At 34.4% G+C, this 144179-nt stretch overlaps 2 protein-coding genes and 6 pseudogenes across 4 annotated transcripts; 4 read left to right on the top strand and 4 right to left on the bottom strand.

Annotated features, from left to right (window-relative positions):
• The first annotated feature begins 42739 nt into the window (after window positions 1–42739).
• LOC120167917 lies at window positions 42740–46760 on the top strand (annotated as a pseudogene).
• A 4512-nt stretch (window positions 46761–51272) lies between these two features.
• Window positions 51273–56094, bottom strand: LOC120168117. Of its 3 annotated transcripts, XM_039176944.1 has the most exons (7): window positions 55649–56094; window positions 55418–55489; window positions 55121–55191; window positions 54990–55047; window positions 52210–52477; window positions 51956–52014; window positions 51273–51925 (listed from the first exon to the last, which is right to left on the bottom strand). In XM_039176944.1, exons 1-7 carry the CDS (start codon window positions 56063–56065, stop codon window positions 51440–51442), a joined length of 1431 nt encoding a protein of 476 aa, XP_039032875.1. In that variant the 5' UTR covers window positions 56066–56094; the 3' UTR covers window positions 51273–51439. The 3 variants fall into 3 exon arrangements, with proteins under 3 accessions (XP_039032875.1, XP_039032874.1, XP_039032876.1); XM_039176943.1 differs by having other exon boundaries at window positions 51273–52014; XM_039176945.1 differs by lacking the exon at window positions 55418–55489 and having other exon boundaries at window positions 51273–52014.
• LOC120168043 lies at window positions 56090–60592 on the bottom strand. The gene is made up of 12 exons (XM_039176896.1): window positions 60315–60592; window positions 59704–59944; window positions 59126–59396; window positions 58680–58708; window positions 58511–58530; window positions 58298–58465; window positions 57372–58127; window positions 57196–57290; window positions 56783–56848; window positions 56565–56653; window positions 56408–56473; window positions 56090–56247 (listed from the first exon to the last, which is right to left on the bottom strand). Exons 1-12 carry the CDS (start codon window positions 60590–60592, stop codon window positions 56116–56118), a joined length of 2211 nt encoding a protein of 736 aa, XP_039032827.1. The 3' UTR covers window positions 56090–56115.
• A 1838-nt stretch (window positions 60593–62430) lies between these two features.
• On the bottom strand, window positions 62431–63883 carry LOC120168042 (annotated as a pseudogene).
• A 1672-nt stretch (window positions 63884–65555) lies between these two features.
• Window positions 65556–83845, top strand: LOC120168041 (annotated as a pseudogene).
• LOC120168040 lies at window positions 83845–86170 on the top strand (annotated as a pseudogene).
• A 14-nt stretch (window positions 86171–86184) lies between these two features.
• LOC120167963 lies at window positions 86185–92779 on the bottom strand (annotated as a pseudogene).
• A 22519-nt stretch (window positions 92780–115298) lies between these two features.
• On the top strand, window positions 115299–141978 carry LOC120168039 (annotated as a pseudogene).
• Window positions 141979–144179: the final 2201 nt, after the last annotated feature.

Here is a 144179-nt window from a genome sequence, read left to right as displayed (position 1 = left end):
CTTTATGTATCATAGACCCTAGGTACTTGAAACAATCCTTTGAGGGGAGAACGTGTCCTTCTATGCATACTTCTACATCTTCATCGTTTTGGTCCCCACTGAAATTTGAACATAAATACTCTGTCTTTTCAATATTGATCCTTAGACCTTCTTCTTCCAAAGCAGTCTTCCAGGTTGCCAGTCTACTATTCAACTCAGATTTTGTTTCAGCAACTATGACAATGTCATCAGCGAAAAGCATACACCATGGTACACCGTCTGGTGTTGCATAAAAGATGTCGTCCATAATCAAGGCGAAGATGTAAGGGCTAAGAGCCGACCCCTGATGGAGTCCGATTTCAACCGGGAATGCCTCGGTGTCGCCAACTGTAGTCCTAACGTATGTAGTAGATCTACAATACATATCACGAATCGTCCGGATATAAGCAGTTGGGATCCGTCTCGTTTCCAAAGTCTTCCAGATCGTATCACGGGGAACGCTATCATAAGCATTCTCAAGGTCAATGAACGCCATGTGAAGATCTCTTGACTTTTCCCTATATTTCTCCATAAGTCGTCGAAGTAGATGAATCGCCTCCGTGGTAGACCTGCCTGTCATAAAGCCAAATTGGTTTTTCGAAACCCTAGTAACTTGTCTCAATCTAGCCTCTATCACCCTTTCCCATAGCTTCATGGTATGGCTAAGTAGTTTAATACCTCTGTACTTACCACAACGTTGGGGATCTCCTTTATTCTTATAGATTGGTATCACCGTAGACCCTCTCCACTCCTCTAGCATCTTGGCAGTCTCTAAAATAATATTAAAGATGTTGGTCAACCACTTAACTCCCTCTTCTCCTAGGGCCAACCACACAGTGATAGGAATTTGATCAGGACCGACAGCTTTATCCCTTCCCATATTTCTAAGAGCCATTTTGACTTCCTCAAACCCAATCCTACTTGTATGGCAGTCATTGGCCGTAGTATGATGGTCGACTGACCCATCAACGATACTATCTCTACAGGGAGAGGCACCGTCATTAAATAAGCCAAAGAAGTAACTACCCCAAACCCTCTTAATATCATGATCTTTCGCTAAAAGAACACCATTGTTGTCCTTAATAAACCTAATGCTACCTAGATCTTTTTTCCTATTCTCTCTAGATTTTGCAAGCCTGAAGATGCCGTTTTATCTTTCCTTGGTGTCTAATCTCTTGTACATTTCCTCGTATGCCTTATCCTTTACTTTAGCCACCGTTTTCTTAGCTTCCCGCTTTGCCTCCTTGTATCTTTGTTTAGCTCTCGACCTTTTTTCATCGTCATTGCATTTTAGAAACTCCTTGAAGCAAGTTTGCTTTGTCTTCACCTTAGTTTGGACTTCGTCGTTCCACCACCACGATTCTTTATGTTCCTTGGCCTTCCCTGTCGACAACCCCAGGGTGTTTTTGCCCACCTCTCTGATGGAATTTGCCATATTTTCCCATAACACATCTGCATTATTTGAGTTTGTAGTACCAAAACCAGTATTAGACAAAACCTTACTCCTAAAGTCATCAGCTATCGCTCCATGTAACTTCTTCCAAAGGATCCTAGGTTTACCCAGTTTAGCCCTCCTATGAGTGCTCCGCCCGTGCGGTACGCGGAACACCAAAACCAACAATTTATGTTGTGATGCACATGCCTCTTCAGGGGACACCTTACAGTCAATGCAAGCCCATCGATCCCGATTTCGAACCAGGATGTAGTCGATTTGGGTACAATGTCCCCCGCTATGAAACATAATCAAGTTCGCATCTCTCTTATTAAATAAGGAGTTAGTGACCACCAAATCGTGTGCAGTAGCAAATTCAAGCAACGTACGCCCCTCATCGTTCCTTCTACCATAACCGAAACCCCCATGAACACCGTCATACCCGTCGGTTGCACTACCTATATGGCTATTGAAGTCTCCCCCTATGAAAACTCTTTGGTCCTCTGGAATGCTCCTAAGTACATCATCTAACTGATCCCAGAAGTAACGTTTCTCCCCCTCCCTAGGCCAACGTGTGGGGCGTACACTGAAAGGACATTCACCACTTCCTCTTCTATAATAACCTTACAAACTTCAACTACATTTTCCTTGAGGCTAGAGGATACCAAGATACCCACCCCATTTCTAGCGTTATCTACACCTGAATACCAAAACTTGTACCCATTACACTCTCTGGCGCGATCCCCTTTCCACCTAGTCTCCTGAATACATGCAAAATCTATTTTCCTATTATTAAGTACATCGGACAGCTCCAGCAGCCTAGCATTTAATGTGCCTACATTCAACGAGCAAACTCTAAGTCTAGTCTCCTTGTCACCACTCTGTCGAGCCCTCCCCCTATACGCCCCATGGGCTCTAAAAGAAAGACATGACCTCAAGTAATCATCTATAGTCGAAGCTATGAGAAACTATGAAAAATGAATCCAAAGAAGACAGAAGATGCACCAATAAAACGCTAGAGAATTGAGGGGTACTAAAAAGCCTAGTTGGTTACTAAGTAGGATTTTAATTTATTGCTAGTAAGTTTATTATCAATTATAAGAAATTTGAAGTTTAAAAAAATTTAAAGATCTAAAACAAAAATTTAAAAGAAGAAGCGAAGAAACAAATCAAAACAGAAGAGCAAATCAAAGCGATTAACAATACCAAACCCAGATATGTGAACCTAACATAAAGCAACATCCAAAATCCCTAACCTCAAAGAAGTTGAACGCTTTAAAGCTGAGGTCCACAAAACAGAACCGTTTTAGATGTCGGAAGTAGATCTTTGATATGTGAAACCTGGTCTTGTAAATAACAGATCTCGGAGGTTTGTGAATGATGATTGAGGTATACACCCTAAGAACACAAATACAGATAACCAGTAACGCAATAAAAAACTAAAACCAGATCTGTAAATAGAAACTTTGAATAAAATACGAGGGTATTCCTTCGAGTTAGTGCTGCTGCCCCCTTGAGATAACTTGTTAAAAAATAAAAAAATTAAAAAAGAAAAAGAAAGAGTTCAGAGGGAGGAAGAAATGATGCAGGTAAGGACTTGAAGAAATCAAGAGAGAATTGATATCGGAAAGAAGAAAAAGATTTACGCAAAAGATAAATAGAGACTTAAAAAATATTGTACATCATACGAATGTATAGAAGCAAAATCAAAATAAAATAGATAGCACCTGGTCCGGCAGGTGCAAGCTCGATTCCGATGGAGCACGATGCACTCTCTCAGGTCAGGTAACTTGAATGGTAATATCCGCACTAAACCATACCCTAAAAACAGTTTAAGCCAACGAATTTAAGAAAAAATAACTTACCAATTCCGAAATCCGAAGGAAAAGGAGCAAGGAAATGTCAGATTGAAGTTTGAATCCGATTGAAAAAAAAAAACGAGTTGGACAAAGAGTACGAATCAGGTCTTCTTTTTCTAAAATGTTTGACACTGGTTAGGGAGATTATTACACCATTCACTTGCAATTTTTATGTCCATTATACTGTAATTAAGGAGATTATTAGAAAAGTGAGAAAATTACAGTCGCCTCCCTCTTTTTTAACCAAGATTTTATTTTATTTTTTTTGTGTCATATCCCCTTTTTACTTTGATTTTTTGTTTAATTGGCGACGACACTAATTTTAATGTTGATTGTCGACCGTTAATGATTATTAGTTCTCTTGTTTTTTCACATTACATCATTTGTTTTCCTTTTCTCTCGAGGTTTTTTTTTTCTAATTTTAAATAAGAATTTCTATCCTTGTAACACGTTTTTTTATGTTCTTGTGGCACACGTTTTCTCTTTTCTTGTGGCACACGTTTTCTCTTTTCTTGTGGCACAATCCTTATGGCTTTTGGTACGTTTTTCACATACTTTTGCGATCGTTTTGGTGCTCATACAAAGACTTTCACGATATTTGTTTTCTGATTTATTTTTAGGTGGTCATGTATAGTTAGATCTTCTCTTTGGTAAAAGATTGTTTGTCCATATAATCATAATTGTGTAGCAAAGTATCCTATAAGATAGTTTGGTTTGCCCATCACTCCTTTGTCACTTCGTAAAACATCTCACTTGACAGAAATAAAGATTTTTTATGAATGTTAATGGGTTCTTTTGATGTTGATCATCATTCTCAAAGAAAATGTTTTATTTTTCTTCGTATCTTTAAATTTAATATTTTATTTTTATATAAAATTTTCGAGGGTTATTGTCATTTTTTTTTTCTATACTTGGGTGTATTGTAATTATGAGTTTTCCGTTTTTCTGCACACTTGATCGATCAACGCTAATGGTTATGCACACGCAGTTGTGGAATTCAAACTGAAACACACCTGCATGCGTGAATGTTATTAAAGGGAGGAAAGTTGCAAATGCATTACCTTTTTCGGAGGTTATTGCATGAACCAAGTAGAATAAGCTTCGTATTCATGGCCGACTTTATTTGAAGTATATCACCATCAATTTTCTGTTGATAATCTAATATCATGTGTTTTGAGATTTTATAATTATGCACTTTTAAATTTATAATATAATTTTCTAAGTTGCATCACAGTACAAAATTTTAAGTATGAATAAGTTAAGGATTCATGGCCGATCGACTTTATTTGATACTAATAGTAATATTCATAAGTTGAAATGCCGTTCAACTTTGGACCATGATCCATCTTGTGCTACTAATTATTTATTAAATATAACCAGATTTGATGAGATCTTTGCAAGGTATAAGTGATTAGTTTGTCCTTAACTGTCTTATTTCATTATATTAATATATAGCCGCCTTGTCTTGTAAGAATTACGAACATTTCATTTTTGAAATAATTATATTATTTCAGGGGCATTATTGTTCAAATGAGAGGGAATTGTCTAATACCTAATAAAATAGGGGATGGGATTCTCGGGAATGCAAGGTAAAAAAGCACTGTAGGTAATGTTTCATTACCTCCTGGTGTAAATGCTTTTGAATCAAATATAGTAATATGATTCCAGAAAAATTTATTTCCTTTGGTAATAATATTTTTCTTGATCTAAACGTCCCCTTAGAGTTGTTCTTATAGTAAAAAAAAGAAAATCATAAGGTTATTCCATACTTTTCATAGGGTTTAAATAAATGGTCCAAAAATTAATATTTTTATAAAATGATCATTAAAATTTTTGAAAAATTCAATTTAATCCCTTGGTCCTATTTGGGGATTTGAAGGAAAAATTCCCAAATTTTAGGATTTCAGAATTGGGAAAAATTTGACAATAACAACAACAACAAAACCTAATTCCCATATGCAATGGGGTAAGGGGGAGGTAGGATAGTAGGCTGCCCCCAACGCCAGGTTGAGAGTAGCTTCCGTGGAAGACCTCCAGCAGTCAGAAAATTAAAAATATAGATAAAATGCAATGCATATATAAATAAATACATAAATATATAGTTGGACAGTATTCATATGCACTCATTAATATCATATGCGCGTCTGTAATAGGCAATAATCCCTGCAAATAAACCCCTGCGAAAAAATCTCTGCATATAGATAGAAACGTAAGACCCGACTAAATTTAAAAGTGAAGAGAATGATACACAGAAGTCTACGATAGCAACCCCAGTTCTAAGCCTTCATAAATACCAATAACAAAAACGTATAAAAAGTAGAAGTCATGAAAATTACTATAAAGGCATTAAAAGAAGACAGAGATGTGACCCACACTACTCGACTACCCTAGTCTTAAGTCTCCATAATTTCCTATCAGAGGTCATGTCCTCTGTAAGGGCTAAATCTATCAAATCAGATCTCAAGGAGTCTTCCCACTTCCGCCTTGGTCGCCCTCTCCTTCTGGAACCGTCGACTGTAATCGACTCTACCCTCCTGACCGCATCCGATGATAGTCACCTAAGAACATGCCCAAACCACCGTAGTCTTCCCTCCCTCAATTTTTCGGAAACAAGCACCACCCCCAAGGACATCCTAATAGCAGAGTTTGTTGTCATATCCCACAGAGTCCTACCGCATGTCCATCGAAGCACTCATTTCTACGGCCTCTATCCTCCTTACATGATCCTTCTTGGTTGCCCAACATTCTGATCCATACAACAGTGCTGGTCTTATTGCCATTCTATAAAATTTTCCCTTAAGTTTTAGAGGCACCTTCTTGTCACACAAAACTCTAGTAGCGGCCCTCCACTTTAGCCATCCCGTCTTTATACAGTGTGTAACGTCATCATCAACACCCTCATCTTTATGTATCATAGACCCTAGGTACTTGAAACAATCCTTTGAGGGGAGAACGTGTCCTTCTATGCATACTTCAACAACTTCATCGTTTTGGTCCCCACTGAAATTTGAACATAAATACTCTGTCTTTTCAATATTGATCCTTAGACCTTTTTCTTCCAAAGCAGTCTTCCAGGTTGCCAGTCTACTATTCAACTCAGATTTTGTTTCAGCAACTATGACAATGTCATCAGCGAAAAGCATACACCATGGTACACCGTCTGGTGTTACATAAAAGATGTTGTCCATAATCAAGGCGAAGATGTAAGGGCTAAGAGCCGACCCCTGATGGAGTCCGATTTCCACCGGGAATGCCTCAGTGTCGCCAACTGTAGTCCTGACGTATGTAGTAGATCTACAATACATATCACGAATCGTCCGAATATAAGCAGTTGGGATCTGTCTCGTTTCCAAAGTCTTCCAGATCGTATCGCGGGGAACGCTATCATAAGCATTCTCAAGGTCAATAAACGCCATGTGAAGATCTCTTGACTTTTCCCTATATTTCTCCATAAGTCGTCGAAGTAGATGAATCGCCTCCGTGGTAGACCTGCCATTCATAAAGCCAAATTGGTTTTCCGAAACCCTAGTAACTTGTCTCAATCTAGCCTCTATCACCCTTTCCCATAGCTTCATGGTATGGCTGAGTAGTTTAATACCTCTGTACTTACCACAACGTTGGGGATCTCCTTTATTCTTATAGATTGGTATCACCGTAGACCCTCTCCACTCCTCTGGCATCTTGGCAGTCTCTAAAATAATATTAAAGATGTTGGTCAACCACTTAACTCCCTCTTCTCCTAGGGCCAACCACACAGTGATAGGAATTTGATCAGGACCGACAGCTTTGTCCCTTCCCATATTTCTAAGAGCCATTTTGACTTCCTCAAACCCAATCCTACTTGTATGGCAGTCATTGGCCGTAGTATGATGGTCGACTGACCCATCAACGATACTATCTCTACAGGGAGAGGCACCGTCATTAAATAAGCCAAAGAAGTAACTACCCCAAACCCTCTTAATATCATGATCTTTCGCTAAAAGAACACCATTGTTGTCCTTAATAAACCTAATGCTACCTAGATCTTTTTTCCTATTCTCTCTAGATTTTGCAAGCCTGAAGATGCCGTTTTGTCCTTCCTTGGTGTCTAATCTCTTGTACATTTCCTCCTTATCCTTTACTTTAGCCACCGTTTTCTTAGCTTCCCGCTTTGCCTCCTTGTATCTTTGTTTAGCTCTCGACCTTTCTTCGTCGTCATTGCATTTTAGAAACTCCTTGAAGCAAGTTTGCTTTGTCTTCACCTTAGTTTGGACTTCGTCGTTCCACCACCACGATTCTTTATGTTCCTTGGCCTTCCCTGTCGACAACCCAGGGTGTTTTTACCCACCTCTCTGATGGAATTTGCCATATTTTCCCATAACACATCTGCATTATTTGAGTTTGTAGTACCAAAACCAGTATTAGACAAAACCTTACTCCTAAAGTCATCAGCTATCGCTCCATGTAACTTCTTCCAAAGGATCCTAGGTTTACCCAGTTTAGCCCTCCTATGAGTGCTCCGCCCATGCGGTACGCGGAACACCAAAACCAACAATTTATGTTGTCATGCACATGCCTCTTCAGGGGACACTTTACAGTCAATGAAAGCCCATCGATCCCGATTTCGAACCAGGATGTAGTCGATTTGGGTACAATGTCCCCCGCTATGAAACATAATCAAGTTCGCATCTCTCTTATTAAATAAGGAGTTAGTGACCACCAAATCGTGTGCAGTAGCAAATTCAAGCAACGTACGCCCCTCATCGTTCCTGCTACCATAACCGAAACCCCCATGAACACCGTCATACCCGTCGGTTGCACTACCTATATGGCCATTGAAGTCTCCCCCTATGAAAACTCTTTGGTCCTCTGGAATGCTCCTAAGTACATCATCTAACTGATCCTAGAAGTAACGTTTCTCCCCCTCCCCTAGGCCAACGTGTGGGGCGTACACTGAAAGGACATTCACCACTTCCTCTTCTATAATAACCTTAATCATCATGATCCTATCCCGGTATCTACAAACTTCAACTACATTTTCCTTGAGGCTAGAGGATACCAAGATACCCACCCCATTTCTAGCGTTATCTACACATGAATACCAAAACTCGTACCCATTACACTCTCTGGCGCGATCCCCTTTCCACCTAGTCTCCTGAATACATGCAAAATCTATTTTCCTATTATTAAGTACGTCGGACAGCTCCAGCAGCCTAGCATTTAATGTGCTTACATTCAACGAGCAAACTCTAAGTCTAGTCTCCTTGTCACCACTCTGTCGAGCCCTCCCCCTATACGCCCCATGGGCTCTAAAAGAAAGACATGACCTCAAGTAATCATCTATAGTCGAAGCTATGAGAAACTATGAAAAATGAATCCAAAGAAGACAGAAGATGCACCAATAAAACGCTAGAGAATTGAGGGGTACTAAAAAGCCAAGTTTGTTACTAAGTAGGATTTTAATTTATTGCTAGTAAGTTTATTAACAATTATAAGAAATTTGAAGTTTAAAAAAATTGAAAGATCTAAAACAAAAATTTAAAAGAAGAAGCGAAGAAACAAATCAAAACAGAAGAGCAAATCAAAGCGATCCCAGATATGTGAACCTAACATAAAGCAACATCCAAAATCCCTAACCTCAAAGAAGTTGAACGGTTTAAAGCTGAGGTCCACAAAACAAAACCGTTTTAGATGTCGGAAGTAGATCTTTGATCTGTGAAACCTGGTCTTGTAAATAACAGATCTCGGAGGTTTGTGAATGATGATTGAGGTATACACCCTAAGAACACAAATATAGATAACCAATAACGCAATAAAAAACTAAAACCAGATCTGTAAATAGAAACTTCGAATAAAATACGAGGGTATTCCTTCGAGTTAGTGCTGCTGCCCCCTTGAGATAACTTGTTAAAAAAATTAAAAAAATAAAAAAAAATAAAAAAGAAAAAGAAAGAGTTCAGAGGGAGGAAGAAATGATGCAGGTAAGGACTTGAAGAAATCAAGAGAGAATTGATATCGGAAAGAAGAAAAAGATTTATGCAAAAGATAAATAGAGACCTAAAAAATATTGTACATCATACGAATGTATAGAAGCAAAATCAAAATAAAATAGATAGCACCTGGTCCGGCAGGTGCAAGCTCGATTCCGATGGAGCACGATGCACTCTCTCAGGTCAGGTAACTTGAATGGTAATATCCGCACTAAACCTTATCCTAAAAACAGTTTAAGCCAACGAATTTAAGAAAAAATAACTTACCAATTCCGAAATCCGAAGGAAAAGGAGCAAGGAAATGTCAGATTGAAGTTTGAATCCGATTGAAAAAAAAAACGAGTTGGACAAAGAGTACGAATCAGGTCTTCTTTTTCTAAAATGTTTGACACTGGTTAGGGAGATTATTACACCATTCACTTTCAATTTTTATGTCCATTATACTGTAATTAAGGAGATTATTAGAAAAGTGAGAAAATTACAGCCGCCTCCCTCTTTTTTAACCAATATTTTATTTTAATTTTTTTTTGTGTCATATCCCTTTTTACTTTGATTTTTGTTTAGTTGGCGACGACACTAATTTTAATGTTGATTGTCGACCGTTAATGATTATTAGTTCTTTTGTTTTTTCACATTACATCATTTGTTTTCCTTTTCTCTCGAGGGTTTTTTTTCCAATTTTAAATAAGAATTTCTATCCTTGTAACACGTTTTTTTATGTTCTTGTGGCACACGTTTTCTCTTTTCTTGTGTCACAATCCTTATGGCTTTTGGTACGTTTTTCACATACTTTTGCGATCGTTTTGGTGCTCATACAAAGACTCTCACGATATTTGTTTTCTGATTTATTTTTAGGTGGTCATGTATAGTTAGATCTCCTCTTTGGTAAAAGATTGTTTGTCCATATAATCATAATTGTGTAGCAAAGTATCCTATAAGATAGTTTGGTTTGCCCATCACTCCTTTGTTACTTCGTAAAACATCTCACTAGACAGAAATAAAGATTTTTTATGAATGTTAATGGGTTCTTTTGATGTTGATCATCATTCTCAAAGAAAATGTTTTATTTTTCTTCGTATCTTTAAATTTAATATTTTATTTTTATATAAAATTTTCGAGGGTTATTGTCATTTTTTTTTCTATACTTGGGTGCATTGTAATTATGAGTTTTCCGTTTTCCTGCACACTTGATCGATCAACGCTAATGGTTATGCACACGCAGTTGTGGAATTCAAACTGAAGCACACCTGCATGCGTGAATGTTATTGAAGGGAGGAAAGTTGCAAATGCATTACCTTTTTCGGAGGTTATTGCATGAACCAAGTAGAATAAGCTTCGTATTCATGGCCGACTTTATTTGAAGTATATCACCATCAATTTTCTGTTGATAATCTAATATCACGTGTTTTGAGATTTTATAATTATGCACTTTTAAATTTATAATATAATTTTCTAAGTTGCATCACAGTACAAAATTTTAAGTATGAATAAGTTAAGGATTCATGGCCGATCGACTTTATTTGATACTAATAGTAATATTCATAAGTTGAAATGCCGTTCAACTTTGGACCATGATCCATCTTGTGCTACTAATTATTTATTAAATATAACCAGATTTTATGAGATCTTTGCAAGGTATAAGTGATTAGTTTGTCCTTAACTGTCTTATTTCATTATATTAATATATAGCCGCCTTGCCTTGTAAGAATTATGAACATTTCATTTTTTTCATTCCGATGAAAGCACTTTCCTTCTTCACATGGAATATTGGATGGATTACTCGATCACCGATGTTGAAGCATAAATATGAATAATAATAATTCTTCACGAGCTTAATTTTTCTAATAATGAATTATTAAGTCTTACCTTTATATATATTCCTTTATCGCAATTATTTATCCGAAATGTATCTCAACATGTACTGTTTTTTAGATCTCATGTAGGCCGTGGCGGATGTACATTAGACTGAAGTTTTTGAGAATTCGGATTTTCTTCTTTAAACTTGAAGTTTTTCTCCTAATATATATGTGTGCCTACCCTAAAATTTTATCGTATCTATTTAGATACAAAAATTTTATATTATTAATATAAATGTATGTAACACCCTAGACCAGTACGATACACAACCGACCGACTAGGATGTTACACGGAGCCACCGGAGTAGTTGACCAACTTTTACTTCTACTTCTCTTGCAATAAATGACTATTTTAAAAAAAAATCATGTTCACTTAAAAACATCCATAAAAAGAATTAAAAACTTAATACATCGGAGAGCTCTCAAAGTAAATAAATACATTTCAAACATATACATACCGACTCTTAACTGACTTTACAACTCAACACAACTGGGTTTATGAATATACATGCACTTCAAGAAACTTGATGATGTATTATGCTCTGATCTGCTCTGAAACTGGACCTTGGTCACTCTAACTCTTCTCGAACTGCACAATCTACTAACCTGCCAACAGAAACATATGAAAACAGATCTAACTAGCTCAGTGTCACACTAACAACAAGATCATACTAAACATGTATCATTGAAAGGCTCAAGCTATCAAGTCTATTGCTATACTTTAGTGAGTATACTTGTATACTCACTCTCTACTCTATGGTAGACATCATGGTGTAGCTGACGGTTCTGCATCTCGGAGCTCACACACTCCTCTAGTCTACTGAGAATGGGCCCCTGAAATCTCTGCATCGGACACCACACTCTCGACTAACCCACCCCTTGCGAGTGTCAGGCATTGGCCTAAGATAGTCAGCTTAAAGTGCCTTGCGCACTCCCTAAGGATATATCCGAACTGAAACTATTCTTTTGATACTGCTAGCTTTTCTAAAGAAACTCGGGTGTCCTGATCGTTTCCCGAGCATTCAAACAAGGCTAGTCTTATTTGATCCTACTTTATCGGTTTCTATGTTTGATTAACCATTCTTATCATTCTCACTTGTAGTCTTATTGAAAGTAATTATAAGCTTTCGGGAAAAACCTTACATATCTCTAATACATCACTTCTTTATTGCTCAACACAAAGCCTTGGTGTCAATATTGGCCTTACAGTATTGATACTACCTCTAAAATTCCCCTTGATCTAAGGCCTAAACATACCCTTGGTATCGATACTGGCCTTACAATATCTATACTCTCTCTTCAGTATCTATATCCTACCTAAGGTATCGATACCCCCTACTGAAATGTCTTGAAAGAAAAGGGGAATTATCGATACTCCTATTTGAGTATCGATACTAGAACCTTGGGTATCGATACTCCCTAGAGTACCAACCCAAAATGGCATTCTGGTATCCCGGTCTCGATACCAAGCACCCTGGTCTCAATACTAGACCCTCAATATCGATACTCCTTTAAGGGACTGCCCTCATAACTTTTTGAATTTTTAGCCTGAAATATGAACAGTATCGATTATACTTCTTGCAGTATCGATACTCACCCTTAAACATACCTTATTTAGGCACCAATTTCCCACCCAAACTCACTAATTTTCCTACCTTGAGGTTTCTCAATTCTTATTAAGTTTTATTTGAATCTTAAGGGTCATAAATAAGACTTGAAAACATGCTTTAACTTTAAAATATGCAATCTACCATGAAAATCTACTTAACATGCTCAAACTTAACTTTCTAGCTATCTTGCATTTTTATTGACCCACTAAGGGTATGAAAGAGTTGTGAGTGTGCTACCTAGCCTTCTTGGTTTCTAAAACTTCTCTCAATTCAACTAGAATTCACCATTCTTTCATCTCTAGCCTTGAACTCTCTTCCACCTCTTTAACTAAACCAAAGCATGGAAATGGATTATTACTCAACTAGAGGTTGAATTAAGATTAAATACAATTCATATAACTCAAATCTACTCAAAAACAAGCTTAAAACACTTAATTTCTTTCAACTCCCAAACCTCCATTTTCTAAATCCTTACCCAAAACCAAAGATTTTGGGCTTAAATTGAAGCTTGAAGGATGAAGGTTAAGACTCTTATCTTGGTTGACTCTAATTTGGCTTGAAAACTCAAAGGCTTTCACCTTTTTCTTGCTCTTGGGAAGGAAGAAGAGAGAAAAGAAAGATATTTTGGGTCTGAAATGTTAACATGAAATCCATCTAAATAAGGGGTTTTAATTCTTTAAAACAAGCTATAGTAAACTACACTTTTGGTCCCTCTCATTCTAACTCACTTTTAAAATCATCACTTCTCTAATACTCTTGGGCCAAACTTAAGAAAATGCCCTTTTAAATTGGTCTAAACTAATCTAGGAGATCAAATGGGCTCAATTTATGGGTTTCGGGTTAACCCGAACTAGTGACCCAAGATTTGGGTTATTATAATGTATCTACTCTAAAATAATTTCTAGATCTGCCACTACACGTAGATATCTTTGAATTTCTATATGCAGAAAAGGCAATCCATGGTGTTCCAATATTAGTATGGGGATGCATGTGTTAATTCTAGGGCATTCCATAATGTAGGGCTACAATTTAGAAGAAAAGAAAAAGATGTTTTTCTTTTAGACTCTTAGAATAAACAAAATAGAATTTGTTAGCATATGGTCAAAACTGTACACCTCGATTGGTCCCGTTGGGAACGAATTCTTCCCCTGTATTCTTCATTAATTATTAAATTATTTAAATTTAAATGTCAAAAATAGATATACGTTTGAATTTGATGTAGATATATGCAGTTTTAGTTTATTTTATGTATTTAAAAAGTCGCACAAAATTATATTTTCATATTATATACTTAATATGTATTGAAATTAAACTTCAAACACCAACACATAATAAAAAAGAATACGACATTATTTAAATTTATTAAAATAATTGAAATATACAAAATTATATATAAAGAACCAAGCCCAGCTTGATAACTTAAATAGCTGGCCAGGGAAAATTATTCAACAAATTCTTAACTACCATAATTGGGGGTAGGATAAACGAAGCTACATTTCACCGTCTAATTATTTTCCGGCCATTAAAATGAGTTATGATCGGGAAAAAGTCCAAAATAAATTAAAAATGGATTTGAACTTTGAAGCAAAACAAAAGGACCACACCATGTGAAAGTTTTGAGCAACAATGTCAACAAACGTTGGTGTTTGAGCATTTATAGTTAAATGATTTAAAATCTTTAAAACATATATTACATTGTAATCACCTCGGTCTGATAAAAAAACCTATTTTTGTGTACTTTCAATGAATAAACTGTTATTTGCATAACTAATAATGTTCGATTCATTGATTGATTAATGTTGATTAGGTACGATAAAAATTTATTATAAAGATCAATTTTTCAAATCAAACATATATCTATAACTTCATGATTTAGATATTTAAGTTTACTTAAGAAATTTAATACCTCATTTTTAATATTGTTGTACTCTACCAAGGATCTATCTTCAATAATTAAGTAATCAATGTTTCCCCTTTCCCACCATAAATGAAAGAACAATGAGTTGATGGGTTCAAATGCCAATGATTGGTAATATTGAGTTAATCGATCGACGAAATAGCCAAGAGGGGGTGAATTGACAATTAAAATTTCGGTGAAAGCTTTTGCAAAAAATAGAAAAGATTTGTACAGCGATTTAGAGTGGTTCGACTTTCTCAACCAAAGTCTACGCCAACTACCTTAGCTATCAACACTAAGGATTTTCCAAAAATTCACTAATTTGTCTTTCTTTTGAGGACAAAGAGTAACCTTACAAATCTCTCAAGAATTATACCCCAAATTCTTGAGAACACTCTCTCCCAAAGAGAACAATACAAATTTCACAAACTTACAGAAAACCCTCACAAGGCAAGATGTTTGCACAATTCTAGAACAAAGAAAGAACACTAAAAAATAATACAATTGAGTACAAAAGGTGTTCTTGAAAGAAAAATGAATATTGAATGGAAAATAGGCTTGAATTGCTCAAACTTGATGTTTAAGACTTTCTCTTTGTTTCTCTCACAATTGTTGTTGATCAATGGCTACTAAGCTTGTTTAAATACACCTTGAATTGATTATGAACGTTGAAGATCATTGGTGAAGTCAATAGAGTCGTTATGGTGTAATTATCATTCAAAAATCTGGTGGGAACATGAGTGTATCGGTACACTCTCAAGGGTGTATCGATACACTGTGTGTAAAATTCAAATATTTTAACCGTTATAAGACCTAGTGTATCGGTACACTCCAAGTGCATCGGTACACTAATTGCATTCGATGTTTCAATAGAGCTAGGAGTGCATTGATGCATTATCTGTGCATCGGTACACAAAATTCATTCGAAGTTAGGTGTGCATCGATACATCAAAGAGTGTATCGGTACATCCCTTTGTAAAATTGATTTTTTAGCTCGATTTTGGTTCGAAATACTTCTTAAAAATTGTTTCAAAAATATTTTAACTTTAAAACACAATCTTACACTTTAGTAAGGATTGAAATTGACCTTTGAAAAACTTGGAGTAATATTTTGATATTCGAATAATTTAATCGAATATACTTTAAAAATGATTATAAAATCTTAAAATTCAATAACACTTAATTTGTTATATCGAAACATCAAAATGTTTTCAACAATCTCCCCCTTTTTGATATAACAAAACATTTGAGTAATTTTAAGATTTTCTTTCAAAAATCATTTTTGAAACTCCCCCTTACTATATTCTCCCCCCTTTTTGTTAAATCAAAAAGACTCTATAAAACGTTTTTAAACAAGATTGATACTCCCTTTTAGGAAAATAGCCAATTGATAAAAATTTAAATCTTAAGCTGCTAAGATCACAATCAAGAGAAAGATTGGCCATTAGTTCAATAAATTAATATTCATAAATAATATGCCATGATAATTGGTCATAATATGTCTAATATGTAAAATGATACAAAAATCAATATAAACTAATCAAACCAAATTCAAACAATCAAAACCAAATATATATATAGAAACATTCATGTTCAAACATCCATATCATCCAAAACATAATAATCCAAAAACATCCAAAAATATAACACCCCCAACCCGTACCCGACCCGGATACAAGTCTAAGGTGTCACATTGACTTTTCAAACTTTGACTCTTGACAAAATTCAAATAAAATTTAAAACTTTCATTAAAGTAAAAATGGTTTAGTTACATAAATTGACCACAATAACCAAAATCAATCAGAGCATATTTAACTCAACCAATTAGTACATGCCAACTATATTCAAAATAACCAAAGTCATTTAAATCCTTTATTTTCTGATCTGAAATTTTTGTAAGGGAGATGTTGACCTGTCTTGCTCCTCTTAACCTTTCTTCTAGCTTTCCGGAACCTACGTGTGAAACATTCACACGCTAAGTCGATGACTTAGTGAGGCATAAATAAACTGATTATAGTATATCATAACTAATTCCTATTATACACATTTCATGTAATCATGATAAACTATAAAATGCTTCCAAACATAAACGCATATATATATACATATTGTTTCACAAGAACACACGCATATCATCATGTAATTCTGATAATATATTTCCTAACACAAAGCATATAAAGCATATGTAATACATTTATCCTTATCTCTTTAGTGTCTTATTTTCGTTCTTTATCTTTTAGTCAGATGTCCTTGTACCTATTCTTCCTAACCAAGCTATATACACATCAACATCATATCACATATATCATTCTTATCATAAAGATTACAAACAAACCACATAATATCATACAAGGTTCTTTTATATCATTTTCTTTATTAGCCCATGTACACATGTGAGAACTATAGATATGTGAGTCTATAGAGGTTCTGCACTAATGCTGTAACCACAGCTCGTATAAATGCACCGAAGTGCCACGTAAAATTGCACCTAAGTGCAGTATAGAAATGCACCGAAGTGCCATATAAGATGTCCCTAAGGACCACGTAGAAAATTCCTTTAGATCCATATACATATTCCAAGGACCAAGTATGTGTCTCAAAAGACCTCATAGATGTTCCAAAGGATACATATATGTCCCGAAGGACCGCGTAGACCCTCGACTCTTGGCATGCCAACTATACCCCTAGCTCTCATGACACATAACATGGGCATTATCATTTATGTCATTTCACATATTCATATCACCTAGGCACGTAGTCTCGTAGTTGTTGCACATAACTCATTATCACATTTTCATATAATCACATAGTCACGTAGTTCACTTACACGTAGATCATTTCCATATAATTCACCTGTCACATATCTCATATTCTTGTATTCATATAACATATAATCACATAGATTACTTTCACATCGCATAGTTCATAGTTATGATTTCATATATTTACCTAATTATCAAGCTAATTCACATATACATGTTCTCATATAATTTCTATCATTTCTCCCACAATCACATTTATTCATGTATAGTATTTCATCTAAACCTTATAGTAATGTCATATTCTTATATCACCGAATAACTTCAACTGAATATATCTTTTGTTCATTTCAATGCTTAAATCATATAACACATAAGTTTTCCTTATGCCATTTATGCTACTTATTCATATAATCTTATTTTATCTCATAGGTAAATGCTACCTAACTTATCTCATTTTCCATTTATACCAGTTTAATCTATTTATTTAGTTAAATTTTTACATAACTCCTATACCATAATTCTCTTTAAGTATACTTCTTCTCTATAACACTTATATTATAGTTTGGCATCATCATTTATACTTCATTCCCTTCACTAATATATTATTCTCATATTACTCTATAGTCTAATCTTATTTAACTCATCACCCTTCTTATGTAGTCATATAAATCTATTATATTGATTCTTCTAATTGATCACATTTACTATGTAACATTTATGGTCACCTATCATATAATCTATTTCACATTCCCATGAAATCATATAGATCATTTCTTTTAATTCCTATAACTTATCACACTACATGCAAATCATTTAATACATACTATAATATATATCACATATACCCAAATCAAACATATGCATATGATCATACATTCATGCCTTCTAATATAGGAAATAGACTTGTCGCAAGTTTTCTTTTCATTAAACATCATAACTAACTTGTATGCACTCACCTAGCCTCACTAGTCAATTCCAATCTCTTATCTTTCCACTTGATCAATCTTACTTGTCAATGATTCCGGAACTTGATTAGGCTCTGAATCTACATAATTATACATTGTAAGACAATTATTAGATACCTACACCTTGTAATTTGATACTAGCAACTTAAACGAACTTAATAAACCCATATTCACATTTTTCCTTAGGGGTGTATCGATGCACTATAGGTGCATCGATACACAAAATAGCTTCGAATTCTCATGCATCGATGCACCCCTTAATGCATCGATGCACCTTCAAAATTTGTCTCGGTGCACACTCAAACTACATCAATGCATTCCGGGCATTCGATGTTTTTTCTTTTAAGAGTGTATAGGTACATATTGAATGTGTACCGATGCATCATGCCCAGAAATTGTATTCAAGCCCGAAAATCATCAACTCTACACTCAATTCTTCTATTTTAAACCCTTATCATGTCATTAAACTCAACTACCACTTTATAAACCAACTTATATCCATATAAGCTATCTTTATCTTTCATATCTCTTCATGATTCTTAAAATTAAGAATCATTCCCAATTTTCCCATGTTATCCAAACTTTGATTTAACACTTATAAATTCTTATTCACACCTATGAGAAGTCAAATTTCATCTCTACGTTCATTTATTAACTCTTTTTCAGAAATTCACTTTGAAACCCATTTTCTTTAATCTTTCGTAACTCCCTTATGTTTTGATTTTTAAGATAACTTAAGCTTCCTTAAGCTTAGTTATTATCTAATTATCAAAACCCAACCTTTAATTCCATAAATAATCAAGAATTCAGAAAACTCACCTTTTCTCTTGAAGCTCACGGTTGGAGAAAAAGAAGAAAGAAAGAAAGCTCTGGAGAATTCTCTCATTTCCCACGTGCTTATTACCCTTTATAAAGGGAAATAAAATATTTCCTAAGAAATGACCATAATACCCTTATTACTTACAAACTTTGTTATTAAATCCAACACCAACACTTTTTATTAAAATCCCTAAACTTTCAATCTTTCTGAGATTGGTCACTAAATTACCAAAAAAATCCATTTTGGTCATTGACCCGACTTTTGGGATGTTACAAATCTCTCCTCAAAAAAATTCGTCCTCGAATTTTCACTGCATACCTTTATAATATCATGTCTTCTAATATTTTCATGTTGCTTCCCTTTCTTAATCTTTCCTGTTACCGCTAGCAAACTTACATTTTTCCCCAAACTCAAATCTTCATATACATTCACATCTTTATAAGTCCATATAATATCATTTATTATATAGACATTAACCCTAATCCTCATTCATCAATATTACAAATCAATTGATCTTCTTCATCATTCTCTATGTGCTTTGCACATAAATCAAGCTTTTGATCATTTCTTAATCCTTGTCTGAATTACTGTACACACAATCTTTTTATATAACCCTTACATATTTACTCAAAGAATAATCACCCGTTCTTGTTCTTCTAATAATTGAAAATCGTATCGTTTCAATATCAAACTTAAAACTTCTCTCTCAATATACCTCTTGTCATACTTGATCTTTTAAACTACATCTTTGACTTTTTATTATCCCTTTATTCTTTCATTCCTTTAAAAATCAAAATCTTTTTATACACATAATATATCTTTTCTTTAATGTTCACATACTCTTTTCTTATCATTTATACTCATCTCTGATTACCGATCTTTATTGCATCTTCATAACTTAGATAATACACTTTACTTATATAGAACTTCATTCTTTACCATTTTTTTCAAAGCCCCCCCTTTTTAAAACATACAAATACTTATTTCCTTACCTACATCATATCTATATGATCAAAACCATATCCAAATCCACGTCATACTTGATTAACTTAACTTTATCTTTTCTTCAAATCTTATAACTTTATTATCCATACTATTACAATTAATCAGTAACAACTTTTAATTTAGGACATAAGCCCAATTCAGACTACTCATATTCATCTTCTCAGTTAAAATCCAATCAGTACAATTTACTCACTTATCCACCCACACTCTTATTCATATACATTACTATTCTCTTGTCTCTTTCATTACCTTACATTTCTTTGATCAAAATACATAATCATGTCTCAATTCACACCATACTTAGTTAATTTACCCTGACAACATTTTATAATCCTTCAAATTAATACACTTATCATCACATAATTATGTTAGTCACCACCAATTGTTCCAATCTAAAACATAAACCTTCATCGAACCATTCATATATATATTCCTTTTAGTCGAAATTATCTCAACGGTAGTTTACTTAACTTATCAAATCCACATTTTTTCTCATACTTAGTGTAATTTCCGTTGTTCCAACTCAACATTCTAACTTCCTTTATTTTATAAACTGATCATTAATGTACCCATTCTTACTCTTCTTATCAATCCTTAGCTTTACTCAAACATACGAATCCTCATCTTCTTCACTATGTCACATTATCATGATCAAAATATACAATTGTATCCCAATCCTCCTCGTCTTTGGTTGTCTTATCCTGACATCTTAAAATTTTATATTTCTATATATTTTCCATCACATAATCTGGTTAGCCAACACTAACTCTTTCCATCTAAAATGCAACCCTTATTCTATCCAGATTCTTGTTTATATACAGTATTATTCATTTATTTCAAACTCATAAACTCTGGATGTATATATCTTATATACTTGTCACTGATGCACTTATTCGTGAACTCTCTACAAATTCTAACCATATCATTATATCTTTTGACTTTCTTATGGTAACACTTGTTCACCATATTCTATCTTATCCATGAAACAATAAGAATACTTCATATCACTTTTTCGATTCAAACCTGTGAAAACTTTCTATCACTATTCTAATATGATTTCAACTTTCTGAAATCAGTCTTTGATCTTATGAGGCACTTCCTGAGGTGTACGCTCTTCCTCCTGCCTGGCCAGGGTAGGAGAATTGCTACTACCATCAGGTTCACCCCTTGTTTTCCTTGAAATTCTCATCATCAGATTTCTACTATATTAAACTAATCTTATTCTATTAGCAAGACAACATACTCCTTACACTATCATATCATAATTTTTTTCACTCTGTGTTGGCATGTACACATTTTATGACACTTGGACTTTGGTTTACGTCGAGAATCGGCTAAACCTTAGCTCTGATACCATTAAATGTAACACCCCCAATCCGTACCCGACCCGGATACGAGTCTGAGGTGTCACATTGACTTTTCAAACTTTGACTCTTGACAAAGTGCAAAGAAAATTTAAAACTTTCATTAAAGTAAAAACGGTTTAGTTACATAAATTGATCACAATAACCAAAATCAATTAGAACATATTTAACTCAACCAATTAGTACATGCCAACTATATTCAAAATAATCAAAGTCATTTAAATCCTCTATTTTCTGATCTGAAATTTTTGTAAGGGAGATGTTGACCTATCTTGCTCCTCTTAACATTTCTTCTAGCTTTCCGGAACCTACGTGTGAAATATTCACACGCTAAGTCGATGACTTAGTGAGGCATAAATAAACTAATTATAGTATATCATAACTAATTCCTATTATACACATTTCATGTAATCATGATAAACTATAAAATGCTTCCAAACATAAACGCATATATATATACATATTGTTTCACAAGAACACAAACATATCATCATGTAATTCTGATAATATATTTCCTAACACAAAGCATATAAAGCGTATGTAATACATTTATCCTTATCTCTTTAATAGTCTTATTTTCGTTCTTTATCTTTTAGTCAGATGTCCTTGTACCTATTCTTCTTAACCAAGCTATATACACATCAACATCATATCACATATATCATTCTCATCATAAAGATTACAAGCAAAGCACATAATATCATACAAGGTTCTTTTATATCATTTTCTTTATTAGCCCATGTACACATGTGAGAACTATAGATATGTGAGTCTATAGAGATTCTGCACTAATGATGTAACCACAGCTCGTATAAATGCACCAAAGTGCCACGTAAAATTGCACCTAAGTGCAGTATAGAAATGCACCGAAGTGCCATATAAGATGTCCCTAAGGACCACGTAGAAAATTCCTTTAGATCCATATACATATTCCAAAAGACCTCATAGATGTTCCAAAGGATACATATATGTCCCGAAGGACCGCGTAGACCCTTGACTCTTGGCATGCCAACTATACCCCTAGCTCTCATGACACATAACATAGGCATTATCATTTATGTCATTTCACATATTCATATCAACTAGGCACGTAGTCTCATAGTTGTTGCACATAACTCATTATCACATTTTCATATAATCACATAGTCATGTAGTTCACTTACACGTATATCATTTCCATATAATTCACCTGTTACATATTTCATATTCTTGTATTCATATAACATATAATCACATAGATTACTTTCACATCGCATAGTTCATAGTTATGATTTCATATATTTACCTAATTATCAAGCTAATTCACATATACACGTTCTCATATAATTTCTATCATTTCTCCCACAATCACATTTATTCATGTATAGTATTTCATCTAAACCTTATAATAATGTCATATACTTATATCACCGAATAAATTCAATTGAATATATCTTTTGTTCATTTCAATGCTTAAATCATATAACACATAAGTTTTCCTTATGAAATTTATTCTACTTATTCATATAATCTTATTTTATCTCATAGGTAAATGCTACCTAACTTATCTCATTTTCCATTTATACCAGTTTAATCTATTTATTTAGTTAAATTTTTACATAACTCCAATACCATAATTCTCTTTAAGTATACTTCTTCTCTATAACACTTATATTATAGTTTGGCATCATCATTTATACTCCATTCCCTTCACTAATATATTATTCTCATATTACTCTATAGTCTAATCTTATTTAACTCATCACCCTTCTCATGTAGTCATATAAATCTATTATATTGATTCTTCTAATTGATCACATTTACTATGTAACATTTATGGTCACCTATCATATAATCTATTTCACATTCCCATGAAATCATATAGATCATTTCTTTTAATTCCTATAACTTATCACACTACATGCATTCACATAAATCATTTAATACATACTATAATATATATCACATATACCCAAATCAAACATATGCATATGATCATACATTCATGCCTTCTAATATAGGAAATAGACTCGTCGCAAGTCTTCTTTTCATTAAACATCATAACTAACTTGTATGCACTCACCTGTCCTCACTAGTCAATTCCAATCTCTTATCTTTCCCCTTGATCGATCTTACTTGTCAATGATTCCGGAACTTGATTAGGCTCTGAATCTACATAATTATACATTTTAAAACAATTATTAGATACCTACACCTTGTAATTTGATACTAGCAACTTAAACGAACTTAATAAACCCATATTCACATTTTTCCTTAGGGGTGTATCGATGCACTATAGGTGCATCGATACACAAAATAGCTTCGAATTCTCATGCATCGATGCACCCCCTTAATGCATCGATGCACCTTCAAAATTTGTCTCGGTGCACACTCAAACTACATCGATGCATTCCGGGCATTCGATGTTTCTTCTTTTAAGAGTGTATCGGTACATATTGAATGTGTACCGATGCATCATGCCCAGAAATTGTATTCAAGCCCAAAAATCATCAACTCTACACTCAATTCTTCTATTTTAAACCCTTATCATGTCATTAAATTCAACTACCACTTTATAAACCAACTTATATCCATATAAGTTATCTTTATCTTTCATATCTCTTCATGATTCTTAAAATTAAGAATTATTCCCAATTTTCCCATGTTATCCAAACTTTGATTTAACACTTATAACTTCTTATTCACACCTATGACAAGTCAAATTCTATCTCTACGTTCATTTATTAACTCTTTTTCAGAAATTCACTTTGAAACCCATTTTCTTTAATCTTTCGTAACTCCCTTATGTTTTGATTTTTAAGATAACTTAAGCTTAGTTATTATCTAATTATCAAAACCCAACCTTTAATTCCATAAATAATCAAGAATTCAGAAAACTCACATTTTCTCTTGAGGCTTGCGGCTGGAGAAAAAGAAGAAAGAAAGAAAGCTCTGGAGAATTCTCTCCTTTCCCATGTGCTTATTACCCTTTATAAAGGGAAATAAAATCTTTCCTGAGAAATGACCATAATACCCTTATTACTTACAAACTTTGTTATTAAATCCAACACCAACACTTTTCATTAAAATCCCTAAACTTTCAATCTTTCTGAGATTGGTCACTAAATTACCAAAAAAATTCCATTTTGGTCATTGACCCGACTTTTGGGATGTTACACAAAATGTTAAAACAATAAGTTCTATCTCATCCCAAGAAAACAAAGCAAGAAAAATGTCTAATCATCCATCGGTGGAGCAGGAGGTGATAAATGTGCTCATATATTAGCCACATCACGTGTAAGTGCGTCGATCCTCTCGTCCATAGCATCGAAATGATGATTCATCGCTTCATTGTTACCAGTTAAATGTGACTCGATGGAGGCAACCTCATGTCAAGATTCTCCATAAACGATCAGAAATATGGAGGCATCTGACTCTCATGTTGTGACGGCTTGTCGTCAGGTACGTGATCATCAATATCGCGCATAAGTGCTTCAAGCTCAGGATCATCGTCCGTAACCAGTGCCGGAGGAGCTCGTGAAGAGCTAGCTCCCGATATTTTCTCAGGGGATCAAAACCCATTGATCATTTTCCCCGAACCATCCTGATTTTTTCAAGGTTGTGAGACTGATTGTGTTATTAAGTGGGATGCCTACATCAAGCGAGACCCTAGGATTTAATTTGATAAACAAGTTGCTAAGAAGGCAACCGTAAACTAAAGTTTCTACTTGTTTGGGCAGTACATTGTTCACGGTTTCGACTAGCTCGGCGAAAAATATTTGTGGAAAATTTATTTTCTTATTATTTTGGATACAATGTATCCACCATAAATCTATAACTCTAAGGGAGGAGTATCTACCTCCGGATGGTCTAAACCACCAAGAGATTATCAAGTGGAGGAATCATTCATGATGAGTCAATAAAGTACTACCACTTGCCTTAGCCTTATAAGGGGTAGCCACATTCTCTTTTTTCATTATCTAAACCTACGTTATCTAGTCTAAAGGTGGTAGCGATTGTGTCGGAGTCAATATAAACGAATTGACCTAAAAAATAGGATCGAATTCCTATGGTTTCGGTACGAGTTTCATTTTTGACACAAACTGCATTGGAATAGAAAATGTGGACTAGTTGGTGATAAATGATAGGTTTGAGGTAAAAGAGTTTATCAAATTTCCAAGAACGGTGAGTAGGAAGATATCCAAATTTCATATCAACCATTGCTTGGATAGAGGGAATACGCTCTTCCCAGATTTTATATGACTGGAATAAATTAACATACCTATGGTAGATATTTTCTCTACGACCAAGTTGGTTAAAACAAGAGTTTCTAATGGTCATTTTCGGTTCGTTCGGGTTTGGATTTGGATTTGGATTTGAAAACTATTTGAAAACAATATTTGAAAATTCATAATACGTATAGTTTTCATGAAAATAACATAATTAGATCAAAAATAACAATTTTAAAATAAAACACATTTTTTTTATTTCAAAAAATTCAAAATAAATTTGAAAAATTGTGTGTTTTTGATGAAATTAGTTTTAGAATCTAGTTTAGAAACATTATATGAACAATGCCCGATATCTAATTCAACCTAGAACTAATTAAAACTAGTTCTAAGTTCAAAATTAATAAAATAGTGTTTTTAGAAAAATACCTTGAAAATTTTCGGATTTTAGTGAGAATAGATGTTGTTTGCACAAATTTGTTGATCGTAGCAGGTTTAAGAGTCGAAGAACAGTTGGATTCCGACTTAAAAGCATTGATTTGAAGCAAAGTGGAGATTTGGACAATTTTGAGGGTATACGGTGGGAGTGTTTAGTTTTAGGTTTGGAGATAAAAAATATATAATTTTAAGGATGTAATACCCAAAACCCAACGAGTGTATCAGTACACTGTTGAGTGTATCGATGCACTTTGCATACAATTGCCAAAAATCCGTTTTAAACACTCAAAATGCTAAATTAATCAACTATATTGGTATTGGCAACTCATATATTGAAAATCAACTATGTTCAATCAATCAAATCTATCTTTAAATATTATTTGAACATATAATTAATTTTCACTAAGTATCATAAACTCCCCCTAACTATTAGCAAAGAATACAATCAAACAAATTATTTTTATAAGTATTTTTCATTTCTAATTAAAAGTGCTAAAATTATTTTAAACACTAAGTGAAGATAGGTCAGTTAAACCTAATTCTCTCCTAAGTATCTAAAATATTTATTTATCTAAAGGTTTTGTAAAAATATCCGCTAATTGATGCAGAGTATCAACATATTATAGAACTATATCTCATTTTGAGACATGATCTCTAATGAAATGATGTCTAATTTCAATGTGCTTAGTTCTAGAGTGTTGGATGGGATTTTTAGTGAGACAATAGCACTAGTATTGTCTCACTTGATAGGTATGGTACTAACTTCAATTCCAAAATCTAAAAGTTTTTGTTTCATCCATAAAACTTGTGCACAACAACTACTGGCTGAAATGTATTCCGCTTCAGTGGCAGATAATGAAACACAATTTTGTTTCTTTGAAAACCATGAAATCAATATATTTCCTAGGAATTGGCAAGTATCAGAGGTGCTTTTCCTATCTATTTTGCATCCTCCATAATCCGTATCAGAGAAGGCATGCAAGTTAAAGCTAGAGTCTTTAGGATACCAAAGTCCTAAACTAGGAGTGTCTTTAAGGTATCTAAAGATCCTCTTAATGGCTTTTAGATGTGATTCCTTAGGACATGATTGAAATCAGCACATAAGAAAACACTAAACATAATGTTTGGTCTATTAGCGGTTAGATAAAGCAAAGAGCCAATCATGAACCTATATAATTTAACATCTACGCATTTACCTCCTTCATCTTTATCAAGCTTTGTATATGAGCTCATTGGAGTGGCTTGGGGTTTTCCATCTTCCAATCCAAACTTTATGAGCATATCCTTGACGTATTTTTCTTGATTTATGAAGATGTCATCTTTTCTTTGCTTGATTTGGAGTCCCAAAAATAATGAGAGCTCCCCCATCATGCTCATCTCGAATTTACTCTGCATTAGCTTAGAAAATTCTTGGCAAAGAACATCATTAGTAGAACCAAATATTATATCATCAACATAAATTTGAACTACTAATAAATCTTTACCTTTTTGCTTTAAAAACAATGTAGTGTCAACTTTTCCTTTTGAAAAACCTTTTTCAATTAAAAAATTAGACAATTTTTCATACCAAGCTCTAGGAGCTTGTTTTAAACCATAAAGAGCTTTTGTCAATTTAAAAACATGATTTGGAAAGTTTGAATCTTCAAAACCAGGAGGTTGTTCCACATACACTTCTTTTATAAAACCATTTAAAAATACACTTTTAACATTCATTTGATATAATTTAAATTCATTGAAACATGCAAATGCTAATAACATTCTAATTGCTTCCATCCTAGCTACGGGAGCATATGTTTCATCATAGTCTATGCCTTCTTCTTGAGTATAGCCTTGAGCAACAAGTCTAGCCTTGTTCCTCATTATATTATTCCTAAATACCCATCTAGTACCTACATTAGATTTATTACTAGGTCTTTCAACTAATGTCCATACTTTACTTCTCTCAAATTGATTTAACTCTTCTTGAATAGCCATAATACAATTTTCATCATCTAATGCTTCTTTGATATGCTTAGGCTCTATGCATGAAATAAATGCAACATAATTACATATATTTCTAAGAGAATATCGAGTTGTTACCCCTTTGGATGGATCACCTATTATCTCACCGTCCTTGACATAGTTGTATTCTCTTAGATAAGATACTTCCCTTTCTTCAATGGTTGGATTCTCGAGAACATCATGAGTTTCCTCATCTTTCACTTCTTCCTTTGATGATGATTCTCCAACGCCATGTCTGATGTCATGTGTATTTACAATACCTACATCATCATTCACACAAGAATCCTTCCTCGGAAGGGGATTATCATTGAAAACAACATGTATAGACTCTTCTACAACTAAAGTTCTTTTATTAAATACCCGATAAGCTTTAGAATTTAAGGAATAACCCAGATAAATTCCTTCATCACTTTTAGCATCAAATTTGCCAAGATTGTCTTTACCGTTGTTTAAAACAAAACATTTACATCCAAAAGGATAAAAATAGCTAATGTTAGGCTTTTTATTTTTAAAAATTTTATATGGAGTTTTCTTTAAAATAGGCTTAATCATTACTCGATTAATAATATAACAAGCGATATTTGTGGCTTCAGCCCAAAAATATTTTGGCAAATTGTTTTCACAAAGCATGGTTCTAGTCATTTCTTCTAAAGTTCTGTTTTTCCTCTCAACAACTCCATTTTGTTGAGGGGTTATAGGTGCTGAAAAATTATGGCTAATACCATTAGAATTACAAAAATCAGTAAATCCAAGATTTTCAAATTCCATACCATTATCACTCCTAATACTAGTTATGGAGTAACCTTTTTCGTTTTGGATTACTTTTGAAAACGTGATGAATTTTTCTAATGCTTCATCTTTAGTACTTAAGAATAGAACCCAAGTATATTTAGAATAGTCATCTATCAAGACAAAACAATATTGTTTTCCACCCAAGCTAGTAGTCCTAGTTGGGCCAAAAAGATCTATATGGATCAATTGTAATACTCTACTAGTTGATACATCATTAATGGACTTAAAGAAAGCTCTTTGATGTTTTCCTTTAGCACAAACATCACAGATTTTATCTTTATCAAATTTTAACTTTGGCAACCCTCTTACTAAATCTCCTTGAATTAGTTTTTGTAAAACACTCATACTTGTATGTCCTAGTCTCCTATGCCATAACCAACTATCTTGTTCATACTTAGCAACTAGGCATAAATTAGTCATATTAATGGAATCTAAATGCACCATGAAAATGTTTTCTATTCTATGACCAACAAGCATAATCCGATTAGATACAATGTCAATAACTTTACAACCATTAGTTTCAAATAAGAAATTGTATCCTTTATCACATAATTGAATAATATTCAATAGATTATGCTTTAACCCATTCACATATAACACATTTTTAATTTGTATGGAAGAGGTATTACCTATAGTACATATACCTTCAATGTGACCTTTTGAATTATCACCAAAAGTCACATCTCCTCCATTTTTGTCGTTTAGCTCTATAAACCAGCTCTTGTCTCTGGTCATATGTCTTGAGCATCCACTATCAAGGTACCATGAATTTGAACTTGTATTTTGCACCTTGTAACAATGTTCATTTTCCTACAAACATAGTTTAATTTTTTATTTTTGGTACCCAAATTCTTTTGGGTCCATATTCATTAGTCCCTAAAATCCTTGTCCCCTTGGGTATCTATTTGTGTATGATATCCTTATCTTTTATAGAAATGAGTTTTTTAGGAACCCATACACTTCTAATAATTTTACCATTAGAGGTTCTTTGGGGACCTCTATGATTGTAGTTTTTAAAACTTTTTCTAACAAAGTTGGATTTTGAACTTTCTCCATTTTCAAACCGTTTTGTTCCAACTTTATTACAAGAAGCTTTAAGATCATCAATTTTCTTTTGATGATCGTCATTTACTATTAAAAGTAAGTTAAGCAAATCAATATTTTTCTTTTCAAATTCATCTAATTTGATTTACAATTCTTTGATCTTACTTTCAAGATCATTGTTGGTCTTGTATATGAGGTTATTTTCATTTTTCAATTTTGAAATATCATTCTTGTATTTTAAAAATAATTTCTCATAATCCGAAGTCAACTCAGTATATTCCTCTACTAACTCATCAAAAGAATAATCTTCAAAGTTGGATGAGTTAGTGGTTACCTGAGAGTTTTCTTCGATGGCCATCAAGCACAGGTTTGCTACTTCTTGTTCCTCTTCATCGGATTATTCATCATCACTCCATGTAGCGACGTGTGCCTTGTGTTTCTACTTGGATTAACCCTTCTTCTTTAATTGTGGGCAATCGTATTTGACATGCCTGGCTTTTTGCATTCGTGATAAATGATAGGGTCATTCTCCTTTGATTTAGTTTTGAAGCCTTCATTTATTTTGAATTTTCTTCCTCTGTTGAGCTTCATTAAATTTCTGAATCGTTTGGCAAATAATGTCATTTCTTCGTCATCGTCATCCTCATCCGAATCACTCTCATCTTTTATGGATTTGAGAGCAACTCCAACATTTTTATTTGTCTCATTCTTTGTCTCGTTCTTCTTCTCGAGGTCTACCTCATCTTGAAGCATCATTTCATGCGTGAGAAGAGAACCGATGAGTTCATCGAGTGTTAGAGACTTTAGGTTCTTAGCTTCGATGATCGTCGTCTTTTTCGATTGCCAAGCTTTAGGAAGAGAATAAATCTACTTCCTCGCAAGCTTCTCGTTTGAAATGATCTCTCCATATGATTTGAGACCATTGAAAATCGTGGAAAATCTATCCGTCATAGCTTTGATATCTTCATACGGTTTCATCCTGAAATTTTCATAGCTATGATTTAGAAGACTAATTTTAGATTCTTTTACCTCGTCTGTGCCTTCATGAGTGACTTGTAGTTTATCCCATATCTCCTTGGCGGTTGTACAAGATGAAACGCTTCCATATTCATCTGGTCCAAGAGCACAAAATATAATATGGATAGCCTTTGAGTTGAGCTGGAACATTTTTATCACTTCTTCACTCCACAATCTTGAATGAGTGGAATGTATGGTGTATCCGTCTTCCACGATATTCCATGCTCCCATGTCACTTTCTTGAATGAAGTACCTCATTCTATTCTTCCAATAAGCATAATTAGCTCCATTGAAGAAAGGAGGCTTGTTGACGGGCATTGAATCAAGATCGAAGTCGAAGTTTGAAGTGGAGGCCATTAATGACTTGAATATCGATATAACTCTTCCCGAATCGACTCAAGAGGTGGTTAAACCTTCAAATGAGTGTAGCTTTGATACCAATTGTTGAGTTAATCGATCTACGAAATAGCCAAGAGGGGGTGAATTGGCAATTAAAATTTTGGTGGAAGCTTTTGCAGAAAATAGAAAATATTTGCACAGCGATTTAGAGTGGTTCGACTTTCTCAACCAAAGTCTACGTCCACTACCTTAGCTATCAACACTAAGGATTTTCCACAAATTCACTAATTTGTCTTTCTTTTGAGGACAAAGAGTAACCTTACAAATCTCTCAAGAATTATACCCCAAATTCTTGAGAACACTCTCTCCCAAAGAGAACAATAAAAATTTCACAAACTTACAGAAAATATTTCGACCGTTATAAGACCTAGTGTATCGGTACACTCCAAGTGCATAAGTACACTAATTCCATTCGATGTTTCAATAGAGACAAGAGTGCATCGATGCAATATATGTGTATCGGTACACAAAATTCATTTGAAGTTGGTGTGCATCGATACATCAAAGAGTGTATCGGTACATCCCATTGTAAAATTGATTTTTAGCTCGATTTTGGTTCGAAATACTTTTAACTTTAAAACACAATCTTACACTTAATAGTTTCAAATTTGATTAACTGCTTAGCAGTTGAAAACCTTTGAAAAACTTGGAGTAATATTTTGATATTCGAATAATTTAAACGAATATACTTTAAAAATGATTATAAAATCTTAAAATTCAATAACACTTAATATGTTATATCGAAACATCAAAATGTTTTCAATAGGTAAGCATGTTAACATTCCTCGTTATCATAGATTGACTTAGCGCGAGTAGGTGGGGCAGTTGCCATCTTTAAAATCTAAAAGAGAAAATAACTTCAGTGGCCGAAAATGTCTTATAATATACGATTTTAACCAACTTTTTTTGGATTTGCGAAAATGACCAACAAATTCGCAACGCGAACTCCAATTTTGCAACTCAGTTTCCAAATTCGCAACACATAAGTCAAATTTGCAACACAAGTTAAATTCGCAAAGCGCGTTTATTTTCGCAACGCGAATTTTAATTTCGAATTCAAAACACAATATTTATTTCGCAACACAAATATAAATAGTATAATCGTAAATCATAACTTAAAACCCTAAATCACAACTCAGTCCCATCTTCATCTCTTACTCTCTATGGCGACATCCGTCCCCATCTCCGACGAAATCCGTCCCCATCTCCGGTGAAATCCATTTATCTCCATCTCTCAGAGCCACCCTCACAACCATTCATGGTCAGAAATGGAAAATCAACCACCGAGGGTTAGTTTTTTAATTATTTTTATTTTGAAAATTTTGTATTATTATTAGATTTTTCATACTTAAATTGATGATAAATTTACTGGTAATTTCAGTAATAGATTAACCATTTCACTTAGATTGTGAATTTGGAAAATCGCAACGCGAATTTGTAATTCGCAACACAGAAATCAAATTCGCAAAGCACGTTTTTTTTCGCAACGCGAATTTTATTTTTGAATTTGAAACACAATATTTATTTCGCAACACAAATATATACAATATAATCGTAAATTATAACTTAAACCCCTAAATCACAACTCAGTCCCATCTCCATCTTTCACTCTTTACGGCGACATCCGTCCCCATCTCCGACGAAATCCGTCCTTATCTCCGGCGAAATCCGTCTATCTTCATCTCTCAGAGCCACCCTCACAACCATTCACGGTCAGAAATGGAAAATCAACCACCGAGGGTTAGTTTTTTAATTATTTTTATTTTGAAATTTTTGTATTATTATTAGATTTTTCATATTTAAATTGATGATAAATTTACTGGTAATTTCAGTAATAGATTAACCATTTCACTTAGATTGCTTAGTAAATTCATTCGGTTGCTGCCAATACTGCTAAATTATTTAGTCTTTAACCCTGTGAAGTTAGTATTTGTCTTTTGGTTGAAGTAATGCAATTCATTCAAGTTTCAATTTGCATAAGACTATTTGAAACTTAAATTCGCAACACGAAAATGAAAATCGCAACGCGAAACTCGCAACACAATTTTAGTTTCGCGTTGTGATTTTAAGTTTCAGAAACTATTCTTCTTCTGCAAATTGAAACTTGAATGAATTGCATTACTTCAACCAAAAAACAAAGACAAATACTAACTTCACAATGTTATCTGATGCATTTTGTGAACTATGATAGAATAATGACTTGGGTGAATACCGTGCAAGTTTGAAACATATTTGACTTTGTTTTCACTGTTTAATATCATGTATGTTTATAGTGTATAATTTGTAGTTTTTGGTATATCTAACTTGGTATGTTTATTGTTTTTGTAGAATTTTTTTTCGGCTTCATTGATCTTAAGGAATAAATTAAGCCTAGCCACTATAATTGCATCGACGTTTACACCTGTACAAAGAAATTTGTTTGAGGATACTTGCTTTGGGCCATGGCTGAAAGTACAACATCCGGGTGGAGATTCTATGTTGACCCATTTGTTTCTTCAGACCATGACTAACGATCTACCCGAGAGGAGACAACGTGGTGATGAAGTGATATGGTTTCATTTTCCTCCGGCGTATACTTGTTTTGGACGGGAGTAGTTTTGCTTAATCACTGTTCTACACTTCGGACACGATGATGTAGGTCGGTACACTAGTCATACCGCCCTCCCATCATGGTTATCTCGGGTTTTTCCTGAGTTGGCAAAGGCGAAGTCGAGTTTACACGTCGACGACTTGAAGAGATTATTTGTTAAAGATGGTTTTACTAGGATGAATGACCTCGATGTTGTCCAAGTATGCCATTTATTACTTTTGCATGCTGCATTTTTAGGCAAAGAGGCCAGACAACCTATTTATGAGGACCTAATATTATTGGTAGAGGACCTAAATGCATGTAATCTGTTTCCGTGGGGTTCATATCTATGGAAAGCTACCTGGGAAAAGTTGTCGTCTGCCTTTAAGGACCGAAAAAGTTTGCGTGGCCATGGTTCCAAATACACTTTGGCAGGATTTATTTGGTCCTTTAAGGTAAGAATTTTTATATAATGTTTCCAAAATTATAATTAATTATTTAACAATTACTAATGTTTGTGTATTATATTGTTTGTAGATTTGGATATTTGAGGCTTTTCCCAGCATACAGACATATGCAATTAAAAATTCAAATGATATTCCTAGGGCTATTTCTTGGAAGAGGATCCGACTGTTGGATTGGGAAGAGTTACTACCATATACGACGATGAATGATGTAAGTTAACACAAATACTACCATATATAAACAAGTTATTACTATTAGACGTTTAACTTTGTTTGAGCTTTTATATTGTTAGGAGGCCAACTATCCATTACAGAGGCTAACACCCACAGAGGCTGAGCTTTCCACTGATTGGTGGTAAGCCAATAAGTGTTTTTTTGATGGCACGGATGATGAGCAGCCCCCACTTCGAGAGCTATCACCTCACCCAGAGTCATCACCTGATCAAGCCTATTATACACCTCCACAACGAGAGCCATCACCTATTCAATCACATCATTGAGCCTCTTCTCCACCATCACCTAATGATAGGTGACCGGCAAAGATGCCACGACATTTATCTCCATGTTCTCCACCTCCACGGGATGAGTTAGGGGAGTTACGTGATGAGGTCATTGCTTTGCGTGAGGAGGTCGGTACTTTACGTGAAGACAATGGTGCATGACATGATGAGGTACGGTATTTATGTGGTGAGGTATAGGTTTTACGCGATGACAATGGTGCTTTACGTGGTGAGGTATCTACTTTACGTGATGAGGTAGCCGCTCTATGTGAGATTGTTGCATCGTTGCAGAATGAGATTCATACTCTATGCAATGAGGTAAGTTTGTTTAATACTATACTAAAAATGCAAATAACCTTTTTCAGTATTATTTATTTGTTTATTTACTTATTTATGTATTAATTTATTTTTAGCTACCCGATAAGGTAGATGCTTTACGTCGGGTTTTTCTTGCACGATGGGGTTCACGCATCAGACGTTGTGCACGTGTCATTACGTCTCTGTTCACCCCTAATAGTGCCAAGACTCCGTAAGAAGAAGCCCAAAGCACCTGTCATCGTTCAAGAGGCCTCTCCTATCGTTCAAAAGGCCTCTCCTATCATTCAAGAGGCCGCTATCATCCTTCAAGAGGCCCCTCCCACAGTTCAAGAGGCCCCTGTCATCGTTCAAGAGGTCCCTCCCACCGTTCAAGAGCCCGATTCACATGGCATAATATGTCGACATATTGATAAACCCTCTCACGTGCCATTATGGATGAGAGTTGGCTTTCGTATGAGTTACCGGTCAGTACCATTCCGGTATCTGAAGTGGAGAGGAGAACACTACCGGACACAATTCTGGATAATACCCTTTGGGCTAAGACCGCAGTTGATTTTTATCTACATGAACGGAGCCAGGGGTGTTACGCTGACATATGCAAACTCAACGATGATATGCATTTGTTTCTTGATCGGTCTTGGTGGGGTGTGTTATTAGGGGTTGAAGACAATGACTATTTCGACGGGGGGTAAGTCTTATATTCTTCTTATATTGCATTTTGATTAATTTTTTTTTAAAATTTATGAAATTCACTAATATATGTATTTTTTTATAAAACAGCATATTGATGCATGGGTGTCACGTCTTCTAATAATAAGGAAATTGAAGAAAATAAAAAATATACGATGGACTATTATGCCGACGTCTTTTCACGTAGCTCACTTAAAGGATCAGAGAGACACTTCATATGTGTTGGTTAATGGAAAAGCTAACTTTATCCTGCGTGGTGGGAGGTCGATAAGGTTAGTATTTATTTGAATATTTAAAGGTGTTCATAAATAAAATTTGATGTTCGCAATTGAATATTATTTATGATTGCAGGTGTTTATCCCTATTTTGGAACGTCGACATTGGCTTCTCGTCGACCTTCAGCTCCCATCCCTGAAGATAATGGTATATGACAGCATGTTGAATTACATACCATTGTCTGATTTGAGAGATATTATTTGTAAGGGATGGAGCGCTCATTTGGCTAAATATTTGGATGCGGTTGATTATTGGACTAATTCTGGAAACAAGAAGCCAAATAAGTTCAAAGTTACAATGATCAGAGACGAGACTGTGCCACAACAAATGCAGGGAGCCAGAGGGGATTGTGGTCCTCTCATATGCATGTACTTGGAATGTTTGACGACATGAAGTAAACAGTTTCTACCTCCCACAGATAGAGATAGAGGTGCAATAGGCTTGTGGTTTCGACATTTTATGGCTAGAGCGATATATGCGAGACGCTGCCTACCTGCATCCGCGTGCTGAAAGTGTGCATAAACAACACAAATTTGGTAAGTTTGAGCAAGTGTTGTTAACATATATACTCTTTGTTCGTTTGAAAATGTTTGGTTAAGTACCTAGATAATTTGTTGTTTGTTGGTTTTAGATGTGTAGAAAGTGTTGTTTGAGCAAATGTTTGGTTTCTGCAGGTTAATCCTGATTCTGAAGTGAGCTGCATGAAATTGATGTATTTGTGCATAAACAACTGTCTGCGTGAAATTGATGTATTTGTAAAGTTGATTTGTTTAATTGATGAGGAAATAAGAATTATTTTTGCTTGTTTAATTGATTTGTAAAAGTTGATTTGTTTAATTGATGTGTAAATAATTCTTATTTTTTGCTTGTTTAATTGATTTGTAAAAGTTGATTTGTTGTTTTAAAGTTCAATCTGCATTATGTTGAAGGCAAAAAAGACCTGTTGAAGGTACACTTTCGCAACGCGAAAGTCAAATTCGCGTTGCGATAGTCAAATTCGCAACGCAAAAGTCAAATTCGCAACGTGAAAGCCAAATTTGTAATGCGAAAGTTAACTTCGCGTTGCGATTTCGCGTTTCGAATTTGACTTTCGCAATAATCGCAACGCGAATTTGACTTTCGCGTTGCTAATTTGACTTTTGCAACAATCGCAACAAAAAATCTGATAAGTGATAACAACTGAATAGATCATAGCAATGTTCAAACTCAAGTTACTAATGAATGTCTAACTGAAATGTATGCATTCACACGTAAAATACACATAATACAACGTTTGCATTTAAAAATCACCTAAGTTAATAAGTCCTAAAAGGTGAAGCCGGTTGTGATTGGGATTTTGATTTTGATTGCGATTTTGATTTCTTTTTGCTTGGCACCATATGAGCTTTGGATTTTGATGAGGATCCATATTTTGGTAGAGGAAAGATGATTGTGATGGCACTGGTGTCCATAGGTCAACCTTGTATGACCACTTTCCTTGCACCGACTACATGTTGATATCCTCTTCTCTTCCCTTAGACGGTATACGATCGTGATTTTTGGTCGGCCAGGTAGCATGATGTTCATGATTGGTGGCAAAACTTTGTAGTCATCTGGTATGTCCCACTCAGAAGGATGTGGAATAGGGTAGACAATCTCGGCATAAGTCTGTCGATATACTTCTGTAGTGTAGCAATCCATAGTGTATGCTCTTGAATCATCTTGGTTTACATGAAGAGCAACTTTTATAACATGGCCACACAGATAACCAGATGTTTGTCATTTCATACAACTACACGTCTTTGCATTTAGATCGACAAGCCCATTTAAGTTATTATCCAATATTTTAAACAAAGTGTTTAAACATGGTTCAACTCTCCATGACGTTGACTTCACAACATGTTTCGTTATCTTTTTTTCAGTCCATGGTGTAACATAACGTTCCAATGTTCCTGTAAATTTAAATAAATAATACTTAGTAAAATATATGATAAGTTACGATTTTAAAGAAATAATACATGCATGGTTTCTTTTCTTGTAGTACCACTGTTGAATAGAGGCTCGAAAAAACTCCATTAACATAGTAATGGGTAATTTTCAGGAATGGCGACTTAGAGCGTTGATTGATTCTGCACTATTAGACGTCATGAAACCATATCTTGCTCCAAGTTGATGTACTTTTGACCATCTTTCAAACCCTACATCTTCTAGTGTTTGAGCACATTGAGGCAAAATATGTCTTAAACAATTTATATGCTTATTAAAATCCACTTCCCGATAAGTTTTTACAGTCTTCCAGTATGTCCATTTGTGATTTTTTATACCAGCAAACCTTGATTTTAGATTTATGTACAAATGAACACCACAAAGTCCATGAAAAGCATCTGGGAAACATCTTCTAACAGCGTTGTCAATTGAGTTTGCCCTATCGGATATGATTATCATATTGCTAATAGGACCTATGCAATCCCTAAGATGCCCCATAAACCATGTCCATGAATTAGAGGTTTCAGATTTGCCAACCCCGTAAGTTATTGGCAGTATCACATTGTTAGCATCCATGGCTACTGCTAATAAGTTTACTCCAAGGTATAGACTTTTCAAATGTGCTCCGTCAACTATAATAACTAGGCGCATGCAAGTAATAAACGAACGAATCTACAAAATAATATACACAAGACATAATCATTTAAAATGTGAAATGCATGTAACTAACAAAAATGAGTCAACAAAATTATATTGATTTACTAACCTCAGCACCAATGGCGATAAACAGCAACTCAAAGCGTCCATCTCTATCTGTTTTGATATGAGTTACCGAACCAGGATTTTTCAGCTTTAAATTGTGATAATAAGATGGCAGTTGCGCAAACGATGCTTCTGGAGACCCCCTCAACAATTCCAAGGCATAACATTTGGCTCTCCAAGCTTGAGAATATGATATACTAATTTTGAACCGAGCATTCATGTCAGTCATAATTTCATGTCCCCGATATACCCTGCCATTCAAAAACATTAACTCAGCCAGAAAACCACCCAACACCTTTTTGTTTGCCTGTCTATGGTGAGGAAAAACTTGGGTTCTTGAACATGTATGTTTATCAATAAAATTCCTAACTTGAAACATTTCGCAATCTTTTATCCTCTTTGCAATCATACGCCACATACAGTTTTTGTCAATCATGCACTTTGTTTCGAAACGATCTTTGTTTGATTTGTTAACTTTTAGTTGATAGTCATCTTCCACACATTTCGTATACAAAGCTATCTTCAAGTCTTCCTTTTTATCAAAACAATCATCTTTCTTGATACGAATAACTTTTGTGTAACAATCAACTGCTATCTTTACCAACTCTTCTTCCGATATCTGAAGTAATTCTGGCATATTCCGTTATACTCCCGTGGCATTTTCTTCTTTTTCTTTTCTTCGGAACTTCTTCTTCTTCAGGGTTTATGAATTACAAAATGGATGTTCAACATGTTCATTCACAGTCGTAACTTCCTCCTCATTATTATCAACAACATCTTCCTCGGCAACAGTTGTTTCATCATCAAATTCGGGTATTGACCAATATCAAATCATTACACGCAGGGTCTGTTTCTTCTTCTGAAACATCATCAAAATCGTATTGACCAAGATAAAAGTCCGGGTATTGACCAAGATCAATTTCGAATACTGACTAGTACTCAAATTTTTTCTGTTGGCTCATCGTCTAACTGGTCAATACGAAAATCGGAATTTGTGCTGAAAGTTGATTGAGATTTGGATTAGGAAAAGTTGTGGGTTTGAGATTGTATTTGGTATCGGAATGTGGTGAAACAAAATTTTCTTGGTGATGAAATTGTGGTGGAACCATTAAATTTTGAGGTTGATAACAACATTGTACATTGTGAGCACCATAAACTGGGGTTGAAGAACTTAGTTGATTACTACCCGCTACTCACCCAACTTCACTACTTCTAGGTTCAACAATGTAACATCATCTTCTTACGAAACACTAATGTAAGCAATGAATCGTTCAACATCTTCATTGTCGGTTAACAAATAAACTTTACCTTTTCTCTGATAAGATAACCTAAATCCACTTAGAGGCTCTAAATTCAATTTCTTTGCAAACACGTAACATTAGAGTTTCATAAGTTAACTTTTTTAATGACAGTTTTAGTTGAAGATTCATGGGTAAAGGCATATATTGTAAAACACCATGAACATTCTCCCATGACCCTCCAAAAGCACAAATCTATCCAAACATGATCAATATTAGATGATTTCACTCTACAAATTGTAAATTAATTTGCTAAACAAACGAGCTATAAACTACATATCATCACTAACTTAGAGAAAAACATACTTTTATTAAGTTGATAGTTGATAATTTGGGAGAGAAATCATTGAAAAATTATATAGAAATAAAATTATGTAAAAAAATAGAGATGAGGAAGGATGTCGTTGGATATAGGAACGGATGTCGCCGAAAAGAGTGATAGATGGAGATGGAATGAGTTGCGATTTAGGGATTTAGGTTATGAGTTGCTGCTGCTGCGTAGTTATATACCCAAAACATTTGTGTTGCGAAACTAAAACCTGTTACAAAATTAAAATTCGTGTTGTGAATTCGAAAATCGAGTTGCTACAACAAAATTCGCGTTGCGAATTTGGAAAATCGCAACGCGAATTTGGAAACTGAGTTGCGAAATTGGAGTTCGCGTTGCGAATTTGTTGGTCATTTTCGCAAATCCAAAAAAAAATTGGTTAAAATCGTTTATTATAAGGCATTTTCGATCACTGAAGTTATTTTCTCAATCTAAAATTATCATATGTTTTAATTTTTTTTATGTATATTCTATTAAAAAATTGTTTTCGTCCCCTAAAATCTTATAAGTTCAAGTTTGTCACTCTAACTTAAAATCATACCTCGTCCATGCCTGTGATGAAAGGCTAAGATGAATGGGAATATATGATATATCCCATCTGATTGACGGCTTCTCCCGTGGCATCCCATCATCCACAAAAGCTTCAGCTGTTGGAGACATCCATGGCAGCTTCCTAATAACCCATACACATTTGTCAAGCAACTCGAGTAATGTTCCAATCAAAGAACCTGAAGCAAGTTGGGGGTTTAGTTTTAAGCTATCGTTATCTTATACAAATTAATAAGCAATGCAATCTAATTCACTTCCCATGCTTAAATCCCAAGCAATTATGACCTTAGCCCTTTTTATACGTGTATAGGTTAACAAAATCTACTGATTCTATAATTAAGGGTAGGATTTGATCTGGACCAGTCACCTTTTTTCCTACAGGGAGTTTTGTTTATAACTATGCATCTATTCAAAATGTTCCTTATGAAAAACATGATGTAAGGATCATTGGGAACAAAACTATCTTCTTAATTTTACTGAACTCAACTATCCATCAACTGTTTCTTATTTTTCCACCTAAATTTTAGACCAATAATTGGTATCATTAAGAGAATAATTGGTGGAAAGGCATATTTACATATAAAACTAGCATTTATATTTGTGGCTTTCGTAACCTTTTCGTACTCTTTTTTCTTTTACTTTTTTTATCGGTCTCTTTCCTTTTAATTAAGAAAGAAAACCTTGTGTTATCTAATATTCAATGATGAAATAAGTGCTATCCATTTATTATATTATTTTTGTATAAAAATGTCTCATTCTAACAATAAAACATATATTATTGTGATAATATATTCTTTTATTAGATCAGAGCTGAAGATGTCCATAAAAAAGAACCAATGAGAAAGAACAGGCGGTTAAAGAGAGAGAAAGAGGAGTAGGAGTCAGTGATAGTGGGCTCGTCTCTGCAATTTTTGCTTGAAAATTGTTTTTTGAACTAAAAAAAAGGCAGAAGAAACTCAGGGGAGAGGTAAGCAAGGACAAGATTTTGTGTAGTACCATGATAAAAGAAAAGGAAGATGTCCAAAGTCTGATTCAATTTCTTACACTTTTACCAGACAACAAGGTGCTGTAATAAAAGCAAAACCCTCTCTCTTCCCCTTTCGAAAAGAAGAAGAAAAAAGATCAGATAGAGATTAAAGCCAAAAAGAAACACACACCCGATCGAAGGATCAAAGTTGCAAGCTTTTCATCTCATCTTCTTCTCCCTTGTGCTCTCCTTCTTCAGCAACAAGCTAAGGTAAACTAAACCAATAGCAACTTTGGGTTTTCTTTGTTTGTTTGCTTTAAAGCCACTGGTTTTCATTGTGCCGCTGACGCAACATGTTTTTGGTTTAGCTGTTTCTGGTTTGGAGAATGGTCTAGTGAACCAAGTCTTGCATGGCGAACCATAGAGTTGGGGAGACCGGTTTGACTGACTCGGGACCTTCGAAAACCACCATGATATCCCCTATGCAGTTCTTCATGGAATGAATGTTCCCGCAAGTTTCATGTATGTTCTTTTTTTCAAAGTTGTTCTTTTTGATGTTCTGTTATACTTTTTTCTCTCAGCCATCAAGAAAGATCTGCGTTTGGTTTTGGACAGCTAGAAGATGCAATTGTTCTGCAAGGAGTGAAAACTCGAAACGATGAAGCTAAAGCACGTATGCTCTTTCCTCATCATTAACTCGTATTTCAGTTATTTTTGTCATTGATATGTACATATGTCAGCAAAACCAACTCAAAAACTTAACCTACCATGACCATCCTATAGCTAAAAGGGGAGAGAGAGAGAGAGTAAAGGGGTCTGGGGGGTTACCATTTCCAACTCTAATGATTCAAAGGGAAGACACTTGAATGGCTTGAAGATACAAACATAGAAACAATGAACTGTAAAAGTTGATAAAATAGCAAAGCAGCCTGATTTATTGGGTAGATTTGCTTTATATCTTCATCCTCTCTTTGGTTTTGAAAATTTTCTGATCGTTGAAAAAATCTTGGGTGATCTTCTGAGATAGTGATTTTTGCTTTCTTCTGTGATTCTGTGGCAGCTTATTCACAACAGGCAGACCAGCAGCTACCCTGGAGGTGTTTCCTTCTTGGCCAATGAGATTCCAGCAAACCCAAGAGCAGTTATCTTTTTAACCATCGTTGACCATTTCTTTCACAGTGGAACAGTTTTTTTTTTAGGTTTCTTATGTTGACAAATACTTTGATATTATATTATATGTTTTAGAAACTTGTTTTAAACTTTGATTTATACAGGGAAGTTCAAAATCAGGAGGGGAAAGCACCGATTCAGGTTCTGCGGTGAATACAATCTCCAGCAAGACCGAGAACCAGCTTGAACCGGAATCTCCTATCAGTACTAAAAGAACAAATCCTTTGGATCATCAACAAGAGATGGCAAGTGATATCTCAAGAACTGGAACATCACAGAATCAATCAATTGCAGAAGTACCCCATGAAAAGGTCCTTAAATCTCTCTCTTTCCGATATATCCCAACAATGAGGGAAACGTTGGTACCTCTTTTGTTATTATTACTGTTTGATCAAGAGAGAGAGAGAGAGAGATTAACATCGGAAAAGCAAAGAGAGAATGTGTATTATTTTTATTACCTTTGTTTTTTTCTTTCACTGTAAAACCATGACCACTTTACTCGATCTATAACTCCCGGATGAGCTTCATATTCTTTACACTGTAGAAATCAGTTTCAGAAGTAGAAAAAGTAAACCCCTCAAGATCGGATTTTTTATTCTGACTTAGCTGCTTAAGCTAGATAGTTTAACTGTCAATGAAATAACCAACAGCTGTTTTAATATATTTTTATAAAACATTCTAATCTTTTTTATCCTACCAAGCAGCCAAGTCTCTCATTTTCCTGACCAACTTCTTGTCTGTGTTTGATAAGAATCTTTAAATCACCAATCACTGGCACTTTAATCACCAATCACTGGCATTGTTATTCCTCTTTATCCTTTTTTCTCATGATTTATTAGAAATAAATATTAAATGGGTATTATTCCCTCTAATTATACACCTGTTAATACGTACGTACACTTTTCTATGATGTTGCAGAGAAGGGGTTCTAGTTCTGAGAAACAGCTTGATGCCAAGGTACAATATAAAAAAACATTTATTTCTTGGTATTATTTTTATTTAAGTCTATAAAAATTGTTATTTTTTTCAGACACTGAGACGTTTAGCTCAAAACAGAGAAGCTGCAAGGAAAAGTCGTCTTAGAAAAAAGGTTGTATAACATGAACATCTTTCATATCTTTTGGATATAATATTTTGTACCAGACATGCAAAAAGAACATCTGCATGGAGTTTGCTGGGAGTACTTGTCTTAGAAACTGGTCACTTGTCTTAAAACAGGCTTATGTTCAACAACTAGAATCAAGTAGAATAAAGCTAACTCAACTTGAACAAGATCTTCAGAAAGCACGATCTCAGGTTTCGTTTGTTTCTCTCTTATTCTTCCCCTTTACAGACAAGTAATCTTACCAGCTTAAGAAACTATTTTACTTTTGAATGTAATAGGGATTTTTCTTGGGAGGTTGTGCTGGTGCTGGTGGAAATATCAGCTCTGGTAAGTCCATGACAAAAAAGAAAAAAAGCTTGCATTTTTATTTTACCAAAATGGGCTCTTATTATTTGTATTTTCCAATAATTACGAAACATTGAAATGGGAAATGTATTTTTCAATGATGGGTAGTCTTGGAAGAACGGTGGAAAGCATGTGTAGCTTGTCTATATTTCTTTCTTCTGTAAATTAGAAACTTTGACGTATTCAATATAATTTCTGGTCAATTCAATACTTAGATACAAAGAATCCTTTTCTGTTCATGTTTATTCTTTATTAAGTTGCTTAATTAAATGGTTGTCTTGATTTTTCTTTATGATAATTGTTACTTCAACCTTCACCTACACTGTTTCTTTCATTAATTCACTGCAACTTTTACTCAATTTTGAAGGATATATGTTCTAAACTTTTACACAAAGTTCTTTACTGATTTTTTTAATATGTGTGTTGTTTCTTTACCATTATTGTTCTGCTTGTTTCATTTTAGGGGCTGCAATATTCGACAGGAATACTCGAGATGGTTAGAAAATGATCAGAGGCACGTGTCGGAGCTAAGAACTGGTTTAAATGCGCGCCTTTCTGATAGCGACCTTCGAATAATCATGGACAGTTACATCTCACATTACGATGAGTTTTCCGGTTGAAGGCCACCGCTGCAAAGGCCGATGTTTTCCACCTTATAACCGGCATGTGGACGACTCCGGCGGAACGCTGCTTCCTTTGGATGGGAGGTTTCAGGCCCTCCGAACTCATCAGGTTTGAAGTCCTCAAATACCTTCATTTGTCCATTAACAAAACAAGTATGCTAAACACGTATGGTGATTTAATTGATTTAATTGTTTTTGGTACAATAGTTTTAATACGTTAAAAGTTCATGTAAATTGTAAGGAGCCGTCGTTTCCTCGTGTTTTTTACTTGCCAACTTAGCATTAGTGTTGGTTCCTGGACTTGAGGAAAAGTTTCATCTTCGAGAATTAGATGGTGAAATTTTAAAATGAACCGAAAGTATTTACTACTCTTTTGCAGTCGTTTATGTTTAAAACTGATTCGATTTATTTTTCAGATGCTAATATCACAATTAGATCCACTAACTGAACAGCAAGTGATGGGGATTTACAACCTCCAGCATTCTTTACAACAGGCAGAAGAAGCGCTCACCCAAGGCCTCGAACAGCTCCAGCAGTCGCTGATCGACACCATTGCTGGCGGTCCGATCATCGACGGAATGCAACAAATGGCTGTTGCCTTAGGCAAGCTTGCCAACCTTGAGGGCTTCGTTCGCCAGGTACCATCGGAGTTATAAAACTCTAATTAAAATACACAAAATGATTATAAAATAAAGAAGTGTATTTTGCGATTTAGAAAATGATAGGTTGTATTTGTTGATCAAATAAAAGAAATTTAATGTGGGAAAATATACATTGCTTTATCTGTAAGGAGTCCATTGCAATGTTGAAAACTACAGCATTGATTGGGTATCTTATCTATAAAAGTTCTTATCATAAAGGTGGTTTGATAGTGATATCTTCTGAAATAAAAAAACCCTAGCTTCAAACTAATGGAAAGTGATTATTTATAGTAAATCAAATATATATACACACACAAAATGTTAAAATAAACTTTAATCTTTTGAAATATATACATAGATATGGACCGAGAGAGTTCACGGTGATGAGAGGATCGTGTCTTGAAAATTTTAAATTTTAATATATTTTATGTATTTTTTTTTTTTGTTAATAATTTATTTCAATACTCCTAAAAATTATAGAAGTTGTCCCCAACGTAAAGTGGTGCGTTTATTTATGTGTATATATCAAACTTTCTGAATTTTTTTCCTTTTCCCACTTAGTTATCAAAGTTGTAATTGTGATGTAGGGTGACAATTTAAGACAGCAAACCCTTCACCGGTTGTCTCGGATACTGATGGTTCGACAGGCGGCCCGGTGTTTTCTGATGATCGGAGAGTACTATGGGCGTTTACGAGCACTTAATTCCCTTTGTGCGTCCCGTCCTCGAGAGTAAGATCTATTCAACTTTTATTACATTAAAATAAAGAAACCCTAATGGAAAAATATACGTAAGTTTCTACTCACTGGCTCTTCCTTTTGTGTGTTATTGTAATTATTAATGATAGAAATTGGGTTGATGTAGGAGCATGATGAGTGATGATCATTCGTGTCAAACAGCAACAGACTTGCAAATGGTTCAACCCCACAGAATCATTTCTCAAACTTTTGATAAACATTCACAAAATCATGTAGTATTTCCCACGATGAATCTGCTATGCAATATAATATTATACATTGGATTTGACGAAGCTACTTAAGTTAGGGATATCTAAGGTACGACAATTTTAATATACAAATAAGGAAAGACTTATTGAAAATATTAATATTTTTTAACATTTCTAGTAAAACGTTACTTAAAATATTATTTTTTTACTAGAAATGTTAATATTAGGTGCTAACTAAAATGTTTAACATTTCTGGTAAAGCGTTATCTAAATTATTATTTTTTTACCGGAAATGTTAATATTGGGCGCTACTTAAAATGTTATTTTTTTCTATTAAAAAATTAGGTAGCGATATTAAAATTTTCGGTAGAAAAAAATTAATATTTTAAATAACGTTTTACCAAAAATGTAAACATAATATTAACATTTTTTGTAGGACCCTAGAGCATAATTACCCTTAAGTTAGAGGGTATGTCGGGACTTTTCTTTTCCTTTTATTATTAAGTTTATCCTTGTAAATGAAAAAAAAAATCAAATTAATTACACCTTGGAGCTAGTTTTCTCTTTCATTGAAATTATCTTCAAAGAACCGTCATAGTTAGGATCCTTATTGAATGAGTCGATCTCGAGTTGGATAGTATTTAGGTTGTACGTGTTAAAAAAATTTGTTGCTCGACTTGACTCGTTCCTTGTTAAACTCGTTAAAATTTTGCTTGATTCGTGCTTGTAAAGAAAATTTATTGCTCTACTTGTTCTCGTTAAGAAAATTTATTGCTCGAGTCGTTGCTCGTTAAGTTTATTAAGCTTATTGCTTGCCTCTTTGTTCGTTAAGCTCACTATTTTTTTTTATTTTTTAAACTGCAAGTAAATCTATTAATATTATATAGAATTTAATATAAACATAAATTAATAAATTTAACCAAAAAATTATCAAAAGAGTATAAGAAACAAATTCAAAATCTAAACACTAAAATAATAATCCATAAATACATTAAAAAACAATTAGGGTTTAACTTTTTGGAGCAGTAAAATAATAACTAGTAATTTAATATTTTTAATTATTTAATTAAAAAATTAATAGATTACTAATTTTTTATTATCTATTAGTAAATTAGTAATTTTTTAATGAAATAATTTTTAAGATAACTACTAAAAAGTTATAAAAAGAATTAACGAGTTGTTCGTAAACTTATCGATTCAAGTTGGACTTTGTTCGACTTAATTCGTTAAGATCTCGAGTCGAGTGAACCCGAATCGAGCTTTTATCGAGTTTTAACCAAATAGAGTTCGACTTACTCACGAACTGTTCAACTCATTAAACACTCTAGTCAAAGTTGAAACAATCTAAATTGTTAAATTCCTCTAAACACAATTTCATAAAATAATCAAATATATATGTAAAGCTTGAATCAGTCTGAATTCATAAAACACATTAAAATTATCGTATCTTTCATACAATCTAAAACTAATGTAATTAATCTCATTTTGAATTTTGTTGAATTCTAAAAGACGCCGATTTAAACAAAATGATACCAGTCCATTCAAATCTGCTTGGGTATATACATAAACACACACATACATACGCATATCGAGGAGATGCCTCGTGTATACATAAACATACATATACATACGTATATCGAGTAGATGTCTCGTACTTCATCAATGAAATAGGATGAGAAAATTTTTAATGAGACATTCTTGAGGTTGTAAACTTGAATGTGTTTAAATACATAATAACATATGATTTATGAGTTCGAGAGATTATAAAATAGACGAAGCCAAATAAGAAAAAAATGCAATATTAAATCATATTATGAAGTAATTTTGTCATATTGAAATGAATTGAAGACATTATTGTTGTGTTGTTCTGTTATATCTTCACTAGAAATTATTTTATGAATTCTTCTCGACATGTAAGATATAGAACCAACCAATTAATTTTTTCTCTTAATCATCATTAAATTTAAGCTTAATTTTTAATTATTTATTTCTTTTTATATTAAAATTATATTTCTGGTATCTTCTTCATTCTCTTAACTTTTCCTCTCCTCTCTCTTCATTAACCATAATCACCATAGCCACTGCCACTTTCCTTCCTTATTTTCCGTGCATGCAACCTAAATCATATTATCTTCGATACATATTAAGTCTATAAAGAATGGCTTTAGGGTTGTTGTAGCACCGACAGTGGCAGCCGCAACAGTTGGTTACACAAAAGATCATGAACGATATGGCTCACTGGGTTATGATAAAAATATATATATGATTAACTCAACGCTTGAATTATACTCTTTACTGTCAGTTCCCCACCACTTGATGAGAGTATAAAAGAGTCAAGGAATTGATGGAAGAAAGAATTTACAAACAATTGTAGTCAAAAGACCAAATTAAGTAAAATGTAATGTTAAGGGTCTAAATAAAAGAGACTTTTAGTAAAAAAAAAATTGAAGTTACATAGGTATTCTATAATGGTATATGAGCATGTGGTTCAAATTTGGCAACAGACTTAAAATAAAGGATAAATTGGAAAAAAAATAAGGAAACTATGAGAAAATGATGGACTAAATTGAAAAGTAGAAAACATGTTATCGAAAAGAGGAATTGTAAGTCCATATGTATTCTAAGATGGTTTAAGAGCATGTAGTTCAAATTTGGTTAAAAAAACGACTTAAATGAAGGAGGAATTAAAGGAATATTGAAATCATGGACTAAATCGTAAAAATATCAAAATAGATAGTCAAATTTTTGGCTTTTAGAGTAACTTAAATTTTCAAATTTCAATTCGACTCAAACTTGAAAAACCAAATTGATAATTCGAGTTGACTCGAATAACTCAAAATAAAAAAAGCGATAAATTTTGAGTTATTCGAGTTGACGAGTCCTATTTTACAACTCGAAGTTGACTTGAAATTTTTTTTAGTCGAGTCGAATTTTTTAGTTTCTTTTTAAATTTAATCATAAATATTAATAATATTATGATATTATTTTATTCCAATATAAATGATTTTTTATAACCATATAAAATACATATATATTTTTCTATTTTTTCATATGTGATATACATATATCATACAAATTCGAGATACTCGACTCAAACTTAAAAATCAATCCACTGATTACTAAAAATTTTGAGTTATTATAGTTACTATTCGAGTTGTATTTTACAACTAAGTTTAAACTTGAATTTTTTTAGTCGAGTCAAGTTTATGAAATTACAACTTGAAGTTCATTCGAGTCGAGTAAAAAAAATCGATTTTTCAAATTCAGTCGAGTTTTGCTCACCCCTACATATATCCACACTAATTCAAACGGTTGAGGCATGTTTTATTTTAATTGAGAAAAATTAGATAAACGTCCTAAATTCTGAGTTAATCGAGCAGTGGCCAAAGTCGTTGATGATATATATATATATATATATATCGATATTATAAATTAAACAAGCCACTAACATTTAGTTTCGTTTTTTATTAATCTCCCATAATTATATTATGTCATCATAATTTCAATAATGGCGTGTTAACTCAGTCCTATTTTCATTCTCTTTAAATATTTTTATGTTATAATAATTTCAACATCCGCGACTAATATAAACTCATTTTTGAAAACAAAATTAACAATACATGGTAGTAATACTACTTTAGTAATTTAATCTTTTAATTTATGATAAATGATTTTGTATTTTTACTTATTATTTTTTCATGCCATAATTTAATAGTGTTTTAGGTATTTGGATTCTAAAATAACCCAATTTTTTTTCATAATTTTCGATGACAATTATAATACATGTATTGTCGATCCTGAATCAAATGCACAATTGATGTAATGATTGAGAGATGGATGGTTTCACATTTAGTATTTTATTTTCTCTCACCATTTTAATCAGTTGGATGATAATATGTGTTGGTAACCAAATTAGAAGAAGATCAAAACAGAAATAGAATTAAACTTGTTTCACAAAATCTCTGACTAAAATGATTTTGTGTAATTTAACCTTATATTATTGGAAAATATTGTAGAACAACATGCAAATGTGTGAAATGTTTGCCATTGTCGACCACACTTGTCCTTTTACTTTAATGGCTTTTTAAAGATAATGTTATATATTCTTCCCATCCAATGTTTGCATGCAAGCGTGTGTAGGATGATGTTTTAACATACTTTTTTATTTTATTTTCTAATCCAAATTTTAATATTCAAATTCTCATCTTTATAATAAAAAATCGAGTAATAAACATCTATACCTGTTCTGAATCTTAACACTCAAATCTAATTCGTAATCCAAAAAAAAAAAGGAATATCAATAGTGACAATTCCTATATTTAACAAGCCTCGGTGGAGGCAAAAACATAGACCGACCAAGGTCGGTTGGATAATTGGTTTTATACATACAGAAGAATGAAACATAATTACACTTTCACTGTTCTGATGGGCTGCTGAATTACTGACCTAACTTGGCTTAATGCAATATTTAGAATGCAAATTTCAAATCAGAGAGATCATCCATTGGGATCTCTAGACCTATTGAATCATGGTCTTGCAAGCCATCCTCATCGAAGTTAAGCCACGAACTCAGGTCTTGCGGACCACCAAGCTCATTCGGAACACCCAATTCTTCCATCCTATCCAACTCGTTTAGTTGCAAGTTTCCAAAATCCATTGGCTCCTCCGCTTTTTTGGTTGAATTCTGATGAATCTTATCCGTGGGTTTCAAAGTTTCTGTAAGCCTTCCGTTGAATCCATTTCCAGAACTCGATAGATGACTATTCTTTTGCTTGGCTTTTGCCTTCGTTTGCCATTCGTCCTTTGAACTAGTATTTCTTAAATTCTCTCTGCTTTGCTCCCTTCCGTTTACTCTTCCGACACTGCCATCAAGAGTCGATGCTACCCTAGACGAAGCACTACCGACAACATCATCAATAAGTACTTCCCTCTTCCTCCCTTTGTTCAACATAGACCCATACTTGGAAACAGCGTGCTCAGACGATTGGATGGCTGGAAGAGCCTCCGACGAATCATTCCTCTCATAAGTACTAGAAACAGCACCTGTGGCAATAGTGAAATGAACATGAATAAACTGCTCGAAAGTTATGAGGTTAGTATCCAAGCATTTGACTCGAGGGTAAACAAGACATGATAACATTTTTTCTTTTATTATTGAGAGAATAATGCTCTCAAAACATAATAAAATCCCAAATTATTGGAAAAGAATGCCATTAGAAAAGGTAGAGTTTGCGATACCTGAGCCCCTGGCTTCCGCTTGGTGGTTGGAAGTTTCATTACAAATATTACTAGCAGTTCCGGAGCCAATGCAATCGACAGATTTTTCTTCATTGCTGCACGGAGGTACAGAAAACATGATATCTTGCAAAGCAGGTTCGCTAAAGCAACTATTGCCCGTCTGTTCAAATTTTCGACATCTCTCAACAGTTCGCTTGACAAAAGCTAATGCAACTTGTTTTGAAACCTTACGAACGGCACTTTTTGACGAATTACTCCTACGACATGCCTGCAATAATTGTTTGTAAAATTAAATCAATTATAATAAACAACTTGCTCCAAACCACTTCTGATACAAAACGATAAACCATTCAACACCATAAAACGAGATGTTACAGCCATTCCCATCTAAATCAACAATAAAGTATGTCAAAGGCCTGCATCTATAAAACGCACCAATAAATATCCAAATATCAGACTAATACCGAATTGACTATATAGCAAGAAAAAGTTTCCATGCAATTCAATTTTATAAAGAAAAAGTTCCATGCAATGCAAATGAACCGGAGAAAATGCCTTAGATTCTTACAACCTAGAGCCATAATATTTCCATAATCATGAAGACGGTAGAAAATATACAAAAAAAGAACTAGTCTACAAGAGTGGGTCAAGGGTTAAACAGTTCAGCCAATTTAGCTGTCAGTTCGTTTGATTTTCTAAAAACCAACATCAGTGAAAGCAACTGTTATCATTGTAATTGTATTAAATATTTAAATGCCATAAACAATAAAGAAAGACCAGGGAAAACGTTTCTTCCAGTTTTCTTGGTTTTAACCACAGGGGATTATGAAGCAACCAGCCAGATAGGCCCTAGTTCCAAGTTCAGTTTAGCCAGTCTGACTTGTCCCCTGGAACACTAGCATTGTACTAGTCAATATTAAGTCTCTTCAACTTACTTATGTACTGTGTCTGACATTACAAAAAATTGAACAGATTCCCTATAACAACTGCAGCACTGTCACCATAGAACTAGATTATCAACCTAAATATATAGCGACCAAATAAATGTTTGACAGTCTGTCCATATTTTTTTTTGATAAGAATAGGAGGTCTCATTAAAAACCTCCCTCATAGTTGCCTCTTGAACAGAGGCAGCTGACGAAGGAGGAAAAGAGTACCCCATTATATTAATAACCCAACTAACATAAGATTACAAAAAACAAAACACCACCAGAAAAAAAACACCAAAGTAAAAGACTACTAAAACCTATCAACCAATCCCCTCCTTGGCTAATTTGTCAGCCTCCCAATTACAAGACCTAGGAATCTGCCTAACCAAAATATCTCTAACAGAAACTAAAGCACCAATCTCCCCAACTAGAGACGAAAAGAACGACGGGGTAGCATCAATCCTCGAAATCCAGTCCACTGCTTTTTTGCAATCAGTCTCTAAAATTAATCTTCCCTTCAGGACCCATTCAGAAGAAAGGAATAAATCAATGCCTTGTTTAATAGCTTTCAATTCAGCATACACAGGAGGGCTTGGTCCCGTAGCATTAGAAAAGGAAATTAGAGTAGAGCCATGAGAATCTTTCAACAATCCACCGATTCCACCCTGCAGACCATCTCTTGTAACCGCCCCATCTACATTGAATTTAAAAACGTCAGGAGGAGGTGGAACCCAACACTGACCCATCTGCTTGTTGAGAGGCTTAACTGAAACCCTATCTGCCAACACAGGATCCCCAATTAAAAGATCCACCTGAAAATTTACCTTCGGAAATTTGGCTAAGAACCATTTGGCCAGCCTGAACCTGCAAATGAAGAACAACAAAGAACTATCCACAGTCCCGTTATCAAACACCACTGAATTCCTCGCCTTCCAAACCGACCACAACACCACTCCCGGGATAAAATTCCAAATAGTAGAAAATGGTCGTAGAGAGGACCAAGAGGCTAATAACGACCTGGGATCATTAGGCAAAGCAAATGACAGCTCCCAAATCCTAGCGAACCTATTCCACAAATCCCAAGCCACAGGACAAAGTAAAAAAAGATGTTGAATTGTTTCATCCTCTTTAAGACAAAGAGGGCATAGTACACCCTCCAATGAAATGCCTCTTTTCTTCAATTCCACTCTAACAGCCAACTTTAAGTGAGATACCTGCCATAGAAATGTCTCGACTTTTGGAGGTGCCAAACCAGACCAAACCCACTTGTTCCATGGAAAAGTCCCCCCTGAACTACACGATAGAGCTTCTCTACAAGATTTAACCGAGAAAATGCCATCACCCTTCCCTGACCAAGACAGAAAATCATCAACAGAATCCTTCAGATCAATGTTATCAATCAGTGACATCAAGGAGATCCATTGGTCCAATTCCCAGTCACATAAATTCCTCCTAAGATTAATATTCCAAACCCAACGACCGTTAACATAACTGCCAAACTCCGCAGCTCTACCCCATTTATTGGTCGATAAGGCAAAGATCCTAGGGAACTGATCTTTTAAGGTAGAATTATTTACCCAGATATCATTCCAGAAAACAATGGATCTTCCATTCCCCACTTGTATCTTAGAATTCGACCTCAGACCGACCCCTATATCATCATTTTTCTCATAATTCAAAAATGACCAAAATGGGCGACTCTAACAACTTTATCATAGAGAAACTTGTAAAAAGTAGAAATTTGGTTTAAAAAAGGTAATCATATGAAAGGATAAATGGCAAAGAACTAAGCCTCAAAGCTCCAAAGAAAATAATTAGAAACAACAAATTCACAATGGATCTGAGAAGTACCAAACGTCTCCTGTAAGCCGTCTCAATTAAGTGGTCCATTGCAACATGCTCAATGTCCCTGCAAAGCAAATCACATTAGTTGAAGCACAAATCATTAGATTATCAATAACAAGATCATCTGTTTATCCCACCTTTTTTCTACATCTCTCCCATACTCAATAGCTTTATCAATCTTCCCCAACTTTTTCTTCTTCTTCCAAATCTGAGAATCAATACAAAAAGGGAAACAAAAAAAAAGTGTTCAAATATGCAAAAGAAAAAATAATAAAAATGTAAAAAAAAGGATGGTAAATAAAATTTTAATATGTTATTCATATCAAAAGGAGATTCATTTTAGCACATAAAGAAATAGATTTTAGGTTAGTAATAGCAACAGGCTAATGTCAAATATGCTTCAAATAATCCAAACTGAAGATACTTGTGACAACCTGTTGATAGAGACATTCATTAAGTTCGACCACATTTTTATTTATTGCTTCCTCCCCTTCCGCCAAATCAGGCTGCGAAAAGGCAAAAGCAATAAATAAAAATTAATCATACAAGATAGAAGCACAAAAATTTGACATCCAACATACAGGTTTGTGTGTGTATTCCTGGAACTGAAAGAAGGAAAACTATTTAGAGTAACCAATCAATCTTAGCATAACATAAAAACTCACCAAAGAATCGGGATTGATACCAATACTATTCAACTCCAGCAAAAGCTTGTCATCCATGCACATCAACTGATACTGGCAGTCAAAAGAACTATCAGAAACATTTATTTCCTTATGTTGGAGCTGACCCATGTCAGTTGAACATATTTCACTTATGGGGCCCGTATCCATATGTGATAAATCATCATCTCCCAGCCACCGCTCACTGCTATGTAATGAATTAGACATGCTGCAGTTCCTAAATGTGTTTGATGCAACACTCACATCACCAGACACTCTGTCTAACAGAGAGTTCTTCTGACACTGAAAATCTAGGTTTGACTCTACTTCAGATTCAATTCTGTCTCTATCTCTAAATTCAACATCCATCAGGTTGCATGAACCACAATGGGAATCATCACTTGCATAGTGAAGCGACATGTTCTTCACTTCATTACAGTGGTAAATTTCTTCACTTTCATCTTCTTCAATCAAAGCAGAAAGAACTCTTTGATATAAAGGTGTAACCTTGTCAAACTTTTTATATCAAATCTTTCACTTGCAGCATTAGTTTTGGCCACTTCTTCAACAGAAACGGGCGCATCTTTCTGCACTGCAACACCCTGAGTAATGGAGGAATTATATCAACCTTAGCCAACAAAGTTCGACTTAATTTCCAGTTACACTTCTCTTCTTACATCTTTTAAGATTAACATGCTCATATTTATAGCTGATTAAATAGATCTGATTTTAGGACTAGAAACATAAGATGATGGAGCTTACCAAAACATCAAATCCATCTCCGAAAATTTGAGACAAACTCTCATCAAGTTCTTCTGCCAAACTTAGCTGATGCAACATCAAAACAGCAGTTTAGGAAACTGTGATGAACTAACCCCAATGTTTCAATGAATAATAAAAATGTTTGGCCATATAGTACCTGTTGCCTGACATAAGATGTGTCCTCTGAGCTCAGTGAATTAAAAATAGATCCCATTTTCTTCCAGAAAGGACCAGAACAAGCAAGACCTACAGAAACAAGAAATATAAAATATATACCCCAATAAAAGTTCAATTAACATAAGGTATTTGATTTCATTCATTTATTTATTTATTTTGTGGGGAGGGGGAAGTTGAATAATTGGAAAAGATGCATACCACTAGCTTTCAGTGCAGAAGTGGCAGCTGCAAATAGTTCATCACGGTCATCATCATCAGATTCACCTGAAAAATGACATCCCAAATACATCATCATCAAGTGTACACACCAGAAATTTTCAGTGATTTTCAACCACGTTTCAGCTAGTTTGGCAGTTCACAAAAGGTGCAAATAATATGCATGTAGATAAGTGTCATATTAAATAAAACTGAGAGCAAAATATTTGTCAAAATGATGATGTCATGTAGAAGAGATGAGTTATCAAAGTCACCATTGATGCACAGCTCTAAGATAGGTAACAACCATGCAAAATGATTAGATTTAGGTTTCCAACAGCCGCAACAGATTCAATACTCTTTTATGTTTGACATATATGCAGCTAGTATCATCGACCTAATAAGCAGTCAAATACCTGTGAAATCTGAAGAAACATTATTTAGCATCGAAGCAACACGAGTTGAGGCCTTGCGACCTTTCAGCTTTTTGGAAGGTGGGCGACCTGTTCTACTGAACCAGAGAATTCACGATTCATTCATCAGATTTCCACAAGGCATATGAACAACTTAATACTAAGAGCCAGATAAGAACCTTCTATTTTTATCAGAAGATGGTCTTGCACTTTGAATTAGCTTGGTCGTTGTAAGATTGTCTGACTTCTCCGTTATAGGATGTACACCTGGTTTTGTCAAGGGTGATGCACTTCTTCCATTCCTTCCTTGCCTTCGAACTCCATCTCCAATTTCATTTGTAATTTTATTCTTCCTTGTGGGCAAAAAGAAAGCCTCAGCTTTCTGAGATGCAGGAAGAGTAACCTCGCAAGTATCAATTCCTTTTTCTTTTGATTTGTTATCTCCGGCCCCTGATTCTTCACTCTCAGATAACCCAAATGGAGAAGATACATGCTCAAGTTCCCGCTTAATATTTGGAGGAGCATTACTTACACTTCTGCCAAGAAGAGATCCACCAGCTCCAATAGATGCCCTAGCACCAAAATTAGGTGTTGCAAAGCCTTGAGATGAAATCTGAGCTTCAGCATTAGCCACAGGGGATACTAAATTTGCTCTCCTTGTTCGTGAGATTTTATGTGGTCTCTGACCACCCCACAGGGATATAGCATGTGATGATGAACCTATAGACACTGGACGTTTTTTATTGTTCACAACACCTGAAGTTTGGATCTTATTTAGAGTTGGCTGTTCCCAACCCTGCAAAGCTCCTGATGAGAGGTGTATTTTAGAAGATGAGTCTAACACCATGATAGACCCAGTTCTTGGTGCCCTAGAAACCTTCCCTTTTAACATTGTACTCGAGCCACTTGCTTGATTGTCCTCCTGAAGACTTGCCCTAACAAACATTTCCATTAAAAATATCAATAATAAATGAGGAGAAAACATTAAAAGAAAATCACACATCATAAAAGTAAAATGCAAGTTTTGATGAACATTAATTATGCAAGGTTCCCGCCCACAGACCACAGTACATATTGCTAGAAATTAAATGGTAAAGGAACATACTTATTATTTGTTTCTATGGCAACCCTCTGTTCCAACATAGCTGCATGATCCCGAGGAATAGATGTACTCTCCAATTCATTCCTGAGTACTGTATTAGCCTCTGAACCTGCACCCTCAAATGAACCTTGTGACCTGTTAATTCCACCAACTCCAGGGGAAGATTTCGATCTGCATGCATAAAACAATGAACAGGAGCAGTTTTAAGACTCGTACATAAAAGCTTTATTTGATGGCTGAAAAATTATATGATCAGCGTAAATTGTATCTTATAAACCTCAAGTCTAAATTTGATAACCATTTCCAGAAACTAGATCTTAGGATACATGCGCAAAAAATGTCTTCATTTCATTAATGTCTTGTCAAACATTTAAAAATGTCATACCAGCAAACGAGCAATCACAATCATATGCTCTATATTAGAAATAAAAGCAGGTAAAATAGAAACACCAAGTCAATTATTATTGACAATAAAAAAAACTTGTGAGCAAGGGTCCAAAATATAATACAATTTATTAAGCAGAAATTTTGCATTATTATCATAATGCTACATGGTGTAGCAATTTTATCTAAAAACATCCATATTTCTTTCATATGCTAAAAAAACATTCACAAAGTTCCACATTATGAATGACGACTGCAACCATAAAATCTATAAGCATTAAATAGTAAAACAGAATGTTTTTTCAACAATTACTATAACACTGCCAGTTTGATCATTAAGAATTAAAGCACATCCAGAGACAGCCACAAAAGCTACTTTTTCCTCATCAGCAATGTATCCACAATTAAATCAGAAACTAGGGAAAAAGATCAATCCTATACAAACACCTGAAACCCAGGTATCACATGACTGCAACTTTGATTCAGAACTCATCTTAGGTTGACTAGCTCGTTTGATATCTCGACCAGCATTGGCAATTCTATTTCCTACAGCTGCAACAGAGCGTTTCCTTTTCATCTTTCCCTCCCACCCTTCACCTGGCAATCTGCGGATCTGTTCTTCAGTTTGAGCAAAACCCCCATTAACAGTTGGAAGCACATCACCATCCTTTTCTACTACCCCCTGCTGCCTTGGATTCACAGCAGTCCTGTTATCAGCCTGTTCTTAGGTAAAAAAATAAAGGCAGAGAAAACAAGGGAAATAAAATTAATGAATCATAAGCTAAAAATAAGGGGGAAAAGGGTCTAGTCAAACTATGTGTTACGTTTCTGGCTTATTTTCCGATTTTTAAGAAATTAAATAGAACATTCAATTATGGTTACAACCAAAATAAAATGACTGAGAGACAACAGGAAACTTTATTCGGTGCTCAAGAAAGATCAACTGATTTTTCTTTGTTCAAGAATATATGCCAAGACTAAATAGGTTGAAGTATAATTATATTCCAGCAATCATAGAGAAATACCCGTAAATCGGCAAATGACGTGCGTACACGCTTGTTGAGCCCCACACCCTTTGACCTATCCTCTGATCTTCGGTTCATTATTTCATGAGTGTTTCTATTAATCTGGCTTCCCATCTTTGCAACGGTTACTCCACTAGTTCTCTCATTCGAAATATCACTTCGTTGCTGCTTCTTTGAGGCTAAGGCTTCTCTATAAATTTCCAATTTAGAAATAGACTCCTGAAACTTCTTCACTCTATCCCTGATAGAAAGAAAATGTATATTTAAAAACAAAATGAGAAAACAAGCACAAGCACTATCTCAGAAATATGAACTGCGAGAAGAAGCACTAGAATTAATAGCAAGTTCATATCTTCCACCGGAGACAAATACTAAGTGGCAAGGACAGTTGAAGATGAGATATCTACATTGCACATAGAGAAAATATGTCGCATGTGCACCATGTTATATGTGCATTGCATGCACCATAAAAATCAGGTACCATGTTGCTATTATTTACCCATTCTGTTTCCAGTGAAAGCACCTACCTAAGATTCCATTGTCACGCAATTACAAATAAGAAGTCACTACACTAAATCATGAAGGAAACCATACAGAGGAAAAAATTATACCTGGCCTTTCTTAAAGTATCTTGAACACTTTCCTTAAAGTTCTTAAGCTCCTCAGTTGCAACAGGAGGGGAAAGTTTGGCATGTGGAACTCCAAAAGAGTGATCCTCTGATGTCCTACTTCGAAGAGGAACACCTAGAACCCAGCTTAATTCTCCAGTCCGTGTATATTTCTGACTCCCCAATGTAATCGGCTCCAAAGACAAACACTGAAGCAATGGTGGCATATCAGCGGGCAATCCAGCATTCCCTCGGCTTAAATTATTCCCAGAACTTAACATTTTCTTCCTCTATGTCAATCTCCTGACTTTGAACTTCCAAATCTGCAAACATGAACGCAAGACTCTTACCCACAAAAGCCAAGTAACTCATTCTCCTATCCCCCTTACAAACTGTTTAATTCTTGCCTTTTCATTTGAAAGCTTGAAAAATTAAAAGCTACGATTACGTTTATCATTCTTAATTCAATTAAAAATTTCTTTCAGTTTTTACCATTTGATTTAGCTTTTCGGCATTTTTTGAGCAAAAGCATCAAGCAAACAGGGCCTTAGCAAATTGTATCAATCATCCTTTTAAAACATATAATTTATAACAAAACTTTACTACACACAAGACAAAACATAATTTAAAACCAGAAATATATGACAAATAATGGCAAGCAATAATTATTTATTTATTTTCCTCATTTTTGCTAATTTTTTCAACAACTAAAGATGAAGAGATGAAAACAATGACTATTTAAATTACCTTTGAGCCAAAATTACAAATGAAAGAGCAAAAATTAAAACAAAAAAGGAATTCGGCTTCTCTTCCTTCACCTTCTCCAACTTGCAACTAGGAAAGTAAGACTTAAAAGATGAATGAAATTATTGAAAATTTTGGAAACTAAGATGAAAACCCTAACATGATAAAGAGATAACTGGAGGAAAGAACAAGTGAAATTGAAGTTAAAATAAGGGGGAAGAAGAAATTAGAGCGTTTATAGATTGAATTACCTGAGAATCAAAGCAGCAAAACGAAGATCAAATTCAGGAAAATACTCGGGGCAAAAGGAAAAAGGAAAAGCGGGTGTGGTTATTCTGTAATAATAATCAGATTTCTATTAGGCGTAGACTAAATAGTCTATTACGCCCTCATCACTTTTAGCTCTACTCTGTATTTATTTTTGTTGATCTATTTTTATTATTAAATTAATTATATAATTATTTATTAAATTATGTAAAAAATATTTTTAAAATTATTAAAATTTAAAAATTATAAAAATATTATTATTTTTAAATTATTATAAAATAATGATAAATTTAAATAAGTTAAAAGATTATTATAATAAATTTAATAATTATTTCATAATAGTTCAATAAAATTCAATTATCATTTAAAATTATTTGAAAATTTTAATAATTATTTAAAAAAATTAAATTTAAGTAATAAAAAGAATTTTAATTCAATTTATTTATTTGATTTGACCGTCATAGCATGCTAATGATTGAGTAAATTACACTTTGACCTTTTTAATCTTATAAATTTTACAATTGGGACCTCAATTTTTTTTATATCTGTTTATATATATGATTTTGTTTAATAATAAGAATAAAAAGATTTACTAATTTTTAATAGAAAACTCGTTATTAATAAATTAAATTATTCGATGTTATTGTCACTTTGTGCGTATTATATACTAATCAATGTCATAATTACTTTTATTGAATATTCAAGGCTTTAAATCATTTTGAGCACCATAGATCCATAGTACATATATCTTTTTCTAGTTTTATCACATAAAAAAATTAAGAAATATTTTCCTTATTTTAAAATAAATCAAGCTTCTAAGATGTTAATAAAATGCAAAGAAAAAGAAAAGGAGCCAGAAAAAGCTATTTTTTCCTCTCAATGCATCGAAGTTTAACCTAATTAATTTAAGTACTTGTTACTACACACTCATATATATATATATATGCTCACATGATCCTTTCAAGAAAGAAAATTTCAGAAAAAGTGAGTAATATATGGAGATATTCCTAGTTATTTAGATATACACTTCATTTGTAAGATAAACTAAGCTATGCCTGCTTGTGCTAAGCATATTGTGATTGTCTATTTCTCTGTTCTCAACAGATCATCATCCCAAGCTCACTGTCCTCCTTAGTGTCCTCATCTTATCAACAACCTTCCTTTGTCCTGGTAATTTCGACTGTTTTCTTTTCAGAACCTCTTAATGCGTTCATCTATATATATATATATATATATATACGAGTTACCTCTTGATAATTTTCATAGAACATAAGTATGCCAAATGCATGGCAGCAACATGTTTAAGAGTTACCTCTTGCTTTCTTCTTTGCTCGTTTTCCTCCTGCACATGGTTAAAAACCCAGAAACAGTTTAGGCCATTGAAGAACACATAACAGTAATTTGAACTTTTCCAGAAGATAGTATTTGTTTACCACAAGCTGCTTAAGCTTTGCATTCACCTCTTTGAGTTGGTTCAACTCTAATTCCAGCTCCACTGCATGTGCCTGCAATCGAAGAAATATGAGAGTCAAAATTTAATAGTGGTATTTCGACTTATATGAAGTAAGTATTCACCTGTTTCCTCGCTCGAGATCTTGCTGCGGACTCTCGATTCTTAATCTTCGGGCTTTGTCTCCTTTCCACTACCACCTCCAGTGGACCATCTATGATCCTCTTCTTGTTCTGTATCATGACTGGCTGTAACAGACGATCGGTTCCGGTTCCGGTTCCAGCAACATTGGAAGATTCACCCATTACGGTTTTACTCGGTGTGAAAATCGGGTATGCTGTTGTGCAACCATTGCCTGGTGCTGCCAAGTTGCTGGCAACTATTTGGTGGCCTGGGAATCCTAGCCCCATTACATGTCCCATTCCAAAGTTTGCAACCATGTTTCCACTATTATTTTGAATAGATGTCAACATTTTTTGTTGTGAAGATCTGATCCCATGCCCCATTCCATAGTTCCCAGCTAAACTTGTGCCGTTGGTCTTCATCGGGGTCGCCTTCTTTTGTTGGGAAGATGCTGATTCTTGAATACTCCGGCCTTGATGAGAAAATCCTCCAATGCCATCTCTCCGAATGCTTGTTGGCGCTGAAGAGGTTCGTGATTCACTTCTTGAATCTCGAACCAAACCTCATCCACTGTTTTCTTGCAAAGTGGGGTAGGGATCGAGAAAGAGCCATGCCGTGCTAATGTCGGTTGGCCTTCATTGTTGCTGTTACCTTTGTCATTGCAAGGTTCGTTTTGGTTAACTTGTGGCGGAGCCTGGTTTTCCTCCACATTCCACAAGTTGGCAAGGAATTCATCCATGTTCATGGACCCGAAAATCTTTCCACTCTTTAGTTGAATCTCGTCGAGAGTAAGCGAGAAAATAGAACACTGTTTGTTCAAGGACAAGCTGGATTGATCCCGTGTTAACTCCATGTGCTGCTGCGGCGATTGCGGTGCTTGTGCCGGTGCTGCTGTGTTGGTGCCACCATAGACAACACTTTCTGATTCAAAGAGTGTTGCTGTGTTGATGCCACCATAGGCAACACTTTCTGATTCAAAGAGTGCCATTATTTTACCACAATTCGGAGAGTACCGACACGTTTTCGATAATGGTACAGGCACCACCTTTACAATTAAGCTAAAACAAAACAAAGAGAAAAATTCAAACAAGCACCTGCAATAAAAACACACAGATATCATACGTAGTTCATAGCAGCAGTTAAATTTTTCATATAACGCTTTAAAATAATGAAAAATTGAAGATAAGTAACCATAAGACTTCAAGAGACCAGAAAAGTGCCATGAAATTTATAATTTGAGTAACTATCTTCTTCTCAGCAACAATTTAGCCAATAAAATCTTCCTCTCAAAAGTATTTTTATTTCTTCCTTTCTTATTCAGTACAACTTAGAGTAGCAAAGTTTTTAAATCCATCACAGCAAAATGGATTTATAGCGGCAATTTTAGTGACGTTTTTGAAAAAGCGCCGGTAAATTTATACCTTTAGTGGCGTTTTTAGAACAAACACCACAAAATAACAGATTTCGTGTCGTTGGTGGGAAAGCTCTGCAATAGACAGATATATAGTGGCCGTTTTTGCAAAATGCCGCTAAAAAAAGTATTTTAGTGGCGTTTTGGAACCGCCACAGTGTCATGTACCTACAGTGGCGATTTTGATAAAACACCGCTAAAAACCATTAAAGTGAATGAGGTATGTAGCAACGCTTACAACAGCGTTTTGATAGAAACGCCAATAATGGTATGCATATCGCGGCGTTTTAAGCCAAAACACCAAAATCTAGTAACATTAATGACATGTTCTAACCTGCTTGTCTTAGAGATAAGGAGAGGGTTTCAATCGACTAAAAGGGATAAACTCTTGAGTAGGATAGAAAACGACTATAGTTCACGTTGAGGGGTATTACTACAACAACATTCTGACAAATCAAGGGTTGTAGTTCACGATGAGTAATATTGTCATAGTAACCGTCTTAGAATACTTCAGTGATCCTGTCGGGCAGCCTAAGCATATCATAACAAATCCTTCCAAACTTAGAATAATTTCTCCATACCACGACCAACCTAAGTGCTGTGAAAAGTCTGAATATGTGAGGTTATTCTGAATTTATTTGAATCAACGTTTTTCTTTGCCTTGTCTATTTTTATTTGTTATTTTTGCATATTTTCTTTGCCTCGACCAAACTTTTTTGCAACCTCACTTCATAATATTCTATTGCTTTAGCAACACTTTGACACCTGCTCATATAATCCATTACTAATTATTTATGTGTTTTGACAAGAATTTAGGGATTAGCTCGTGACACCTAGTTGGCAAAACATCAAAACCCTACCAATCTCTGAGAGACGATAACTCACTTACCCTTTATTACTTGATTCGACTGTGTACACTTGCACAAATTTGCTTGTCTTAGCATATACATTTACCAGCGATCAATAAGCTCATGATTTTTTTCTAGGGATCCTTTAACTAATATAATCTCATTTTCCGTTTTCTGATTAAGAACAAGTTGTTGATGAAACAGTGATCGGTTAGCTTTAGCAAGTTTTGTTACAATGATTGTTGTTTTTATTGATGAAGTTAGAAACAACGGTGGAAAAAGATCTGAGTTGTAGTATGATCCAGACGTGGAAAGGAACGAATTCAAATACTGTGTTCTTCTTAATGAAATTTATAATTGAAGTATTAATATTTGAATTTTCCTTGATTTTTGGAATCACAATGGCCAATAGGTGCTTTGTTGAAGGACTGATTAGCATGATTCAAAATGTTACTGATGAATTTGTGTCAGTAAATGAATTACAATGAAGAATTTTGTAGCTTTTTAAATGAAGAGCCGGAGTTAAATCATAAATGTGAAAGTGGAATTTTAAAAAAGGATGCTGTAGTGTAATAGCAGAAACCATCAAATGGAAAGAGATATTTTAATTTTGCAGTTAGGGAACTTTAAGCAGAAAATATAAATAATTTATTTTGAAAATGTTATGCAGGCGAATAATTGCTGCATTATCAACCTATTTCCAATATGACCCTGTCTCTTGGTCTCTCTTATTCTCTAATGTAGATTGTAGGCAAGCAGTCAATTTGTTGATCCAAAATAGGGACTTACTTACACCATCCAAAGTTGTTTCACAGCTTTTGCATACTAAAAGTAAGTGTGATTCAAGATATTTCTTGCATTTATATCTGCATTCTTTGTTTGAAGTAAACCCCCATGCTGGCAGGGATTTTCATGATATGCAGGTATGAAATAGGCAACTACATTGGTGTTTTAGTATCTTTTATGTAAATATTGGTGGCATCAGTCGCTTTGAGATTCTCATTTTTTATACATTTCTGCAAAAGCCAAATTCTTTTCCTGTTCTATGCGGTTAATGGTTGAAGAAACGAAAAGGCAGTAGGTTCCAAAATTAGTGTACATAGTTTGACTACATAAGAGCAGCCATATCAGCTGTACTTTAAACAGTTTATATGGGTTCCAAAATTTTCCTTTTCTTTACTTATTTTTGTTAGTTTGGGTGCGATGTGTTTGTAAGTAGGAATTTGGATTTACAAATAATGGGCATGAGTGACATCCGTTTACATGGTATATAGTGATTTTATTTCATTGGTGTCTGAAGGAATTTGGACTTGTAAGTGATGTAAATCTTAAATTTTACTTGCTATTAGTGATATTCTATAGAGATCTAGTCGTCTAGGTATATTTATGGGCAGTTATATACTACATTGGGAACCCCAAAAGCAATTTACTTAAACAACTGGTACCGATTTGTACCATTCTTTTTAGGAAAATGAATCACATGTTTTGGAAAATTTCCTGTTGGTTCATGTTTCTTGTTATATTTGTGCTGCATCTGATGCCTTGTTAAAATATTAATGCCTGTGAGCATGCTCTTGTCTAGCCCCAATGCTTATGGCCGTGCACTGAGTCTTGTTTGTGGGCAAGGCGCTTGTTATGTAAATTGCATTTCTGATTATGTATTGTCCATTTTCTTGCTGGTGATAGGTAGAACTTTATGTTGAGTATGATCCAAAGATGCTACTTCCTTTTCTTCGCAGCAGTCAACATTACACGTTGGAGAAGGTTTGGATAGTCTGAATATTGTTATATAATGATGGCTGTAATCACCATTTTTGTTTTTACCTTAGCATTTTAGCAGCTTCCACTCCACGCCGACAGCAACCCATGGTTACCCTTTTTCCACGTTTCAGCAGCTTCCAATAAGAACAGCTGCCCCCTCCACGTTTAACAAACACCACAGTTCCCAAACCAGTTGTTCCCCCTCCATCCAGTAACTTCCAGCAAGCAACCCATCTATCCCTCTACATTCCAGTAATTTCTGGCAGCTCCACCCGTGGACTCCTGAGCACCGTCCACGTCCTAGCATCCTCATCAACAAATCAGAAAACAACAACAACTAATTTAGATTTTTATTTTCATAATTGTAAAGGGTTATAAAAACCCCAATCACAATGTAAAAAGGAGGCTCTTCTTCTCTCGGCCACCATTTTTCGAAGAGAACAAATATGTAACAGAGGGATCCTCCTCCTTTTTTTCCTTTTCGAAGCAATATACCAAATATAACAGTGAGCATTTTTTTTACTTTATATACTTATTTTAGCAATGTTCGAATAAAAAATATAAGAAAATAGAAGAATGCGTTTACCTTAGCTCGAGTCATATCTTCGCCGGAGTTGGTGTCATAGAGATCTATATGGATTCGGGTTAGTGGTTATGAGGTTTTGCATGTGGATTAGAGGTCTTATTTTTGAGTTTAGAGTTGAAGGAGAGAAAGTTCGAGGGTCATAGGGGGTTTGTCTAAGTAGACCGACCACCGGTGATGGTGGTCGGAGAGCGTTTGCTGCCGACGTTGGTGAGCTGTGTTGGGAGCAGCTACTGCGTGAGGAAGACCCATGAATTGTTTAGGTGGGTTTGAAAGTGAAACAGAATGAAAATGGGGGTTTAATATAAATTTTGGGGAAACTCGCAAGTTAGTCCTCCTTGTTTAGTCTCCTTTCGCGTTCTGATAACTACTTTTGGTCTAACCATCACTTAGGTCCCCATACTTTAGCCACAAACTACATTTTGGTTACTCTTGCACTTTATTTTATTTTAATTTCGGACATGCAGATTTATTTGTTTACATTCCAATCATATTTGCATTTTGTTATATTTTAATTTTGGATGCTATTTTTTGTTGATTATATTTTGGTCATTCATGTTTTTGTTATTTATTTCTAATACAATTTGGTGCTATTTTTATTTATTTCTTTCAATTTAGTCCTTTACTGAATGCTTTAATTTTAACTTTGTATATTTTATTTATTTTAATTTAGCCTTTTTATATTCAATAATTATTTTTAATTTGTCTTTAATTTTAATTTCTTTAAAGTTAGTCCTTTAAGTTATTGCTCTTTATTTTTATTCATTCCATTTTAGTCACTAAATTAATAATATTTATATATATAAGGTAAAATAGCATGTTTAACCCCTTATAATTTTTAATTACAAGTTTTATTACTTTTTATATTGTAATACCCTAGTTTCAACTCTGTCTATTTTAGCCACCATTTAGTTATATTTTATTTTTATATGTTTATTTTTAATATATTTAATTATTATTATTATTATTATTATTATTATGTAGTCATATAAATATATATATATATATAATATTTATTTGACTACATAATAATAATAATAATAATAATAAATAACATGATTATGAATTAAATATATTTTTGAATTTTAAAATTTCCAATAATAGAGACAATTTATAATTAACAAGTACCAAATTTGGGCGTTGTGGGGGTGCTAATCATTCCCCAAACGTAATCGACTACGAATCCCTTTTTATTATTAAAAAGAACGAATTTTTGGTTAAAACGCAGACCAATTTATCTTTTAACTGATGTTTTCTTAAAAACTCTTTTAAAATATAATTTTAGGTATTCGACCTACCTAATTCAAAAGGTCGATGGCGACTCCCAAAATATTTTAAAACCATTTATTCACATCACTTTTCCCTCCAAGTAAAAAAATTTCGGGCCCGGGTGAAAACCGGTTACGACAGCTTGGCGACTCTGCTGGGGACTGGTCAAACTTTAAAACCAATTATTAATTGTCTCTATCAATTAAAATTTTAAAAATTCATATATTTAATTTTAATTCTTTCTTTTCAAAATTTTTATATATACTTATTATTTCATAATATTTATATGTTATTTTAATTAATGCTTTATTTTCAAATATTAAATTTTATTTGTTAGAGGTTTGAACATTTCTCCTCACATACAATACTTGCATTGCATAAACATAATCTCTATACTTGAGATTTGTCCCTTTTAAGTGGGAGTGAAAGCGACGTCTTCGTGAGAATTTATTCTCCGTGTCAGACCTAGCAAGTAGCTTTCGGGATTCATATGGTCTATGTCTTCGTGGGAATTTATTCTCCGTGTCAGGCATAGAGAAGAGTATCCCCTCGAATTGAACTCAATCCACTTTAGTCTGTGATGGACTAGGATAGAGGGTTAGCAGCCCAAGGGGGCACTAACAAGGACAATTCGGGTACCTTTACTCTTAGAACTGAAACACTGCATATAATAAACCTTAAAAATTCTCCTGATCTAAGACTATACTGAATCTCTGTCCGTAGGTGTACATAAAGGAGAAATAAGCTTTAGCTTTTAATTTATTTTATTTTCTTTTTCCTATATAAATGCATGCAAACTAGAAATCATGCAGTTAGGTTAATTTTTCCAAACAAAGCATGGAACTAGAAAGAATGAGGTTAGGATTTATACCTTGATAGATAGAATTTTTATTTCTATTAATTGGTACTAACCAATTTATTTTCCTTTCTCATTTTATTTTGCTCTAACTTGTTTGCATGGATTTCTTTTGTTTGCATTGCATGATCATGGCATAATCAAAAGGTGTTGACTTGAAAGACTTTTCATCAAATTGGAAAGAAAGCGTAAATGGACAAAAAGTTTTATGATCAAACAAAATATGATGCGGCCAAGGAAAGACATCCTGAGGAAACTTCGAGGATGGAAGCGAGCAATGCACACAGAGATCTTGTTATATTAATACCAAAAGTACTCCACAAAGATCCTGTCAGATTGATACCAAAAGCAGTCTATGGTAAGAGTATCAGTCAGGGCATTCAGAGTAAAGGAGGTTTTTATGAAACTCAAGCATGTTATTTGAAGGACTTGAATGACCAAAACAAGAAATTGAACACAGAAGTGGAAACCATGCATGAAGATTTCCAAAAGATCAGTCAAGCTTTTCAAAATGTTGGCATAGGAAACACCCCAAGAGAGTGGATAACAGGGGTCACCAAACTAAAAAAGAACTGCAACATATACGAAGATCTTGTCCAATAACTTCTTGAACACAATGGTTCTCTTACCAGGGAAAATGAGCAACTTCGAGAATTGACACAGAAGATGAAGAAAAAAGAGAATGGCATGGAAGAAGCCGCAGTCCCGACAAACAATATAGACGATAAGATGATAGACTTAGCTAACTTTACAAGGAATTGAAGCAGACTGATAACTCAACTTTTGAGCATGAATGGAAACTAACTTGGCTTTAGAGAAGTTAGGAAGGAAAGTTATCCCCTATATGTAAAGTTTTGTTGAAGTTAAAATTGAAAATTGTCTCCTACATGTAAAAGTTTTGTTTGATGCACATAAACTTTTGTGTTCAATGAAATCTGTTCTAAGATGATTACTCTTGAGTAACACCTTTTCATACATACATTTGCACTTTGCATCTTTACATTTTCATTTATACTTTTATGTTTACTTTTGTATGGTACAATTTGCATTTTTATTGTTACAATCACATATTTACATTTGCATTTTGCATTTTTTTCATTTTTACGTTTGTATTTACATTTTCATTTTTACATTTGCATCTTTGCATAATTACATTTTATTTCAAACTATTTTACATACATTCAATCATGACAATGTGGAATAATTCGTGGAGAATTCCATGACAGAATTTTTGAAATCAAAGTGGAGCTAACTTGGTTTCCTAAAGAGGGATAATAGCTATGAATGAGATTTTAGCAAGGGTTAGTAAAATCGAGAAACTACAAGAGCAAATTATCAAGACTCAACAAGATATGATTGATCAAGTAAAAAAGTTCCAGGGTGAACAAATGGATCAAGCAAAAAAATTCCAAGATAATTCAAAAGAGCAAATGACAAAACTAATGGATATGGTGAGTATTGTGATACATGGAGAGAAACCCTTAGAGGATCCTGTTGTGAAAGATTTGAATGGGATTATGAATGATGTAGCTGATGCAATAGAAACAAATGACCAAGAACTCGTCAAGAGATGTGGAAATCCAATAAAGCTCCCAGAAAAGGCGACAAAGATCAAGCTAAAACGAAGCATAGAAGAGGTTCAAAAGCCATTGAAGAAAGCTAAGAAAGGCAAAAAGAAAATGATACCTCCCATTCGAATTCCAATCTCATATTCAGATTTATTACCATTTCTTTTTGAAAATGACCTCATAACACCAATTCCTCCAAGACCTAATACCTATTTGCGTCAAGATTGGCAGGGTGTCAAGAATTCATGCAATTATCATTCTGGAGAGTTTAGCCACTCTACGGAGAATTGTAGGATTGTGAATTTAAAGGTCCAAGATCTTATAGCAGAAGGATTGCTATGTTTTGAAGATAGGAAACCTAAGATCCTAAAAAGCTCAAAACTGGTCGAGAAAGAGAAATTTTTGAATTACTGTCCGTCTCATGATGTTCAAGAGTCAAACATTCAAAGCAAACATTTTGATCATCATTCACATGGTCTTCAAGAAAGCAAAGTAAGCAATTGTAAGGAGACAATGATGTCAAGGGAAATTCTACCCAAGTTTCCTTCAATTCCGTGTAGCAAGTTATATCTTGAGTTACTCAAAGCCCAGATTATTACTCCATGTCAAGCTAAGCCTTTGTGGCTTCCATACCCGAGTTGGTATAATGAGAAACTCTCTTGTGATTATCATGCTGGAGCCCGAGGACACTCCATTGAGAATTATGGTCGCTTCAAACGACGAGTTCAAGACCTTTTGGTTCAGGGAATCATAGAAGTGGATGATCAGTCTATTTTGGTTAAACAATCGAGAATCAAACCCCAAAGTAGAGTTGATAGTATCAAAACAAGTGAAGTACATGCTGCAGAGAAAGAAGAAAATAAAGTACTTGAGCCAAAGATAAAACGTTCAACTTTCAATACTCCTCTGATTATAAATGATACAGAAGTAAAAGGAGAGGTAATTCAAGACTGGCCCACAGGTTTAAGAATGAATAGAAAAGATGCAACTCTGAAGAAACCTCAAACACATATATCAGATTTTCTAAGGACCAGTGAAAAGAGTCTGAATACACAGAGTCTAGTGAATATTACTCCAGTTACAGCCGCAATATGCATTCAGAAACACGACAAAAATGTCATCACCAAGGATATTTGTTATGGATTTAAAATTGAGCCCAATCTCCAGTCAGGGGAGAAAAAGATGATGATGAAAACTATTCAAGAAGAAAGAGAGATTTGTGTATATGAAGGCTTACCCAAAGGAGTTGACACAAAAGATAATCAATAAATGGGGGGCAAATGAGAAAAAAAAATCTTGGGTCAATTACACACCCAACATTACTGGAATGATGGGTTAGGCTAAATAAATAAGTGGAAGTTATTATCTACTATTGTAGTACCTTTCTATTTTCAGTATCTTGTTTGCACATGTTTTTTGTTCCTTTCTCCTCCTTTTGTGCAATAAATAAATTTTGTTGCTTTTATGGTTATGAGCATTGAATCAATTTTGTAATCTTGCAGTTCTTTTAATATCAACTGGATTAAAAAGCTCTGCATGATTAGAGTTATAATCTTTGACAAAATATCAAGATTGAAAACCAGAAAAACAAGGACCCTTGACCTTACTTCAGAAGAAATACACTCAAACACTATCCTATTACGAATATGAGATAGCCTTCTCCTATTGAAAGGAATTACAAAAAGGCTTGGTATTTATATATAGGAGCATATAACATGGGGCATCGTTGGTGTATTACATTACAAAACCGACTAGAATATTTTTCTATTGATGACATTTGATGATGAACATAAATTTTACAAATAGGTAAATCTAGTTTAAGTCAGTTGCTTGGGAATTGAACTCTAATAAAGAGATTTTCTGAATTCCACCAAAACACCTAGACTATAACAGATTCTTCTTAACAAGCTTAAGAAATTGGATTTGGATACCCATGATATATTATTATATATACAATAAAGCTTGAGTTATCCCCCTAAAGCAATTGGTTAATAGCCCCGGCTTTATGGATAATATTAAGTTAGTCTGTTATGCTCGAGTTGTCCCTCTAGAGCAAATAGTTAATAGCCCCGGCTTTATAGATAATATTCAGCTAACCTATTATACTATTATATGCAATAAAATTGTCCCTCTAGAGCAATTGGTTAATCGCCCCGGCTTTATGGATAAGTTTCAATTAGCCTGATAAGGTGATTATATTATTATATACAATAAAGCTGAATTCAGCTAGCCAAAATGACAAATGTGTTAAGAAATGGACTAAGGATGTTAAGAAACACCTGTTATAGTCAACTTCACACGAGCACTCAGAAATTTCATTTTTAGACCAATATTTTCGCACTACTTTGGTTAGATGAGTCTAAATGAAAGATTTCAGAGAATTAAAATGGAAGTATTCTACTAGTAACCATTATGCTAGATTGTGTCATTTTGTACGCATCCGGTTAAAATACCAAGTCCTTAAAGTGAGGCATGAGACAATGTTCACAAAGAATGAGATAGGAGTGACATCTTCACTAAGATGTAACCATAGAAAATAGGAAAGCCACCTTGAAACTAACCCATAAATCTTGATACTTGTCAAAGAGCTATAATTCTTAAACATTAAAGAGTTGTTGATTCTTTTGATATTCATTGAATTCATGCTTATGATTTGATTATATTGTGAACCTGTAATAGGCAACATTTTACAAAATTCTTTCATTCTTCAATAAAGAAAGGAGGAAAAACATTTTCAAACAGGATAGTCTTAAATGAGGAAGGTCCTTAAAGTAAATTGTTATCTATTCTACCTTTATTTAAGAAAAAGAATAAGCCAGGCCAGAATGATGAAGCATTCTTGAAAGCATGTGGTCCAAGAAGCCAGAAAGTTTGGAGAATTGAACTTGTGACACTCTCCTGTGACATCATTACCAATCCATCAAGAAAGATTATCACTTATCTTATGCTGAGGGCGATAAGCATCACCATACAAATTATTTTCCTCAACCGTCAATCCATGTTCTCTAGAAGATTACATCACAGAGCTATAAGTCCCATTAAAGTATATTATGTGAATGAACAAGTCCCCCACTTGTACTCGGGTTATACTGTGATACTTGCTCAAGTCTTGGTACATCATTGCTACTTCTTCCATATCCGATCATTTTCCTTGTCATGATTATATTCATTATATCCTTCAGAAGATTGTTGAACTTGAAATTGAGAACTTATGGCACAAAATAAGACATTGGAACAGATTCTACACTTATAGCCCCTTTCAACTAAACCTTTCCATGGTTCGGGAAGAGTAGGATTTGGAGATGTCTATCTTGAAGCAGCAGAAGAGACAATCACTGTAGCATTCATTGCAAGGAAATGCACCAACAAAAATCTTCTAGTTCATCCTGATGATGTTTATTTCTTCCAGTAAGGTTGTTACACTATAGACCACCGACAACAAGGTCAAATTCGCCAAATCTACTCATCAATTGCTCCAACTGATCACCATTCAGTTCTTGCGCATCTATTTTCAAAGGTATGCCAAGACAGTAGAAGGCAACCTCTGCATCACTGATACCAGAGAAAAGAGAGACAAGACATTGATACCACCAGGGAACATGTCTCTAGCAGATCCTCTTCCTCGTGTATAGTTTTTAGGGAAACCTAGAAGCATTTCCACCTCATCAGGTTCAAGTGGAATAACTTTATTCCTTCCAACCCATACCAGATTCCATTTTCGGCATTCATCAAGAACATACTTCTGGGCATTCGAAATTGGCTTATTGTCATAAGTTTCAAGAGCCTTACGGATCCTTTCTGTCAATTTGGCATTTCCTGTACATGTTTGTAAACAATTCAACTTTGTTCTTGGATCGAAGGAAGGTCACCAGTTTGTTGTCAATGGAAAAACATCATGTATGGTGCGTGGAGAAAGCGGAATAAGAGGAAATATGTCATCAATTGGCAGATTATAAATGTAGCCCCTTTTTCAGCAACACAAAAATACTTTGAATCTACAAATTCTGGCTCTGCATCGTATACGTATCGTGACATTTCAGTCCAAAGACCAACTGGAGCAAGTGCCACGTTATCATTGTAGAGATAAAGAGGCCCAATAGCATCTTCTGGAAGTGTTCTTTGAGTTATCCGATCAGATTCGGTATAAACCCCAAAACCAATCATTAGATTTAGAAGATGAACTGCATGATCGTCTTCATTAAGAAGCTTCTTTTACAAGCTTCCTCTACTTCTTCTTTTTCCAAAAATCATAGCCCGAGTTTCTCCTTTTCTTGTAATTGGGGTCATTGCATAAAGGCTTCCTATCTTCTACCGGAAGAAGTGCTTCAGCAGCTTTAGCCATTTGAGCGGCACATATAAATCTGTCAACTCTACAATTGATGAATCTGGACCACATCTCTCCATGGCTATTGAGGCCTCAACCTCTGAGTACCCCATTTTCGTCAAGCATAACAGTTTATTCTCGTCATCAGAATCAGAATTCAGGATTTCCTCGGTATCAGAAGAACTATCAATATCTTTGAAACCATCCTGAAAGATCGCTTCATAATCAGATGAGTAGTTATCAGAATCAACATGTTGCATGGGTGCGGACTTTTCAAGAACCTGTATCACTGTAAATGGTCACCTCATTCAGAAGAGGCACATATCTCATACATTTCCGTCAGAATAATTGAGTATTTCTTAAGTTTGTGACAACATGAAGAGAATTCCTCAAGTTACTTAATAACTTCTGTTTAGTGACACCAGAATGAGAGTATTCAAGATAAACAGATTTGGGGCACGAATATTGCTACAAATACCCACAACAATGCATTGTCAAAATTGGGCCTCGTAAGGATCATAATATTAAAGTCAAACAGATATTGAGAGTGAATCAAAAGCAAAATGTGGGGCATCTCAAAAGCCCATTTCAGACATAAATGATTCATGTGGGGCATCCTGAAGGTCCATGTCAGTATGAATATTTGGGGCATTTTGAAGGCTCACGACAATATGAATATTTGGGCATTCTTGGAGGCTCATCTCAGCAAGAAGTAAGGTTGAGCACACTTTTAACATCTGTATCAACAAATATTGGGGCACTTTAAAGGTTACTTCAGACAAATCCATGTGGGGCATTTTGAAAGCTCACATCAACAATCAACAAATACTGGGGCATGCTGAAAGCCAATTTCAATCAGAATCAAGAATGTTAGCGCATTTTGAATGTTTGTATTAGCCAATGATGGGGCATGCTGAAACCCATATCATCTTACAGAAAGATCATTGATTTGACAAATATTTCCATTGAGTCAAAAAGGTATGAAGAATGAAAATGGAGAAACAGTGGCAGTCGAGCTGACTATACATAATTGCTTCATTAATCAGGCAGTTGTATTAGGGTCCTATTGTTGAACAAATATTTACTCAGCAAGTATGGTTTCAAATACCCAATCTTCTTAACCATGTGTCACATGACAGCATGTTCTTTGAATTTGGTCCCCATGCAGACCGTTCGATCTAGGGTTCAGTTCCTCAAGATCTCGACTTTGAATTTTGTATTCTGTGTGTCGGTGATGATTGAAAATATTTCTTTGAGATTCCTGACAGTTAGTTTTAATCATGTTGTTGAGGTTACAAAATCATTTTTTACATCAGTTTTGCCTACTTGATGACATTGAATAAAGAGGCTTGACTTATGTATGTTACCCTTATTCCCGTTGTTACTGGAGTTATCATTTCAGTCAGGATGAACTGAGTTTTAATCTATTGGGTTTTATCATGTGCGTTTCATCCGCAGCAACAAAAATTCCATGGCTCCTATAATTGATGTGTTTCTACTTCCTAAAACATTCATTATAGAAGAAAACGTGATTGATATCACACTTGCCTTGCTCAAGATATCAAGATCATTGGTATCTCTTATTCAATTCATCACTAGCATATCTCGTGAATTTGATCAACTTTTTGGTCATACCAGCAACTCACTTGTATTCCCATTGAGTTTTTTTCTCAAGTGGTATTATGACATCATAAAAAAAAGGTTATGCACACTATGAAAGAGCTTCCCTGACCAGCATCTGTGCAGAAGCCACAGGAAAGGATGAATGTGTTGTCAAATGTTTTACGAGCATCTGTGCAGAAGTCACAAGCTGGATGAAGTGTTGTCAAGCGTTTTATGAACCAGTTATTCCGATGCTAAACCAATGTTGTGATCATATGGTTTTCATTTATTGATGCAAGATAAAGTCTGTATTCTTCAACCCAAAGGTTAGAAGTGAGATATGATGAAGATTTCTTTTCACATAAGGGAAACAAAAATTTTAACAATAAGAAACTAGTGGAGCCAACTAAGGTTGAACGACAAGTTGTTGTTAAGCATCTCAACATGATATGATCCAAGTTGCCTTGTTCGACATCTGATTAGATGTGGAGACATAAATGAATTAGGATAAATCCTCCTTGTGAGGTGTTTCAAGAGTCAAATCAGAACAAACTCTACTCTCCTAATTAATCCATGCTGAGTCAGGTATATCTACATTTACACTCTTCAAAGATGATAGATTCTCTTTTCAAAGAAGAAAGATTTATTGGATTTCTACACAAGTCCAAGCAAAGAAAGCAGGTGTTATCCACGATAAGATGGGACAACAAGGTCATAATTCTAATCGCAACAAGGATTTTGTGAATGAAACATTTTTTTCTGAGACTTTCATGAAACAAAAAAGACACAAAGATTGCTATTCTAAATCAGAAATGCGAGCTTGAAATGATATTTTGACCAAGTGAAGGAAGACCGAGTTCACCACTTTGAAATCAAATAAAGATGAACTTAACATTCATGCATCATATTTAGGCATTTGCAAAAATAGGTGCATTTTCATCCATTTTATCCATGTTGAATTTTGACAGGAATTTCAAAGATTTTAGCAAATATTCAAATTCATCACTTGATGGATCAACATTGCCAGGTAGAGCTCATAATGAGAAGAACTCATCTGAAAAAGGAAGAGAAAGTTCATAATGAGAAGAACTTGTTCAACCTTTTGCTCGAATTCATCACTTGAGGGATCAACATTGCCAGGTAGAGTTCATAATGAGAAGAACTCATCTGAAGAAGGAAGAGGAAGTTCAAAATGAGAAGAATTTGTTCAACCTTTCGCTCGAATTTATCACTTGATGGATCAGCATTGCCAGATAGAGTTCATAATGAGAAGAACTCATTTGAAGAAGGGAGAAGAAAGTTCATAATGAGAAGAACTTATCTGAAGAGGAAAAAGAAGTTCATAGTGAGAAGAACTTGTTCAGCCTTTTGCATGACTCTATCACAGAAAGAGATGGATCATCATCAATATTTCTAGAAGTGTTCATAATAAGAAGAACTCATCTGAAGAAGGAGAAGAAGTTCATAATAAGAAGAATTTGTTCAACCTTGCTTTAATTCATCACATATGAAGCTGAATCAATAATCCCTCTTTTGAAGATCAACATTTCCAGAAGGAGTTCATAATGAGAAGAACTCATCTGAAGAAGGAGAAGAACTTGTTTAACCTTTTGCTCGACGCTATCACATAAGGAGATAGATCATCATCAACATTTCCAGAAGTGTTCATAATGAGAATAATTCATCTGAAGAGAAGAACTTGTTCAACATTTTGCGTGATTCTATCACAGAAAGAGATATATCAGCATCAACATTTCCAGAAAGAGTTCATAATGAGAAGAACTCATCTGAAAAGGAAGAGGAAGTTCATAATGAGAAGAACTTGTTCAACATTGCCTTAATTAATCACATATGAAGTTGAATCAACAACACCTCTTTTGAGGATCAACATTTCTAGAAAAAATTCGTAATAAGAAGAATATAACTTCTAGCTCAGAAGTTTGAATAGTTCAAACAAAAAATGGTGCTTTATGTCTTTGCTCATTCCTGTTCCACAGTAACAAGCAAAGAGGGGCAGCTGTAATCACCATTTTTGTTTTTACCTTAGCATTTTAGCAGCTTCCACTCCACGCCGACAGCAACCCATGGTTACCCTTTTTCCACGTTTCAGCAGCTTCCAGTAAGAACAGCTGCCCCCTCCACGTTTTAACAAACACCAGCAGTTCCCAAACCAGTTGTTCCCCCTCCATCTAGTAACTTCCAGCAAGCAACCCATATATCCCTCCACATTCCAGTAATTTCTGGCAGCTCCACCCGTGGACTCCTGAGCACCGTCCACGTCCTAGCATCCTCATCAACAAATCAGAAAACAACAACAACTAATTTAGATTTTTATTTTCATAATTGTAAAGGGTTATAAAAACCCCAATCACAATGTAAAAAGGAGGCTCTTCTTCTCTCGGCCACCATTTTTCGAAGAGAATAAATATGTAACAGAGGGATCCTCCTCCTTTTTTTCCTTTTCGAAGCAATATACCAAATATAACAGTGAGCATTTTTTTTACTTTCTATATACTTATTTTTAGCAATGTTCGAATAAAAAAATATAAGAAAATAGAAGAATGCGTTTACCTTAGCTCGAGTCATATCTTCGCCGGAGTTGGTGTCATAGAGATCTATATGGATTCGGGTTAGTGGTTATGAGGTTTTGCATGTGGATTAGAGGTCTTGTTTTTGAGTTTAGAGTTGAAGGAGAGAAAGTTCGAGGGTCATAGGGGGTTTGTCTAAGTAGACCGACCACCGGTGATGGTGATCGGAGAGCGTTTTCTGCCGATGTTGGTGAGCTGTGTTGGGAGCGGCTGCTGCGTGAGGAAGACCCGTGAATTGTTTAGGTGGGTTTGAAAGTGAAACAGAATGAAAATGGGGGTTTAATATAAATTTTGGGGAAACTCGCAAGTTCGTCCTCCTTGTTTAGTCTCCTTTCGCGTTCTGATAACTACTTTTGGTCTAACCATCACTTAGGTCCCCATACTTTAGCCACAAACTACATTTTGGTTACTCTTGCACTTTATTTTATTTTAATTTCGGACATGCAGATTTATTTGTTTACATTCCAATCATATTTGCATTTTGTTATATTTTAATTTTGGATGCTATTTTTTGTTGATTATATTTTGGTCATTCATGTTTTTGTTATATATTTCTAATACAATTTGGTGCTATTTTTATTTATTTCTTTCAATTTAGTCCTTTACTGAATGCTTTAATTTTAACTTTGTATATTTTATTTATTTTAATTTAGCCTTTTTATATTCAATAATTTTTTTTAATTTGTCTTTAATTTTAATTTCTTTAAAGTTAGTCCTTTAAGTTATTGCTCTTTATTTTATTAATTCCATTTTAGTCACTAAATTAATAATATTATATATATAAGGTAAAATAGCATGTTTAACCCCTTATAATTTTTAATTACAAGTTTTATTACTTTTTATATTGTAATACCCTAGTTTCAACTCTGTCTATTTTAGTCACCATTTAGTTATATTTTAATTTTATATGTTTATTTTTAATATATTTATTATTATTATTATTTATGTAGTCATATAAATATATATATATATATAATATTTATTTGACTACATAATAATAATAATAATAATAATAAATAACATGATTATGAATTAAATATATTTTAAAATTTTAAAATTTCCAATAATAGAGACAATTTATAATTAACAAGTACCAATTATGGGCGTTGTGGGGGTGCTAATCCTTCCCCAAACGTAATCGACCACGAATCCCTTTTTATTATTAAAAAGAACAAATTTTTGGTTAAAACGCAGACCAATTTATCTTTTAACTGATGTTTTCTTAAAAACTCTTTTAAAATATAATTTTAGGTATTCGACCTACCTAATTCAAAAGGTTGATGGCGACTCCCAAAATATTTTAAAACCATTTATTCACATCACTTTTCCCTCCAAGTAAAAAAATTTCGTGCCCGGGTAAAAATCGGTTACGACAATGACATCATAATTTCCAGTATTAGTTATATAATGATGGCATCTTAATTTCAAAACTAACACTGCTGAAATTCAACTTCAGGCGTACGGGGTCTGTGCCAAAAAAGACCTTTTAAGGGAGCAAGTATTCATTCTTGGAAGATTGGGAAACTCGAAACAGGCTCTGGCAGTCATCGTAAATGAATTAGGAGATATCGTGTTGGTAATGTTCAATACCACATAATATTAGAAATATTATTGGAAATGGGTATTTAAGGTTTGGATTCCTCACTTCCTTGTTGAGTGAAAGAGAACAAGGGGGACTCTTGCGCACTACCGTCGCCGTCCATCTCGGCTCGTGGTAATACTTGTCTTCGACACGTCCGCGTGAATACTATCTTTTTAGAGAAAATTCTTGAGGAATTTCTCTTTGAAAGAAACAAATGGAAAATGTGAAAGATTTCAATTAATATTTATAGACTGCAGAGGACTGTTTAAATTCAAATGATAACAGCTGATTTATGAGTTATCATAAATTAAATTAAAAACATTAAGATGTATCTGAACTGATTTCCAGCTTTGTACAAATGAGACAAACTATTAATATCAAGAGTTATATGATATAATTTCAGGAGTTATAACAGCTGAATAATGATGCAATGAACCTGGACTATTTCTGAGTCAGGTTCATCTAGAAGTTTCAGCTGTACAATGAAGGGTTTTAATCATAATATTTTATGGACGACTTTAACCCTATTTCTAGCCTATAAATAGATAGATGAATTCAGCTTCTCAACTTACTTTCAACATTCAGAATTCACTCTCCAAGTATTTTTAAAATATTTTCTCTGTGTGCTTTCCAATCAGAAGTACAATACCACCAACAGTCCACTCCGGTTTCGAGTGTACGGAATTCGGAGCGACCGTGTTAACCTCGAGGGACGGTCCGCCTACTGCAGTGATTACACACATCGGGGCAAATTCGTTTCTAAGACAGTGATTTTACCACGACACGGTTTACGAATCTGTTCCTTTTTAAATTACTGTTTATCTTTCCTGTCAGTGCTAACAGTGTGGTTTTGCCGTATATATTTCCAACATATCGAAGAGGTACATTTTCAGCTGTTGCTTTATATTTATGTTTCTGGCAATTTTAAGGATTGGTAGTAAAGATAAAAGTGTATTTGTCCTCCACAGGCTGTAGAATTTGTGACCATGCAGCATGATGATGATGTTTGGGAAGAACTAATTCACCAATGCCTCAACAAAGCGGTACTGGTAAGGACATAAAATGCAGCTGGAAATATGCATGCCGTCTGATGATTAGCTGTATTCCTCTTGTCTCGAACTTTTTCTTACTAATCTCTCACCTGTTGGCCGGTGGGCGTCTTATTGGAACACACTGTTGGCAATCTGGATCCTCTCTATATTGTGAATATGTACCCAATGGCCTAGAGATACCTCGGTTAGTATTCTCTTTTTGTCAAGGGAAATTTGTGAATTGCAGTTGAGCTGAATTTTCTATTTCCAAGTACTGTAATTTGCATCTATAGTATCATAGAGTTTTCTTAGTTATAAAAAATTAAAAAGGGTAAAAGGGTGAAAGGAAAACCTTAGAGGATTCACAGTCGATGGAAGTCACACTATCATGAACCATCTTTTATCTGATAGTCAATTGAGAAGGCATTGATTCGTACTTGTATCAAGCTCAAATTTAGTTGGGGCTGTTGATTTGATTGTCTTTAAAGTGGTTAAGCGTCTGGTGCAGACTCTAGGAAGAAAAGCCCGAGGGTTGTGTTGGAACACAACAATTGTAATCTTTGCCCTATCTTTAAGTGAGCTTTTCCATATATAAATCGTACTACCATACTGATCTGTCCATATTCTATGTATATAGTGCCAACTGTCTATAATGAACCATAATGTAACCTGCATTGTCATCAAATTTATGATGCTAAACTATTTCTTTATGCAAACAGAGATAATGAATCAGAAAAAGTCACAAAATTATTGCTGTACATTAGCCTTATCTTTCATCGCTTCGATCTCAAATTATGCCCCCCAAGACTTCCATATGGAGCATCTAATCGATATATAGAACTTCAGATTGCAGTGATCTAAGCTGAATCGCTTTATCTACTTACAGATATTCACCATAATCTTGTATGTTATATTCAGGCTCAGGGATCATCTAGTCAAAATTATTACTTATTACAGAACTGAATCATCCCTTAGACATGGGTGCAATGATATACTCAAGGTACTACTACTACTCATCCTCTTAGCGTTTGATATAATACTTGAAATTCCGGTTTGAGGGACCTGACATTTGGGCACATGTGAAATATACAGGCTGGTTGTGTTAATCTGTTGGTTAAATACTGCAATGAAGCGGAAAGAGCAGTTTGCTTGAGTAACGAAGATGATGCTCGACCCAAGAGGGATACAAGTAGAGCTTCTCAAACTAAACACCTAGCGTGAGAAACATGGATCTCATGTCCAAAACTAGGGGAGGTGGAAGATGATGCATGTGTTTTGACCCTTTCTCTATACAAAATGTATCAGTGGTCGTGTTCTTATGCAGTCATGCTTATCATACAACTTGCTTGATGGACTCCACCGAAACCAATACCAGCGGAAAAAAAGAAGACTGGAGCTGCCTCTGGAGGGCTATACGAGTACGAGGAGGAGGATGCTGACGACAATGGTAGCGAGGCCGTTGATCCTCGGATGCGATGTATTCTTTTTTTTTTTTGGCTCGGTCCGACATATATGCAACGCAATTGATGGAGCACCACAAGGAAGTGATATTCTGGGGAAAATTGCTAGAGGGATTAACGCATAGATTTTGTTTTGTTATAAATATAAAATATATTGTAACTTTTAAAATCTTTTAAAATTAAAGATTTGAGGGTGAGTTTATTTTAATTTATTAAAATTAGGAGCAACTTGATAGAATATATAAGTAACAGTGACTAAATGTGTAATTATACCAAATATTTTAACTGTCATATCACTTCTCCTTTAAATATTAACGGCGGCAATGAATTTTAAAAATATTGGTCAAAATAAGCAACTTTACCTTTTATTTTAAATAATTTATCTTTAAATTTTTAACTACTTATTATTATACATTGAGTCTTTTAGAATTTAAATTTTTATAAATTAAATTAATGGTACTCGTCGTTAGTGATGCTCGTCGAGCGCAGAAGAATCATCCTAATCGAAAACCCTGACCTTCTATCATATGCTCCCGTTTGAGATGATCTCCGACCATTTTATTACCCTCAAACACTTGATCACTTTAACTTCCAGCCTCAAGCTACGCTACTTTTCAACAAAGATACGTCATGAATTTCAAGCATTGGGCCGGAGCAAACGGCAGCGCACCGATTCTAGCCTATCTTGTGGCAGAGGCCTCCGATTGGTGACGATCTTGCCATAATCGGTTTCCTCAATGATAATGCAATCCGCTTCAATGCTCTCCTCGTCTACATTGAGGTAAATAACAGAAAATTATTCCAACTATATCAGTTAATATTCTAATAGAAATACTTTTCATCAGCATCGATACTATGGAAAATCAATACCATTTGGATCAAGTGAAGAAGCCTTTAAAAATGCAAGCACTATGGGGGTATTTCAACTCTGCACAAGCTATGCAGAAATCACCATGCACATCAAGAAGAAACTTCGTGCTTTCTATTCTCCGGTGATCGTCATCGGAGGATCGTACGGTGGAAGTAACTGAGACTAATTTGATAATACATATATATGGTCATTATGATGATTAACATTAATTAATTCAAATGAAACCAATGCTTGCTTCATCGCTTCGGCTAAAGTGCCCTCATGTTGCTTTGGGAGCTTTGGCCTCATCAGCTCCGATTCTTCACTTCAATAAAATCACAACAAGTGGAGCTTACGTTTCAGTCATCACCAAGGATTTTAGGGTATTCGTTAAGATTAATGTTCACATGAATATCTCTCTTCGTCGTCGTGGTGTGACAAAATCTAATATATACACAAGAAGCGAGCGAAACCTATTATCGAACTATACGAAGTTCATGGTCTGTGATCGACAAAATCGATTCCCGATCCAATGGACTTTCAACCCTCAGCTCGAAATTCAAAACTTGCAAGTACAAACATCGGACTTTCTAATATATTGCCATGAACACTAAACCCTAAACCCAAAGCTTAGAATTAATTGATGTTTGTTGGTTGATTACTAGGGCATCGCAAGATTCTTCAGATATGAAAAACGAGTTGGCAGGTATATACATTCATATCTTTTTAAACTAAGTTTTTTTATGCCACGTCATGTTATAAACCCTAAACCCAATAACATAATAGTAATAATAATCATCGTTTGTATATATAATCATAATATGATTTTAGATATGCAGTGAAATGGTGATGCCCATAGGCATCGGCAAAAACACAATGTTCCAAGCTGACCCATTTGACCTAAACAGCTATATAAAAGAATGCATGAGATCAGACGGCGTTCCTCCTCGTCCCCACTGGGTCACTTCTTACTACGGTGGTCATGTATTACCATCACTATTTTCTTCACAAGTATTTTTGTTCATTATTTTATATAAATAAAAATATAAAATCTCAATTAATCGTTGTTTTTTTATTTTTCTTTTTTTTATATGCACAATTTTGCAGGATATAAAACTGTTATCCAGAGGTTTGGTAGCAACATCATCTTTTCGAATGGATTGCGTGACCCGTACAGTCGGGGCGGGTAATTATTACTGAATTATCTAAACTAAAAGGTCAAATAACTGTTTCGGTCCCTCTATTTGTTTAAATCTGGGATTGAGTTCCTATAATATTGATTTGGACACAATTTGATTTGTCTATTTTTATAATGTCATTCTTTAATCTAAATTACTAGCATCATCGTTAAATGTTAATGTGGATTTTGTTCCGTAGGGTTTTGGAAAACATATGTTTTAAATTCGTAAGAATTCCGGACTTTCGATGCATATTTTCTTGCCGATCTGTCGCAACCAGTCGGACCACGACTCTTGTTGTGGCCGGCTGCTTGTACCATGTCATCAAAATATTTATTTTCAGGGCCCCATTACTGTTTCTTAATCAAAGAAAATTGCCAACGAAGAAAATCACTTTGAACATACCACAGATAATAAATCAAAAGATAATCGTCAAAAGATGTGTACACTGTACACACCACAGATGAGCAAAATGACCCCTAAACTCTCGCATCTTTCTAAAGGCCTGCACATCATGTGTAGTTATGTACTAATACAACTAAACCAACCACGAATTACCCATCAAAAGTGTGTAATTCCAAGCCGACCATCCTGTAGAAAACCCCAAACAAAATAAAAGCGAAACACAGCCTACTCAGCAATAGAACATCACTTCCTTCACGTTGTCTTTGATGCTGGGCAGGGGACGAAAATCCACACTCTGGTCCTTTGGCTTTCGGCTTCCACCAGTAGACCCGCTGTCCGACATATCTTCTTCTGCATGATATCGTGCCCTAAAAGCAGCTAGATGGGCATAATAAGCTGGAGGCACTGCAAGTGTAATAAAAATATCAACCAACTTGGAGACTAGCTTGCAAGCTAAAAACAGATTTTACGAACAAAAATGATCACTAACCTATGGAAACCGATTTCGTACACCTCGCATACCTAGACAAGAGTGAAATAATTGTGGTTAAGACTAATATGAGCAATATTTATTCACAGTACTTGAAGATTGCAGAGAAATTAATTAATACATACGTATAACATAAATTGTTGGTGAGAATTTGCAAAAGGTCTGCAGTGAACCCATTTTCATCGTACAGAACATGATAATGGGTGGGTTTACTGGTTCCCTGCACAAGAAAAATAATGAATACATTTAGTTACAGACAGTGGAAGGATATGAAAATAGGTGTAAAACGATAATTGCAGAAGGCAAGCCTCAGATTACCTGAATCCCAGCATGACTATTAAGATAAAAATCGAACTCGGTGGGATGACAAATGTGGGTATCCACAACTGTACCTGCAAGACGAGTACGGTTAAATATATTGTTATCGGGAGAAGATATTTGATTATGAGAGTGCCCAATTATGAGATAACCGTTACCTGGTAAGACATTGCCACTCCTATCAGAATTATTGCGATCAGTAGGGAATAAGCGTGTATGATGCCTCTTCTGCACCACAACAAATGTAACTCGTGGCATATATCCTTCCTGGAGTGAGGCACAAGCCTGGAGGAAGGATTAAAATTAAAGGTGTTAGGACTAAACACCAAAAAGCATTGCAAAAACAAGAAGTATATTAACAAGCTAATGTTAATGTCCACGTCTAGATTGAATTTATTCAAAACACAGTTTCTTTGTCCAAGATATAGCAGGGTGCTACAAAACACCACAAAAGATACCTTTCTGATGCTATCCATTTCATCGAATAAAACTTGACTGAATTGGCCTTCACTCACACCATCTCTGTCAGATTAAGTAACAGTTATCAGCAACAAAGCTAGAAAAGTAAAAGGAATTGGATCGCCAGAAACAAAGTTCACCTGTAGAAAATAATCCTTGCAGGTATTAAATTGGTTGACCTCCTGAAAGCAATGAGCAATTCCCTGAAGAGAACAAGAAATGATCAATAAATGACGTAGAACACAATTAACCAAGACAAGGAGCCTGAGACAAAACTGTATCTACATCCCTACCTTATCATACCACCAGGACTTCTACCCTTCTGAGGATCCTCATTTATTTTAAAGAGGTCCTGGATTATTTCCTGCCGATGTGTCTGTGCAGAGGCAATTCCGCGGTACTTTGTTATTTCAGGCCAGTCCATGGATGCAACTACCTGCAGCCAAGCCAAAAAACTCTTAACATGAAAAACAGAAAAGATATGACAGAGCAAGGAATATGCTTACTGCAGCAATAGAAGCACTCGAATCCTCTCCAGGCTGTGGATGAGTAACATCAGCACCAAATATAATTGTAGGCATATCACTCACAAGCGGAATTCTCTTTTGAATTGCATCATTCAGCACGTATTTCTACCCCCAACCTAATTAATTAAAAATTATAAAAAAAAATTAAAAATAAGAAAAAGAGCCAGCACAAACATAAAACCACTACTGAGGCAGAGAAAAGTACCTTGACATTAATCTTCAGGGCAAGGTTTTCAAAATATTGTTTGCTAAACTTTGAAGCTATATCAGGCTTACAACATTGTGAAACAATACCTAGCTCAGTCTCGCAAATTCGCTTGATTTTTCCTGTCAAAATAAAAAGAGTTTAATTGCACACAGAAAAACCAACATTACCCTACATTATATCAGAATCTCTTACCATAGGAGCCAGTTTGATCAGGTAGGATGACTATCAACAACTGAAGTGCCATATTCTTGCCAGCAGATTCTCGGTAAACATCCGAGAGAGTTTGTTCAATTTTATCAGAACGAGCTGAACGGATTGGGATTGATGCGGTCTCACGAAACACCTTGAGGAAAAAATGGAAAATGAAGTCGGTCAATAGTAGATTAAAAATAAGATATGTGCACTTACAAAACTACACACCATACCATTCCTTTGCTGTTACACATGTTCACAAGCTCATAACAAAAGTCATTTGACATATTCATAAATTTTGAGGAGAAGTTTACACAGGTCCAGAAATCCAGTCTCCCACCATTGACCATTTTCTGCAAGAAAAATGTGCTTAAAACCTAGAAAAGTAACTTCTACACACAAGAGATTAACCAAGATAAAACAATCAAAGATTTTAGCAAACATAAACAGCAAGCAAATGACACTGCAAAGTGGAAACCCATAAAAACTCTTAAAATGAATTGGAAGGGTGATGCACATGAAACCCTGGAACAAGAACAGGAGACAAAAAGACAGTTCTGATTGTTGATTTCAAAACCACATCAAAGATAAGATGTAAAAAAATATATCACCTTATTGATCATGTTCCATGACCCAAAGCCAGGACTAACACTTCGTTCTTTTCCACTATCATGGTACTTAAGCTGCAGCAACATGAACAAACAGAAATTAGTTATAATAAGAAAAGAAGTTTGACTTCCCTTTAAGATGCAACATATTGACATGTTATTACCATTGGGGGTGGTAAAACTCTTGCATTAATCAAAGCAAGTTCTTTGTGGACATGAATTCCAAATTCTTTACCAACAAGCTCATCTGCGTCAAAATTATTAACTTGGACCATCTGCAGAAACATAATAAATGAATCGCAATTGTTATCTAATCAAGAAAATAAATGCTGCAAAAAATATCCAACACTATCATACCTTTCTAACATTTTCCTCCCTAATATTCGGACGTTGACAAGTTGCTCTCAACAATTGACGAACTTGTTGTTCATTCAACTTTTTTATATATCTTTGTCCCTCGGCAATCCTACAAAGCTGAATGACAAAATCATTAGAAGAACAGAGTTAAAAGCAAAGGAGAAAGGAAACAAAAATCAAGTCAATATGAAGCGAGAACCTCCATCGGCAAATACACAGGTCTAGCTTCACTCCCAGTTTGAATGGCAGGCAAGTATGTATGTTCAAGCACAATGTTGTATTTCTCACGGAAATACTGTGGAACAGAAACTTCTGTACTTCTCTCGTCAAGAGGAAACCTAAGAGGCCCAAAAAATTGACAGAAGAGATACAATGAGAGAGAATGGAACAAATACCAGACAGAAGCATAAAATGTTAGGGAATACAAATTTAGTACAATTATTATGCTTATATCACCTATTTGACTTTAAAAATTTAGTACTTCACCTTCATAAAACAGTTTAAAAAAATGATAGCTTAAGGATATTGCGCAACAAAGGTGGTAGCCATTGACTAAGTACAACTATTTGAACTTAAATATTTAGCACCCCACTTTAGCAACACAGTATTCAACAAATGGTAGCCTAAGATTATTGTAAAACAAAGGTGGTTGCTATCGACTAACTTCCACACTAAGAAACATTTCTGAAGTCATTATGACCAAACAAAATACTGCCAACTGCAAATAAATAAAACCAACTCAGTTCAAACATGGTAAATATAAGACTACCACAAATACCACAAAATCAAGTCAACCATAGTCAGTTTGAACAGGTAACAAGATAGGAGAGAATATAAAGATCATCACAAGTAACCCAAAACGATTCAACCATATTTAGCCCATAAATGTAGCTTTCTATAGTGTTATAACAAACTTACATCAGCTGACTAATAGGCTCCCTAGATATGCCAACAATCTTTGAACTTTTGGGATAGTTCATATAAGTTAGCTGAACTCTCACTCCTTTTAAAGCCTTTTTCACCTAAATAATAAGACAGTATAAACATTGTAAGAAATTTCAACCACTTTGGTCTATAAACACTAAATTGAATATGCGTCTAGTTGCAGAAAATAGAAATTAATAGATTAAGGTGAAATAATACTTTAATACGATCTTGATCAGACAAAGGCCTTTTCAAGTTTTGAGGACGATAGAAATGTTTCGTAACAAAATCTGAAACCATAAGTGGCTCATAGAAGGACCGAGCAGACACATCTGTAAAGTGAAAACAGGCATAAAAAGAAAAACCATTAAAACTACAACATTAAGTGAAAAAAACAGCCACAAAATTAACAGTCAATAGAATAGTTACCAATATTAAGTGATAAACCCATCTGTGTAGGTCGAAGACTCTGATAATATCCTGTCCAGTACTCAATTCCATTACCAAGCCCCCCTTTGGAACCTAAAGACGGGTGGAAAAATGACCTTCCAACTACATTATATCTGCAAAACAATGTTTCAAATTTATTAATTTGATTTAGTATAAAATGATTTCAGATATCTAAAATGATGGACCATAGTGAACAGGCAAGTACTTCTCAGATGGGGCAGCCCTAAGAACAACATCCAGTACTTGAATAGTATCTTGAGGGCATTCAAAATGCCTTCTGCTTAAAAACTCCTTAAGGAAATGTATGTCGGGCTTGGATGCAAGTTTGATTGCTACCTTAAATTGTCGTTCCTTCCTGCAATAAAAATCAACCAGAAAGATCGAAGTAAGATAATGAGATCCATAAAACGCAAAATGTCAATACTCAACACACCATTATAAAATCAAGAATTTTACCTCGCTCTAGCAGATGAACTCTGGCCGCGATCTGTATCGAGTAATTTAACGACAAACTCCTTGGACTCAAACGGGAGAGCCCCAGCAGTGTAAAAGCTCTTCCTGCCGTCATACGCAAGACGCCGATTTCCAAGGTGGGAAGCCCTGTATGTCTTAGAAAGCTCCTTCATTATCTCTCTGTTTACTTTTTTGGAAGTTATCTCTGGTGATATAGTAACCTGCAAGTAATGAAGAAGATATCAAAAGCTGTTAAAAGAGACAGAAAAAAATGCAACTGAACAGAGATATGGACAACGAGGTAAATATGCAAAAGGAAGCCAATATATCAATAATGAACTAAAACTACTAGAGGAATTCATTAAAGCAAGTTCATTTACGGAGGAACAATCTATTATTTGGAAGAAAAAAAATAATTACTAAAGTCTTCTCTGCATAGATACCAAAATAAAACAGAGATATAAGAATAAAATATAAAACGGTTAGAACACGTAAAAAAGAGGAGAAAAAATAGCCGATAAAAATTTAAAGGAGAAATGAAATATCAAACATCTTTAAAAGATTCGAGAAAAAAATGCAAGAAAACAGAGACCAGAGACGGGCAATGAAGTAAATGAAAATTAGCTAACAGGAAAAAAATATTGAAATTAAAATATATGAACCAAACAAAAAGCAGAACTCTTCTAAGCAAACCATTTATAATTAAAATTTCCCTTTGGGTTTTTATTGAAAAAAAAAACAAGTATTAGCTAAATCCTTCTGTGTAGGAATTATTAAAGCGCTTAAAAATCAAATGGAGGGAGAAAGGGAGAGAATGTACATCGTAGTGATGAAGATCACTATTAGCAACATCTACTAGAAAATGATTCGCTCTAACCGTGCATTTGGTACCGACGGTACCAAAACCCGGCCTTCTAGGGAAATTAATCGCCTTTGTCGACGACGGAGGACCCAATGCAAGTTTCTGCGAGACCTCTTTGCTCAGTGATTCCGCACTAGATGAAGGCTGATGAGCAGGAACCTCCTGAGGAGGAGGTTGCCGAGCCGGAGCCGCCTGGGGAGGAGATTGCCGAGTCGGAGCCGCCTGAAGAGGTGGTTGCCGAGCCGGAGCCGTCTGAGGAGGTGGTTGCCGAGCCGCCGGAGCCGGAGCGCCTGAGGAGGTGGTTGATGAGCTGGAGCCGACTGAGGAGGAGGCGGGGTATAAGAGGCAGGAGGACCAGACGATCCACGTCCCCTCCCAGACTGACGGCCCCTTCCTCTACCGCCGCCGCGAGGTAAAGACTGAGAAGGTTGACCGTGACCAGGATCATGTCCCCGGCCACGGCCTCCACCGCCACGACCACCGCCACGACCAGACATTGCAATAAAACAACAGAAGCAAAAACCAAAGAGAGATTTGTGGAGGCTTTTGAAACGACAATTCAGAATCCTGGAGAGAGAGGAGCGAAGAGTGAGCTAATTTATAGACTTTGGGAAGACGCGTGAAACAGAACTCACTTTACCAAATTCCTTAAAAAGAACAAATGCCAACTGACTCGTTCTGTATGGAAGAAGGAAAAAACGGATTTATTCCCATTTCCATTGTGATTTTACTTTGTTTATGGTTTTTTTTCGTTTCCGAGAAGTTTAGGTTCATTTTTAAAATTAATATATATGATAATTCAACTGAGTCGACCCGAGTTCAAAACGTAAACAGAACCGGACTTGACTCCCTTTAGTTGACGGTATATTGATCCCTAGATTTGAATTTTGTGACCGATTTGCCCTCATTAATGAAATATAATGACGGATCAGTCCTGCACGATGACATTATTAACGTTGACGAAATTGTCGCTGTGGCCTTTATCTTGCCTTTCCGTTCTTGTACTATCAAGGGTTCGTGGTCACGAAATCCATGGGTCAGGTCCGGCCGTCCGGGTGTCAGTTTTTCCTTTTTTACCTTTTTAAAGATGAAAAACATATATATATATATATATATATATATCAAAATAAAAATTGTAAGAATCTAAGCCATTTATACGAATATATGAACCTTGGTTATCGTTGCAACTTGACTTATTTTAATGTTGTCTATTTGGAATAAAAAAAATAAAATTTTATAATATTAGGGTTTGCTCTGTGTTTTTTTTTTGTATTTACAAAGTTTAAGGTTTGCATGCAAGTGTCAACGCCACCACCCTTGGCGGACGTTGGGCCGGTTGTTGCCATTTATTAGAGTGGTCAGGGTCTCCTTTAGAGGATGCGATCAGAAGAGTTGGGAATAAAGCGAAGAATATCGATGAGTTTAGTGCGATGGTTGCAAAGATGTTGGTCTTGAATACTAGGATTTCTCCAAGTTTTGAAGTGGATATTTAGATGATTGATCTTCCTACGGGTGTAGAACCGACCAGTACCCTTCCCTCTCCTAAGGATATTCTTATGTTGCTATGGTGACTGGGGTGAGAGGTCTGATCTCGCATCAGACACTCTTTTTAGGGATGTGTAGTTTCAATTGATGAAGGCGATGTCATAGTTGATGGACGAATGATTACCCCGTCGTTCGTTTCTCAGAAAAGGTTCATCAATCTATTGATCATAACATGAGGCATTCGGTAATTAGCAGGTTAACGGGAAGGAAAATCTGTTATCGTGTTATTTGGAACAAAATCCATACTATTGGCAACCCCATGGTCATTTTCAATTAGTTGATCTTGAAAATGACTACTTTCTTGTCAAATTGGAACTTGAGAAGGATTATTCAAAGATCTTAATGGAAGTACCTTGAGTGATATTCAGAAACTATCTCACCGCTTAGCCTTGAAATCAAAACTTCAACACTTCCAATATCATCTCGTCTCTGATAATGGCTTGGATCCATTATCGATCTTCCCTATAGATACTACTCCAAGTCTATTTTTTGACTTATCGCTTATTGGATAGAATATAGCATGCACGAGCATGCAGCGTAGTTCAGCTTAGCTTTGCTTATCAGTTTATGTTAGTTTGCAGCATAACTGCTTTCTGTTACAGCTGTTATAGTTGTTAAACGTTACCATTTAATGTATATAAAGAACAACTTATAGCTTGTATTCAATCAAGAATCAATATTTAGTTCTACATCTATTGAGTTTTTCATCATGGTATCATTCGCTCAGTTGGTTCTGGGATGAACTTAATTTCCTTTTTTGCTGCGTAATTCGTCTTGCAATAATTCTGGATTCATCTTGCGAGAACATGTGTCATGGCATTTGGCAATTCTGGAAATATTCTTGGAGGTTCAGAGCGTTAAGGCCTAGCAAGATGTTTACTAATAAACGCATAAACATCATGCTCAATGAAATGAATTTTCTTCGATGGAAGTAGCAGATCCTCTTAACAGTTCGAAGTCATCGACTTGAGAGATTGCTCACCGGTGATCTTAGCTCCCCGCCTGAGAGAACACTTGATGCAGATGGCAATCTTGTACTTAATGAGGAGTATGATGTGTTCGTGGCGCAAGATAGTGCCTTGGCCTCATGGCTATTATCCACCATCAGTGATCATCTACTTCCACAGTTCGTTGGGGATGAAACTGCTGTTGAGGTATGGGTTACAGTCCTTAAATTCTTTTCAAATCGGTCGACTACCAGTATAATGAGCTTGCATTGTAAGTTACGATCCATCAAGAAATGATATGAGAGCATGCGGTCATATCTCACATCAATCAAAAAAGTGTGTGACGCTTTAGCAGCGTGTGGCAGTGTTGTATCTGATATTGATCAGGTAGCCACAATTTTGAATGGACTTCCATTTGAATATCAACCTTTTGTTGCTGTTATTACAACAAGAAATGATGTCTTCATAGTGGGTGGAGTACAATCTATACTAATTGATGCAGAAGCTCAGCTTAAAAGCTTTCAAGTTCAGTCTCAACTACTTCTTAGTGCTAATGTTACACATGTTTAGAATAACAATCAAAGGAAATTCTCTAATCAATCTACTGATCAACAGTACACTGGGAATGAAAGAATGTCATAACAGTACTCTCGTGGTCGAACAGGTACACAAGGTCGTAGAAGAGCTAGAGTACAGTGTTAATTGTGTGGAAAGATAGGGCACATTGTAGATCGATGCTGGCATCGGTTTGATCAGTCATTTTTCTGGAATCTTGGCTGATAAACATAAGTCTTACAACACATATGTAACTAGCTTTGAAAATGAGTGCTATACGCGTGTACCAATAATGGATGTACCCTAGTACAGAACACATCTTCAACACCTGCCAGCTCGGATAAATGGATTATAGACTCAGGTGCTACTCACCATATCACCCCAGACAGCTCCAAACTTAACAATGGATCTGACTATTCTGGACCAAATAAGTTAGTTGTGGGAAATGGCCAGAATCTAGATATATTTAAGACAGGTTCATCTCTTATTCAAACCAGGTTTCGAGCGCTTTACATTAATAATCTTCTGCATGTTCCTGATGTAACTAAAAATATTTTATTTGTCTCTAAGTTTGCTAGAGAGAATGGAGTATATTTTTTGAGTTTCATGCAAGTCACTACCTGGTGAAGAATGAAAAGACTAGAGAAGTGATACTGCAAGGATGGGAGACTGCTGATTTGTTTCAGTTTGCTATTGATAATACATCCTGTAACAAGAAGTCAAGTTCAATAGAAGTAAATGTAACCACTAGCATAAACATGTATGACTTGTGGCATCAAAGGCTTGGGCATCCTGCTCATGCATCATTGATGCAAGTTTGTAAATAAATTGGGGTCAATATTGTCTCAGCATTTAATAAAGAATATACAAATGTTTGTGTAGCCTATCGAATGGGGAAAAGTAAAAAAATACGCTTCATGAGTCAACCACTGTGTATGACAAACCGTTTCATTTAGTATTTTCTGACTTATGGGGACATTCGCACATAATCTCAAATGGTTTCAGGTATTATGTGTCCTTTGAGGATGCGTGTACAAGGCATTGCTGGATATATTTACTCAAGAACAAGGACCAAACCATACAGGCATTTCAGCTGTTTCATGCCTTTGTGAAAACTCAATTTGAAACTGAGATAAGGGAGCTGAAAACTGACCGGGTGGAGAATACATGCCATTAACAACAATGCTACACCTCGGAGCAAAACGGTGTGGTGGATCGAAAACATAGACATGATATTGAATCAGCATTAGTCTTAATGACACAAGCCTCATTACCTTTAAAGTTCTGGTCATATATTGTAAGTACAGCTGTGTATCTTATAAACCGATTGCCCACTAAGGTCCTGCATGGTAAGTCACCATTTGAAGCACCTTACAACAAGCAACCAGATTACAGTGATATACTTGTTTTTAGGTACAGGTACTTCCCACGTCTTCGAATGTTTCAGCAAGATAAGCTGGACTTTAGGTCTCAACCGTGCACATTCATTGGCTACAGTGCCCATCACAAATGATATCAATGTTTGGCACCAAGTGGGAAAATTTACATCTCGAGGCATATGGTTTTTGATGAATCTTGTTTTCCCTTTACAGGAAATAATGACAAGGCATCCAACACGAGTAAGGTGCCTCCTCGAAAGCTAACAATCATCAATGGTGCTCATAGAGTGAGTGCTCGAGCAGATGATTGCATAAACTTAGGACATAATTCACAGGTTAATGCCCAACTACCTGAAGGCAGCTCAGCTCAAGGTTTTGAGTCTTAGACTGATGAACCAATCTCCTGAAGCTGAAGATACTGGTTATGTTCAGCATAATATAGCTGACAATGATGTCGAAGGGGCTAAAACTGAGCAACATGTAAATACACAGCCAGACTTAGAAGCTGCTCCAAGTTCACTTGGAGTACAAGGGCACCATATGATAACTAGAAGCAAGAGAGGGATCTTCAAACCCAAAGTGTACCTGAATGTGCAAGATAATGATGAAGAAGAACCACATTCAATTCATGTTGCACTTAAGTCTGTTAAGTGAAAAGCTGTTGTTCAAGAAGAATATGATGACTTGGTCAGAAACAATACATGGACACTGGTAAGACTACCAGAGGGTAGATTCCCAGTTGGATGAAAATGGCTGTTTAAAATAAAAAGAAATGTTGATGGCACACTACAAAGGTACAAAGCCAGATTAGTGGCTAGGGGTTTTTCTCAAATCCCTGGCCAAGAGTTTCAGGATACTTTCAGTCCAGTCGCTAAATCCTTCACAATCAATGTGATACTTGTTGTAGTCGTTCAAAAGAAGTGGTGTTTGAGATAAGGTGACATAAACAATGCATTTTTAAATAGAGATTTGTAGGAAGAAGTATATATGCAACAGACTGAAGGGTTTGAAGAGGTTGATTTAGATGGAACTCCCTTAGTGTGCAAGTTAAATAGAGCCTTGTATGGACTAAGGCAAGCCCCTCGAAACTAGTATGTTAAGCTGAATGAACACTTGGTGCATATTGGTTTTGAAGCATCACTTGCTGATTACTCGTTGTTTGTAATGAAAAAAGAAGAATATGTAGTATATGTTCTAGTATATGTGGATGACATAATTGTTACTGGCAGTATGAGTTGCAAAGTGGAAAAAGTTGTTAACCTGCTTGGAGAGAAGTTTTCTCTAAAAGAATTGGGCAGCTTAGTTTCTTTTTTGGAATTGAAGTTAAATATGTGGGTGATAGCATATTCTTGATCCAAAGGAAGTATGTGATGGAATTTTTGGATAAAGCACAAATGATCAATGCCTCACCAATGGTCTTCTTCATCAAGCTGATCAGAGAAGCTGGTAGTCCTCTCACTGATCCAAAGGAGTATAGGAGTCTTGTAGGGTCATTGCTATATGCATGTCACACAAGGCCAGACATAACATATAGTGTCCATAAGTTGGCGCAGTTTATGCATGCACCATGTGAGCAACACTTGTCTGCTATGAAATGTGTACTCAGATATTTAAATGGCACCCTAGACTATGAACTTGCTCTATCAAAAAATGAGTTGCCTTTTCAGATTGTTGCATTTGCATATGCTGACTGGGCAAGCAGTGTGGATGATCGAAGGTCAATCTCAGGCAATTACGTATATCTTGACGGTAATATAATCACATGGAGTTCCAAGAAGCAGAAGACTGTGTCTAGATCTACAATTGAAGCTGAGTATAGAAGCTTGGTTGATGCATCCTCTTATGCTACTTGGGTAGTTGCATTACTTGAAAGCATGAGAATTAAGCTGCAAGGTACGCCTGTAATCTGGAGTGACAATTTAAGTGCAATTTCGAGGAGTGCAAATCCGATTTACCACTCTAAAACTAAACATATGGAGTTGGATGTGCATTTCATGAGAGAAAATGTGGCATCAAACAAATTGAAAGTAAACTATGTTCCATCCTCGAATCAAATAGATGATGGCTTCACTAAGGCATTGTCGAAAGATTATTTTCATATGTTTAGACAAAGGTTGGATGTTGTTTCGTAAAAAGAAGTTGTAGATGGAAGAAGCAGTGAGCATATTGGATAGAATATAGCATGCACGAGCATGCAGCGTAGTTCAGCTTAGCATTGCTTATCAGCTTATGTTAGTTTGTAGCATAACTGCTTTCTGTTACAGCTGTTATAACTATTAAACAGTTACCATTTCATGTATATAAAGAACAACTGTATAACTTGTATTCAATCAAAAATCAATATTCAGTTCTACATCTATTGAGGTTTTCATCATCGCTTCAGAGGTAGAGAATGTGATTAAGGTGGATTACAACACAACTGCTAGGAAAAGGGGTAAGTTCGTTAAAATGATAATGGTTGTGGACCATAGTAAACCCCTACTACCTTGTATTGGCTTAGATGACGTCGTTCAACAGATTAAAAACGAAGGTTTGCAGTAGGTATGCTTCAAGTATAGAGAGTACGGACATTACCAGGACTTATGTGCTTTAGAAACAAATAAGGGCACTGAACAGGTGAAAGAATGAGCTGAGAATCTTGCTCAAGAAGTGGCAATTAAACCTTCAAGATATAGCCTCTATGGGTCTTGGATGGTAGTGAAGAATCGTCGAAATCGAACCATAAAGGAAATTGAAACCAACGATGTGAGAAATTCTAACCCCAACCTAGGCCCTCAATCGCGGTTTGCTATTTTGGCGGATGAGAACCTTGGTGATATTGATAACGTCAATACGAATGTGAGAGATTATTTCTAGGCGGAGTAGAAAGGTAAGTTTAATCGAGAGGTGGTTATGAAACTCAGGTTGGATTCCTTGTCATCTTTGAAGGGTACAATTTTGGTATCTCAAGCCCTTGTGCTAGCTTAGAGATTGATACCCATAAAGTTCTACCCATAAGCCCTCTAAGGGATATGAGTAATATGATTGCGTAGTCTAGCTCCAAATCAATCCAAGTTACTCCAACAATGGCTTAGTTTGCTTAGCTTGATCTGGGTGGTGATAAACCATGGCTTCTCAGGGTGATTTTAATTATTTTTTACACCCGGATGAGATAATTAGTTGTACGAGTGGTTGTGTTGCCCAGAGTAAAAGCTTTTTTAATTTTGTGCTTGATAATGCTTTAATAGATCTTTGGTTTCATGGCTTTGTTTTCACTTGGGTTTGAGGTACGTTGAGATAGTTTTTAGACATATTACTTGCCAACGCTAGATGGATTGAGGTGCTTTCTGATAGCTGGGTGCTCATCTCGATCGACTTGAGTCCGATCATTATCGCATTCTCTTATAAATTAATAAAAAGGCTCGAGGAGATTTGCAATCATATTTTTGTTTTCTTTTCTCATGGCAATACCATCCAAACTTTCAAAATGTACAACAGTTAGCTTCGCATAGTGATGTTGATACTTTCGGTAACCTTGAAAATTTGAAGCTTCATTTTGGCTGATTGTAATATTCATACCTTTGGGATTGTTGGTAAGCAGAAAAAATTATTTTAGCAAGGTTAAGGGGTATAGATCGTGTCCCTGCTAACCGTCACTCAACATTTTTGTGTAATTTAGAAGTTAATCTTTGTTAGGAACTAGATGTTATTTTTAGAAATATGAGGCTATTTGAAAACAAAAATCTAGATGTAATTGGGTGATGTCCAGATACCGTAACACTAAGTACTTTCCGGATTGTGCCCGTAGTATGATACGAGTAAATTTAATTCGCTCTCTTATGTATGATGATGATAGTTGTTATATGGATGATTAGTATCTTTGTTATATATCGGTCAACTTTTATGTCAAACTATTATATTCTGTTGGTGATATGGGTTATATATATCACATTTGAAATATTTTCCTAGCTAATGTTGGATCGATTGAGACCCTTTTAAACCGATCAATGATGAGGAGGTACAATAAGTTATTTTTGAAATGTACCCAGTTAAGGCTCCTGGGGTTGACGACTTTCATGCTTCTTTTATCAAGAAAATTGGAGTGTCTTTAGTCTAAGTATTACTCATTTTGTGCGAGATTATTTCAGCTGTGGGTGGTTTCAGATGAGATTAATCGAACCCTTCTTGTTTTTATCCCAAAAATTAAACACCTGAAGTATTTATCTCAGTTTTGTTCAATTAGTTTGTGCATAGTTTTGTATAAGGTCGTAACAAAAGTCATTATGAACCTGCTAAAGCCTTTACTTACTGGATAGATTTCGAAGACCCAAACTATCTTTGGGCCAAGTAGATCCATATCGGATAACATAATAATTACTCAAGAAGTTATCCATTCGATGAAGCGAAAAAAATGGATGAAGGGGTGGATGTCAATTAAGATTGATGTCAATTACGATTGACTTGGAGAAAGCTTATGACCGCTTGGAATGATCTTTTATTGATTACACAATCTTCAATATTGGGTTCCCTCTGGATATCCAGAGACTTATTATGTGTTGTGTATTATTGGCTTCCACTTATATTTTATGGAATGGAGTGGCGACGAACAATTTCAAACCTTCAAAAAGGATTCTCCAAGGGGACCCATTATCGCCATATCTCTTTGTCATGTGCATGAAAAAACTTTCTCAAGCTATCAATAGGGTTGTGAATGATAAACTTTAGAAGCCAATTTGCATCTCTCGTAGATGACCGAAGCTATTTCACATTTTCTCTGCCAATGATCTTATCTTCTTTGCAGAGGTGTCTCTCGAACAACTTGATGTTATCCAACATGTTCTAGGGGATTTTTGTGATGCCTCAGGCCATACGGTAAGCCTCGCCAAAACTAATATATGTTTCTCGAGCAACGTTGATGAGGCTTTAAAGAATGATATTAGACAGGGCTTTCAATTCACCGTTGTGGATGACTTGGGAAGGTATCATGGGCACCACTTTTACATCGGCTGATCATTTGTGCGATGTATTTTTATTTGGTACAAAATGTGTGAAACCGTCATACAAACCTCTTATCTTTCAAAAGGGCTTTATTCAGAGATAGAGCGTCTCATCCGAATTTTTGTTTGGGGAAGTACAGATAAAAAGTTAAATATCCATATTGTTCGATGAGATACCCTTTGCACGCCCATGCAACAAGGTGGTATTGGTTTTCGAAGGTTGCATATACAAAATGAAGCTCTCATTATGAAAGTTGGTTTTCGTTTGGTTTTTAATCAAAATTAACTTTTGGCCATGTCCTTCAGAGTAAATATAAAATGATGGAAACTTTACTTGTGGATATTAATAAGAGAGTTTGTTCTCATTACTGGAGATGCCTTAGCCTCAATTGGAGTGATGCCATGAGTGAAATTGTTTGGAGCCTGAGTGATGGCTCAACGGTAGACTTATAGGATGATCTTTGGTTGAATGATCCTGTGCCCCTTCAATCTTTGTACCATGATCAAAAAGGAAGTTTGCCGTAAAACTCTATGATTAATACTTTTGTGGATTGTAATAACGAGTGGAGGTAGGGAGAAATTATACCTTTCATTCCTCGCTTGATTCATTTGCATTTATTGGTAGCGAAACCTCCTGTTGTTCGTGGAGGAATAGATAACCCAGGGTGGAAATGGGATTATAAGTGCACTTTCACTACTAAAAGTGCCTCTGATCGTCGTTTCCACTTGCCTGTCATGGAGGAATCCCCGTTATGGAAAACTATTACGGGATATAATGGCTTTCATCGGGTGAAGAATTTTATGTGGCTAGTGTGTAGGGGTAGCATTCTTTTGAATGAAAAGTATGTAAGACGACATATGTCTCCCGATGTAAGCTGTTTGGAGTGTGGGGCAGTAGTGGAGTCAACGTTACACATTCTCCGTGATATCTTACCCATAAGAAACATGTGGATTAATCTAATTAAAGTGGATCGACAAGCCAAATTCTTTAAGTTATATGTAATGGCCTCGATTGAGGGTAATCTTACTAATCACTGCCGCTTTCTAGTTACATTCAAGGATTGGAATCTCTTGTTTGGTGTGGTCTTATGGAACCTTTGATGTCGAAGGAATAAAAGGATCTTTGATGCGGGGTTTGTGGAGTTTAAAAGTGCTTTGCATATGAGTTTACATATGCTTCAAGAATTATTAAGTGCATGTGTTCAGCGGCAGTAGGGGAAAATAATGATTGTTATGTCCTCACAATGGCAACCCCCTCAGTAGGATTGGTTCAAATTAAATACGGATGGCTCCAGGCGGACATATTCGGGACTTAGTACATGTGATGGAGTTTTGCGTGATTTTATGGGAAGTTGGGTTATTGGGTTCTCGAAATCTGTTGGTATCTGTTCAATCTTAAAGGCGGAGTTATGGGGAATCCTTGAGGGCTTGAAGCTCGCTTGGGATTCGGGAGTTCGAGAGTTAGTGGTGGAAACAGACAACAAACATGCATTATCGATGATTAATCCGGATCAGAACGAGGTTTCTTTCTCTCCTTTTGGTGATGTGCATTAGAGAATCTTTAGCTCGACATTGGAGTAATGTTATGGTGTTCAGTCCTCGAGGGTGTAACATGCTAACGAAAACTGCTTGGTCACTACCGTTCGGGTTGCATTTGTTTGACTCCCCTCCTGATGTGGTGCAACATCTCTTCCGGGCGGATTGTGAGGCTTTATCTCCCAAAATCATGTAATGTGGGAGCAACTTTCTTTTGTAATAAAAAAAATCCTAATCTCAAACTACTTTAAACCTAATCATCATACACGTTTTAGATGTTTATTTTTGTTAAAATAAACTTGATAAATATTTGAATATTTTCATAGGATTATTAAATTTTTACAATTTTTAATTGCCTTCAAATTATTTTTTAAAGTATTTTTTATACCAATAGAAATCGATAATTTTATTTAAAAAATAAGAGATGTCCAAAATTATAATGAAGGCTTATAATAATAAACGTAAACTAAACACATAATCAAAACATATTTCAATAATGATTTATAAAATATATAATCAACCGATATCATGAATTTCTTAAAATATTAAAAATTACATTTTTTGTATATATTAATATGAGATAAATAATATGCAAGATAATATTTGTTCAAAATAAACTTTAATCCTTTTGACAATAAACCTTTTAACACTATATACTCAAATTTAAAATATCTATACATAACAACCGACCTTATCTATTTAGATAATATCATTTTATATTTAAAAAATGTTATCAACCAAAATAGTTTACATTGGGTCTCTATCTCTAACACTTAATCCTTCCTTCGGTCAATTAGATAACAGTTTGTTTTTTTGTTCAATTATTAGACAACACTTTAAAATTCCACAATTTATCTCTTTTAATGATCATATTAGGTAGAAAAATATTTGACTTATTACTTTAGACGGATTAATACATTATTTTAATTGTTACATCACATCACACACCGGGGAGTCTCTGTTCCCTTCTCTGACTAAACCATGCCGTGCCCCGTCTTGTTTGTTTTTCCCCACCTAATACACATGCCATTAATTATGACGCAACCCACAAAACGACAAAAAGAAAGAGAGAAAGAAAAGGAACGCAGTATTTCTCCGGTAACCAGTAAGCGGCGGCGCTGACGCAATGATTTTTGTGTAGTTGTCAGAGCTGCGGTGAGGTCCACCGCTGGTACTGTGTTTTTTATTTTATATATATTAATATAGAATTATTCCACAAACGATCTATTAAAATTAAATTTATCTGATTTTATTTATTTTAATAACATTTATTTTATTTTAAAACATTTTACACTACTTTATATTAAATAATTACTGTTAATGACTTTATTTATTTTTAATTAATGTGGGGACCATTCCCGTACCCATAAAATGTTGTCGACCATTGACAGTCTAAAAAGATAAAAGTGGGAATTTAAATAACAAAGAAAAGTTCAGATCCTTCGAAAGTAGGGAGTGTCCGGCGATTCTTACCAAGGAAGTTTCTTTTAAATTACCATAAAATCCTTTGCCACCTCAATGCCACGTATCGAATCAAGGGTAATTTCAGCCAATTGGGGAAAGATTAGAAAAGGGTCGTTCATATGATGCCGTGAGTGTGAGCACACGAGATTATTTCAAGTCAATACTTGTTGTGGAAGTTTTCGAATACGATCCGTGATTCTTATCCTTCTAAAGTTAATTAAAAAAAAATCCCTCTAAAGTTAACGTTTTATATAAATTTAAAGGTAAAATAAACAAATGGTAGTACGATCTTAGGAGACTTGGATTGTAGGATACTATTTTATTATTTATTGATGATTAAAAATTAAAATTTAATCTTTTAATTATAATGAGTTATTTTAACGAATTTCTCGATTATTAAAAATTACAAAACGATAATCTAATTATTTATTATGTTCTAAACTCATCATTTTCCTTTAAAAATGAATATCAATTTAAGTTGGACGTTAACATGTTGATTTCACAAATATAAAGTCAACATGTTAACGTTTGTGCAATCATCATGTTAGTGTTCAATTTAGACAAATGTTAGTTTTTAACAAAAATGATAAGTTCTGAACATAATATATATAGTCGAGTGATCATTTTATAATTTTTAATAATCGATGGACTCGACTAAACAATATCTTATAGTCGAGGGATCATTTGTATACTTTGCCTAAATTTAAACATTAAATTAATAGTTTACTTAATATTTAGATATTAAACTAAAATTTATTTTTATTAACATATTAGGTATCAAATTAATAATATTTTCCCTTTTAAATAATTAAACTATTAGATATTTATAATGTATATAATTAAAATATATATTATTAAAATGTTATTTTTAAAATTAGGTGAAAGAAAAAACAAATGTTCATAGAATTTATAGAATGAAAGTGATAATTCTAATAATTTACTCACAAATTCTCAGTGAAAGTGATTATATTTATTTTATAGATTTTCAAATATTTAATAATAAATGCTTAAATTTTAGTTTTCCATCCTTAAACCTAATGCCTTTAAAGATAACAATTCTTTCTTAAACTATTTAGGTAATGTAATTCATGCAGTAAAGGTGTCGATTTAATTCATGGGTCTCGTATAATATTCATATTTTAGATTCTTACGTGTCATTAATATTCATTTATTAATATGAGAATGAAATAATACAATATTTTGTACAAGAATCATAACAAGGCTATTTAAAACATTAATGAACTGAACAGATCATTAAAATTGAAATTCGCGGAGCGTATATCAAGCAACGTATAAAGCGGCAAATAGTAACTATACATAATAATATTCTCAATGCATAAAGTTTCTAGCCTTACATTAACTTTAGTTTAATTTGTAACACCAGTACGATACACAGTCTATCAATGAGAGTGTCACACAAAACCACCAGAATGGCTAACCAACATATTTCCTTATCATACTCTTTTGAAATTAAAGCTTCATATGTAAATACTTGCACTAAATAGAAAATAAAATCCATGTAAAAATAGTTTACAATCCGGAGATCCCACAATTACAAAATAAATCAAAATATACAAACCATGTATTTAAAACAATTTACGACTCAAATTTACAAAATAGAGCTTTGAATATACACGCTCTCTAGAAATCATACTATGCTCTATTGTTTGGACAAATTTATTCTAGTCGAAAGGCTCTTCTACTGATCTTCGCCTAATATGCGTAAGAAAATAATTTCCAAACGCTGAGCTAACTAGCTCAGTGCCACATTAACAACTAAAATATACTAACAGGGGGTATATTTACAACATGCTTTAATAACTGAAAACAATATCACACATCAATACAACATTAGTGAGTATCCTTGCGATACTCACTCTCTATGCTAGGATAGACATCATGGTGTGGCTGAGGGATTTCTGCATATCGGAGCTCACGTACCCCTCTAGTCTATATAGGATTTGGCCCTCAGAATCACTGCATTGGACACCACACCCCTTACTAGCCCACCCTTTGAGAGTGTTGGGCCTTGCGCCCTAGCTAGTTAGTTTTAAGTGTCTTGTTCCCTACCTATAAATATTTGGACTGCATCTATACTTTCGACACCCTAAGCTAGAGGAACTCAGGTGTCCGAATTATTTCCCGAGCATCAACCAAGGCTAGTTTTATGTCACCCTAATTATTTGATTTCTTTGTTTGAATTAAACATTGTAATATTTTCACTTGTAGTCTTATTTGATGATATATTGAAGTATTGGGGTACCTCGGGTCTAATTCCCTTAAATGCGATCATTTTTGCCCAAAACAGACTGAAAGTATTGATACTTATGTAAAAATTTCGATACTTTATACTTTTAAACATTTTGTTCTGCCTAGTTTCGATACTTTTTTAGAGTTTCAAAACTATTACTCAAAGTTTCGATACTCTTGAAGGAGTATCGATACTTTCTGCCTAGAAAACACCTTCTACACAGAAATGAAGAACAAGTATCGATACTAGTCCAATAGTATCGATACTTGACCTGCAGAATACTTAAATACAAGCACAAAAATGTTATATCTCACTCCCAAAGACCCTTGTGAGGTCCCCAAACATGCTTAAAGTTTTATGTGTCATAAAAAGGGCATAAATAAGGCTTATATCGTGTTTAAAATTCCAAAACATAAATTCTACCATTTATATACTCAATAAGCTTATTTATTACCTTTATGCTATTCATTACATTAACATGACCAACTACGAGTATAAAGAAGTTGTAAGTGTGGATACCTTGATTTCTAGGCTAAAACAAAGCTCAAACTCATTCAATTGAAGCTTTTTCCTTTCCCTTTGACTTGGAGGCTTCACCCACTTATTTCAATAATCAAGATAAGAAGGAGAAGTTTCTAAATAATCTATGTAATGAAAATAAGGATTATAATACTTTCAATAACCTAAATCCAACCAAAAACAACCTAGAATCCTTGGATTTATTAAACAAAAAAAAACCCATTTTGGAAACCATAAAGGAAAACTTGCAAAATAAGGCTTAAATTAAAGCTTGAAGGATGGTGATTCATAATCTTACCTTGGCTCAAGCTAACTAAGATTGGATTGCTTGAAGATTGTCTCTTGAAAAGAAAGGAAATGAAAATGCTATAAGGAAGAATGAAAAAAGTATTTGGTAAGATTATTGGGGGTTTGATTCATGTGAAAAATATAAAAATAAGGGGGAATATTTTTAGCTGAAAAAATGGGTAAACTACACTTAGGTCCCTATACTTTCAAGCCCCTATTAATATCATCACCTTATATAAGTCTTTTGGGCACAACATAGCCCAAATTCACTTAGCCTTGGTCTAAGATATTTTTAATAATTATTTTGAACACTAAAATAGGTTTCGGGTTGACCCAAACTACTAACCTGGGTTTCGGGCGTTACATAATGATTTTTACACATATATTTCTTTATTCCTAAAGTTTCTAGCCTTACTTTAGTTTAATTCCATTTACACATATATTCCTAAAGTTTCTAGCCTTACTTTAGTTTAATTCTTTTTACATATATATTTCGTTATGCCTAAAATAATTCCTTTTACACATATATTTCTTTATTCCTAAAGTTTCTAGCCTTACTTTAGTTTAATTCCTTTTACATATATTTTTCATTATGCCTAAAGTTTCTAGCCTTACTTTAGTTTAATTCCTTTCACATATATTTTTCTTTTTTACTTTAGTTTCTATTCAAATTTTTTTTACCTTTTTATGGAAAAATGGTAATGCTCAAAATAGAGTATCTGCTGATCTCTGCCAGAAAACAAAACAATGTCCGCTGGTCAACATTTATCATTTTTCACATCTCATTAGACATCTTTGAAAAATCACCCAAACTTTTTTTAAAAGAGAGAATTAAAAAAGTACTATCTATAATTAGCATTTTTACAAAAAAATATCACCCTTACATTAATTATTTACCTATTACGAGCCGTTTCTCCAAATAATACTGATCTAACACCATTTTCTAACAGATTGGTAATAAAGTGCAGTTCAGAAAATACGCATTGTATACGTGGATGGAAGGTGGGGATAAGCAAGCGCGCCTTCCTAGGGTTCTGTCCGAGCTGACGCCACGGTGGAAAAACGTGAATCCTCAGGCTGGAAGGCGTGGATCATGAGGCGCACCTTCCAATATTCCAACTAAATTATTGCCCGTTCAATTATTTACCCCAGACAGGAGCCTAAAATCCTAGCAATTAGCCATCCCCCTTCCCTTATAAATACCTCCCCGAATGCAAATATCAAACCACACCAAAATTATTTTCATATTCTTTCTTCTATCAATTCCTTATATCCAGCTAAGTAGATTTTGTTATAGTTTTTAGAAGGTAAAATTATTTATATTATATTATATTTATTTCATATTTAATTATTTGACCAAATTTTATTATAATAATTATTTTTTATTTCTTTTTGCGGTTGTAAAATGGAAGGAAAGATTATATCTCGAGGCATTTTGTCGATACAATAATAATATTAAATTGTGTTATTTATGGCTTTTTGGCCAAAAAATACCCTATTAAAAAATACTAGCTATCAAAAACACTTTCCTAACTATTTCATGATCTAACATTTTTTTCAAGAGAAAGAATGAGGCTCACGGAAGGAGACGTGCCTTAGCTAAGAGGAGGGAAGACGCGTTGCATAAAACGCGCCTTCCATGGGTTTTATGAATGACGATTCCTAGGGAACTCGTCTCTCTTGAATGGCACAATATAAGGAACGCATCTCATATGTTCAACGATTTTAGGTTTATTATTTTATGTTAAAGTGATTTTATGGTTTTGTAATTGGTTTTATGATTTTTAGTGGTTTAGGGTGTTATATTTGTATGGTTTAGGGTTTTTAAAGAAGTTTAGGGTTAAAATTGATTGTATGTTAGAATGTTTGTGTTTTTAAAGTATGGTAGGGTTAAAGTTGATTGTATGTTAGATTGTAAGAAATAAATGTTACACATTTAATTGAAAAAAAATATATAGATATACGAAATGGTCATCTTGTAAAATAAACAAGTTGAAATCACATTAATTGAAACTAAAAGAAAATGAAATAACATAAGTTGAAACATCATAAAATATGATTACATGAGTGGTGGTCAACGATTACGTGATGGTGAAAGAGATTGACAATTTCTCCTATTGTGGTCGGGGTTTTTACAATGGTCACATCTTAAGTTTTGTCTTGACCTCTCTCGAATATCCATATCACAATGAATTCAAGTGGATTTTAGACGACTTGGATCATTTAATAAGTATGGATCTGATATAATTGGAAGCTAAGTTTGAACCTCATTTGGGCCTTTATCATTCATTACCTATGAGGGAAAATCGTATTCATATACCTTGAATACTTGTGAAAGTTGGTATACGAGATCCACATAATGCTTATAGTCTTGACAAGAAAATGAGCAAGCTGCTATGACATGGAAGCATGAATACTTCAAAGCTTGAAAAAACCCACAATCACAACATCTATCTCGTAGATTAACTTTGAAAGAGTTAGATTCAATCCCTTGCAGAGGTCGTGGCATTTTATGTGACCCGAAATAATTCTTGGGTGCGATAAAAGCTTATTACATACATATTGTTTGATACTGCAACCTTTTCCTGCAGATCTGCTACTAATCGTGGGTGATAAACACGACCGTGTTACATCCAACTAAGAGTTTGTCCCCCCGAGCTTAGCAAAAAGTTTACCAAAATAAAAATACGTTGTTTTAGCCAAAATAGTTACTGGTAAATGACGGGCCCCTTTTAAGGTTGAATTGATTGCCTCAACCAAGTTAGTTGTCATATGTCCATATCGATATCCACCATCGTATGTTTTTATCCACTTTTCTTTGTTGATTTCACTTATGTAATTGTATCTATGTTCATTTTTTCCTTGCAATTGTTGAAGCATAACCTCATGAGAGTTAGTAACCTAAGCGAAATAAAGTAGTTAGTATAAAAAATGAAAATGAGTGATAAACAAAATTTAGAAAATGTAACATACTCATATGTATAATTAATTGTCAGCTTCATACATGTGTGCTGAAGGTTCGTATTGTACCGTATTTGTAAGAACTTCATCTGCATTATCATCAAAGTCCATGTTGAATTATGGTGACTCGGGTTCAAGGAATAATCCATTTTTAGCACAATTTGCTTCTAGCTCACGAAGAGGTTCTTCTGGAGGAGATAAGGGTTCTTCTATGACTCTGATGTTTAGTTCAAAAAAGTTCGCAGATGAATGTCTTTCTGTGGACCTTGAAGGGATGTCACCATATGGGTTATGAATTGAGTGTTGTGTGGAAGACAATGCCATAATCAATCTCGAAGGTGCTGGCAGATGAATGTCTCCTCCTAGAATTGGAAGGCATCTCCATATTGAGGTTTAAAAAAGTGACAGATGAATGTTTTCCCTTGAAACTTGATGGTATGCTAATAGGAGGTGGGTTAGCCATTAATGGTGTGAAATCATTGCAGATTGTTTGAGTTAGACTGTCAACTTGATCAATTGGTTCATGCAATCCATAGTAGGAGGATAAGGACATACCCCAAACTACATGCACGCCAACAAAAGTGGCATATATTTCTGTATTAGATTTCAAATTTTGACTGGAAACATCAACCATCATAGTAACATCATTGTCGTTTGAGAGATTGAACTATGCATATGTTAACGAAAAATTTCAGTCAAAAATATGTACTAAAGTGTAGCCAGTCTTCTACTATTTCCAACATGAGCATTCCTTGAGATTTTTGTGATTAAATCGTGAAGAGTGATGTTTCTCTTGAAGGATAGAATGATATAATGATTTGATCAGAAAACAACCTCATCTTCATCTTCCCCAATTTCTCCATCATAGTAAACAACAGTTGAAATATGAGCCATTTTATTAGTTTGAGAGTTTAAGAGTTTTAAAGTTTGAATGTTTGAGAGTTTTAGATTTTAGAGATATAAAGTTTTAGAATTGAAGAGTTTAAGATATTTAGGGTCGAGGAACAATTCATGTCAATTATGTGAAATGGCAGAGATTCTCTGAATAATAATAGAAAACACTTCCCCTGGAACGCGCATTTCATTTTGGATGGGATGGAACACTATGAAATCATAGAGATTCTCTGAATAATAATGGAAAAATCTTCCCCTGGGACATTCCTTTTATTTCGGATGGGATGAAACACTATGACATGACATATATTATCTAAATAATAATGGAAAACACTTCCCCTGGAACATACCTTTTCATTTCGAATGAGATGAAACACTATGACATGACAGAGATTCTCTAAATAACAATGGAAAATGTTTCCTTTAGAATGTGCCTTTCATTTTGTATGGGATAGAACACTCTGACATGACAGAGATTCTCTGAATAACAATGGAAAACGCTTTTCTTGAAATGCACATTTCATTTCGGATGGGATGGAACACTCTGACATGGCAGAGATTCTCTGAATAATAATAGAAAACGCTTCCCCTAGAACGCGCCTTTCATGTCAGATGGGATGGAACACTCTGACATGGCAGAGATTCTCTGAATAATAATGGAAAACACTTTCCCTGGAATATGTTCCACAGGGTGGTGGTCGTCTACTTCTTGGAGGGTTTCTTCCTATATACTGTTCATCTTCGTCCTCTTTGTCGTCATCCTCCTCCTTCTCCTCATCGTCATCATCGTTCTCATCCTCCCCCTCCTCATTGTCCTCATCGTCATCATCACTCTCAATAACATTGTCTCGATAAGGGCTGAATGCCGATATATGACCTATGTATAATAAGAACCTTAGAGGTGTATGACTGATGATCCCACCACACATTGAGAACTATGAAAATTATGAAAAACCAAACATTGATGTCTGTGACAAATACTGTGGTTGAGGTGTTTGTGGTGGAGGACCACCCACAACATAATTCGCATAGGAACTAAATGATGGATCCGTAAGCATAATATAAAAATATCCGCCAGTGGGTATCATAAAACCCTGCGGGCTCTGTGCATAACCAAACAGTGGTGGCATCTGAACCGACGAATATGGCATTTGGACTTACGGATGTGGCATCTAAATTGAATGCGGAGGTGACTGAAAGTTAAGTGGTGTCCCTATGTGAATTGAAGGGATAGGGATGTAAACGATGTCGTTTGTTGTTGGTGTGATGGTTTCGATGGCATAATTAAGGATGACCCAGAAGCACATGCTTTTCGTCCAATAGTGGGGGACGATGACATTGTGACGTCGAACGTTTTTATCGGTGACGATGAATTGCCACCCCTCGTGCTTCCGCTGAAAGTAAAAATATCTTCCCATTTGCGTTGAATCATTCAATATAGCCCCCTAAAATAATGAAACCATTTTTTTTCTATACTATCGATGGGGCAAGCGTTGATGTCGGTTCTCCCACATCGCCAATCACTCTCTATGCTTCACCAACCAAATCACCTCTTTCTTGCCCCGTCTATTAATGTTATGCATATTGCCGAAGTTCCTTGGTGCTTATGGAATAAATTGTGTAAACCCAAACTGATGAAACAAGCGATCAGTCAGATGTCACTCAACAATAGCATAACAAATAATGGGTACAACCGCCACCCATACATCCAATATCCCACTTAAGTTAGGTGGGATGCAAATCCTCAATTCGTCGTCCAAATATGACAACCATTTAAACTAAAACAAAAATATAGATTTCTTATCAAAATTAAAATGAGATTCAAATTATATAAATAAAATTAAATAAAAAACAAAATTGATAAATGTACCTCTACACCAATTTTCTGATCAATGAGTAATCGTATATATTGTAATTCTTGTGGGATATCATAATGATTTTTCCTATTACTTGACCTCTTATTTAATATATATATATATATAATTCTATAATAATCGAAAACATAAATTTACTATTGACACCTTGAAAGTAACGGAAAGACATATGGCTCATTCACGATCGGGCAAAAAAAATGCATGTGGTACTATGCCCACGATTGGAGAAGCATGAGACAACCACCAATAGCAGTCTTCTTATAATTCGTAGTCTGACATATTTCTCTAAACAAAAATGCCAACACTGCAGATCCCTAACTCAATGTGCCAACTACTTCAAAATCGATCAGGTGCCTCAACCACATACAATGGACATGGTTGCGAGATTTGTCAGGCATCAATATACCTCCAATGAGTTGTAGTATATATTCCCAGGCAAATGCTTTTGTCTCATTATCTGAACAATTTTCGCGCAACTCTTTAAATTAATTTTTCAGCCACCATAATGTTATTCAGCCACCATTGAAACTGGGCGGGCATCTTCCAAGATACTCCCTGTATAAACCCCTCAATCATCATCTGCCACACCACAAATGACAATTCTATCGATCGGGAGCCTTATTTGTATCGAAACATCCTCTAGCGAAATGGTACACTCCCCACATGGTAGATGGAACATGTGTGTCTGGCCTCCGTATCTCAATTATTGTAGAAATCAGGGCGAGTTCAAAATTACAACCTCTTTCAATTTTCTAAGTAACCGAATCCAGCCATAGAAAAATATGACCAGATACGCCTCGGTGTTTTCATCTTCTTGTTGCGAATAAAAACTTCTAATATACGATCATTTTCCTAACAAATAAGTTCCAACCATTAAAATTTGAACTACTATTTCAAAATTATTTAAATAAATTCAAATAAAATTAATTTTAGTAATTTAAATAATATATAATTGATTTCATAATATTCATAAATTTAAAAAGAATATAGTTTTGTATTCTTACTGTATCGACAAAATGACTCGAAATATTATCAACATTCAATCGTAACAACACACCTTCCATTTTTTAACTACAATTAATAAATATTAACTAAATAAGTTTACAATTAAATAATAAAATAATAAATACTAAAATAAAATAATAATAAAATATTTAATTACTTAAATAATTAAATAATTAATGAATAAAAATATAAATTATAAAAATAATTATACCTTACTAGATTGAAAATAGATAAGAAGAAGATATATTTAGGTGTGATTTATATTAGTTGGGGAAGGGGGTTTATATAGTAGCCGATTGGGGGAATAGGGGGAATTGGTGGGAGAATTTGGCGGGAGTTTGGGGTCGGAAGGGGAAGGTGCGCCCTAGGGGATACGCCTTCCAGGGTTGTTAGAAAACCCTGGTAAGGCACGCCCCTAGAGATACGCCTTCTAGGGATATTATTGGTTTCACCGGTGTGAGATGGTTTTCGGCTAAGGAGCTTCTCACCAATCGCGCCTTACCCTCCGATCCTCCTATAGCGCGTTTCACCGAACGCGCCTCCTCTCATGTGTTAGATTGGGGAATATTTGGGAAACTGTGACTAACAAGTAATATTTTATTTATTAGGTATTTTTTGGTAAAAGTCATTATTTAAATTATTGTGAATATTTTTAATTTTTTAGTATTAGTTTATATTTTAATTCGTATATCAGAAACAATTTACGTCGTTTTTGCATATATAAGACTCTCAATCTCTTAAAATGAGACGAATTTCAGCTATTGTTTACAATGATGGAGAAATTAGGGAAAATGGAACCGGCGTTGTCTTCGCATTAAATCATTTTGTCAGCTTATCCTTCAAGAGGAACATCACTCTTGAGGAACTAATCACTAAAATTTCAAAGAAGATTCATGTTAGAAGTACTAGAAGACTGTCCTCACTTCAGTAAAGATTTCCTACATTACTATTTTCGTTAACTTATACAACGTTCGAACTCTCCAACGATGACGATGTTGCTATGATGGTTGATGCTTAGAATCAAAATTCAGACGTTGTTACACAAATGTATGCCACATTTGTTGAAGTGTCTGTGGTTCATGGTATGTCATTATGCTTCCACTATGGGTTAGATCAACAAGCTGATCAAATTGACAGCCGAACAATGCCTTTCATATCTCGCATTGTAACCGAATCCAGCCTCGGCTAAATACGACCAGACACGATTCGGTATCTCAAGTCATTTTTTTTTCAGTTTTATTGGATCTCATTCAATTATATATTTATTTGATGTTGAACTTTTTTGAGCCATTTTTCTTATTTTCTGTTTTTTTTTTCAAAAGTTCTTGCTGAATTTATGGCGATTGATTTGGTTTTTATTGCTTTTGTGTCAATGTAGATGATAAATATGGCTGCGATCTGTAGTCCAGCTGATTATAATACTCGTCCACTCAACAAGATTTACAGCAATTTTACTGATGCACTTCCTGTGGTAAGTGTTTCTCTTGTAACGGTTTTTTGTGTGTGCCATTTTTTAGTTTCCATTTTAGTTAGATTCATTCGATGTGAGGGTAGATTTGGTTGTTATGCTGAGATTTTCAAGATCGAAGTTGAAATTGATGCTGTGAACTTGTGGTTTTATAGGTGAAGTACTGTTCAGAGAACAACAAGCGTCTGATTCTCTTCTCTACTTGTGAAGTATATGGCAAAACTATTGGAAGCCTTCTTCCTAAATATTCTCCTCTACGTCATGTAATCTTTAACTTTTCCTTTTCTAATAAACTTAATTATTTATTTTGGGAAAAAAGAACTTAATCTATGCTTTGCTTTTAACTGGACGACATGTATGATAATACAGATCATTCGGTTGTCTTTTTCTATATTAAAGATCCGAGGTGTGTTTTTTATGAATATGCTTAATACTTAAGGAACAAAAAATACTTTTTAAAGTTGGTATTGAGCTGAAATGTTATGATATTTGGCTTTAAATGAATAAATCTTGAAATTGGATGGTCTGTCGGTCAATGCCCTCCAAAAACAAACAAACGGAAGCTCATGTGAGGGGTTTATGTGGTTGTTTGGTTCAATGTAATAGCAACTTACTGTGGTAGTTGATGTTTATGAGGTATATATTTAGTCTATCGAGTTCTATCTGCGTGTGGTTTATAACAAGTTACGCCAATTTTATAACTGGATTTCTCCTTATTTCTCCTTTTTAAAGCTAGAGAGCTTTTGTTATTCCTAAACATTTATTGGTGAACCTGTTATGTATAAGAGGTTTTGGGATATTTATTCCTCTACTGATGATTGATATGCTCCTTTTGAGTTTATAAATTTTGTTGAATACAATTTGTCTTCTCTTCTTGGTCAGTCGTATTTACCTGGACAACAACTATGGGAAGCAACCGTATTTTGGTTTTAATTATACCTGTGCTAAAACTAGTTGCTTTTGGAAAAGCTCTATATTCATCGGTTTGCTTCATGAAGCTGAAATGTTAAAGCTATGCCTTCTTTAAAGGACTTTTGTCTCTCAAGCTATCTGCTTTTTGCAAAGATTTTATGCAAACTGCTAAACCTGTTGTCTTAACCGGTTTTCGTCAAAGCACGAAATTTTTACTTGGCGGGAAAACTAAAATGAATAAATAAATGATTTTTGATTTAAAAAATATTTTGGGAGTCGCCATCGACCTTTTTGGGTTAGGTAGGTCGAATACCTAAAAATTATCTTTTAAAAGAGTTTTTAAGAAAACGTCAGTTAAACGATAAATTGATCTACGTTTAACCAAAAATTCATTCTTTTTAAATACAAAAAGGGATTCGTGGTCGATTACGTTTAGGGAATGATTAACACCCCTATAACGTCCAAAATTGGTACTTATTAATTATAAATTGTCTCTATTATTGGAAATTTAAGAATTCAAAAATATACTTAATTCATAATTCTATTATTTCAAATTTATTAGTAAAATTTTAAGAAAATATTTATATTTTTATAAATAAGATATTTATTTACTTAGAAATATCAGAAAATGACTTCTAGGTGCTTTAAGACAACCCATTTCTTAATATTAAAAAATAAATAAATATTAATAAAATATTTCTCTAAAAATAATTAAAATAAATTAATATATATATAATTTATAAAAAAAATTTCTCCTCTCCTTGGCTCGGTCGAGAGCCATTCAACGCCTAGGCCTCGACACCGACCACCGTAAATCGGTGGCCAAACACTCTTCCGATTATCCCACATAAAACCCGAACCTAAAAATTTATCCTTAAAAAAAATTTTAAATCCCGATTTGGGATTAAACTACCAAAAATGAGACTGAAAATCTCAAGCCTTTCTCCGATTCTTCAACCAACGTTTCTCCGGCGACCTAGACTCCAACAAAGAACTATGAACGAGGTAAAATCGTTCCTTTATATTTCTGTTTTTTTTTTCTTACTGATTTTTTTATTTCGAAAAAATAAAATATGAAATACCAAACTGAAAAATAAAGACCAAATGTAAAAATAACCTTTGCTGTATTTTTGTTTATGATTTTCTTTGTATTGTTCTTGATTCCTCTCTGTCTTTACATATTGTTCTAGGGGGTTTTATATCCCCAGTTTACATGTATATATATATATATATATATATATATATATATATATATATATATATATATATATATATATATATATATATATATATATATATATATATATATATTGTTGTTTTCTGATTTGCTGATGAGGATGTTGAGACGTGGACGGAGCTTAGGAGGCCACGGGTGGAGCTGCCGGAAGCTACTGGAGTGTAGAGGGACAACTGGGTTGCTTGCTGTAAGTTATTGGATGGAGGGGGACATTTGTTGTTGTTGGAAGCTACTAAAATACTGTTGTGGTGGAGCTGTCGACGTGGAGGGACAACTGGTGTTCTTCTAGAGGCTGCTGGAACCGTCGGTTGTAGCTGAAACGTGGAAGGGGTTGCTATCAAGGAAAAAAAATGGTGATTACAGCTGCCCCTCTTTGCTCGTTGTTGTGGAACAGGAATGGAGCAAAGACATAAATCACCATTTTTAGCTTGAATTGTTCAAACTTCTAAGCTATAAATTCTTCTCATTATGAATTTTTCACTTACTTCGGACGAGTTCTTCTCATTATGAACTCTTCTACTGGGAATGACGATCCACCTCCTTCTGTGATGGATTTGACAAAAGGTTGAACAATGTTGATGTTGATATATTTCCCTCTGTGATGAGTTGAGCAAAAGGTTGAATAAGTTCTTCAGATTATGAACTTCTTCTTCTTTGGAACTAGTTCTTCTCATTATGAACTCTTCTACTGGGAATGATATTTCATCTCCTTCTGTGATGAAATCTAGCAAAAGGTTGAACAAGTTCTTCTCATTATGAACTCATTCTTCCTTTTCAGATGAGTTCTTCTCATAATGAACTCTATCTGGAAATACTGACCCTCAAAAGAGGTTCTTCTTTCATTCAACTCCATAGGTGATGAATCAAGCTAAAGTCGAACAAGTTCTTCTCATTATGAACTTCTTTTTTCTCTTCAGATGAGTTCTTCTCATTATGAACTCCTTCTGGAAATGTGGATGTTGATCTATCTTCTTATGTGATAGAATCGAGCAAATGGTTGAATAAATTCTTCTCATTATGAACTTCTTCTTTCTTTTCAGATGAGTTCTTCTCATTATGAACACTTCTGGAAATGTTGATGCTGATCTATTCTGTGATAGAATTGAGCAAAAAGTTGAACAAGTTCTTCTCATTATGAACTTCTTCTTCCTCTTCAGATGAGTTCTTCTCATTATGAACACTTCTGGAAATGTTGATACTGATCTATCTCTTTCTGTGATAAAATCGAGCAAAAAGTTGAACAAGTTCTTCCCATTATGAAGTTCTTCTTATTCTTCAGATGAGTTTTTCTCATTATGAACACTTCTGGAAATGTTGATGCTGATCTATCTCCTTCTGTGATAGAGTCATGCAAAAGTTGAACAAGTTATTCTCATTATGAACTTCTTCTTCTTCTTCAGATGAGTTCTTCTCATTATGAACTTTCTCTGGAAAAGTTGATCCATCGAGTGATGGAAATTTATATTTCTAGTGAAACTGTCTCAAGCGAGACGAATCTTGTTTTAAGAAAAACAATCTCAAGTGAGATAAATTGTTGTTTCGAGTGAAACTATCTCAAGCGAGACGTAGTTTGTTTTAAGAAAAACAATCTCAAGTGAGATAAATTGTTGTTTCGAGTGAAATTGTCTCAAGCAAGACGCAGTTTGTTTTAAGAAAAACAATCTTAAGTGAGATAAATTACTATTTAAAAACATCCTGCACTGAAGGTCTTATGGATGGCCAGTATGACTTTTAAATTTGGGAAATAGTTTACTAAGTAAGAAACTTTGGAAATCGTTTTCTTACTATTCAACAATTTCATTTTCAGAAAAGATTAAATGAGAAACTTTGGAAATCATTTTCTCATGCCCCATTTCAAAATAATGTTTCTTTTGTGGATTACGTCCATATATTCTTCAGATGTTTGCGTGATTCTCGTATTTGAGGTTTTGAATTCTACATTCTTCTTGTAGGGTATTTTTCATCATGAATCTTCTTTTTCATACGAGGATCTGGAAAAAAACCTTATGTTTGAATGCAATCAAATGCATCAATGTAATGCATTTTCTTTTATGCAAATGATGTTCTTATGAATGCATAAATGTTGATGCAATCTTTATGTGACTTCAAAATGGTGAACTCGGTCTTCCTTCACTTAATCATTCTTTTATAGGGTTTTCTGCATATATCAGTATAGCAACTTATGCTATCAAGCTTGTATTCCTGAAGAACCATCTGATCAACTTGTATCTTTGTGTCTTCTTTGTTTCATTAAAGTCTCAAAAGAAATGTTTCATTTATGGAAGTATTGTCGTAATCATAATTATGACCTTGATGCCCCTATTTGTCTTTGATAAAACAGACTTTCTTCGTCTAAACTTGCGTAGAAATCCCATAAAGCTTCATCTTTGAAAAGAGAATCTATCATCTTTGAAGAGAATCTATCATCTTTGAAGAATGTAGATGTATATATGCTAAACTCAGCAGAGATTAATTAGGAGAGTAGTGTCTATTCTGATTTGACTCTTAAAACACATCACAAGAAAGATTTATCCTAATTCCCTTCATGTCTCCACATCTAATTGGATCTCGAACAAAACCAATCAGACCATATCATGTCGAGATGTTTAACAACCTATCGATCAACCTTAGTTGGCTCCACTAGTTTTTTGCTGTTAAAATTTCAGCTTCCCTTCTGTGGAAAGAAATCTTCATCATATTTTACTTCTAACCTTGGGATTGAAGAAGACAGACTTTCTCTTGCATCAATAAATGGAAACCATATGATCACAAAATTGGTTCAGTACCATAATAACTGGTTCGTAAAACATTTGACAACACATTCATCTTGTTGTGGCTTATGCACAGATGTTTCGTCAATGAAGCTCTTTGCATAATATTCTAAGATTTTGTATAATGTCACAATACCACTTGAGAAAAAACCTCAGTGGGAATACAAATGGGATGCTGGTGTGTTTCATGACCAAAAAGTTGGTTAAATTCACAAAATATGTTAGTGTCGAATTGAATAATAGACACTAACTGATCTTGATATCATCTCGACAAAGGGCAAAGGTGATATCGATCACGTTTTCTTCCATAATGAGTGTTGTAGGAAGTAGAAACACATCAACTATAGTAGCCATGTACAGAAGAAGATTCGTGGAATTCTTGTTACTGTAGATGAAACGCACATGATAAACCAAATGGATGAAAACTCAGTTCATCCTGCCTGGCAATGATAACCCAAGTAACAACGGGAATAAGGGTAATATATGTAAGCTGAGCCTCTTTCTTCAATGTCATCAATTAAGTGAAAAATGATGTGAAAAACAATTCGTAGCCTCAACAGTATTATTGAAACTAACTGCCAAGAATCTCAAAGAAATATTTTCAATCATCACCGACACACATAATACAAAATTCAAAGCCGAGATTTTGAGGAAATGAACCCTGGATCGACCGTGATGTATCTTAACAAAGAACACGCTGTCATGTGACACATGGTTAAGAAGACAGGGTATTTGAAACCATACTTGTTGAATAGATATTTGTTCAACAACAGGATCCTAATGTAACTACCTGATGAACGAAGCAATTATGTATAGTCAGCTCCACTGTCACTGTTTCACCATTTTCATTCTTCATACCTTTCTATCTCATTGGAAATATTTGCTCAATTCAATGATCTTTCCATGATATGATATGGATCTTCAGCATGCCCCAACATTGACTAATACAAACGTTCAAATACATCAACATTCCTGATTCTGATTGAAAGGGGCTTTCAGCATGCCCCAACATTGGCTAATTAAAATGTATCAATATTCCTGATTATGATTGAAATGGGCTTTCAACATGCTCCATCATTTGTTTCTTGTTAATCTGAGCCTTCAAAATGCCCCGCATGGATTTGTCTGAAGTAACCTTTAAAATGCCCCAACATTTGCTGATACAAATGTTAAAAGTGTGCTCAACATTACTTCTTGCTGAGATGAGCCTCCAAGAATGCCCAAATATTCATATTACTACGAGCCTTTAAAATTCCCCACATGGATCTGTCTTAATTGGGCCTTCAAAATGCCCTCAACCTTCTAAACTGTAAGGCTTACTTTTAATGTTTGTTTGATTTCAATATCATGATCCCTACAAGGTCCAATTTTGACAATGTACAGTTGTGGGTACTTGCGACTTTATCCGTGCCTCAAATCTATTTATCTTGAATACTCTCATTCTGGTGTCACTGAACAACAGTTGTCAAGTAACTTGAGGAATTCTCTCCATGTTGTCACAAGATTAAGAAGTAATCAATCATTCAGATGAAAATGTATGAGATGTGTGCCTCTTCTGAATGAGGTGATCATCTTTTTGGATCTGAAGGGATCTAGTCAGACAGAGTGGTATAAATCGCTTGATAATTAATTCCAGGCTGACACAGTGAACCTTGTTTTTAGTGAAGGCTATTTCTAGAATATACTTTCCCATACAACATGTTGATTTTGATAACTACTCATCTGATTATGAAGCGATCTTTCAGGATGATTTCACAGATATTGATAATTCTTCTGATACTGAGGAAATCCTGAATTCTGATTCTGATGAGGAGAATAAACTATTATACTTGACAAAAATGGGGTACTCAGAGGCTGAGGCTTTAATAGCCATAGAGATGTGGTCCAGATTTATCAATTTCAGAGTTGACAGATTTTATATGTGCTTCTCAAATGACTAAGGCTACTGATGCACTTCTTCCAGTAAAAGATAGGAAGCCATTATACAATGACCCCAATTACAAGAAAAGGTGAAAACCGGGCCATGATTTTTGGAAAAGGAAGAAGCAGAGGAAGCTTGAAAAGAAGCTTCTTAATGAAGACAATTATACAGTTCATCTTCCAAACCCAATGATTGGTTTTGGGGTTCCTACCAAATTAGATCATATAACTCAAAGAATACTTCCAGAAGATGCTATTGAGCCTCCTTATTTCTACTATGAGAATATGGCACTTGCTCTAGTTGGTGTTTGGACTGAAATGTCACGGTACTTATACGATGTAGAGCCAAAATTTGTAGTTTTCGAAGTATTTTTGTGATGCTGCATGAAAAAGGAGCTATATTCATAATCTGCCAATTGAGAACAGATTTCCTCTTATTCCGCTTCCTCCACGTACCATACATGATGCTTTTCCATTGACAAAAAGAATGGTGGCCTTCTTGGGATCCAAGAACAAAGTTGAACTGTTTACAAACATGTACAGGAAGTGCCAAATTGACAGAAAGGATCTGTAAGGCTCTTGAAGCTTATGACGATGAGCCACCTTCGAGTGTCCAGAAGCATGTTTTTTATGAGTGCCGAAAATAAAATATGGTATGGGTTTGAAGGAATAAAGTTATTCCACTTAAATCTGATGAGGTGGAAATACTTCTAGGTTTCCCTAAAAACCATACACGAGGAGGAGAATCTACTAGAGACATGTTCCCCGGTGGTATCAATGTCCTGTCTCTTTTCTCTGGGATCAGTGATGTAGAGGTTGCCTTCTACTGTCTTGGTATACCTTTGAAAATAGATGCGCAAGAACTGAATGGTGATCAGTTGGAGCAATTAATGATGAGATTTGGTGAATTCGACCTTGTTGTTGGTGGCATCCAGTGTATCACCCTTACCGGAAGAAATAAACATCATCGGGATGAACTAGAAGATCTTTGCTGGTGCATTTTCTTGTAATGACTGCTACAGTGACTGCCTCTTCTGCTGCTTCAAGATACACACCACCATATCTCACTCTTCCCGAACCATGGAAATGTTTAGTTCAAATGGGCTATAAGTGTAAAATCTGTTCCAATGTCTTATTTTATGCCATAAGTTCTCAATTTCAAGTTCAACAATCTTCTGAAGGATATAATGGGTATAATCCTGACAAGGAAAATGATCGACATGGAAGAAGTAGCAATGATGTACCAAGACTTGAGCAAGTATCGCAGTATAACCCGAGTGCAAGTGGGGGACTTGTTCATTCCCATAATACACTTTAATAGGACTTATAGCTCTGTGATGTAATCTTCTAGAGAAAATGGATTGATGACTGGGGAAAATAATTTGTATGGTGATGCTTATCGCCCTCAGCATGAGATAAGTGATAATCTTTCTTGATGGATTGCTAATGATGTCACAGGAGAGCGTCACAAGTTCAATTCTCCAAACTTTCTGGCTTCTTGGACCACATGCTTTCAAGAATGCTTTATCATTCTGGCCTGGCTTATTCTTTTTCTTCAATAGAGGTAGAATAGACAACAATTTGCTTTAAGGACCTTCCTTATTTGAGACTATCCTGCTTGAAAATATTTTTCCTCATTTCTTTATCGAAGAATGAAAGAATTTTGTAAAATTTTGCCTATCACAGGTTCACAATAGAATCAAATCATAAGCATGAATTCAAAGAATATCAAAAGAATCAACAACTCTTTAATGTTTAAGAATTATAGCTATTTGACAAGTATCAAGATTTATGGGTTAGTTTCAAGGTGGCTTTCCTATTTTCTATGGTTACATCTTAGTGAAGATGTCACTCATCTCTCACTCTTTCTGAATATTGTCACATGCCTCACTTTAAGGACTTGGTATTTTAACCGGATGTGTACAAAATGACACAATCTAGCATAACGGTTACTAGTAGAATACTTCTATTTCAATTCTCTGAAATCTTTCATTTTGACTCATCTAACCAAAGTAGTGCGAAAATATTGGTCTAAAAATGAAATTTCTGAGTGCTCGTGTAAAGTTGACTATAACAGGTGTTTCTTAACACCCTTAGTCCATTTCTTAACACATTTACCATTTTGGCTAGCTTAGTTCAGCTTTATTGTATATAATAATATAATCACCTTATCAGGCTAATTGAAACTTATCCATAAAGCCGGGGCGATTAACCAATTTCTCTAGAGGGACAATTTTATTGTATATAATAGTATAATAGGTTAGTTGAATATTATCCATAAAGCTGGGGCTATTAACCATTTGCTCTAGAGGGACAACTCAAGCATAACAGGCTAACTGAATATTATCCATAAAGCCAGGGCTATTAACCAATTGCTTTAGGGGGATAACTCAAGCTTTATTATATAAATAATAATATATCATGAGTATCCAAATCCAATTTCTTAAGCTTGTTAAGAAGAACATGTTATAGTCTAGGTGTTTTGGTAGAATTCAGAAAATCTCTTTGTTAGAGTTCAATTTCCAAGCAACTGACTTAAACTAGATTTACCTATTTGTAAAAATTATTTTCATTATCGAATGTCATCAATAAAAAATATTCTAGTCAGTTTTGTAATGTAATACACCAACGATGCCCCATGTTGTACGCTCCTATATAATAATATCAAGCCTTTTTGTAATTCCTTTCAATAGGAGAAGGCTATCGCATATTCGTAATAGGATAGTGTTTGGGTGTATTTCTTCTGAAGTAAGGTCAAGGGTCCTTGTTTTTCTGGTTTTCAAGATTATAACTCTAATCATGCAGAGTTTTTTAATCCAATTGATATTAAAAGAACTACAAGATTGCAAAATTAATTCAATGCTCATAACCATAAAAGCAACACAAATTTATTTATTGCACAAAAAAGAGAAGAAAGGAACAAAAAACATGTGCAAACAAGATGCTGAAAATAGAAAAATACTATAGTGGTAGATAACAATTTCCACTTGTTTATTTTATCTTGCTCTATCATTCCTCGAATGTCGGGTGTGTACTTGGTCTAGGATTTTCATCCTTATTTTCCCCCATTTCCTGATCGTTTCTTGCGTCAAGTCATTTGGATAAACTTTCAGATAAATATCTTCTTCCTCATGAATAGTCCGCATCATCATCTTTTTCTTCTCTGGCTGGAAATTAAGCTTATTTTTAGATTCGGAACAACTTTGTTGAGTTAATCGATTGACAGAATCGACCAAGAGGGGGTGAATTGGCAATTAAAATTTTTTGGAAGCTTTTGCAGAAAATTGAAAGTAATTGCACAGTGATTTAGAGTAGTTCGACTTTATCAACCAAAGTCTACGTCCACTACCTTAGCTATCCACACTAAAGATTTTCCAACAAATTCACTAATTTGTTCTTTCTTTTGAGGCCAAAGAGATAACCTTACAACTCCCTCAAGAATATACCCAAATTCTTGAGAACACTCTTTTCTCAAAGAGAATATTACAAATTTGCAAACTTACAAGAAAAACCTCACAAGGCAAATATGTTTGCACAATTCTAGAACAAAGAAAGAACACTCAAGAATAAATAAAATTGAGCACAATAAGTGTTCTCGAAAGCAAAATGAATATTGAATGAAAAATAGGCTTGAAATGCTCAAACTTGAGGTTTGATGCTTTCTCTTTGATTCTCTCTTGATTCTAATTGCTTGATGTTTCTTGTTTTTTATCAATGGCTTCTAAGCTTGCTTAAATACACCTTGAATCACTTCTGAACGTTGGGGATCATTAATGAAGTTATTGGAGTCGTTTAAGTGTGAAAACAATTAATATTTCTGCTTGAAGCGTGGAGGGAATCGATACCCCCTCATGGGGAATCGGTTCCCTAAGTGTAAAATTCAAATATTCGATCGTTGAACAGTGGGGGGAATCGATACCCCCTGGGGGGAATCGGTTCCCTCCGAGCATTTTGTTTTTCTCAGAGCAAAACCATTTAGGGGGAATCGATTCCCTCTGAGCAATCTGGAATTTTTGGATTTGAAATGGTTCGGAATATTTTGTAAATCGTTTTGAAATTATTTTAAGATTAAAGCTTAATTTTACACTTGAGTAAGGATTTAAAATGAACTTTGAAATACTTTGAGTAATATTTTGATATTCGATTTAATACATCGAATATGCTTAGAAAAATCATTTTCAAAATTAAAATTCTTTTAATTTAATTTGTTATATCGAAACATCAAAATGTTTTCAACAATCTCCCCCTTTTTGATATAACAAAACATTTTAAGATTTTCTAATTTCAAAATGAATTTTGATTTTGAAAAATACTACTCCCCCTTACTTTAACACTACTCCTCTTCAAAAACGCTTTTAACATTTCTCTCCTTTTTGGTTAAATAAAAAAGACTCGTAAAAGATTTTAAACAAGGTTTTGAAATCATTTAGTTAATTGAATATATATATAAACATAAGCTGCTAAGAACACAATTAAAAGAGAGGTTAGCCATTAGTTTCATAATCAATATTTATAAACATGTAATGGATAATTGGTCATATATGTCTAAAGATACAAAATAAACACGAAATCCAAATCAAATGTATTAAACATAAGTTCGAACAACAAAAAATAAACAATCCAAAAGCATTCAAAATATTTTAACAATAAATTCAATCCAAACAAGCAAAGCAAAGATCAAAGTTCAAGCATCCGTGGGAGGATCGGGAGGTGGGAAATGAGCTCGCATAGCTGCCATTTCATGAGTGAGTTCATTAATACGAGCGTTGGTTGCTTCATTGTTTGCACACATCTCCTGGAGAATTTCCAATTGTTGAGCTTCCATAGTCGAGAAGTGAGATTCTATGGAAGTGAAGCGAGAATCCAAGGATGCATAACAGAAATCAAATGTCTCCATACATTATTGAAAATATAGAGGCACATGATCTTCTTGCCGAGCTTGTTCCTCGTGTTGTTCCGGCTCATCGTCGGCTTCGTCAATATCTTGCATTAATTGTTCAAGCTCGGGATCATCATCAGCTTCTGGTGGAGCTTGAGAAGAGCTAGCTCCCGGAGTATTTTCAGAAGATCGAACCCATTCACCGGTGTCCTTATTCTTTATCCATCCCGCTCTCATTAAGGAAAGAAGATTAATTTGTTTCTTGAGAGAAAAGACGACATCTAGACCTACTCTAAGCCCATCTTTAGAAAATAGATTACTCAGAATGCAATCGTAAACTAGAGATGAATAGAGTTTCTTATTTGGAACTTGGTTTACGATTTCAACAATTTCAGCAAAAATTATCTCAGGAAGATTTATTTTAATATTGTTTTGGAAACAATGTAACCACCAAAGATCTAAAGCACAAAGAGTAGAGTAACGACCTTCGGATGGTCGAAACCACCAAGAAATCATTAGATGAAGAAAACGATCATGAAGATCTAAGACACTCGCACTATCCCTTCTTTTATAACGAGAACCTAAAAACTGTTTTTCATTTGATATACCATCATTATCTAATCCTAAATCATTAGCTATGTAAGCCGAATCAAGATGGAAGAATTGTCCTAGGAGATAGGAACAAACTATTATGGTTTTGGTTTGAGCTCGGTTTTTAACACAAATGTCATTAGAATAGAATATGCGAACAAGTTGATGGTAAACTATAGGTTCAAGGTCACAAAATTTATAAAATTTCCACTCTTGTAGAAGAGGAAGATATCTAAAATCGATATATATCATAGCTTGAAGAGAAGGGTTACATTCTTCTCTAATTTTATAAGAATCAAAATATTGATAATACCAAAAATGATGATTTCTAGGACCAGGATGATTGAAGCATGAGTTTTGGATAGTCATATTAGGATCAACGGGATTAGGAATAGGAATTTTAGGAATAGGATGAGGATTTGGAGGTGGATTTGGTTGTTGGTTTGAACGACTAGATGACGACCTAGCACGTTTAGGATTTGACATGGTGTAGGAAATCGGAATAGAATGGATAACCTGCAATTTAGAAAACACATGTATGCAATTCAATCAATCCTAAAACTCAATTGAGTTCTCAATATTTCAAGGTTCTCTTAAACTAATCCTAATGGGCAAAGTTTTTGAAAAATTTATTGAAAAATGAGATTTTGAAAATCAATATATGTATAGTTTTCATAAAAACAACATAATTCAATCAAAACACAATAATTTGAAAAATATTTTTTTTTATTTCAAAAATTTCAAAGAATTTTAGAAAATTCTTGTGTTTTTGATGAAATTAGTTGTAAAATCTAGTTTCTAATCACTAAACAATCAATGCCCGATCTAAAGTTCAACCTAGAACTAACTAAAACTAGTTCTAAAATCAAAATTTGATGAAATAGAAGTTTTAGAAAAATACCTTAAAGAAATTCGGATTTGAGTGAGATTAGATGAAGTTTGCACGATTTTGTTGATTCCAACATGTTTAGATGATGATATTTGAAGAGAATTCCGATTAAAAACGTTGATTTGAGGAAAAATGGAGATAGGGAGAGAGTAGAGAGGGGAAGGGCGGCAAGAGAAGAGAAGAGAGGGTTTTAATATTTTGGGTGTTCTGCCCGTGTTAAAAACCAGAACCCCAGGGGGTATCAATTCCCCTAGGGGGAATCGGTTCCCCTTCAAAGGGGGAATCAGTTCCCCTTCAAGGGGGTATCGATTCCCTCTACCCTATAATTAAAAAATCTGTATTTTAAACACTCAAAATGCTAAATTAATCTTCTCTAGTGGTATTGGTAACTCATATATAAAAAATTAATTATGTTCAATCAATCAAATTAATCCTTAAACTACATTTGAACATAAAGTTAATTTTTTTCATCAAGAACCATAAACTCCCCCTAACTAATAGCAATGAATGTAATCAGAAATTACTATTATAAGCATTTTTCATTTATTCTTTAAAATGCCAAAATTATTTTAAACACTTAGTGAAGATAGGTCAGTTAAACCTAATTCTCTCATAAGTGTCCAAAAACGTTCCTTGTCTAAAGGTTTTGTAAATATATCCGCTAATTGATGCAAAATATCAACAAATTTTAGAACTACATCTTCCTTAGTGACATGGTCTCTAATGAAGTGATGTCTTATTTCAACGTGCTTAGTTCTAGAGTGTTGGATGGGATTTTTAGTGAGACAAATAGCACTAGTATTGTAACACTTGATAGGAATTGTACCTACTTCAATTCCATAATCAAAAAGTTGTTGTTTCATCCATAAAATTTGATCACAACAACTACCAGCTGAAATGTATTCGGCTTCAGTGGTAGATAATGCAACACACTTTTGTTTCTTTGAAAACCAAGAAATCATCATATTTCCAAGGAATTAGCAAGTACCATAGGTGCTTTTCCTATCTAATTTGCATCCTTCATAATCCGCATCAGAAAAGGCATGCAAGCTAAAGCTAGAGTCTCTAGGATACCAAAGTCCTAAACTAGGAGTGTCCTTAAGGTATCTAAAGATTCTCTTAACAGCTAGTAAATGTGATTCCTTAGGACATGATTGAAATCTAGCATATAAGCAAACACTAAACATAATGTCTGGTCTACTTGCAGTTAGATAGAGCAAAGAACCAATCATTGACCTATATAATTTAACATCCACACATTTACCTCCTTCATCCAAGTTAAGCTTTGTAGAAGAGCTCATTGGAGTGTCATGAGATTTCTCATTTTCTAGTCCAAACTTCTTGAGCATATCTTTGACGTACTTAGCTTGATTGATGAAGATGCCATATTTTCTTTGCTTGATTTGGAGTCCCAAGAAAAATGAGAGCTCCCCCATCATGCTCATTTCGAATTCGCTTTGCATTAGCTTAGAAAATTCTTGGCAAAGAACATCATTAGTAGAACCAAATATTATATCATCAACATAAATTTGAACTACTAATAAATCTTTACCTTTTTCAATTAAAAAGTTTGACAATCTTTCATACCAAGCTCTAGGAGCTTGTTTTAAACCATAAAATGCTTTTGTCAATTTAAGAACATGATCCGGAAATTTTGAATATTCAAAACCTGGAGGTTGTTCCACATACACTTCTTCTTTTATAAAACCATTTAAAAATTCACTTTTAACATCCATTTGATATAGTTTAAATTCATGAAAACAGACAAATGCTAATAACATTCTAATTGCTTCCATCCTAGCTACGGGAGCGTATGTTTCATCATAGTCTATGCCCTCTTCTTGAGTATACCCTTGAGCAACAAGTCTAGCCTTGTTTCTCACTATATTACCACTCTCATCAAGCTTATTCCTACATACTCATCTAGTACCTACAGTAGATTTATTACTAGGCCTTTCAACTAATGTCCATACTTTACTTCTCTCAAATTGATTTAATTCTTGTATAGCCATAATCCAATGTTCATCATTTAATGCTTCTTTAATATTCTTAGGCTCTATGCATGAAATAAATGCAACATAATTACAAATATTTCTAAGAGAAGATCGAGTTGTTACCCCTTTTGATGGATCCCTTATAATCTCACCATTCTTGACATAGTTGTACTCTCTTGGATAAGATACTTCCATTTCTTCAATGGTTGGATTCTCAAGAGGATCATGAGTTTCCTCATCTTTTGTTTCTTCCTTTGATGATGATTCTCCAACGTCATGTCTAACGTCATTTGTATATATAATACCTATATCATCATTCAAACAAGAATCCTTCATCGGAAGGAGATTATCATCGAAAACAACATGTATAGACTCTTCTAAAGTTTGATTTTTCCTCTCAACAACTCCATTTTGTTGAGGGGTTCTAGGTGCTGAAAAATTATGGCTAATACCATTAGAATTACAAAACTCATTGAATCCAAGATTTTCAAATTCAGTTCCATGATCACTTCTAACACTAGTGATAGAGTAACCTTTTTCGTTTTGGATTACTTTTGAAAATATGATGAAATTTTCTAATGCTTCATCTTTAGTACTTAAGAATAGAACCCAAGTATATCTAGAATAGTCATCTACCAAGACAAATGCATATTGTTTCCACCCAAGCTAGTATTCCTAGTTGGCCCAAAAAGATCTATACGGATCAATTGTAATACTCTACTAGTTGACACATCATTAATGGATTTAAAAGAAACTCACTTTTGTTTTCCTTTAGCACAAGCATCACAAATTTTATCATTATCAAATTTTAGTTTAGGCAAGCCTCGAATCAATTCTCCTTGAACTAACCGTTGCAAAACACTTATGCTAGCATGTCCTAGTCTCCTATGCCATAACCAACTATCATGCTCATCCTTAGCAACTAGGCATAAATTAGTGATTTTTATAGAGTCTAAATGCACCATGTATATGTTTCCTATTCTATGACCAACAAGCATAATCCTATTAGATGCAATCTCAATGACTTTACAACCATTAGTTTCAAATATGACATTGAATCCCTTATCACATAATTGACTAATACTCAAGAGATTATGCTTTAATCCATTCACATATAACACATTTTTAATTTGTATGGAAGAGGTATTACTTATTGTACCTATACCTTCAATGTGACCTTTTGAATCATCCCCAAAAGTCACTTCTCTTCCATTTTTGGCGTTAAGCTCTATGAACCGATTTTTGTCCCTGGTCATATGTCTCGAGCATCCACTATCAAGGTACCATGAATTTGGATTTGTTTCCCGTGCCTTGTAGCAATGCTCATTTTCCTACAAGCATAGATTAATTTCTATTTTTTGGTACCCAAATTCTTTTGGGTCCATATTCATTAGTTTCTAAAATTCTTGTCCCCTTTGGTATTCATTTATAAAGGACATCCTTATCTTTAGTAGTAATGAATTCTTTAGGAACCCATATACTCCTAACAATTTTATCATTCAAGGTTCATTGAGGACTTCTATGATTGTAGCTTCTAAAACTTTTCTTAACAAAGTTGGATTTTGAATTCTCATATTTTTCAAAACTTTTTGTTCCAACCTTATTAAAAGAAGTTTTAAGATCATCAATCTTCTTTTGATGATCATCATGAACTTTTGAAAGTAAGTTATGCAAATCAGTATTTTTCTTTTCAAAATCATTAATTTTGATTTGCAATTCTTTGATATTACTTTCAAGCTCATTGTTGGTCTTGGATATAAGACTATTTTCGTTTTTCAATTTTGAAATATCATTTTTGTATTTTGAAAATAAAGTCTTATAATCCGAAGCCAACCCATTATAATCCTCTAATAACTTATCATAAGATAATTCATCCAAATCGAATGAGTTAGAGGTTACCTTAGAATCTTCCCCGATAGCCATCAAACACAAGTTTGCAACTTCTTGTTCCTCTTCATCGAAACCTTCTTCATCGCTCCATGTAGGCACATGAGCCTTGTGCTTCTTTTTGGATTGACCCTTTTTCTTCAATTGTGGGCAATCATATTTGACATGCCCCGACTTTCTGCATTCATAACAAATGATCGGGTATTTCTCCTTCGATTCAGTTTTGAAACCTTCATGACGTTTGAATTTTCTTCCTCGGTTGGGCATCATCAACTTTCTGAATTGTTTGGCAAATAATGGCATTTCCTCATCATCGTCATCTTCATTCGAATCACTCTCATCTTTTGTGGATTTGAGAGCAACTCTAATGTTTTTCTTCTTCTCATTCTCCTTTAGTGTCTCGTCAATCTTATCGAGGTCCACCTCATCTTCAAACATCATTTCATGAGTGAGGAGGGAACCGATTAGTTCTTCAAGAGTTAAGGACGTTAGGTCCTTAGACTCGATGATTGCCGTCTTCTTTGATTGCCATGATTTTGGAAGGGAGTAAACTAACTTCCTCACAAGCTTTTCATTTGAAATGATCTCTCCATATGATTTGAGACCATTGACAATCGTTGAGAATCTATCTGTCATAGCTTTGATATCTTCATTTGGTTTCATCCTGAAATTTTCATAGCTATGCGCTAGAATACTAATTTTAGATTTCTTTAACTCATCGGTAACTTCATGAGTGACTTGAAGTTTATCCCATATTTCTTTGGCGGTTGTACAAGATGAAACTCTTTCGTATTCATCTGGTCCAAGAGCACAAAATATGATATGGATGGCTTTGGATTTGAGCTGGAACATTTTTGTCTCTCCTTCACTCTACAACCTTGGATGAGTGAGAGGCTTGATGTATCCTTATTCTACGACATTCCATGCTCCCATGTCATTTGCTTGAATGAAGTACATAATCCTATTTTTCCAATAGGCATAGTTAGCCCCATTGAAGAAAGGAGGCTTGTTGACAGGCATCGAATCGAGATCGGAGTCGAAGTTTGAAGTAGAGGCCATTGATGACTTTGATTATCGATGTAACTCTTCCCGAATCGACTCAAGAGGTGATTAAACCTTTAAATGAGTTAGGCTCTGATGTTAATTATTGAGTTAATTGATTGACGGAATCGGCCAAGAGGGGGTGAATTGGCAATTAAAATTTTGTGGAAGCTTTTGCAAAAAATTGAAAGTAATTGCACAACGATTTAGAGTGGTTTGACTTTATCAACCAAAGTCTACGTCCACTACCTTAGCTATCCACACTAAGGATTTTCCAACAAATACACTAATTTGTTCTTTCTTTTGAGGCCAAAGAGATAACCTTACAACTCCCTCAAGAATATACCTCAATTCTTGAGAACACTCTTTTCTCAAAGAGAATATTACAAATTTACAAACTTACAAGAAAAACCTCACAAGGAAAATATGTTTGCACAATTCTAGAACAAAGAAAGAATACTCAAGAATAAATACAATTGAGCACAATAAGTGTTCTTGAAAGCAAACTGAATATTGAATGAAAAATAGGCTTGAAATGCTCAAACTTGAGGTTTGATGCTTTCTCTTTGATTCTCTCTTGAATCTAGTTGCTTGATGTTTCTTGTTTTCGATCAATGGCTTCTAAGCTTGCTTAAATACACCTTGAATCACTTCTGAACGTTGGAGATCATTAATGAAGTTATTGGAGCCGTTTAAGTGTGAAAACAATTAATATTTCTGCTTGGAGCGTGGAGGGAATCGGTACCCCCTCATGGGGAATCGATTCCCTAAGTGTAAAATTCAAATATTCGACCGTTGAACAGTGGGGGGAATCGGTTCCCTCCGAGCATTCTGTTTTTTCATGGAGCAAAACCATTCAGGGGGGAATCGGTTCCCTCTGAGCAATCTGGAATTTTTGGCTTTGAATTTGTTCGAAATATTTTGTAAAATCGTTTTGAAATTATTTTAAGATTAAAATTTAATTTTACACTTGAGTAAGGATTTAAAATGAACTTTGAAATACTTTGAGTAATATTTTGATATTCGATTTAATACATCGAATATGCTTAGAAAAATCATTTTCAAAATTAAAATTATTTTAATTTAATTTGTTATATCGAAACATCAAAATGTTTTCAACAAACTTTTACTAAGGTGTTCATAAAATTTGATACAAGTGTTTGAGGTTTCTTCATAGTTGCATCTTTCACATTCATTCTTAAACTTGTGGGCCAGTCTCGAATTACCTCTCCTTTTACTTCTTTATCATTTATAATTAGAGAGGTATTGAAAATTGAACGCTTTATCTTTGGCTCAAATACTTTGTTTTCCTCGTCTTCAGCAGCATGCACTTCACTTGTTTTGATACTACCAACTCCATTTTGGGATTTGATTCCCAATTGTTTGACCAAAACAGACTGATCATCTACTTCTATGATTCCCTGAACCAAAAGGTCTTGAACCCGTCGTTTGAAGTTACCACAATTCTCAATGGAATGTCCTCGGGCTCCAGCATGATAGTCACAAGAGAGTTTCTCATTATACCAACTCGGGTATGGAAGCAACAAAGGCTTAGCTCGATATGGAGTAATAATCTGGGCTTGGAGCAACTTGTGATATACCTTGCTGTATGAAACTGAAGGAAAACTAGGTAGATTCTCCTTTGACATCACTGTCTCTTTACAATTGTTTACTTTGGTTTCTTGAAGACCATGTGAATGATAACCAAAATGTTTGCTTTGAATGTTTGACTCTTGAACATCATGATACAGACAATAATTCGAAAATTTCTCTTTCTCGACCAGTTTTGAGCTTTTGAGAAGCATAGGTTTCCCATCTTTAAAATATAGCAACCTTTCTGTGATGAGGTTTTAGACCTTTAAATTCATAACCCTACAATTCTATGTAGAGTGGCTAAACTCTCCAGAATGATAATTGCATGAATTCTTGACACCCTGCCAATCTGGACGCAAATAAGTATTAGGCCTTGGAGGAATTGGTGTTATGAGGTCATTTTCAAAAAGAAATGGTAATAAATCTGAATATGAGATTGGATTAGGAATGAGAGGTATCATTTTCTTTTTTCTTTTCTTAGCTTTCTTCAATGGTCTTTGAACCTCTTCTATACTTCGCTTCAGCTTGATCTCTGTCGCCTTTTCTGGGAGCCTTATTGGATTTCCACATCTCTTGACAAGTTCTTGGTCATTTGTTTCTATTGCATCAGCTACATCATTCATAATCTCATTCAAATCTTTCACAATAGGATCCTCTAAGGGTTTCTCTCCATGGATCACAATATTCACCATATCCATTAGTTTTGTCATTTGCTCTTTTGAATCATCTTGGAATTTTTTTGCTTGATCCATCATCTCTTGTTGAGTCTTGATAAGTTGCTCTTGTAGTTTCTCGATTCTGCCAACCCTTGTTAAAATCTCATTCATGGTTATTATCCCTCTTTAGGAAGACCAAGTTAGCTCCACTTTGATTTTAAAAATTCTGTCACGGAATTCTCCACAAATTATTCCACGTTGTCATGATTAAATGCATGTAAAATAATTTGAAATAAAATATAATTATGCAAAGATGCAAATGCAAAAATGAAAATGTAAATACAAACGTAAAAGTGCAAAAATGCAAATGCAAATGTAAATATGTGAATGTAACAATAAGAATGCAAATTGTGCAATACAACAGCAAACATAAAAGTATAAATGAAAATACAAAGATACAAAATGCAAATGCATGTATGAAAAGGTGTTACTCAATAGTGATCATCTTAGAACAGATTTCATTGAACACAAAAGTTTCCGTGCATCAAACAAAACTTTTACATGTAGGGAACAACTTTCAGTCCTAAATTCAATAAAACTTTACATATAGGGGATAACATTCTCTCATAACTTCTCTAAAGCCAAGTTAATCTATCAGCTTATGGGCCATATTACTTGGCTGGATTGCAGTTTCTTCCACGACCTTCTCTTTTTCCTTCTGTATCAGTTCTCGGATTTGCTCATTTTCCCTTGTAAGAGAACCTTTTTGTTCAAAAAGTTCTTGGAAAAAATCTTCATATAGTTCATTTTCAATTTGGTGACTCCTGTTATCCACTCTTCTGGGATGTTTCCTATGCCAGCATTTTGAAAGGCTTGACTGATCTTCTGGAAATCTTCATGCATGGTTTCCATTTATGTGCTCAATTTCTTGTTTTGATCCTTCAAATAACATGCTTGAGCTTCATAAAAACCTCCTTTATTCTGAATGCCCTGACTGATGCTGTTATCGTAGACTGCTTTTGGTATCAATCTGGGAAGATCATTGTGTAATACGTTTGGTATTAATATAACCGGCTCTTTGTGTGCAGAACTCCCCTCGATCCTTGGAGTTTCTTCAGGATGTCTTTCTTTGGCTGCATCATATTTTGTTTGATTATAAAACTTTTTGTCCATTTATGAATTCTTTCCAATTTGATAAACAGTCTTTCAAGTCAACACCTTTTGGTTATGCTATGATCATGCAATGTAAACAAAAGAAATCAATATAAACAAGTTAGAGCAAAACAAAATGTATGAAAAATAAGAAGAAAAATAAAATGGTTAGTACCAATTAATGGAAAGACAAAAAAAATTCTATCTATCAAGGTATAAATCCTAACATCATGCTTTCTAGTTCCATGCTTTGTTTGGAAAAATTAACCTAACTGCATGATTACTAGTTCGTAGGCATTTATTTAGAGAGAAAAATAATAAATTAAAAGTTAGAACTTATTTCTCCTTTGTGTACATCTACGGACAGGGTTTTAGTATTATATTAGATCAGGAGAATTTCTAGGGTTTATTATATGCAGAGTTTCAGTTCTAGGAGTAAAGGTACTCGAACTGTCCTTGTTGGTGCCCCCTTGGGCTCCCAAACCCTCAATCCTAGTCCATTACGGACTTAAGCGGACTGAGTTCAATTCGAGGGGACACATTTCTCTATGCCTGACATGGAGAATAAATTCTCACGAAGACATAGAGCATATGAACCCCAAAAGTTACTTGTTAGGTCTGACACGGAGAATAAATTCTCACGAAGACGTTGCTTTCACTCCCACTTAAAAGGGATAAACTTGATTATAAAGCTTATGTTATGCAATGCACGTGTTGTGTGTGAGGAGAAATATTCAAACATATGACAAACAAATAAATAATGAAATTTAATACATGAAAATAAAATTAAGATATTAATAAAAAAGAATATATAAAATATTATGAAAATAATAAGTATATATATAAAAAATTTGAAAGTAAAGAATTATAAATTAAACAAATGAATTTCTAATTTCTAATTGATAGAGACAATTTATAATTAATTTCAAAGCTTGACTATGTCCCCAGCGGAGTCGCCAAGCTGTTGTAACCGGTTTTCGTATGGGCGCGAAATTTTTACTTGGCGGGAAAACTAAAATGAATAAATAAATTATTTTGATTTAAAAAATGTTTTAGGAGTCGCCATCGACCTTTTTTGGTTAGGTAGGTCGAATACCTAAAAATTATCTTTTAAAAGAGTTTTTAAGAAAACGTCAGTTAAAAGATAAACTGATCTACATTTAACCAAAAATTCATTCTTTTTAAATACAAAAAGGGATTCGTGGTCGATTACGTTTAAGGAATGATTAACACCCCTATAACGTCCAAAATTGGTACTTATTAATTATAAATTGTCTCTATTATTGGAAATTTAAGAATTCAAAAATATACTTAATTCATAATTCTATTATTTCAAATTTATTAGTATAATTTTAAGAAAATATTTATATTTTTATAAATAAGATATTTATTTACTTAGAAATATCAGAAAATGACTTCTAGGTGCTTTAGGACAACCCATTTCTTAATATTAAAAAATAAATAAATATTAATAAAACATTTCTCTAAAAATAATTAAAATAAAATTAATATATATAATTTATAAAAATAGAATATTTATTTATTTAAGTATATCAGAAAAGGACTTCTAGGTGCTTTAAGACAACTCATTTCTTAATATAAAAAAATACATAAATATTAATAAAACATTTATTAAAATAGATTAATATATATAATTTATAAAAGTAAAATATTTATTTATTTAAAAATATCAGAAAATGGACATCCAGTTGCTTTAAGACTGCTCTTTCTTAATATTGAAAAATAAATATATATTTAAAATATGATTATTTTTCTTAAAAGGAATTTATAAAATTAAATTTATAAATAGGATTTTAATAGAAAACAAATAAATACTACTTATTTATATATTTATATGACTAACTAATAATAACATAATAATTAAAGTAATAATTTAAACTTATTGAAATTGAAATAATAATAATATAAATTAAATTGCAATTTAAATAGTGATTGAAATAAATAAAATTAAAATAACAGGAATAAAATGTAAAATATTAAAATTTATAGCCCTTATTCGAAGTATTATGAAAATATAATTACTAATAGTGTAATTAACCCTAATTATTAATTGGTGATTGAAATAAATATTAATTAAATTATGGGGGACTAAATAAGGTATTTGACCTAAAATGTATATATACATATATATAAATAGTGATAAAAATATAAAAATTAAGGGACATTATTTGAAATATCATAAAGCATAAATATTATTAGTGTAATTTAACCTATATAATTATACGGGATTAAAATTAAATTTGTTTAAAATTAAAAGGATTAATCATGATATTTTACCTTAAGTATATATTAATTTAGTGACTAAAATATAATAAATTAAAATTTAAATGCAAAATTAATATGTTCAGAAATAAATTTCAGTGACTAAAATGAAAGGAAATGGAAATTAGCATGCAAAAATCGAAATAAAATAAATAAATAAATAATCGGTGACTAAACTATAAATAGACATATAAATTAGAGGGATTATTTCGTGATTAACCCTTAAAATAAATGAACAAAATAAGAAGCTCCTAAAAATCAGTGACCTTATGTGTAGTTTACTCAAAAAATAAAATGATAACAACTCCCACTTTTTTTTCTTTCCATTTTCATTTTTCTCCTTTCACACTCTCCTTTCTCTCTTCTTCTTCTTCTTTCAACTCAGCAACCCAAAGCTCTCCTCTCCTTGGCTCAGTCGAGAGCCATTCAACGCCTAGGCCTCGACACCGACCACCGTAAATCGGTGGCCAAACACTCTTCCGATTATCCCACACAAAACCCAGACCTAAAAATTTATCCTTAAAAAAATTTTAAATCCCAATTTGGGATTAAACTACCAAAAACGAGACTGAAAATCTCAAGCCTTTCTCCGGTTCTTCAACCGACGTTTCTCCGGCGACCTAGACTCAGACGAATAACTATGAACGAGGTAAAATCGTTCCTTTATATTTCTATTTTTTTTCTTACTGATTTTTTTTATTTCGAAAAAAAATAAAATATGAAATATCAAACTGAAAAATAAAGACCAAACGTAAAAATAACCTTTGTTGTATTTGTGTTTCTGATTTTCTTTGTATTGTTCTTGATTCCTCCCTGTCTTTACATACTGTTCTAGGGGGTTTTATATCCCCAATTTACATGTAAATATATATATATATATATATATATATATATATATATATTGTTGTTTTCTGATTTGCTGATGAGGATGTTGAGACGTGGACGGAGCTTAGGAGGCCACGGGTGGAGCTGCCAGAAGCTACTGGAGTGTAGAGGGACAACTGGGTTGCTTTCTATAAGTTATTGGATGGAGGGGGGACATCTGTTGTTGTTGGAAACTGCTGAAATACTGCTGTGGTGGAACTGCCGACGTGGAGGGACAACTGGTGTTCTTCTGGAGGCTGCTGGAACCGTCGGCTGTAGCTGAAACGTGGAAGGGGTTGCTGTCAAGGAAAAAATGGTGATTACACCTGTGGTGATGCCAAGAATGATTTAATGTGATTTACTTGTTTTTCTCCTTTAAACTTTAACTTTACTTCTGTGTTATTGGTGCTTTTCCCCTCTCATATTGATGGGTGATATTAACATGCTCCTTTGCGAATCTAACACATTCTGTGATTCATTTGACAGGATCCTGCCTACTATGTTCTTAATGAAGATACATCTCCATGCATTTTTGGTTCAATCGAGAAGCAGAGGTGGTCTTATGCATGTGCTAAGCAATTGATTGAGAGGCTCATTTATGGTTAGCATCTTACTAAATAACCTGGCGCCTATGGATGCTTGAAACAATATTAACTGACTTCTTTTTTATCATTGCAGCTGAGGGGGCTGAGAATGGCCTTGAGTTCACCCTTGTGAGTCCTTTTAACTGGATTGGACCCCAGGATGGATTTCAGTCATGGCATTGATGGTCCAAGTGAGGGAGTTCCAAGAGTTCAAGCATGCTTTAGTAACGTTAGTTGAACTCCTCTCCCCATTCTAGGAAGTCTAGTGGCAATCTATAATTTCCCCTTTCAACTTTTTTAATAGTCTTAATTTTAATGGTAATTTCCCCTTTTTTGGTGGTTAGAATCTCCTACGCCGTGAACCACTTAAGCTTGTTGATGGCGGTCAATCTCAGAGAACTTTTGTTGATGATTGTGCGTATTAACTATCATCTTGCCATATTTCTCCCTCCCCTCCCCTCCCCTCCCCTCCATCATCTCCACGTTTACTAAACTGGTGGTGTCATCTGTGCAGGAAAATCCAGACAGGGCCAATGGCCATATTTTTAATGTTGGTAACCCAAACAAAGAAGTCACGGTTAGGCAACTTGCTGAGATGATGACTAAGGTGAAGCACATGGTTCCTATTATTATATTATTTTTGTTTACAGTGGTGCATTGGTTGTATGTAATTTATTGGGCTCTTCAGGTCTATGCCAAGGTTAGTGGAGAATCTTCGCTGGAGTCGCCAACAGTTGATGTCAGCTCCAAGGAATTTTATGGCGATGGTTACGATGACAGCGATAAGAGAATTCCAGACATGACCGTAATAAATAAACAACATGGTACTGCTGCGCTTTCTCTGTCCTCAGATAACCTTTCGATTTTTCTCTTGTAATAGAAATTTGAGTCTCCGATCAATGTTTAATACTGCATCAGGTTGGAACCCGAAGACATCCCTGTGGGACTTGCTTGAATCTACCCTAACCTATCAACACAGGACCTATGCCGAGGCTATTGAATAAAAATTATCATATATTTCTTAAAAATACAAGAGATAAACACCTCCTTATCAGAAGCTTCACCTAATAATCACAACCTATATTTAACATCCATTACCACATCGAACCCCGCCCCCCAAAAAAACATTTTCCATCTTATCTCGCTACAGTGTGCGGATTATACATAACAATTACCATTTTTAGGAAAAACCATAAGGCTGCTAGCTAAAGATGATAACCATAATTATGCAAGAATGCAGTTACGTATATGCTATCTCTTGTAGATAACTCTAGAATAATATTCAACGACACCACTATCTTCGACAGGATATCTAATGAAAGATCCACCAGACTTATTTCACCCATCAGGAGAAATACAAGTGATTGACCAATGAAACATCCGTTGGAAAACAATACCTTAAAATTGAGCTGTTAACACTGACTGTAAAATAAATAAAATAATAGAACAATATTATCGACAATGTCGTGGTGAACCATTACCTTATAAACAAATTCGTCTTGGTTGGTATAATCGCTACAATGGACAACACTCCCAAGATTAAAACAGTGTTTCCAAAGTTAGTACACTCGAAATTTGGAAATGATACTGCTCTCCTCAAAAGCAAACTTAGATTATAGTGAAGAAAAGAGAGAAAATTAGACTAAAAAGTGATTTTCAGATGCTTTGAAGTGTTGAAAAGTGTTTGTATTTATAGGCTGGTCTTATTACCGTAATTAAAAAGAAAATATTCTGTTCAGTTTTATGGATTTTCTCCAAAAAGATATTACGTATAAAATATGTATGAAGCACATAATTCCACAAATAAGAATCAAGTTGACAACAGACATGCAAGAGACTTAGCATACCACATTCAACGAGTAATGGAATGAGTTGACACTTGACATATACAAACCTTTTTAAAAGTAGTTTTCTTCCCAATCTGGGATACACGCGTTAAACATTCAAAGTATTACTAATAATATCAACGAAATAAAATAAAAAATTAAGGGAAATGGCCAAAAAATTAACAACTATCAAACGTCCCAAAAAAAAATGTTTGCATGTTGACTCAAGCCATGACCGAATTAAGTTGTAAGAAAGATTAGGTTCATTGAGCTAAGTTCATAGATAGTTGGATGAGAATTAGGCCAAATTAAGAGTAAATGTGAGATTTTTGAATGAAGGATAAATGGGTGAAGATGAAAAGGTAATTAACCTTTGTTTTGAAAACAAGGTTGCATTCTAATTACTTTTTAGTATAATGATAAAAGTACCCTAACGTTTGATTAAATAGTTATTTGGTCTATATTCTCTCTTTCTTTAGCATTTTGGCCTCCAACATTTCATTTTCGGGTAAAAGATCCCTCAGTGAATGGAAAACATTAGTTATCAAACGGTTAATGTTCCAACATAGGTACCTTTTACCCTAAAATGAAATGTTGGGGGCCAAAATGCTCTCCCAAAAAGGAATAAAGGCTATAGTGACCTATTTAGTCAAATGTTATGATATTTTGTCCTAAAACAAAACGTTGTAGGCTAAAATGCTTCAAAAAAAAAAAAAAAGAATAAATGACAAAAAAATGATTATTTAGTTAAACGTTAAAGAAATATTTTTATCATTATACCTTAATTTTTTCTTGTATTTACATATGGAAAATGGGAGCAAAATCTGAGGCATGACATCACACTTCTTCTTTCATCTCTTTCTCATATCTTCTTCCTTTCAAAACCCTAGTGTGTGACCAATGGAAGAGAAAACTTTTTCATTCTAATCGTTTATCCAATAAGGTAAGAATCATCACCTCATTCTACGAGTTTCAAAAAAATCTTATCATCATTTTTAAAAGGTGATGTAAAGTTACTTGAAGGGTTTTTATGTTTTAAGTTCGTAATTTTACTTTTTTAATCTATTGTTCGATGTATGAGCCATTTATATGTTTGTTTAGCTAGAAAAAGAAGTTGATGAACCCTCATGAGCCACAAGAAAGGTGAAGATTGTGGAGATCTAGCAAATGAGGTTCTTTTATTGTTGTACGTAGAGATAGTAACATTTAACTCTAAATTGCTTACAGAAAATTATAAATATTATTGTATGTTTGATACTTTTATGATGAGTGTTTTTGGAAGGTATGATCAGAGGCGAAGTTAGGTATCATCGGGGTAAAATATAATTAATAATAGAAAATTAGATGGTAAATTATAATTAACGATAAAATATATGAAA

Source organism: Hibiscus syriacus, unplaced genomic scaffold, assembly GCF_006381635.1.
Source record: "Hibiscus syriacus cultivar Baekdansim isolate YM2019G1 unplaced genomic scaffold, ASM638163v2 tig00111708_pilon, whole genome shotgun sequence".
Classification (NCBI taxonomy): Eukaryota; Viridiplantae; Streptophyta; class Magnoliopsida; order Malvales; family Malvaceae; genus Hibiscus; species Hibiscus syriacus.
This window is presented reverse-complemented; position numbering and strand designations above follow the sequence as displayed.

Excerpts from the sequence above, each read along its gene's own strand:
- LOC120168117 (XM_039176943.1), bottom strand. The coding sequence starts at position 56,065 with ATGTCGCTTCACTATGCAAGTGATGATTCCCATTGTGGTTCATGCAAC. Across the intron at positions 55,490-55,648 it reads GTATCAATCCCGATTCTTTG|CCTGATTTGGCGGAAGGGGA; the intron begins GTGAGTTTTTAT and ends GCCTTTTCGCAG. Across the intron at positions 55,048-55,120 it reads GGGAGAGATGTAGAAAAAAG|GGACATTGAGCATGTTGCAA; the intron begins GTGGGATAAACA and ends TTTGCTTTGCAG.
- LOC120168043 (XM_039176896.1), bottom strand. The coding sequence starts at position 60,592 with ATGTTAAGTTCTGGGAATAATTTAAGCCGAGGGAATGCTGGATTGCCC. Across the intron at positions 58,531-58,679 it reads TTGTGATTGCTCGTTTGCTG|CCATCAAATAAAGCTTTTAT; the intron begins GTATGACATTTT and ends ATAATTTTTCAG. Across the intron at positions 56,248-56,407 it reads GAGATGGATTTGATGTTTTG|GGTGTTGCAGTGCAGAAAGA; the intron begins GTAAGCTCCATC and ends TCCATTACTCAG.